Here is a 104247-nt window from a genome sequence, read left to right as displayed (position 1 = left end):
GAAGAGAGACACCTGTCTGAGGGGGGCGGCCCTGGTGAGGAGGCCAAAGGGTGTTGAAGGAGGCTGGGGTCGGGTGGTGCTGGAACGCTAAGGGAGAGAGCTGCGAAGACGGCGCTGGGTTGAGGCAAAGGAAGGGAGAGGAGGCTGTTAGCGAGGCTGAGGAGGCGTCTTTCTTGGCTGGCTGGCCGCCACTAGGATCTAAAGGCTGGAAGGTGCTGGACTCTGGGCCTTGAACGCTCTCCCTCCAGTTGTCCCCCAGCTGACCTCCTTTTCACCCTTCAGATGCAAACCACAAGCTAGCGCTATAAAACGAAGAGATTAGGCTTAGGTTGCTTACGGTTTCAATGATGATACTGTTCAAGTTTTCAAGTGGGGAACCATAACTTCCTTTCCCTTTTTGCCCTTATCATCACTCTTTTAGCATTTTAAGTCCCATCTTTTAAAGAGAGCAAATTGAGTTCTTCTAAAAACCCTAGGTAATTAAACAAATTTCTGATGGCCCCTTCTTTCAGAACATATGGATACACTAGAATAGTCGGGAAATAGTTTTGTCTCTATGGTGTTTACTCACTCTTCACTGAGGGCAATCGTAAATTACTGATAGGTCCTGGGCAAAGACTTAATTTTACCCTTTATTTTAACAAAGCATGAAGTAATAAATCATTGAGTGCAAGAAATAAAGGAGGTAATTGTAACTGTTTCATTAGTAAGATTCCTTCTAATTTTGTATTACAGAACATTGAAATTTGTGAATATCTCTGGTTCCTAATTTTACATCCTTGGCAATTTGCAGAATATGATCAGAAATGGAAAAAGGATAAGAAGGTACCCAGAGCTATATGAATATGGAATAACAACTTTTTTTTTTAAAGGAAACTGGAATGTATCCATTTTAAGCTGACCTTCCCCACAGTTGTCTTGTTGCATTAACTACTTAATTTATTGTTGTTGCTGACAGTAAATGGTTTTGGAAGCATTTGGAGCTGCCAGTTTGCAAGGCATATAATAAAATCTTTTGTTATGCTTCATTTTCGACAGAACTATCATCTAGCTTGATTTACTGGACTCAACTAGGGGGCTTTTGGCTATTGGTAGAAGTCAAATCCAACCTGAAGAGAATTTACAAGCTGTAAAGGCAGCTCCAAAAGCTTTTCCAAAAATCTTTTAGAATAACAATGTCTCATTCTTTTTATCTTCCACAGTGCATAGCCTGACTCCTCACAGATAGCTCAAACTCAGAACATATTTTATCCAGTTAAGACAGTTTAATACAAATAGTCTTATTTAATGGTTCACATTTTGAATAAGCTCTTTTATTTTCTCTTGTTATTACTGTGTTTGCAATACTAAAACCCAGTCGGAAAGATTTATAAAAATATTAAGGTATGAAACATGAAGTACATAATATATTTCTGACTTGTTTTAAATATGTATTACTCATTTTTAATAAAGTAATACATGAAATCATTTTAATTCAACAATACAAAAGAATTAGCGGAAAAATAGTGTCCCCCTTCACCTTTCCCCTCCCGCACCAGAGTAATCACTGTTATCACTTTGATGTGTTTTACACCTGTGCTGTCTGATATGACAGCCACTGGCCACATTGGCTACTGGGTGCTTGAAATGTAGCTGACCTAAATTGAGATGTGCTTTAAATGTAAAATACACATTGTATTTCAAAGATGTAGTATGAAAAAACTGTAAAATATCTTACTTTTTTTTTTATTGATTACATGTTGAAATAACTTTTTATATATTGGGTTAAATAAAATATTACATTTAATTTTACATGTTTCTTTTTACTTTTTTAATGTGGCTACTAGGAAATATGACATTATAGATATGGCTTGCAATGTATTTCTGTTGGACAGCACTGGTCTAGACTTTTTATTCTATGTATCAGAATGTATCTACATATAGAAATAATTTTGTTGTTACAAAACAAAAGACATCATTCTGTACCTGTTAATTTGTAACATGCTTTTTCATTTAATACATTTTGGAAGTCACTCCACGTGAATACTTGAAGATCTGTCTAATTGGGAGATAACTTGGAGGTAATATAGTATTTTAACCTGGTATGGGATATATCACCATTCTCCTATTATATACATTTAATTCATTTCCAGTTCTTCTATCATAATAACCAGTATTATGATAAGCATTCTCACACATTTTCATTTTCTTTTCATACTTGTCAGTATTTTTCCAGGTTGGAAAAATTGTACAGTATTTTCTTAAAAGCAGGAGTAAATTTATATAGCATGATCAGCTTTGGAAAAGCTAGATATGTCTCATTTGTTATAACCCAAATCCATGCCCACTTTCCAATGAAAACTTAGCCATGAAGTTATAGTCTGGAATTTATGGTTAGGGCCTAGCAATGGTGAGTAACTCACCCAAGATCACGTATTTACATAGTTTTAAACTCAGATCTCTTGACTCCACGAAGAATGCCTGCATTTTCTCTCTAGCGTAGGAGTTGACAGATTTTTTCAGTGAAGAGCCAGGTAGTCGATATTTTTGGCTTTGTGGGCCATACATTCTCTGTAACTTTGTGGATCTTTGTAGCTCTGCCATTGTAGTGCAGAAAGAGTCTTAGTTAACACATAAACAAACGGATGTGGCTGTGTTCCAATAAAACTTCATGGATAGTAAAATTAGAATTTCATGTAAATTTCAGGAGTCACAAAATAGTATTCTTTTGATTTTTTTTCAACATTTGAAAAAGGTATAGCCATTCTTAGCTGGAAAGCTGCACAAAAACAGACGGCAGTCCACATTTGTCCCATAGGCAGCAGTTTGGTGACCCCTGCTCTAGAATCTCAAGTTTAGAGAAATGGAAATTTCTTTACCATTATACAGAAGCTATTCTGCTTGCAACATTTTTCAATTAGTAGTTTGAGGGGAGCAGTTTTAGATTTACATTAAAATTGAGTAGAAAGTCCAGAGTTACCCTACACCTCCTCACTTCCCCTAGTGTGGTACATTGATTAGACTTGATGAGCTAATAATGATATATTATTATTATTGACTAAAGCCCATAGTTTACATAGGTTTCACTTTTTGTATTGTATATCCTATGCGTTTTGACAAATGTATAATGACATGTATTCACTATTGTGCTTGCCGATTTTTAATTAATTCATAAACTATCTAAGAACGAAAATAAGCTTCAGAATAAAGCACTACAATATTGTCAGCCACAAATAGGTATGAGATGGCTCTAAGGGTCATTTTAGTTTCTGCTACTTCATCAATATTTATTTTGCTGTGTTTTTGCTTAGTTTCGAAGTGTTTTACAAATATCATTCACTATCACACTTAAAATAATGAGATTGTTGGAAGACCTAGTGTGAAAAGCCATACAATTGAGATTTTAAAAAAGGAAGTGATTTAAAAAAAAACAGTTTCAAAGTGGAAAGAAACTGCAAATGTTGCACATGGGATAAAAATGCTCAAGAGGAAGGAGACTGGAGGTCAGAGAGGGAATGTAGAAAGCTGTTTGGCCTTATCTGATGAAGTTAAGGCTCCACATACTCAGTGGCCCACTGATTCCATTCCATGGAAACTCTTGATGACACACTCAGGAAAGTTCAGAATAGCACTGTTCCTAAGAGCCCACACTGAAAACAACCCAAATGTCCATCCGTGGTAGGATGATTAGATTGTGATACAATGAAAATAAACAAATCACAGCCACATACAACACAGATGAAACGTACAAACATAATGGGAAACCAAAGAAGCAAGGCATATGTGCATATGTGATGAGTCCGTTTCTATGTTGATTTCTAAAACAGATAAAAATAAACTGAAGTTTTTAGGGAAATAAAACTGTAAAGAAAAATAAGAGGGAACTACCACTGGTGACTTGAGAGGGCAATCAGGAAGGGATGAGGGGGATGGTGCAGGTGGCCAGTTTCTGAGTTACTCTTTTTTTTTTTTTTAATTTACTTTCCAAATCAAAGACCTGGCATGGCCTTGCTTGTTCCCTTTTGTATGTGTGTGGTAAAAAAAAAACAAACACAACATAAAATCGATCCTCTTAAATTTTTAAATATACAGTACTGTTAACTTTATACAGCTTGTCTTTTTCATCTTACATGACTGAAAAGTATTCTGCTTCTTGACTATGCATTTGCTTTGTAGTTCACTCTACTATATGTTTTGTGCATATTTTGTGTTATAGTTCATTTTTTTTAAGGAGAAGAAAGTATGAATCATATAAACATAGAAAACTGTGCCTAAGTGAGAGAACTGAATAGAAAAGGTTAATGATGAAGTTGAAATGAACAAAATTCTGTATGTATGGCCAGGAAATGAGGAGCACTGCAGGCTTCCTTCCAGTTTAAGAATCACGCAGAAGGCTGGTAATTTAAAAGCTTATTGGCTAAGTATGGTGAAAAGTGTTCCTGGTAAAATATTGGTCATAAGCCACTGATGGTCCCACAGGTCAAGCCCTTGTGGAATCATCATGGAATCAAAATGAATGGCAATGGACCAAGTGAGCCTGCTCCAGCTGCTACAGAAACTTCTCTTTGGCATTTGCTGAGCAGGATGGGTTTCTTGCCTCAACAGATTTTCACTAAGTTGAAGCCAGCCTATTTTGGTGAAGGATGCCTGATAGAATTTATTTCAGCAAGGACTTCATGAATAAGCCCATTTAAAAGCTTTATTGGGATAACCTGCTCTCATAGGTGTAAGTACATGTCAGGATTGAAAGCTTATGTCTCTTTTGTTCCTTTCATTTTCAAGACAAATGGGCTGATGAAGCAGGTTCTTGGAACCTCATATGTTTGTAAGAAGAACATCTGAAATTAGGAGTTTGGGATTAACACCCTACTATATATAAAATAAGTAAGAACCTACTGTATAGCACAGGGAACTACTTTAATATCTTCTAATAACCTTTAATGGGAAAGAGTTTGAAAAAGTATATATAGGTATATATGTGTGTGTGTGTGTGTATATATATATATGGAATCACTTTGCTGTACACCTAAAACTAACAACATTGTAAATCAACTATATTTAAATTAAAAAAATAGAAGAGCATTTATATCCATATTTATTCTAGTATTGACTGGTAGGCAGTTTTCAAAAACGGCCCCCAATCATCTCTCACCTCCTGATATTCACACCCTATTGTAATCTCCTGCCTTTAAGTATGGGCTGGACCTGGTGAGTTGCTGGTAACAAAGAGATTATGGCAAGAGTGATGGGATGTTACTTTCATGATTAGGTTACAAAAGACTGACTTTCATCCAGCTGGACTGTTTTGCCTTCAGAGCTTGCACATTTTGGTGAAGCAAGCTGCCATGTGTCAGAGAGGCCCATGTGGCAGGGAACTGAGGGTAGCTTCTGATCTTTGCCATTGAGGGGCTAAAGCCCTCAATCCAACAGCTCCAAGGAATTTAGTTCTGCCAACAAACACATTAACAGCATTGAAACTAGATCCTTCCATAGTCAAGCCTTCACATGAGACCACAGCCTTGGCCATCACTTTGACTGCAACCTTATCATTCCAACTAAGGGCGCAGCTAAGCCACACCTGGATTTCTGACTCCCAGAAATTTTGAAATAATAAATGTGCTTTAATTTTAAAGCCACTAAATTTTGGAGTAATTTGTTATGATTAAATAGATAACTAATACATCCTGGGACCAAATATCCCCTTTCCCTAGGGAAGACATATTTCAGCCTTAGTGGAGTTGATGAATAGTGTAGAAAGCAAATTCTTCCTTCTCCCCAAATATTCCCTTAGGTTCCTTTGGTTTTGCACTGTTGAACTAGACAAAGCATATTTTGAACACTGGAATATTGTTGTGGTCTTAGTTCGAGACAATTAGTATTGTCATTTTAATTCTCTTCCAATGGGAAGGAATTAAGGACTTAAGACTCTCTAAGGAGGCTACAGTTTACCATATGGGGGCCATTGTAGTAGACATTTCACACATTCTGTTCTCCTCAAGTTAGTCACTGGTTCTTGGGGGTTATCTCTAAAGAGGAATTCTTTTTAAAGATAATTTCATGGCAGCAAATAAGGGAAATTTGTGGTGCATTTGTGCACTCTCTCTTCATTCCTATTTAGAAAAATACTCCCAAATATTTGTAGGCATCTAAGAAGCTAAGGTCCCCAGGCATTTCCCATGGGGCAAGTTGAGGGTTTGTCGTGCCTATCTGGGCAGGTTGTTGAGCAAAGATTTGATACATGCACTCGTGATGCCTAAGCCCAGCACGCACTAAATAGCCAACATGTTGACTCAAAGTTAGATCCCAAAAGATGTTATGTCCTTTATGTTCTTTATTCAGGTAATCCAGTTTAAATGGATTGGCTGGAATTGGAGTATTTGCAGAAACCTAGACAAATGGTCTTCCACATAAACTTAATGGAAGTTAATACGTAATCAGTTAGGAGAACAATTACTGAGGCTGTAAGTGACTTTAAAAAGAAATGTTACAAGGATGCCAGCAATGGGTGGGAGTTCTAGCCAGAGGGATCAGGCAAGAAGAAGACAGGAAAGTCATCCATACAGGAAAGGAAGAAGTAAAACAACCTCTGTTCACAGATGACATGATCTTACACATGGGAACTCCTAAAGGACACACCCAAAAAACCTACCAGGGCTATTAAGCAGATTCAGGAAAGTTGCAGGATACAAGATCACACAAAAATCAGATGTATTTGTATACACTAGCAATGAATAATCCAAAAGTGAAATTAAGAAAAGTATTCCATCTACAATTGCATCAAAAGAACACTTAGGAATAAATTTAATAAAACAAATACAGAAGTTATACACTGAAAAAGTATAAAACTGCTTAAGTTAAAGAGGAACTAAATAGTTGAAAGACATCCAGGTTAATGAATTGGAAACCTTAACGTTTTAAAGATGGCAGCACTCCCCAGATTGATCTGTAGATGCTATGTAATTCCTATCAGAATACCAGCTGACTTCTTTGTAGAAATTGATAAGCTGACCCTAAAATTAATATGGAAACTCAAGGGACCCAGAATAACCAGAAGAATCTTGAAAAAGAAAATTCGAAGATTCACACTTCCCAATTCCAAGTCTTACTATAAACCTCCTGTGTAGTACTGGCATCAGGACAGATATAGAGGGCAAGAGAACAGAATTGAGAGTCTAGAAATAAACCCATGTAGCTGTGGTCAACTGACTTTTGACGGTGCCAAGACCAATGGGGAGAGAATAGTCTCTTTTAATAAATGATGCTGAGACAACTGGATAATCACATGGAATAGAATGAAGTTGAACCACATACCATATACAAAAATTAACTCAAAATAGATCATAGATGAAAGGATAAAGATGTGGTATATATATATTATACATAATGGAACACTACTCAGCCATTAAAAAAATAAAATAATGCCATCTGCAGCAATATGGATGGACCTGGAGATTATCATATTATGCAAAGTAAGAGAAAGACAAATATATGATGTCACATATATGAAATGTAAAATATGATACAAATGAAATTATTTATAAAACAGAAACGGACTCAGATATAGAAGACAAACTTATGGTTACCAAAAGGGAAAAGATGGGAGGGATAAATTAGGAGTTTGGGATTAGCAGATACAAACTACTGTATATAAAATAAACAAGATCCTACTGTATAGCACAAGGAAGTATATTCAGTATCTTATGATAAACCATAATGGAAAAGGATATGAAAAAGAATATATAAACTGAATCACTTTGCTGTACCCCAGAAGCTAATACAACATTGTAAATTTGTCAATTTAAAAAAAAAGAAAAAATAGATCATAGACATATGTATAAAAGGTAAAACCATAAAACTCTTAGAAGAAAACATAGGGGTAAAGCTTCATGACCTTGGATTTGGCAGTGATTTCTTACATATGACACCAAAAGTACAAGCAACAAAGAAAAAAGATAAATTGGACTTGACCAAAAACAAAAAAATTTTTGCATCAAAGGGCACTATCAAGGGAGTGAAAAGACAGGTCACAGGATGGAAAAAAATATTTGCAAATTATATCTCTGGTAAGTGTTGAGTATCTAAAATATATAAAGAACTCTTACAACAAAAAACACAACCAGATTTTAAAATGGGGTGAAGAAGTTGAATAGATGTTTCTTCTAAGATAAACAAATGACCAGAAAGCACATGAAGGGATGCCCAGCATCATTAGTCTTTTGGGAAATGCAGCTCAGAACCACAATAAGATAATCAAGTATCATTTCATACCCACCAGGATGGCTAAAATGAAGGGGGTCAAAAAAAAAAAAAAAAAGGACGAAGAAAAGGAATATAAGTATTAGTAAGGATGTGGAGAAATTGGAACCCTTGCAAATTGCCAATGTGAATGTAAAGTGGTGAGGCTATTGTGGAGGTTTGGTGGTTCCTCAAAATTTTAAACATAAAAACTACCATATGACCTAATAATTCCTCTTCTAGGTATATACCCAAAGGAATTGAAAACAGGTACTCAATACTTGTTCAAGAATGTTCCTAGCAACACTATTCACAATGTGATGTTGAGCTTAGAAGCCACTTTTTCAGTAGTGCCAAGTATTTATATCTCACTTAATTCTGATAACCATCCCTGAGAATACATTGTCCCCTACCCCACCATATTGTCCCCTAAAGTGAATTCCAGTTTCTTTATATCCAAAGTATACACTCAACCAGATAGTGTTTTGAGAGGAGGTGCATAGACTCTAAGACTGATTGCAGAAAGCCAACTAACCACATAGGCCTTAGTGTTCTCTTACAAGATGAAGGAGGTGGCCCAGAACTTTCTCAATTATCAAAGAGCCATCAACGTCAAATCAGTGCAAAGCTGTGTTCATGGGTTTTTATTTCCATGGCCATCTTTTTATTGAGCACTCCAAAGAGGCTGCTGCAAAAAATAGTAATAAAATGCTACAAGGCTCTTCTACTGTAAGTTATAAAATTCTACTTGAACTCTGCGGTGCCTGTCTAATCATTACTGGCCACACTTCTGGTGAGCAAGGATCACTTTCAGCCAAGTCATCAAGCAGCAGAAGTGATCTCTTTATGGTCCAAAGTCTAATTGGAGAGGCTTTGGTAATACTGATCATGTACTCTTGAAGGAGCACTTTACTCATTACATTGTACTGTTTCCCCTTTTACAACTGTATTAATTTCATAAAAACCCAATGAAATTACACAGGCCCACAATATTACATAAAGTTGAAACTAGGCTGCCAGTCCTAAGGGTTTTTTTTTTGTGCTTGTGAATAGCAGGGATTGCCAAATTCTCTAAATCTGTTTGTAAATAATAAAGGTACTCTATGAAAAGTTCATGGCCATTGGTGTCTCAGGGGCCTGTGTATTAATCTAGGTAGTGGGGCCCTAAAAGTTACTTAACCTCCCTCTCAGGTTTCTCCCCTACAGATGGGAAATAACTGATAAAGGTTAGTTCCCAGTGAGGAAGCTTGCAATTTATTCCCATCATCTCAGGAATACCAGGGCACCCCTTTGTGCAACCCAGGTAATTACTCCCCATCTTGAGGAGATGAGGTTTGACTGGCTTAAGTTTAGGAATAAGATGATTCACGTCACATCGTTTCACACCTGGTGAGGGGTGGAACAACTTAACTGAAATTTAGATTTAATGACAGGCCTTCTATGAATTTTACAAGAAAAGCAAAACAAAGCAGTATAGTTTTGTTGTCCTTTTTCAGATTACTTATGCTCAATACCACCACCATTTTTGCCTCAAGAGAAAAAGCTTCAAAGGTCGTGTGCGATCCGTGGCTAAGCCACATATATGTAGTATTAAGGGATAAGGGGAAAAGATTCAGAGGCACCATTTTCTTGCTTACTAAGCAGTTTACTTGTTTTTAGTTCTCACATTGACTTTTTTATAAATATTCATCTCATATCTCCAATAAGGCTCCCTGAGAGTAGCCCTGTATCTTATTTTTTATCATGAATTAGCACCTGGTACACAATAGATGCTCATCAAGTATTTTACTGCCTCTTTTTACAAATAATTTCCCACTGGCCAGTGCTTCCCCAAATGTGACAGTTTGAAGGTTTATAGGAAAACAGACCCAGCAATATTTCCAAAGGGAGGTACCTTCCAATTCTTTTGATTATATGGAAGTATAACTGTTGTTTACTACCCTTTAACACATGCTAGCTTTCCTCTCTCACAGACTCAGAAACTTCCAAAGGAATAGTATTTATCTAAATTATTTATTTTTCATAGGTAGTGTCTGTCTATGGCAATTTATATTGGTTTTCCATTCATGAGAGTGACATCATTTTCTTTTTAAATGTATTTAATTAGAAGTAAACTCAATTTAAAGAAAAAAAAAAACAAAACACAAAACCCTGAAATAATGCAGAGATGGAATACAAATGAGGTAAAAGATTGTAAAGGCGATTCACCAAGGATGAAAGATTGGGAAATAATGCCCTACACAAAGTGTCCTCATTCTTGAGGGGCAAGTGGGTGTCCATCTATGGTGCAGGTGTGCCAGATTCATCAGGCCTTTTAGAGTTCACTGATGTGACAGAATCAACATCACAGTTAAGAGGATTCTGTTACATCTTGTGAGGGAGGACCACACACCATGCAGCGCACCACAGAAGCAGAGGTTTAAAAAGGAAGCCATAGCAAATTCTTGAAACTTAGCTCCCTTCCCCACCTCTGCAAAATAAAGCAAGATATATTCTAGTATTGAGCTGCTCCCAGACAAAAAAAATTTTTGAAAGGAGGGGTGGGGGCAGCCTTTAGCCAGTAGCTATACTTAACAAGCAAAATATCATCAAAATCTAATCACTCAAATTTTTATTATTCCAACTGCAGTGTAAAGAAATGTTACAGCTGCTTGGGGGAATGTACAACTTCTGCAGCCTTCAAACCAGGGCAAAAAGCCACACAGCTCTGCAAGACAAGCCTGTGAGGTACACTTTTCTGAAGGAAATGGCTGGGTCTCTTCACCAAAATAAGACTATTCCAGTAACACCCTAGTACTGCTCATGAACCAAAGGAGAAAGAACAATACACTATACAACATATCCCTTGAAACAGGGAGAGAAGGCTCATTCTGTGGGAAGAGCATCTCTGCACTCTGCAGCAGTTTGTTCTCCGTCGGCTTCTGTGGCAGCTGGGGCAGGAGCCGTGGCCGTCAGAGTGCTTTCCGCCTCTGCTGCCAGGGTTTCCACGTCCCCTCCGGCCTCAGCAGCTTCACCTCTGGCCTCTGCTTTGGCGTTACCCTTCTCAGATGCCACTCCACAGGGTGCCTTTGCTTCCAGCGGCTCTTCAGCGTGGGGACCACTCGTGGCCTCAGGTGTGGCTTCCCCTTCAGCCAGCATTTCACTACTTTCTGGAGCAGGTGCTCCTTCCCCGTCTACTGCTCTCACTGCTGCTGTAATCACCTCAGCTAAGACCTCCGCAGCTACCTCCTCTGGTGTCTCTTCCTTATCCTCACCTCCTAAATTGTCATCTCCTTCTATCTCTGGATCGACGGCTTCACTGGTGAAAGGGTCTTCACCCTGGCCAAGAGGAGGAAACACAGGTCAGCGCAATCCAAAGAACTGTCCAAATAAGAGCTCAAGGGATGCTCAGCTTGCTGGGAGTTTGTTTTATGATGCTTGGTCAACAACAGAAACTTTATATTACAGCAAGTGAGTCAATCCTACAGGTGCTCAGAGCCTATAGATTCAGGAAAGACATCTCAGAAAAGCCTTACTGGAACTATTTTACACTTTGTATTCAAACAAATAATGGTGAAGAAAGATTCAACAAGACCTAGGTTTTCTTAACCCAATTGAAAAAACAAAGCCTCATAATAGGAAGTTAAGACTTTTTTTTTTAAGGCACACAGCCCTGGCATGAAGGTTATCCCCATTTTACAGGTAAGGAAATGAGACTTGAAGATCTTGTCAGGTCACACAACTATTAAACATGTCAGAATTCAATCCAAGCCTGACTCTCTCAAAAGCTGAACTTCTCATAAGCATATGCTAAAACCGTGTCTAGTTTAGGAAAAGTAAACTATCACTAGCAGATTAGAAACTGTGTTTTAAAGTACGGTGTTTAGAAGGTGTTGAGTCTACATCTGACTCCAGAAACTAAGTCTGTTTAAGTCACAAGGTAAAACACTGATCAGACATGGTTCTTAAACTGGCTATTTAGCATCTATCCTTTTATGGAAGGAATTGCCAAATACTGAAGCAACTAATAACTGAGAGGAGGACAAACACGTCCTAGTTAGGCTGCACTGAAGCTTAACTCCCAGCCCTAAATGCTGAGGTCATGGGGCTAAGCATTTAGCAAAACGGGCTTCCCAAGGAGGAACCAGAGACTCTTTCAACCAGACTTCTCTCTAGGGCACCCTCTTTGGGAATTTTTTTAATCAATCTGCTCCGGCCACTAAGACTCAGGATTGTGGCACCACTGGCTCTTCCTCCCCCTCATTCCCCATCTCACTGTTGGTTGTCTGCCAGCAAAGCTTTTTAGCTTCTTTCTGGAATTATCATCTACCTTAGTTTTTATTTTGTTTTGAAGCATCTCATCATCATTTGCCTGGTATTTTATGGGCAGATGGCCAAGGTTTCTCATGGAGAGTCAGCAGCATGGCACAGGTTAATCAAGCTGGAGCACACCCCAAGTCCCTAGGCAAGCAGTCGAGTCTCAGGAAACCCGCAGTTGTGGAATTCCCCAGCCTGATACGTAGTCTGTCTCTCAATTCTTCAAAAGACTCAGAAATGCTAAACCCTGCACTCTGGGTATTACTCCAAACCCACAGAGTTCATCTTCCATTTCAAAAGCTATTGGATGCCTAAGCACAAACCTTGAGGTATTTCTCCAGCATCTTCACTATATGTCTGTTGTTCAAAACGCTCTTAGCCACATGGAGACTTGTTTTCTTGAACTGTTCAGCAGCCAACTACAAAGGCAATCAAACATGGTCTTTTTAAAAAAAAGGTGTGCACAGAGGAGCAAGACAACAAACCGGCCTGGCTACACTGAGTTGCTTGGAGATCAGTCCTATGCAGAGGGACAACTAACATCTTCACATCATGACAAATCCGAAAATGCTAGACTCCAGTAATGAAAAAGAAAGAAGACTCTGGAACTCAGATTGTGAAATGGTGTTGAAAAGTCTGATAATCTAAAAAGGTAAAAGCACAGGCGCACCACTGATGTGCAGGTACCATGTGCACAAGCTGGGATGAAACAGGACTATTAACAGATCAGAAGCTATGTAGTCTTAGTAGTGGAAAAGGACAAGATTTTCTTTTCAGTTTTTTGAGGTATACTGACTTTACAAGTAAATTCTAGAGCAAAAATATGAATGCTGCAACCATCTGACTATTTTAGAGCTTGACACATTCATATGACAATCCCTTGTCTGTATAGTGCTTTCCAGTTGATCTGTAATCCTGGGAGATGGGTAGGCAGGCATTGGTATCTCCAATTTGGTAGTTGGGTAAACTAAGGAGAGAGATGCTAACCCAAGGTTCAGCAAGCTGGAGCCTGCAGGCCAGTGAGGCCACAGCCATTCCTTTACTCGTGGTCTGTGGCTGCTTTTGCCCATCAGAGGCAGGCTTGAGGTGTTAGGCAGATGGCTTGCAAAGCCAAAAATATGATTTGACCCTTTATTAAAAAAAAGAAAAAGTCTGCCAACGCCTTGAGTTAAACATTCAGCCTCAGGCCCCATCAGCTAATAAGGACCAAACCAGTCCTTAACCCTCGGTCCTCTAGGCCACTCTGCCCTCAACCTCAGCTTATATATAAAAAATCCAGTTTTTCAGCAATTGGGGAATTTACTCATGTGGTTTACAGGGAACATTCTCAACTCAGGAGAATTTCAGCTACTGTATCTAGTCAATTTTAAGCAATACACTTTTTCACATTTTAATAGAAACTGGGGTGCATTTTACAATCATTGATGGAGTGATTTAAGACTTGGTGGAATATGGCAAGAGCCCTTAGAGATGTTTGCATTCCCCTTAGGACACAGAAAGTTCTAAACCCCTCCCACTGGCAGCCAGGTGGGCCTGCCCCACCCAGCATCAGGAGAGCACTCACCCGGCGGTTGTGATTGTGGTCAACAGAGTGCAGGTGCCGCTGGAGGAGCTGGTGCTGTGCAGGGATCAGCATGTCACAAGCCAGGCAGTGAGCAGCCTCTATCTTCTTGAAGAAGTGCTCCTGGCCAATCCCTGTTGACGAAACCCAAGTCTTATGAGATTCGGGACAGCACGCAAGTGATTTGTTCCTCCTACTTACTCCCCAATAAGGCCAGGCCAACGTTTTCTCCCCGCAGCCCCTCTCTAAAGAGTCACTTAGGACAGAATCTGAGACAGGTGTCACCTGCCCTCCAGCAGTATTGTGGAGACAAAACAAACAGCCTCTACACTTGGGAACTTTATACTTCAACTTTTCTTACCCTTCCTGTCCTTTCTCCTCATACAAAGGAGGAAAAATCAGAGTGCTTAACATCACTCCAATAAGCCGCCTGCAGAGCCACGATCTACATGAGGCCACACCTGAAGGCTTCTTTCACCTGCTAAGTGCCCCCCCCCCCACGGGTTTTCCTGTCACATTCTCAACCACCCTATGCTGGACTTTACTACCTGGAAGAGCACACACCCCAGGATCACAACTCACCTTTGAAAGGATCTGGTTTTGGTTTTGTGCTTTCCTTTTCCATCAACTCCTGACGCCGCTTCTCAATTTTCTTATTCCTGTTCACAATGTATTCCTGGAGAGGTTGGGAGACAGCTCCAAATGAAATGAGAGGTGGAATGCATGGATATTTTTCAACTGCACCAGAGGCAGCTCATGACAGGCGGCTACCAAGCCCCTGGCAGATGACAGCCTTGTCTCAGCTGCTCCAAGGATGGGAAGGCGGCTGTCGGAGAGCTCCATGTGTAGAACTAGTGGGACCCACAAGGGCTGGAGCTCTCAGGTATTCCTCTGACTTGAGGACTTGTACACTGTTACTCTGGAAAAAAAATCTTGACCAAGTTTAGGCCTTTAATTTCCCTTCCCTTCTCTGTGAGAGATCACTGGGAAACGCTGTGATGGAAGCCAGGTGTGACTTACCTGAAGGAACTCCACTGTCTTGTCGGGCAACTTGGTTCCGATAAACCGCAGTGTCTCTTTGTGAAATTTGCTTTGCAGGTGCTTCTGGATTTCTTCGTCTTCAAAGCTACGAAACTTGCACACGGAACAGGCAAACTGAATCCTGGAGAAGGAAGCAAAAAGAAATGCAGTGATGCAAAGATAACCAGTTCACCTCTGGTTAGAACGAAAATGGAAATAGGAAAGCAATTTCTGAATTAAGACTTCTGACTTGTCACAAGGCATCCAAGTAGCAGTTACCCCAAGTTTCCACATCTTAAGAGAGTGCAGCCTTGCAAGCATTCAGAAAAATGACTCACGCAGCACCTTACCACCAGTCTTTTTGGCCTAAAGGCTCATAAAAGAACACAGAACACGCAAAGGTGGAGACTTTTCAAAACTGTGGACTCCCTAAGTCTGCAGCCCACTGCTCTGGGGACCTAATACCTACTCCACAGCTTCTCAGATGTTTCTCTCTGCAGCCACTCAGATGATACAAGGCAACCCCATTTAACATAATTCTCCAAAGGGAGTCAATGTAAAGACATGTCACATCAAGTTCTATGGGTTTCTTTGTCATATGCTTTCAAAGTCTCACCAAATGCATTCATGCCGTATGGCAAGGAGAGTGCCCTGCGGACCCCAGTTCCCACACAGCGGGGTGCTGCTTCCCTCAGCTCTGCCCCACCTGGGGTGACATCACAGGCCCTGGGCACTCAGGAGTCCTCCTCTGCCAACCCAAGAGTTCTCCTGGCCCCGATGTCTGGTTTCTGATCTCTGGACAAGTGCCACAAGGCAATGCTTGCTTTTGCAGATACCCTTGAAAGAGTGATGAGGAAAATGTGCCCTGCCCTACGTGCAGGGCTGTCAGGAAGCTACCAAAGAAATACATGGTTCCCGCTCCCTGCTGCATCTTTACCTCCCCCATGACGATTTCCCAAGTCTCTTTGAGGATCTTCAGTGACTAGGGCAATCTAAAGATTTCTTTAAAAAAGTCATCTCAAAAAAAAAAAAAAAAAAAGTCATCTCAGTTAACCATGTGGCGTGAAAATTGATCTAACATAGCCATCATTTTAATCATCTGTTTAAAAGCAAGGATTTCAATGAACTCTGTAACTGGAAGCTCCTACTTTTTGGTTCCTGACTTCTCAGCCTTGACGGTTAGGTCTTTTGCTAAGCATTTCTTTGCATAGGGAAACTACTACCCATCTGAGCCTTAAGAGCAAGGAGTCCCTCTCAGGTCATAAAGAGAACCTGGGCAGAGAGTAGCCGCCACATGTGGGCAAGGCCTCATCAACCAAATGCTCACACGGCCACTGGTGGTTCACAGGGAGAGGGGCATGTTGTGGTCACACCAACGCCCTTTGGAGTTTGCACTTTGGTATTTTTTTCTATTTAGAGACAAAATCTTGAAAGTAGCATCTGTACACACGCAACTGCTATGTTGAACTCCACAGGTGGTTCGGATTTGGACAAAGCACCCAAAGCACCTTCCTGGCAGCTCTGCTGAATGAAGTTCACTTGTCTGACATGACACACACATGCCAGGGGACAAGGGAACTCCTGATAGGCCTGCAGGAGGGCAAGAGAGCCCCCTGTTGAGAATGAGAGGGCCACACAGGCCCACTGGCAAGGATATGATTCCATACATTTCCCAAGTTTTGTCCCCCCTGGACCTGTAGGATTTCCCCACAGACACCTGGAGTCAGCTGATCAAACCAGGCTCCCCCCCTACATTGTGGAGAGAAGACAGATGAGCCCAAGGGAGTCTCGACAGTGCCTAGGTCCAGCCGACCTCCCACCTTGCTGGCCTCCTCACCTGTCAGCTGCTCGGTCTCGCATCCTGTCTCTCCTCCTTTGCTTTTCCCTCCTCTTCTTCACTTCATCATCCTCGTCATCCTTCTCTCCTACAACAGAGAAGTCCCTTCCAGACGCTCTGAGTAGCTTGCAGAGGAGCGAGCACAAGGGCCTTGATGGGGACCATAGTTTGGCCACCATAGCCCACACCCCACCGGCCACCTCCACGCATGGCAGGGTGCAGACACCCTGAGGCACCAAGGGGCTGTCAAAGGCTCCCAATGGGGATGGGCCTTTGAGGAGAACCCTCAGTCGTTCCCAGGGGAGTCATCTCACTCCCCATGGCCTGATAAGGCCGGGATGGGCCAGGGATACGACCCGCCCATCCCATTCACACCATGGCCCACCTGCTCTCTCTGTCCTTCCCTGTCTTGCTTTTCCAATCCAGGGCCCTACCACTGGGCCTTCTCCCAACATTACTTAAGGAGAGAGAGAAGCCTTTCTTCCCAGATAAAGAGGCAGCAGCCGGAAGGCCTCAGAAAACAAAACAAGCCACTCTACCGCCCTCCGTCCCACTCTAGGTGGACCATAACAACTGTCCTGGCAGCTTCGTCTGAACTAGGGCCTCAGCAGGTTTGACAACCCCTGCTGGCCTGAACTCTATCTTTCACTCACAGAACTGTTGCTCTAGGGCTTTCCCAGGGATACACGGGAAGCAATCCCAGAAACAAAAGTGGAAGAGACCAACTGGTCTTCCATCCATCCCGTGGGGCCAGCGCAGGAGCTCCTCTGAGAGCCGTGCAGCCCAGAGTCCCAGCATGAGGCCAGGCCAGGTCACCGCGGCTCAGGGCCAGGGCCAGACACTGAAAAAAGGTTGGATAAGCATCTGAACTGTAACCCCTACCCCTGATGCCAGTCACGAGACTGTCCCACGAAGATGGCGACCGGCGTGCGCTGCTCAGAAGCCTCTCAAAAGGGCGTGTGGGATTTTTGGCAAGAGGTCACTGCCTGAAACTATTACTGCTGTTTAATAGCAAAGTCATCCCGGGTAGGTAGCAGGACCTGCGCGCAATAAACATGTCACCTTTGCTTTAGCATTTACCCCACTGCACGAGCTGCTAAACGTTCTGTGTGGTCCCATGCTATAGACATAATCACTTCAATAAACAGGGTGGGACGACCTCAGAGGGTTGGTCAAACCTGAACAAGTAAGAGAAGGAGCATCTAAGCCAGAGGCCTTCAGAACTCATGGGAGCAGAACCACAAAGGAGCCAGTCTCCGAGTCTTAAGGGAAACCAGCTATGGACGGACCCGTGGGGACAGGGAAAGAAACAAGTGGCTTGTGGGTAAACTCAAAGCCACCATGTCTCACGCTTCTCCATGTCCCCCCAAGGGGTTATGTTGCTCTGTTCTTGCCACTTATTTTGGACTCTTAGGCCTCCCGTGCTGGAACTGGTGGGACCTGCTTAGCAGTGACTGCCTCTGGAGGATCCGTGTCTGAGTGTGCCTGACAGGACTCCCCACCCCGAGCTCCCGACCCGGGCCGTGTCTGGACTCTGCCCCACGCAGTGCCGATGTCCCCATCACAGAGGCTGAGAGCATGGCCCTGGCCTGGCAAGCAAGGGAACTGTGGACAGAATGAAGCCCAGGAGAAAACAGTATAGGGACCTGCATTGGCCAATGGAAGAACAGAGAAGACAGGCCGGATGGCGCCGCTTCTTCCCTCTTGCATCTCTGAGATTCTCCCTTCCCTGCCACTGCGAGCTGTTGCAGACACCCAGAGGTGAGTTTCCCCGTCTCCGCAGCCTGCACCAAGTGAGGCAAACAGACCTGTTTCCAGCAAGTGCTGCTCCAAACACCGAAGCAAAGCCTCAGGGTGAGTGGTGGGCAAAGGCCCACCGGGCAGCCATGGCCCCTCTCCTGCCTTGAGCCGCCAGCCCCTCCATCCAGGCCCTGGGTTGTTCAGAAGCCCAGCCCAGCTGGGAGCTAGGCGGTGAGTGCAGGGTAGCTGGGCAGACACAGGAAAGCTCAAAGGGATGCTGGGCGATGCCTACCTCGCTGCCTCCCGGAGTCGAAGTATTCGTCCTCCTAAAAATAGGCACAAAGTTGGACTGTGAGGGGGAGTTTCCAGAATTCTCCACAACCAGCCTAGCTCCTTGCCACCACCTGGTGGTCACTGTGCCACCAGGGACACCACCACAATGTATCAGGACAAGTCCCAGGGCCACGGGACAGAGAGTGAGTGTCCCATCACTAGTCCTGGTTGCCTTCTGAAATTTTGTGATGATGCTAACTTGCTTTTTTTTAAGAAAGTCACTGACCACATTTCAATTCTTTCTAAAGGTAAAGAAATACCTCTGGCAAATGCACAGTTCTGCACACAGGAAGGCCAAGAGCCCATCCATCAACTGTGTCAAGAAACCCCCTTTTGGACCAGTTCCAGTGTTCTTTAATGAAGATGGGCTTTATGAAGTTTCTCAGCTATTTGTTTACATTTACCAAAGACTATAACAAGTCAGGTATAGATAAAAATGACTCATCTAACTGAAAATCAGCACTGAAGCCCATTCCTTAGACACTGAGCTGAAGATTACATTATCAATCAGTAGACAGGCAGAGATTCACAAGCTGAAGATCTAAGCAACCCAGACAGGGAGCAAGCACGACCCTCAGAAGCACCTGGATGAAGCCTCCATATACCCACATCTCCAGGCCCTACCCCCGACTCGGACCAGAATTTGCAGGGGGTGGCAAAGGACCTCTCCCCACACGCTCATGCACGGTCCTGGCTGAGAGCCAGCCTTTAACACCCATCTCCCGTGATTGGTTTTAAGAGGTGAATGACAAGGATGCACTCAGCACCAGCCTGGTGCTGGCAGCAAAAGAGCCTTCAGTGCACGTTTGGAAGCCCAGGCCCACACAGCCACCCGCTGCAGTTACCACGTGTGCAGCCAGGCACATCGCTATGAGGACACAGGGATGGCTGGGGAGAGGGCTGGGAATGTTTTCAGGGAAAGAAGGATTGCCACAAGTGGAAAACTCATAGAAACCTAGCTGCAAGTCTGATTATTAAATCTACTCCTGAGGCAGAGAGGGATCCACCACAGCAGCTGTTCCTCCTCTCTGTGAGAAAGACACTGAAGGAAGGAAGAAACCCTGCACTAGAGACACCGGAGGTTGATCAGTAAAGGTGAACTTACACCCCTGAATTCTTCATCTCCTGATCGGAAGTCACCAGCTCCATCATCTATTGGACACAAAGGAAAGGGAAAGTCAGCTCCTCGGCACCGGCCCACCCCATTTTCACCTCCCAGACTCACTGTCCAGAGTGTCTGTGCTTGTCCTGACTACAGTGGGGATTGTGGGAGTGCAGGTTGACACACGCCACCCTTGAGTTCCCATGTGTCCACTGTCCAGACAGGCAGGCAGAACACCAAGCATGCAACTGACTCATACCCACCCAGGCCTATTGGCCCCCAGGGCATACCGTTTTCGGAAAAATCGCCTTCACTGTCAGCCCGGGCCTGTTTGGTGTCTGGCTCGTCGTAAATCTGCAACTGCTTCCGTTTCCTGCCCAAGCTATCTGGGCCGCAGCGATCAAACCCTCTCCACCTGGGCTACAGACACAAGCATATCCCACTGTACCGCTTACTCAGACAGGTAACACACCCCAGAGAAATGAAGAACAAAAAGGCTGTAAGATCAGAGAACGAGGACAGAATATGTCTTTTCAGAAAGCAAACAACATAGTCGGAAAACCCCGTTCCTCAAACACAAAAACTACTCTGAGTGAAAGAAGCCAGACAAAAAAGTTGACATGTTCTATGATTGCATTCATATGAAATGTCCAGGAGAGGGAAATCTAGAGACAGAAAGTAGATTAGTGGTTGCCAGAGGCTGGGGGAGAGAACAAGGAGTGACTGCTAACAGCAGAGGTTTCTTTCTGGGATGATGGAAACATTCTAAAATTACATGATGGTGAAAGTTGCACAATTCTGTACATTTTTACTAAAAGTTGAACTGTACTTTAAAAATAAGTAAATCTTACAGATAGCTCAACAAAGCTTCTTAAAAAGAAAAGCAAACAAGGCAGGTTAGAACTTGGCAAGGGCTTACCCGATCCCTGATCCGGGCCTGTGACCGGCCACATCCATAGGGCACAGAGTTGTCATAACCACCCGCCCCCTGCATGCCCATCACTCCGAAGTCAGGGGCCATGGACTGGGAGAAGAGGGAAGGCGGGGGCCTGCTGGGGGAGGGGCCTCCCAGGCCCCGCCCACCCACATAGTTCATCTCAGTCCATGGAGCAGAGAGAGGCTCAGAGGAGGCTGCAGGCAGCATGAAGGGGTCGCTGCGCATAAAAGTGCTGGGGTTGCTCCGGTCCTGGAAGCGGCCCTGGCCTCGGCCCCGCATGAAGCCATCGAGGGAGCCCCGCTCACGGGCTGGGTCCCGGCAGTCGCTGTACTGACCACCAAAGCTACCATTGCGGTCAGGCCCCAGGTCAAAGTCATAGTCGAAGCTGTAGCTGGGGCGGTAGGGATTGTGCTCCGGCAGGCAAGGCCTGGAATCATAGGGCTCAAACGACTGGAAGCGGAAGGAGCTGCAAAGAAAGCACAACCCATCACCACACTGTCCAGGCACGACCTCAACGCCTCCCGCAGAGCTGACTGCCCTACGTTCAGAACAGCACAACCAAGCCACCACGCATCCCTTGCTCAGAAAGCAAGAGACCAACCATCCCTTCTGAGTATTGCTGAACAAAGGGCATGAAGCCCTTGGCCATGAGAAGGGGAGGGTCTGCTGGGCGTCTGATGCAGAAATAAGGAGTCTGACATAGTCTAGTTAACAGTCACACCCTAAACCCCACCACTCAGGAAACCAGCAAGTCCCATTAAATGTCTAGCCCAACAATGGCTCAACTTCTGTACTCCATACTCAAGAGGGTACGGGGGAAGAGTCATCCCTGAAAGAGCAGGTGCCCACTCCCATCCGCACAAAGCTGGGTATGCGGGATCCCCCAGGGAAGGGCTCAGGCCTGTAATCACCTCTCCCGGTCCTGCATGCCCTCCCCACCGCCGCTGCTCCCGCCCCTGCTTCCTTCCTTGGACATCATGTCCAAACGTTGGTTGATCTTGGCAATGAGGGAGTCAGAATTGTCGGTGCACGGCTCTGGGCCATAAGAAGCCATATGCATGGCAGGGCCCCCAGTCGCCAGGCCATCGCTGGCCTTGGTGGCCTCCCATGAGGCTGGGCCATAGCTGTAGGTTGCTCCTGTGGTGACGCTGGTGTTCTGGGCACCGTAATAATTGTAGTTCTCATAACCTGCCAGACGGAGGAAGCGCCAAATCAGATCTCAGCAACTGGTGGAGAACTCTGGGGAGAAGCACCCACTGCCCACAGGGAAGGAAGAAAGTCCTAGGACCAAGTGCTGTTGGCTTACCCCACACCGCACACATCACCTGCCAAGAGGCAGCAGGAGGAGGGCAGGGGCCTCACCTACAACTCTGAGCAGTGGGTTTTCTATACCAGATCCTAAGACTTGCTTCTCATTCAAAGCCAGAGGTGGCTGAAAACCCAGGAGCTGGCAATTTGGGCTAGTGACAGACCCACCAAAGGGCTGCTGCTCCCAGAAAACAACCACAACCCTCTCTACCTGCTGCCTCCAGCAAGTTCCCCTAAAGGCTGGCTCCCTAACCCTCCTCAGCACCTCAGGCCCAGCCCGCTGAGCCCTCAGGACAGCTAGGAGCACATCTAGGACGGGAGATGGGGGTCTCTGCACCCCAGCCCCTCTAGGTAGCTGATCAAAGGCCCACCCACCAGCCATGGACCACCAGAAGGGCCTACCTTGCCAGCTGGCCACACTAGTTCCATAGGCACCTTAGAGGAAACAAAAACAGACAAGAGTTTTATTTGCAAAATGAAGGCGCCGAGACGCGTCCTCTCACCCCTACATCAGCCTGGATGTTGAAGGACATTTGTCACTTCCACTATCCACAGGGCGTGGGCTGAGGGTGGCTGTGTCAGTGTTCCAGAAGGCACCTTTGGTTGCTGATCAATGCCGTGAAAGGCCGGGGTCCACTAGCTGTAAAACTCATTCCCACAGAATACTCAGCTAAGCATAATCAAGGCTTCTCTCCTAAGCAGGCCAGATCTCCTCCACTAGGGCAACAGAAAGGACACTGCAGCCTTTTTCCAGGAAGCTCGTTCAGTGTGGGCCACCAGCGAAGAGGCTCCTGGGCCAGGTCCCCAGGCAGAGCCCTTCTAAAGGGCTAGTTCTCACCAGGAGCCAACAGCATGTAGAGTGCACGGGTGGAAAATCATGTCCCCAACTCAACAGAGCAAGGGAACATCATGTGTCTGAGAAACACAGAAGACCTCCTCCTGGGAAACTTGGTGATGGGCAGAAAAGCCACCCTGCTTCCAGTGGTGCTAGGGCCAAGTTCCAGGCTCAGAAAACCTCCCCCAACAGGGAGCACATTCTGGTCCTTCAAACACTTAGCACCATGATACAGGCTCCAGAATGGGGTCAGCAAACAGGCCCCGGGAGCCAATCTAGTCCAAGCTAGGAGTGGGTTTTATGTTTTTAAATGGTTGGGAAAGAAAAAACCAAAACAAAACCAAAGTTGAATGACCATGTCATGATGATGAGAATTTTGACAAAAGACTTATCATTTATGTATTTGTCAAAACTCATAGAACTGTATAATAAAATGAACATTAATATAAACTATAGACTATAGCTAACAACTATGTATCAACATTGGCTTATAAACTGCGACAAACATATCCCACTATTGCAAGATGGTAATAAGGGAGACTGTGCTGGGGTGAAGGCAGGGTAAGCATACAGAATTCTATGTACTATCTGCTTAATCCTATACATCTACAAAATAAACTCTACTAATTATGAAAGTCTTCAATGATACCATCAACAATTTACTTAGAATAAAACACCAAAAATTCTTAAAGACTATTCCGTGACACATGAAAAATATATACCTTGCAAATTTCAGCGTCTTTAAGTAAATATTATCAGCACATAGTCATACCTATTTGTTTATAAACTGTCTATGGTAGCCCTTGCACTACAGAAACCTGCAAAGCCAAAAAAAATTTACTATGTGGCCCTCTACGAAAAAAGGTTTCCTGATCCCTGGGCTAGCCCAAGCGCCCCATCAGCCCATCCTGGCTACAGTCCACTATCAGCAGCAGCAGCAGCAGCAGCTATGTCATGCCGACGCTGGGGAGGGCGGGTAGCCCATGCCTCCCTGAAAAGCGGGTCCCACTTACCCTGGGTGTTGGCAGGTCCAGCACTCCATGCTCCATAGCCTGTGAACAGAAGACTTGTGAGTTATGGTTGCCGGTCCTATTTGTCAAAGCAGAGAACAGGTGCTCCTGAGGTGCTCTAAGGAGTATAAAGGATCTCCTTGAAGGAGTTCAGGGCCAGCCTTACAGGAAGGCAGCACAACCACAACATCCCCCTAAAAGTCATTCCACAGATGGCTCTTCCATTTCCACACTCCACCTGCCTGAGATCAAAGTGGAAAAAAGAGGGCAGAGGAACAGGCTGCTGGGGCAGTTCTGTCCATTACCTGCTGAGGGACCTTGGCCTAAACCTCAACCCACAACTGTGGAAGATACAGGACTGGCCACCAGCTAGCCCATCATTAGGACAGAGCCCACAACCCTCCCCCTGCCCAGGCAGCCATAAGTACCCTACAACTGGGAACAAACTTTGAAAATTCGGAGACAACTACTGCGCCTCTCTAAGCCTCACTTGTGTGTGACTTTGAACCTTCCAGTTCTCCCCTGGGCCTTCAAATTCCAGGGCTTCAGCCTAGCCCTAAGGCATCAGACTGCACCCTTCTCTGTGGTGGCACCCTCTGCCCCTCCAGACACCCCACTACACCATCTGTCTGGCTCCTCTTCATCTGTGTCCCTAGAGCCTGGCAGAGCTGAGCACAGGCGGCCATCCATACCTGTCATACAACTTTATCTTTACAAAGCATCCTCTCTCTCCTACCAGAACAACCCAAACCACCAGCTGAGTGCCTACTGTGTGCCAACATATGGCGGGTACTCAGCAACCATTAGCTGGTGTCCCCAAATGCTGTTCAGCGACGAGAGAGCTAAGGCTCAGAGGTAAGTGAACTTGATCCAAAGTCACACTGCTCAAGTTTGCCCTCTGCAGGCTATGACCTCTCCATGTCACACAAGTTCACACTTCTGTGTAGGAGAAAAGCAGAGCAGTGATTCTAACAGCACTGTGGGACACTGGTCTAGCTAAGTGGCATATGCTATTCAAGTAACCTCAAAACGACCCTTGAGATAGGTACCGTTCACCGTGTTGTATACAGAGGATCCAAAGGATAAGTCACTTGCCCAAGAACATGGAACTGAGGGGCAAAAGAACAAGTATCTGAACCCAGATCTAGGTGCCCGCTATGGTCAGGGACCAGCTATCAAGCCTCCGCAAGTCCTAGAAAATAACTCTAGATGAAAAAGCTACAGAAGGATTCACCAAGGTCACAACATCTAAATTGAGTCTGAAAAGATTTTTAGTAAGTAGGAAGTGGCCGTTGTGCGTGGGGGAACCTCTCTAGGGCATGCATGAGGCAGAATTACTACTGGTTGAAAGATCTGTTGGAAAGGCAAGCAAAAAATGGTGAGACCCAGTCAGAAGGCAGAAAAGACTGGAGACCCAGGTTGAGCGACCCAAAGACCCTGGATACACCCAAGTATGCTATGCACCTCAGGACGTCTCTGCTGCATTTCCTGTTGCCACCTTTCAAGACACGCACCTTCTCTGCTGCTGCCAAGATCAGATCGCTTGCTTCTGGAACCTCATACACCTGGATAGGGATCTGCGCCTGGTCAAGCTCTACCCAACTACATATTTCAACTGTTCCCTGTGGGCATACGCGACTCCCAGCACAGAGGAAAAGGCCTCTCAGGAGGCGATAATTTTAGAGACTGAAAGTAGACGGCCCGAGAAGGTCCGTGCTGCCGCAGGCCCTGAAACCCAAGTGGGGAAAAGGTTTGTTCCCTCTTACACACTCCCCCTGGCATCTCCAGGCCACCACATGGGAATGCCTGACCGAGCGCCAACAATCTGTCACGACCACAGGGCACATCGGGTTTCCAAGGTTTCACCGATACTCAGCATCTGACTCTCACTGTCTTGTCCTAGACCAGCACGAGCAAGGTCCACGGCAGGCGCCCAGTGAGGTCGACAACTGCAGAGGCCGCACTAGGCCCGGCTGCACTGCACCGCGAGGCTGGAGTGAAGGATCCGAACCTGCGCCGCCCATACGACTTCCGGGACCGGCGCCCCTGGCCACGGGTGCCGCGCGGAGACACCGCGCAAACCCCGCGGGTGCCGGGACAGAACCGACTGCCCAGAAAGAGGCAGCAGTCCCGCCTATGTCCCCGGCCGCAAACCCCGCGCCCCACGAGCTCGCGCCATGGCTCCGCCCCCGGGCGCCGCCATTTTGTGGCGTTTTCCAAAAGGGAAGGCGGGCCTGCGCGCAACAGGGATCCGCAGGGCCCGGCCGGCCTCGCCGGATCAGAGGAAGAGAAACGGCCCAGACCGCCCAAGGCGCCCCCTGAAGCCCGCCGCAGCGTCGACCAGCCAAACTTCGCTAACGTCCCCACGCCCCGCCGGCCAATCGGCATGCAGCGCCCCGGGAGCGACAGCGCCGAAGTCCAATGAGCTGCGCGCTCGCGACCTGGCCGCCTCTCCGCAGGGCCGGAATGCGGTAACCGCACTCGGGTGTAGGCCCCGGCCCGCGGCCCTCTGCGCGACGGCGGCGGTGCCCAGGGACCGCCTTCTCGCCCCAACCCGCAAGGAGTCGCCGACACTAACCTCCATAACCGTGCTCCATGTCTTCAGCTCCGCCCGCCAGCAGCCCCTTTTTCTAGGCTACCAAAGGACGCATGCGCGCAACGAACCTCCCGCCGTCCTCCACTGGTAGACCAGGCGCACACGTCACTCCTCCCGTGCGCTACCATTGGCTGAACTTCACTGTGGGCCCGCCCCTATTACCCCAGCTGGCCTTCCCGTCGTTCCGGATAGGTGTTTGTAGCATCTTGGGAGTTTTGGGTCCTACCGCAGAGCCTCACTGTACGCAGGCGTATCCCTTCTCCTCCCAGCCTCCAGTACGCAAGCGCAACGCACTCCTTCTGGGTCCCGCCCGCAGGCACATACAGCCCAGCAGCAATACCTGCCCACGCCGACCGAGCAGCACAAATGAGGAAGAGGAGGTGGGATGGTAATAACTTTATTAGGCTCGGCTTCCAGCCTCGGCCACGCGGGCCCCGCCCGCCCCAGGCCCGGGTCACGGGGCGCCCCCTCCGCCCTCCTCGTCGTCGTCGTCGTCAGCCACGTCGAGGCCCGGAATGCCTCGAATCTGGCGCTGCAGCGCCCCGCCCAGCAGGGGCACGGCCTCCTCCTCCTCCTCGGGGGGCGGCGGTGGGGGCGGGGACACGGCCCCGGGGGCTGGCTCTGGGGGCACCGGGGGCTGCGCCGGCGCGCCCTCTGCACCCTTCGCGACCCCTGAGGCTTCCACCAGTGCCCCCTCATCCAGGCCACCGCCCTCGGCTTCCTCCTGTTCCTTCTCCTCCTCGGGGCTGTCGGTGAAAGGGTTCTCACCCTGCGGAGAAAGGTTCAATACTGAAGAAAGGGAAGACCCGCGGGGCCAGGACTGGGCACCGTGGCTGGGGACAGGCCGGCGTACCAGGGGCGTGAGCCTCACCTTTAGGTAGCGCTCCAGCTTCTTGCTGATGAGCTTGTTGTTGAGGATGCTACGAGCCACCATGAGTGAGGACTTCTTAGACTGCTCCATCATGAGCTGCAGGCAAGGCAGGCAGGGCTGGAGAGGCTGCTCTGAGCACCCAAAAGCGCCCCCCTCCCCGTGTCAGATTGGTAGAGCCCACCTCCTCAGCACAGCCAACGACTCCAACCAGACTGCATAGGTCTTAACATGCACCCTTGTGTACAAGCCCGGAGCCACGACCTGATTTGATCTTTGCTCCAATTCTCCATCTTTCCACACCATACTTACTGTATGTAACTAATTAAAGACATATATGTCTTTACAGCTGTACTGCAGAAATCTGATTTGCTTACATAAACGTTATAAGCAGTGAACAAATTAAGAAACCTACTAAAGACCAAACAGGCAATCTAGAACAAGGGGTCAACAGCCCTTATATGCAAAGAACTGTTTAGGATAAACAAGGAGGATATAAAAGCAGGAATACGAATGTCAAACAGTATATTTAAGCGATATACAGCCTTTTAATCCATAGGATTCCCAGGATGAAGAATTATACCCCTAAAAGTAAAGGTTGAAAAGAGATATTTCTGCTCTGTTGGTGAGAGGCTCAACTGTTCATTTTCTGAAAATCAGTTTGACAGAATGTCTCAAAAGTAAACATTTCTCAGTAATTCCTTCCCAGAACCTGGCCTAAGTTTAGAATTGGAAACATGCACGCACACTGGTTGCAGTAGTGAAAATTGGGAAGAACTAAATGTTCTGCAGTGGAGAAGTGGTTAAATAAATCAGACGTTCAGAAGAACACCATGCAGTCCTTAAAACAGGGCTCATCTCTCCCCTGGCATAGTAAGAAAGAGGTGTGATGGGACACTGTAGCATGCCAGAACCCTTTTTCTCTGGGAGGACTTACACCAAAATGCTAGGTGTTTTCTTGGTAGTGAAAGGAAGGGCAATTCTTACTTTCACTGTTATAAAAGTAAGGCAAGTATAAAGCTATAAGCAAGAAAAAAAAAAAAACTGATGGGGAGGGTGGGAAAACTCACCACCAGCACCGCTACTCAACCCTAGCCAACTCTTTGCATCACGTTTCATACAGTCATCTCACTGTTTCTACTCCCTTTCCCCTCCCTTCACCCTTTTTTTTCCTTTACATATTTTTCTCTACTACTTGGGAAAAATATTAATAGACCTCATGCATGCTCGAAATGAAACAAGTTAAAGATGCACAAATTAGGATACTACTACAGACCAGTTCCTCTGTGACTTTCTCACTCGTCAACACCTCCTCCTCCCTCTAGGTGCACAGATGGACACACGAGAACGTCTCCAAACTGAGGGACATTTACACTGTTTTCAGATTTTTGCTATGATAACCAAATCCCACCAGAATAAACTTAAAATACTTCCATGCTGGTACTTTTAATTCTACCAAACAGGTTCCCCAAAGTGATAGTGCCTGAGCACTCTGCAAAAAAGCCACAAGTTGTGCTGCTTCCACCTGTACTAAAGAGTGCACTTGTCTTCTCCCTCCCATCAGCATTAGATGTTAGCACTGTTGGGTATTTTCACTGTAGGATGAAAGGGAAAAGAATGTATGCTGCCTCCCATGGCACTCCCCTACCCACCAGCAAGTGCTCTGACATGCACATTGGGCCGCCTGCCCAGCGTTTCTATGAAGTCATCTCTGCTATGGTTTCTGGGTTTCCCAGCTTGCTTAGGAAGGCTTCCTTCAATGTCAATGTAAACAAATAATCTTCTATCTGGGTTTTTTTTCCCCCACACTTAAGATTTTGAGAATTTAATACGTGGTATGAGATAGGAGTCCAACTTTCCTTTCCAGAAAAAGATAAACCATTGTTTCCATCGTTGAACTGACACAGAGGTCTACAATCCCTTACCTACAAATCTTTTTCCTCAAAAGGAAAAACTTTACCCCCTAAAATTCATTCGGTGGCAAAGTATGAGCTGACATTATATTTTTATACCATTTTAATTTATCCCACTTAAGCAAGTTACTTGAAGAATTACTGATGACTCAACTATAAGGCACTTTCCCAGATCTTGATGGGGATGTTAGTGATCATACCATGTAGCTGTTCTGAAATCCAAATATTAATTCAAAAACTTCTGGTCCTAGGATTTCAGATAAGGGACCTGTACTGACTTTAATACTGAGTTCCAAAATATACTGGGATCTTTCATTAGATTCTATTCTGGTTCCACAGTTTTATTACTGTACCAATATCACTTTTGTTTTCAATTGTAGTGGCTCTGTAATAACTTATATCTGTTAAAGCAAGTCCCTGAATTCACTGACCTTTGTATAATTTTTCTGGCTATGAGACTTAACCCTACAAATAAAACTTTAATTTCAGCCAGTCCTCCTCTCCAGATTTTGACTGGAATTGCACAGTCCATGTTAATATGGGGGGAAATGGTCTTTATTTTGTTTTGCTATTAAATCTCCCATTTAAGAACACAGTATTTCCCCCCATTCACTGAAGTCTTTATTCATATCCTTGAAGTTTAAGATCCCATACCTTTCTTCTTAAAACTACATTCCTAGTTATTCCACACATTTTGTGGTTACTGTGAATACATTTTCCCCCTTTATGTTTCTAACTGGTTATTACTAGAATGGAGAAAAACTACTACTTTTGGTATATCATCTTGAATCCTACCCTCTTACCAAATTCTGTTAATTCTAAGAATATTTACTGGAATCATTCAGCTTTCCTAAGAATATAATCTCATTATTTGTATCTAAACAGTTTTCATTTCTGGTAATTTATAATGATAATGTTGCTAATTTCTCACTAAGCCATCCTTGTATTCCAGAAACAAATTTTACTTATAGTGTATTACACATTTACAAATATTTTACTTAGCACTTTCATTCTTTAATAAAATAAACTACAGTTTCACTTGGTTATTATCCTTACCAGATCTTTGGAACTGAGGTTAAAAAGGCTTCCTAAAAATTAATTAAAGGACAGACTTCTGGCATGGCAGCCTGAGAAGCGCCATGAACTGGCTCCCTGGTGAAACTGATAAAAGACTATTAAAAAAAAGCCATTTAAAGTCTCTGAAAATGATCCTAAAGAACATACAGCTTAGTGAAGAAAACCTACTCTAGACAGTGCTGTCAAGAACACAGGCCTCCCTCTCCACCCAGCTCATCACAGTTGAGGGATACACCTTCCCAGGAGAGGGAGGGTGTCAACATTTCTCATCCTGCCCCTAACTACCTGCTGCTGAGGCTAAGTTCTGGGCAAGTTCAGCTGAGAGGTGGGGGCTATCTTCTGTCTAGTCCCACTCATGGAATGGGGGCTTGACCTTCAGCATGGCATGCTGAGAACACCGGGTTTTACACTGCCCTAGCCCTGGCTTGTTCATAAAGCAGAGTTCCACACCCAGAGAGGAAAACCAAACCAAGTCAACCAGAGGCTACAGCTGCTCCCACACCTCACCTCTTCTAAAACTGCAGTCAGAGAGAAGCACTCTTGTCCCCACCTCCAGCAGCTCAGAAGACTAGGCTCAGAGAGGTTGCCCAGGGGGAAAGTCATGTTGTAAAACAAAACAATGAATTCCCAAATCTCTTCCCAAAGGAACTTAGTTCATTTTCCAAAGTGTGGGGAAGTTAAAGACTAAGGGATCTCTCAAACATTGGAGGATATAGAGAAAAGCAATTACAAGGAGACTGGTAGATTTGACAGCAACACAAATTAAATTAATACAAGGCTATCCAGGTTACCAGAGAAAACCAGTAAAACAGACAAGAAGAGCCCCCCTGGGCTCAGAATAAACCTCAGACAATGACCTCAAAAAACCATCCCTGTAAAGAAGCCTAAATTTGATTGGATTAATGCAATGTAATTGGATTAGAACAATTTAATTGGATTAGAGCAATTTAATGCCTCTAGGCATTGTTGAAAACAACAGAGCAATCAGCCAACAACTTGTGGAGATTACCAGCTTGGTACAGCATGGGAAAAAAAACAAATAGAGCCCTATGGAAATCAGTGTCATCCCAGGGTGGCTGTGCACTTGCCCATGGCTTCCTCTTCCAAGGCACAGAATCAGAGGCTTCACACTGTTGGGATGAAAGAAGCTTCACTATACTAATTTGACTAGTCATTAAAGAGATAAGCAAATACAATAACAAGACCTGGAGCAGAAGAGGACTAGTACCAATAGCTGCCACAATATGTTACCTAAAACATCTAGTTTCCAACAAAAAATTATGAGGCATGCAAAGGAAGCTCTGATCCACACACAGGAAAAAAGGCAGGCAACAGAAACTGCCTGTGCCAGTAGCCAAACGTCTGCTAAGATTTCAAAACAGCCATTATAAATACGTTTAAAGAACTAAAAGGAACCATGCTTGAAGAAGTAAAAGGTATGATGACGCTGTCTTATCAAATAGGAAATATCAATAAAGGGACAGAAATTATAAAGAAATAAACAAATACAAATCTTGGAGCTGAAAAATACAATTAATTGAAATGTAAAATTCACTTTCACTAGAAGAGCACAATAGTAGATTTGAACTAGCAGAACTGGCAAATCTGTAGATTGGTAGAGACCATACAATCTGAAGGACAGAGTGAAAAATAATGAAGAAAAATGAATAGTTTCAGACAACCCTGGATACCATTATGACCCAACATATCCATAAATGGGAGTACCAGAAGAAAAGAAAAGAGAAGGAAAAAATAAATGAAAAAGTAATGGCTGTACAAGACCCAAATCTGATGAAAAACTAATCTACACATCCAAGAAGCTCAATGAACTCCAAATAAGCACAAAAAGACACAGTATAATAAAAATGCTAAGAGCCAAAGAAAAGGGAAGAATCCTGAAAGCAGCAAGAGAAAAATGAATCATCACTTAAAAGGGAACACCAACAACATTAAAGCTGACTTCTCTTCAGAAACGAGGCCAGAAGGCAGTGGGATAACATACTTAAAATGCTCAAAGAAAAAAACTGTCAACCAAAAGTCCTACGCCCAGCAAAGCTATTTTTCAAAAATGAAAGTGAAATAATGACATTCCACAACAAAGAACTGAGAGAATTTGCTGCTAGCAGACCTTATACAAAATATCAAAGGAAGTTCTTCAAGCTAAAAGGAAGTGATCCCGGACAATAATGCAAATCCACATGAAAGAACAATAAAAGTAATTATGTAATTACAAAAGATGCTATAAATGCAAATTTCTTTTCCTGTCTTCTCAACTGATTTAAAAAGCAGTTGTATAAAACTGTATTTAAATATTTAAAAAAATATATAGTTCTAAATATAAATATATAAAATTGTATTATGTCGTCTATAACATAGAGAAATGTAATATATTTGCCAATAACAGCACAAAGGTTGGGGGAATAAAAAAGTATTGGGCTAATATGGAAATGACTACAGGTGGTAACTAATGCAAAGGAAGAGTCCAAATGAAGAAAACCAAAAAAGAGCAATAAAAAGGCTACGATAACAAAAGGTAGAAATACGTAAGTGCTCTCCTTTCTTCTGCCACCTTCCTTAAAAGACAAATCATATAAAGTAAGAATTATGTATGTTATATTACATTACTGGGTTTGTAACACATATAGATGTACTACTTTATACAACAAAAACCTCCTACGTAGAGAGGGACATAGGATTAACTTAATCTCACTGAAATGAAGTTATTGTATCTGAAGGAGAATTTGAAAAGTTACTATGTATAAGGTAAAACCTAGAGAAACCACTAAGAAAATACTTCCCAAAAATGTAATGCAAAAAAACCATTAAAGAAATTAAAATGTTACACTAAAAAACAAAACAAAACAAAAAAAACCTCATTTAATATAAAAGAAAGCAATAAAGGGGAAATAGAACAGAAGTAAATCTAATAATAGCAATAATAACATTAAATGTGAATGGATTAAATAATCCAATTGAAAGGCAGAGATTATCCAACTGGATAGAAAAGCAAGATTGAATTATATGTTGGTCCATAGGAGACACTCTTTAGATCCAATAGATTCAAAGATAGAAATACACAAAAAGGAAAAGAATGGGAAAAGATATACAAACATCAACCATAAGAAAGCTAAACTGGCTATACTAGTATAAGACAAAAGAGTGTAAAAGAAAAAGCGTTACTAATATGGAAAGGGACATTTTACAATGATAAAAGGGTAGCACCATCAGGAAGATATAACAATTGTAATATAGATACATCTAACAACAGAGCACCAAAATACATAAAACAAAAACTAACAGAGCAGGGAGGGAATAGCTCAGTGGTAAAGTGCAAGTTTAGCATGCATAAGGTCTTGTGTTCAATCCCCAGCACCTCTACTAAAAATAAGTAAGTATCTCTAATAACCGCCCCCCCCCCCCGCCCAAAACAAACAAACAAAAAAACGGACAGAATGAAGGGAGAAAAGAGACAATTCAACAATCACTGGAGATTTCAATATCCCACTGTCAATAATGTATAGAACTTGGCAGATCAACAAGGAACTTAAAGGCTTGAACTACACTATAAAACCAAACAGGCATAAAAGATTGTCTATAGAACACTCCATCCAACAACAGCAGAACATCCATTCTTCTCAAGTGCACAAGGCACACAAAAGACCATATACTAGGGCCACAGAATGAGCCTCAGCAAATTTAAAAGGACTGAAATAACAGAATGTATATTCTCTGACCACACTGAATAAAATTAGAAATCAGTAACAGAAAGGAACTTGGGAAATTCACAAATATGCAAACATTAAATGACAAACTACTAAATAACTAATGAGTCTAAGAAAAATCAGAGGGGAATCAGAAAATACCTTGGGATAAATGAAAATGAGGATACAATACACCAAAATTATGGCATACGTTGAAAGTAGTACTCAGAGGAAAATTTATACCTATAAATGTTTACATTAAAATAGAAAATCATAAACCAATGACCTAACCTTCCACCTTAAGAAACTAGAGAAAAGAACAGCAAACTAAATCTAAAGCAAGCAAAATCAGAGTTGCAATTAATGAAGCAGAGACCAGAAAAACAAAAGAAGAAAAAAAAAATCAATGAAACCAAGAGTTTGTTATTTTTCATGAACAAAATTAACAAATCTTTAGCAAAACTGACCAAGAAAAGAAGACTCAAACTACAGGAGTCAGAAATGAAAGAAGGGGACTATTGACATTACAGAAATAAAAAGGATTAAAAAGGAACACTAGAAATAAATGTATGCTAGTAAATTGGATAACATGAAATGGATATATTTCTAGAAGGACACAAATTACTGAAACTGACTCAAGAAGAAATAGAAAAATCTAAACAGACAAATAACAAGTAAAGAAATTGATATAGCACAGGGAAATGTACAAGATCTTGTGGTAGCTCACAGCGAAAAAAAAAAGTCACAATGAATATACGTATGTTCATGTGTAACCGAAAAATTGTGCTCTACACTGGACTTTGACACAACATTGTAAAATGACTATAACTCAATAAAAAAATGTTAAAAAAAAAAAAAAGTAAAGAAATAGAGTTAGTACTTTAAAAAGCTACCCACAAAGAAAAGCCTAGGTCCAGATGGCTTCACAGGCAAATTCTACCAAACTCTTAAAAAGAGTACCAGTTCTTCACAAACTCTTCCAAAAAACAGGAGGGAAAACTTCCCAACTCATTCTGAGGCCATTATTACCTTGATATCAAAACCAAAGACATCACAACACAGACCAGTATCTCTTATGAATACAGATGCAAACATTCTCAATAAAATATTAACAAACCCAATCCAAAAGCATAGAAAAAGAACTATATACTGTAACCAAGTAGGATTTTCCCCAGGAATGCAAGGGTGGTTTAATATCCCCTAATCAATGTATACCACACTAATAGAATAAAAAACAAAAACCACATGGTCATCTCAATAAATGCAGAAAAAGCATTTGACAAAATCCAATACCTTTCTAGGATAAAAACATTCAACAAGATAGGAATAGAAGGGAATTCAGCAACCAGATAAAAGACATCTATGAAAAATCCACAGCTAACATCATACTTATTGATCAAAGACTGGTGCAAGATCAGGAAAAGGAAGACATTGCTCTTCAAACTGTGTTGGATGTTCTAGCCAGGGCAATTAAACAACAAAAAAAGATTAAACAGCATCCAGACTGGAAAGGAAGTAAACTGTCTCTATTTGTAGATGACTGATCTTGTATGGAGAAAATTCTAAGGAATTCACTAAAAAACTACTTAGAATTAGTAAACAAATTCAGTGAGGTTACAGGTTACAGTATCAACATACAAAAATCAACTATATTTTGATACACACACAAACAACAATCCAGAAATAAAATTACAGAAAATAATTCCACTCATAATAGTATCAAAAATAAATACTTAAGAATAGATTTAACAACAACCAAAAAAGTTATAAAAAACCTACACAATGAAAACTACAAAACATTGTTTAAAAAGATTAAAGAAGATCTAAATAAATGGAAGACATCCCATATTCATGGACTGGAAGACTTTATATTGCTGAGATGGCAGTACTCCCCAAACTGATATAGAAATTGAACAGTCCTTTCAGAATACTAGCTGGCTTCTTTGAAGAAACTGACACATTGGTCCTAAGACTCATGGAAGCTAAAGGAACACAGAATAGCCAAAACAGTCTTGAAAAAAAGGAACAGAGTTGGAGGAGTCACACTTTCTTATCCTAAATCTTACTACAAAGCTACAGTGTGGTGCTGGCATAAGGAAAAACATAGAAAATAGAATTAAAGAGTCCAGAAATAAACCCACGTAGCCATGGTCAACTGACTTTTGACAATGGTGCATGATCATTCAATAGGGAAAGAATAGTTTCTTCAATAAATAGTGTTGCTACACCTAGAAAATCACAGGCCAAAATTAAGTTAAACCTTTACTTTATACCATATACAAAAATTAACTAAAATGTTATCAAAGATCCAAACTATAAGAGCTAAAACTGTAAAACTCTCATTATAAGAAAACATAGGGGTAAATCTTTGTGATCTTTTATTTGGCAATGGATTCTTAGATATGATACCCCAAACACAAAGAAAAAAAGAAAAAAATAGATAAACTGGGCTTCATCAAAAGTAAACTTTTATGGTGCAAAGACACAACAAGAAGATGAAAAAATAATCCACAGAATGGGAGAAAATATTTGCAAATCATTATGTCTGATAAGGGACTTGTATCTAGAATATATAAAGAAACCTTAACTCAAAAAGACTACACAATTAAAAAATAAAGTATCTGAACAGATATTTCTTCAGCTCCAAGACAGGCAAATGGCCAACAAGCCCATGAAAAAGATGCTCAACATCATTAGTCAGTTATCAGGGAAATGCAAATGAAAAATAAAATGGATACTACTTCATATCCACTAGAATGGCTGGAATCAAAATCAGATTATTACAAATGTTGTGAGATGTGAATAAATCAGAACTCTCGCACATTGCTGATGGGGATATAAAATGTACAGCCACTTTGGAAAACGGTCTGGCAGCTTCTCAACAAGTTAAAGTGTTACTGTTTGACCCAGACATGACACTCCTGTCTAAGAGAAATGAAAATATATGCCCATACAAAAACCTGCATCATAACAGTATTATTCATAATAACCAAGAGTTGGAAACAATACAGATTCTAAGAATGGATACACTAAATGTGGTATATATACACACAAGAGAATATTTTTAGGTGGTATAAAGGAAGGAAGTTCTGATACACACTACAATGTGGATGAAACTCGAACACATGCTAAGTGGAAGAAACTGAACACAGAAGACTGCATACTGTGTGATTCCATTTAGATGAAATGTCCAGAACAAGCAAATATATGGAAAAGATAGTAGATTAGTGGTTGCCTAAGGCTGGGGGAACATGGGGGTTGGGGGGTGATAGCTAAAGGGTGTGAGTTTCTTTTTGAGGTGATGAAAATGTTCTATAATTGACCATGGTGATAGCTGCACAACTGTGAACATGTTAAAAACTACTGACTTGTACACCTTACATGGGTGAACTGCATGGTTTGAAAATTTTATCTGAATAAATCCATTACCAAAACAGTAACAACAACAACAATAACAATAATAAGCTTTTTATTCATTTCTAAGCCTGGAATTTTTAAAATTTAAATTGTATTCAAATTCTTTCTACAAACCACCACTTCTGGTGCCTTCAGAGTATCTTCTATCACCCTTCCAAACCCTTCCATGGTTACTAGTTGTTATGACTATTGTTTTCTTTTTTCAAATTGCTTTAGAATCAATTTTGAGCTTATATTTTGCTAGCTATCATTCACTTCACCTAGATTTTCCAAGTTTTAATACCATGCACTGTCTATCCTCTCAATCTGCTCTATACTCTCTTTCTGCCTCCTATCAGCTCTCAACCCAAAAGCCTCACTTTGGCAAGATTCCTATAGCTTCTCTGTTGCCAAAGCCAATGAACATTTTCCTTATTATGTTTTCAGATCTTTCAATGGCATATGCCAATCCTGAATCTCATCAACTACCCACGCCAGATCTCTAAGCCCATCCCACTGTTGAGAATCACTGCACTGAGAAAGTCCAGAGACGAATTTGATGGGCATGGAAAAAGTGAGAAATTCTACTTCCTACACTCCACTTGGCTGCTTTCATTTACTCATATCCCATCAGCCTCCTCCAGAATAACAGCCAAGCCTCTCTAGCCCAGACCTGGTCCTGGGTCTCTCAGCTCTCTCCCTATTGTATAGCCCTACCACGCCAACCTGATCTCTAACAGCCACCTCTAACTCAGGATGTCACTCATTCAACTGAAAAAAAAAAAAAAAACACCTACTCTGACTACTGTGCTAGGCACTGGGGATACACTGCAAAACAAGAAAGACTTTGTTCAATTTCTTGCCAAACCTGCTCCTTTCCCTGTACCGTATACTGCCCTCCCCGTTTAAGTGGCACCACTGTCCACCAATTAAACAAGCCAGAAACCTGAGACATCCCAGACTTCTGGTCACTCCCTCATGCTGACCTCCAATTTACTTCCTTAAACAGCTCTTCTCTCCTGCCCATCTCTTCATCTCTAAGGTGGAGGCACACCTCTGTCTTGATACTGCAGCAGCCCCTCATTGGCCTCCGCCTCCCTCCCACACCAGGCGCCCAAAGTTTCTAAGCCAACACCAACTCTAATCCTACTAGTCCCCACTTTAAAACTTTGCTTCCTGTAGGAGAAAGACCAGGCCCCTCAGCCCAGCCCTTGTGAACCTCTAAAGTCCAATGCCTCCTCCAACTACACGTCCACCATACACTTCTCCCTATTTGGTTTCTGAACCTAATCTGGCCGTTGGCCTCTATGCACATGGAGGTCCCCATAACCCACAGCCTACTATCCTTAAGATCTGGATCTGATGCCACCACCTGCCAGGCAGAGTCCCATTTCCCAACTCTCTCTGTAGCTGTGTTGACTGCACTGGGCTAGAAATGTCTGTTATCTGCCTGCCCCTGCAGCCCCCACAGTTCCTTACCTCCCTGAGGAACTTATAACCTCAGAACCTCCCCAACAGCCTCATCCAGTCAACCCACAGGATGGTGGGAGGGCACCGGTGGCCACTCACCCTGCGGTTCCGGTTGTGATCCATGGTCTTGAGGTGCTTCTGGATGATCCCAAACTGCATGGGAATGAAGAGGTCACAGGCTGCACAGTGGGCTGCCTCTACCTTCTTCACAAAATGCTCCATGGCAATTTCTGCAGAGGGGAGAAGAAGGGAGTAGCCACTGGTCCCACGCACCCGAGAAGAACTCAGGAGTTTGGGGAAAACACCAGATCAACTCCTCACCTCGCCCTGCCACTTCCACGTGGGCCTGAGGTTGTTCTCACTGACCCTCCCTGGGGGAACAGAGGGGTGTCGTGACCCCACTCTGAGAACCAGAGGAGGGAAGGCTGAGGCCTTGACTGACAAGAGTGGAACGGAACCTCCTCACCTTGGGTCAGATCTTGGTCTCTGTAGATCTGCTGGATCAGACCATCCAGGTCCTCCACTGTTTTTCGGAGCTCCTCTGTCTTCTTGGTCTTGTTGGTGACGTACTCCTGCCAGAGATATCAAGGAGGTATCAAGGTTTGCATGGGCTGCTCTATGTCCTGAGGGTAAGAGCAGCTGTACCAGTCCAAGGCTCACCTGCAGGAAGTCAGCCGTCTGCTTGGGGAGCTTGGTGCCTACGTACTTAAAGTGTTCCTTATGAAACTTGCTGTCGAGGTGGCTGGCCATCTCATCCTCGTAAAAGGTCCGGTATTTGCAGAGAGAACACACAAACTGGATCCTGTCACAGGAGGGAAATAAGAGGCTGAGAATCGAGAGGGCCTTAGGGAACAGTGCTGCCGCCTCACCCAACCCAGATGCGAGCCCTGTAACAGGCCTTGCTCACAGGCCTCTGAAGTGCGGTCCCAGCAGGGGGACAGGCTGGGACCAGTGGGGTTGGGAGTAGAAAGGGACAGAAAGTCTGCAGGCTGCAGTTACTGCAACATAAGGGACAGGGAGGAGCTTTTCCTTCCCACGGCAGGAGGCTGAACCCTGAGGCAGCAGCTGCTGCAACAGGCAAGGAGTCGCTGGAAGGTTGCCGGACGGCCTCTCTACCAAGGCTGGGCGGGAGCTTGTGTACTTGGCCCAGCTGGGGATCAGAAGGAATGACGCCCTGGCGTGAGCCAGGTGGCCCTGAGGTGCAGAGTGGAGTACACAGTCCTGAGGCAGGGCCCGAAAAGGTGCTGCATCTTCCTTCTGGGGTCTGAGGGACTGAAAGGCCCAGCCCATCCTCTGCTCAGAATGCTTGGGGGTGGTGTCGGGAGGGATGGGAGGCAAGCAGGCCTGGGCACCTGCTGCCTCATCTTCCTCTTCTGAGAAGAGACCAGTCTGAGCTGGAAGGAGGGCGCCCGCCTGGCCTGCCAGAGGGCAGCCTGGAGTCACCTGAGCGAGGTGCTCTGTCTGGGCCTGGTGTCCACAGCAGAAGCCCGGGGTCTGGGGCCTGGGCTGGAGCAGGCCGCCGTGGCAAGGGGCGGAGGAGGCCAGCCGCCACCAAGGCCTCGGGGCAGGTCCCTACCTCTGCCGGACGTCCTTATCTGGGCCACGGGGTCAGCTTTGTCTGGAGAGCCCAGGGGCCGGGCGCCGGCGAGGCTGAGGAAGGTCCAGCAAGAGCAAGAGTCTGAGGCGGAGGAGGAGGAGGCAAGCACCAGTGCGGGAGCCCTGAGGGCAGACAGACCCGACCAAGGGGCGTGAAGGGCTCAGCCGCAGACAGGCCCGGCCTGACGGGGCCGGCGGGCAGGGCAGAGGGCAGGCCCGAGGCTGCCACAGCCCACAGGTGCTGCCATCTCTTCTGGGCGCGGTGGCGGCCTCTTGGCAGCTAGCTGGGATGGCACAGGCGCCTTGGACCTCGAGTCTCTGATGAGCTGGCCCCCTCCCGCAGGGGCATCAGGCCCCCAGTGCACCTCTGGGCTCGTGCGCCGAGTGACCTAGCGCCGGAGCTTCTGGGCAACGGTGCTGAGCAGTGTCAGGTCTCAGGCCAAAGACGCTAGCGGTCGCCAGGCGGCCGCAGAGGGGCAGGGGGACGAATCAGGCCTTGGGAGCTAGGCCTGGCAGAAAGCAGGGTCCATGCACGGCCGAGCAGGTTGCGGCTCCCAAGGGAGGCCAGAGGGCGGCGAGGCAGCAGAGCCATGGCCCTGCTCTCCTGGAGGCAGCCCCAGAGCGAGGCAGAGGCAAAGGGGTGGCGGGAAGCTGGTTACCTTTCCACCATGCGGTCTCGCTGCCGCTTTTTCTGCTTATCCTGGCTCTTCTTGCCTGCCTGCAACTTGTGCTTGGTCTGGCCACTCTCATCCTGGGTGCTCAGGGCCCCTGTGGGAGCAGAGGGTCACAGTCACCAGTTTGTGACCTCTGGCTGGATCACCCACCGTCTACTTCAGAGGGTCCGCTTTGAGAGCAGCTGTCCGAGTAAGGCCTCTGGCTGCAAGCAGAGCTGGGTACCCTGGGATGGGCAGGGAGTGATTTTGGCCTAGGCCCTGAAGATGGGAGAACCCACACTGACTCCACCACTTTCCAGGACACTCACACTCTACAGAGTGGGCCACAGGGAGGCTGGAAGGTAAAGAGAGGCTGTCTTGGTGGGGACACTGGCATAAGTTCAAGGGGTCAGGTGGCAGGATGTAGGAAGGCCTTGGCTGCAGCCTAAGTGCAGACCCCAAGGATAAAGACCCCAAAGCTCACATGGCCCTGCCCACCCCACACTGGGCACCGCGGCAAGTGGGCTAAGGCTGGATTGACTGTCAGGTACCTGCTGGCGCTCATCACTCGAATAGGGGGACACGGATTCCCAACGGGGGCTGTAGAGGCGCTAAGGGAGGACACGCAAACCAGAGCCGTAAAAACTGCACCAAGGGTCCCAGCTTGGACAACAGCCACCGAGGACTTGGAACTGCATGTTACTGAGGGCCTCAGGGCAGGGGGTTTGCCTGGGGTTCCCCCACGCTTTTGCTTGCTGCCCCAACCTGAAGGCAAAACCAGTGTGCTAGGCAGGGGCCATCGCCACCCATAGCCTCTGCCTGGGAAGAATAGGGGCAGAGTGCAAAGGGGGTAGAGGAAGAGGAGCCCCCTACCAGCACATACCCAGCCACATAAAGGATGGCCCAAGCTGGCATTTCTGCCACAACCCTGCCCTCAGCCAGACCCCCTCCCACCACAAGCACCTGGAAGAGCCACCCCAGCACCCGTGCCACTCAGAAGACTCACCCTTCTCTGCATCCTCTTTGCCTTCTTCCTTCCCCTCCTCTTTTCCGTCTTCATCCTCTCCTTCCTAAGACACAATTTCAAAAATTCAATGTTAAAGCATGTGCAGTTGTTCATGATGGCTGTAAGGACAAGGCCCTGCTACAGGCCAGGCACTGAGCCAAGAGCCTCACATCCTCCCAAGAGCCCTTGCACACAGACTCATTCTGCTGTTTTCTCATAAGAAAATGCACCCTCTGGATCAGTGGCCTGCTGGCAGCCCGTGCTCTCTACTAGACCTCTGCCTCCTTGTGCTAGTCATGTGTGCACACAGAGCTAACTCAGGTTGGACTGCAGCTCCCGTGGAGAGGCCTGTTCTATGGCACCGGGGCTCAGGCAGCCCACTGTTCACAGGCCTCATCTGCAGACAGAGAGTGCAGGGCTGGGGCCACTTACTGCTCTGAAGCCCTTGTCCACAGCCTCGGTGCCTTCAGTGCCCTCTGCAGCTTCCCCCTCAGTACCCTCATCTGAAAGGTAAGAAGAGACAAGCTCAGCCCAGGAGCCCCACGGGGCAGAGGCCCGGGGGCAGGGACCCAGTGCCCAGGCTCACCATTATCTGAATCACTGTTATCGGAGCAGTCTGTCCGGGTGGCTTTGCTGTCCGGCTCGTCGGGACTGCCGCATTGCTTTCTCTTCTTTTTCTTGGTCTGGGTCAGAAAGAGGGAACCAGGTCAGGGTGGGTGGCTCCAGGCCCCTCCCTCTGCTCAGCCACAGACCAACAAGCCCCCCTCCACTTACCCGGAAGTCAGCCGTGGTCCAGGTCTTCCAGGTCCGCCTCATCTGCTTCATGCCATTGCCAAACCCAAAGCCAAAGCGGGAGCCACCAGGAAAGGTGCCCCCGCCACGCATGCCCTGGAACATGCTGTACTCAGGGATGATGTTCTGGGAGAAGAGGGAGGGCAGCCGGGAGGCACCAGGCATGCACTGGCCCCGGGCCCCCATGGGGTCTTCCCACATGCGCCCATAGCCCGAGGCCACTGGCCGGCCACTCCGGGAGTCCCGGGCCCAGCCCGGAGCCCGTGGGCCAAAGGTGTCGCCGCCACGCATGCGGAACTGGTCGCGGTAGGCATCGTACTGGCCCTCATAGGCCATTTCCATCTCAGGGTCAAGCTCGCTGTAGTCATAGCCCGACCGGTAGAGGTCACGCTCGCTCAGGACAGCCCTTGAGTCACAGGCCTCGTAGGAATCATATCTGCAGAGGCAGGTGGCAAGCATCAGGGAGGCCCTCAGGTCCCATCACCCTACTGCTCCTGCCTTCCCCAGAGCCTCCCTGTCCTGGGGATAGGGAGCCCCACACCAGCACCTACCCCGCCCTATCATGGAGGCTCAATGTTCAGAAATGCCAATTAAAAGGCCTCTCAGGAACAGAGTTCTAGAAGCAGGAAAGGTCCCTCCGCTGATATCCCCAAGCCTGCATGTGGCCATACACCAGCTTGAGGACCTTAAGAAGGACTGAAAACTAGAGTGAAGTACGTCTCAGGGGAAGAGACAGCCCACAGCCCATAGGCCACAGGAAATGTGCATGTGTCTTCAGTAGCCACAACGCCACGCATGGCATGCTCCTCGGGGGCAGAGGCAAGCACCCTAGCATCCTGCAGTACATGGGCGGCCTAGCACATGAATTTTTGTCTACTGGGGCTGATAACACCCGTGAGACACTTACAATCCCTCCCAAGGCCTTCACCACTCAAAATGAAAAGGAAGATAAAATGAGGAATGTTTGCCATGAAAGACACTGCAAGCTTGCCCAGGGACTAGAAAAAGAGCTCTTGTGATGAGCTCTTATCAACCCTGGAGCCCAGGACAGGGCATCAAACCCTACAAAGCAACTGGGAAGGCAAGCTAAATATTCCGTGTAGGGAAGAGAGGGCATCAGAGAGAGCTGTTCTAATCATGGCTGCAGCCCACAGGCCCAGACCTCACATGTCTCCTTGCCAAAGCAGGGCAGTCAAGAAGCACCAGCAGCTGTGAGAGAAGTGGCCAGTGCTACCCAATTGCCACTCCATACTTCAACCCTGCTCTCTGGCTCCAGGTTGTTGCAAGAAGGTACAAAGGCAGCTGGCACCAGCAACAATGCTAGCCCAAGTCAACCCCTGCCTTTCATAGCTTCAGCTCCAAGCACCGTGACTGCTGGGCACAAGGGCAGGGGGTGTGCTGGGTCTCCCCACCCAACTTTTTGCTTACTACAGAGCCCATGCAAGCAAAAGTCTCCTTGGCACCCTCCCCTCTAGTGGCCCCACCAGTGCCTGGCCAGGCTCCTCCTTAATCTCTGCTTTCCCCCATCCGTCAGTTGTCATTAGGCCGCTCCACTCCATCCTGTGCCAGAAATACGAGTGCCCTCCTCACTGAAAGCCCTCAGTAGTGTACAAGAACTCCTGGGCCAGCACCAGTTCAGACAATAACAAATACCCACAGCATAATGCTGTGAGGTAGGACAGATCTCAGTGGGAGGCCCAACTCCACCATTTACTCCTGGGTGCCTATGGGCAAGAGGTGTGACCTGCCTGTGCTTCACTTTCTCCATCTGCAAAATGAGACATCAACACTTCCTCACAGAGGCACTTCTGAGGCTCAACAGGTACACATTTATAAAACACCAAAGGGTGGCCAGAAAGTGTCCCTTATGCCCCTCATGTGGGCTGGCCCAGCTGGCTGTAATCAGTCCCATAGGCTCATCCCACCCTTCACAACCACTCCAATCTGTCCTGCCCTGATAAAGTATCACAAGGACTTCAAATGGCTGTCTCCAGAGGGAGGAACCACTGAACACTGTTTCTGAGAAGAGCCATTCAGTAGGTACACTGAAGCCAGCCTAGTCTGGGCTTGATCCTTCCTCAACAAGCTGGAGGAGGGGCTCATCACCAGGCAGCAGGGGGAGGATGGAGGGAAGAGGGGTCACAGGCCAGAGAAGAGAAAGTGCACTGGACCCCAAGCAGTCTCTGGGAAGCCCCAGTAGCAGAGTAAGGAGGAGAAAGCAGACACAAGAGACGGGTCAGAAGAGGGAGATGCCAGGGGACAATGGTCAAGAGGTGACCCTGCAGAGCCTCAGCCCCTAGGCAGGTGCCCACTCACCTTTCTCCACTTGAGCCGTACACGCCTCCTTGTATCATGTCTGTCTCCAAGTGCGGCACCATATCTAAGCGCTGGTTAATTCTGGACAAAACGGAATCGGCACTGGTGCTACCCATGGCACTAGGGTTTGCATTTGTGTCAGAGTTAGGCATTTCCCAAGAGTTTGAAGCGGCCATACCATACCCATAGTTGGTGGTGTTATCCTGGCCATAGCCATAGCCATAACCATAGTTCTCGTAGCCTGCAATGGGGGAGACAGAAAGACAGACAGACAAGATGGTGGGGGCAAGGAGAGGCAGACAGAGAGACAAACAGAGACAAGAACTTCTTTGGTCACAGAGACAAGCCGAGGACCCTGGCCACCTAAGGCTGGGTGGGCCCAAGTCAATCTGGTAAGTCCTCCTGTGAAGGAGGAGCTGGCCTCAGGGCACCTGGGGTCCCCAAAGGCAACCCCCTACCCTGAAACCTTGGCTAAGCTGGGCAGTGGCAGAAAAATATCAACCAGTTCAATCCCAAGGGAGAGGAGAGTGACCATGGGAGTGATACTTACCTCTGTTTGTCCCAGAGTTCCAAGTTCCATATCCTACAAAAAGTAAAAGAGCAATTACATCCACAATTGCTTAATACAAGAGTTTAATTCAGGCACAAAGACAATGATTCCCAATACCTGAGTGGTTACAGGAGACTGAACCTCCCCTAACCAAGATGCCTTGAGCTTGAGAGCACTACATAAATGACCCAGGCCACCTGTCGCCCTGGTGCCCAACCTTTTGTGACTCTGACTATCCGCTATTTAAGGAACCTCCCATTCCCAATCTTCTCCGCTAAGGAATTAGGCTCCTATATCCCTTCCTTGAAAAGCTAGAATTGGAAGACTACTACTGCCCCTAAGCAACAATCAAAGAAAGAGAGCAGTTTCCAGCACCTCACACAGACCCTACGCTGTACGAGAAGCTCAGCAGAGCTCATATCCACTCTGAAATTGTCACTCATGTCACCTGACAAAGCCATCTGGGGCAGAGAAACTGACCACCCTGGTTCCACATATGTCTGCCTTAACAGGGGGAACCACCGAGACCCTGAACTGTGTGAGTGTGCTGAGCTGGAATGCAGCAGCACAGGGAAAGACAAGACACTGCTCCTAGCTTGCAAAAAGCTGTTGAGAGAACAAACTGGATTATAAACTAAATATTTGGATTTTATCACAGCATGTTTAAAAAACTGATTCCTTCAGACACATAAAGCCACTGAGAACTGAAAAAGTGGAAAGCCAAGTGAGAGCTGAGTCATGCAGACACAATTCCTCCCCAGGAGAGTCCATGAGAACAGGTGACCATTTTCACAGTGTCTCTGGTGGGACCCAAGAGTCACCTCCTACTCCACATTGCCTCTGCCCTACAGACAGGCCGTGTTCATTCGAGGGCAGGAGACCAAGGCTCAGTGAGATGGCAGTGTGATGAACAGTAGAATCCAGCCACAGGTAAGCAAGAGTGTATACACTGAGAAGACGAACCAGGGTGAACAGGGGTAGGGGTGGGGCAGGCAGGTCAAGGTCCTACACTTAGGTTCCTCCTTCGGTGCACAAACGAATGGGGAGGTATCTGAAGCCAGCAAGGAACTTTGGACGACCACTATTTTAATGAACCAAGGGCATGCAAGAGTTCACAAAGCAAAAATCCTTTTTAGCTGGAGAAACCAAAGCAGAGGCTTCTCATCCATCTGCTTATTCAACAATTATCATGCTCAGAGTGCACGGAACAGAGGCTTGTAGCCCTGGGCACTCCTCAGGCCTGGAGCACGGTGTATTAAAGGACATGCTAAATAGAGAAGCAAGGGCCAGCAGCTGGAAATCATGTAAGGAGTGAGTGAGCAGTAAACGAGGTGTTCTTACAGGCAAGAAGAGACGCGGGCAGAGCCATAGAAGGAATAACACACACTTAGTCCCAGCAGCTAATAAGAGCCTGGCCACATGCCTGTTTGCACCCAGGACAGTGGACACTAGCTATTCAAAAAGAGACAGGACTGGGAGGCAAAGGCAGACCCGTTGGGGCCATGCTTGTGAGGGTAGAATATGATGTCCCTGCCCCACACCAGGCTTCAGCTGCTGAGGACTTGCCAGAATGGAGTAAGGAAGCAGAAGTAAAGGAAGCAGGAGTGAGCGTTAACTGTGAGCACAAGGACAGGCCAGCGGCTGCTATGACAGGGCCTCAGGCAAGCACTTCCTATGTGCTACCTGCTAGGCCTGGAGCAACTCAGACTCCCTGATGGGCTCCCCAGACAGGACCCTTCAGGGGAAATCTTTTTCTATATTATGCTCTTTGAGGACTCCCTAAGACCTGACCCTTGCAAAGGAACATCAGAATTCACTTCCATTCAGAGGGGAGTAGACCGTGGTTGACAAAGAGAATTTTTGAGGATATAATTTATTTTTTAAAAGGGGGAAAAAAAAAGAGAGAGAGTAAGGAAAAGGAGATGGTAATAGCAGACAACACTTTAAGAGCAAAAAAAGAAAACCATGTAAATGTTCAACTTTACCGTAACAGTTAATCACATTATAGCCACCCTACTCAGTGATATCACACAGGCATCATAAAACAATCTACCAAGCCTTATGTTGCACAAGAAAATGCTTCTAACAGTAAGCAAAATAGGATACACAACTCTAGCCACGTATTAATTACTCAACTACCTAAAATAAGTATGCTGACAAAAGGTAAATATTAAAATGGTGGGATCTTGGTTGACTGTTTTTCAAAATGTTATTTAAATGTTGTTATATTATTCTTGCAATTTAAGGTAGAAGGAAAAGTAAAACCATTCCTATTCCTTCACAACATGACTGTCTATGCAAAACAACTCAAAAAAATCTACAAAAAAAGAGTTACTAGTGAATAAGCTTAGCAATTTATTACAAGGTCAATATACAAAGATCAATCAAATTTCTACATACCAGCAATGAACAAATGGAAATTGTTAAAGTATCATATACCATAGCACCAAAAACATGAAATACTTAGGTGTAAATCTAACAAAATGGGTGCAAGATCTGTGTGTAAAAAACTGTAAAACACCAATGAAAGAAATCAAAGACCAAAATAAATGAAGTGACATACTATGCTTATGCACTGGAAGGTTTAATATTGTTAAGATTTTAATTCTCCCAAATAAACCTATATATTCAAGACCGTTCCACTCAAAATCTCAGCAGGAATTTTTATAGAAATTGATGATTCTAAAATTTATATGCAAAAACAGAGGAACTAGAATAGCCAAGTCAATTTAGGAAAAAGAACAAATCTGGAGGACTCACAGTCACAAATTTCAAGACTTACTATAGTGATCAGGACAGTGTGGAACTAGAGGAAATTTAGACACACAAATCAATGGAACAGAATTAGAGTCCAGATAGAGACACACACATATTATGTTCAACAAATTTTCAACAAAGGTAAGAAAGAATCTTGACCCATACCACACACCTGGTAGAAATATTAATCAAACTGGATCATAAAATAAATATAAAACCTAAGACTATGAAGCACCTAAAAAAAAGCTTAGGAGAAAGTCTTTGTGACCTTAGGTTAGGCACCAAAGTCATGCTCTATTAAAGAAAAGATTGATAAAATGAACTTCATCAAAATGAAGAACTTATATTCTTCAAAAGACACTGATAAGAGAGTAAGTAGACAAGCCCCAGTCTGGGAGAAAATATCTGCAAACGATACATCTGATTAAAAAGCCTGTACTCAGAATATATAAACCCGAGGGGAAATAATTCAAAAGAGATGTGCAGTTTGGGTCTATGATTGAAAAGTGGTGAGGCAGGGAGGGCAGGATAGAGAAGCCATGCAAACCAGTTTTTCCTCATTTACAAACCACCTCCTTACTCAATTTCAAAACATGTTAAGTCTCCCTCTCCCGCTGGGACTATCTGCTAATACTCCGGGAAGCTTACTTATGTCTACTTAATCAGTGACAACTGAGGGAACATGACTGTAGGCTCAGTCTTTCCCAAGACCTTGACAGTAAAACCAATTACCCATCTCAGCAACCAGCTCCAAAGGGGGCTCCTTCTTGACGGACAACTAGGATCACAGACCACAGGACTAATTTTACTGGCAGTTCTGGGCTGCTGAAGGACACCAACAGAACATCTATGGATCCTGCCGAGTGGCTGCTTCTGAATTAGAGATTTAGTGTTTCTGTCCACAGTTGAGAAATCAACGGGAAATTTTCCCTCAACCCTGTGTGTGAGGGGCCCGCTGACCTGAGATGGTCTGACTGTGTCTATAAACGCCTGCTAGATTCAGACAGGCAGCCTCTCCTGCACAGGGGTCCCATGAACTACCCTAGGGCTAAGTTAATGGCTTGGTTTCTGCTCAGAACAGTCCTCTGGACTTTGGCCACTCTCCTTTCCAGACCCTCAAGACAGACATTTGTCACAGACCACAGGTATTTCTAACAAAATGTCAAAGGGTCAAAGGAACCAATATTTACAGCCCCAAGAACTCCAGCTTGCTCAAAAACACAGACATCTTTCCCATAATTGCCCCCAAAGGGAAGTACCAGCTATTCCATCAGCCCACCACACCATTTTAATCAATTTTGCATTTGGAAAAGACTGTATGACAGCAAGGTCAAAGGCAACTAAGAAAACATGGGATTGCTCTGCCACCAGAAGGAAAAGCACTCACCGTCCAGTTCCCAGGAACCCACACTTACCATAATCACAGGTGGGCTGAGCGCTCGTGTCTGAGTACGTCGACTGCAAAGTGGTTTCAGATCCCTGGACAAAGCCTAAACATATGTACAATGTGGTTAAAACCCCAGAAAGCCGCATGAAAATGACCTAAGACTACTCTTCAGTGGAGACTGGCTGGTAGGCCCTCCCCTCACTGGAAAGCTGCCCAAAACTCTAGCTTCTGAATATTTTAATAACACCTCTAGGACATATTAACCAATGAAAGGCAGGCTATGTTTAACTTGCTATGTCAGAACTAGATAAAAAATTTTAAACCTTTAAACCAGTATCTTGTTTTGATAAACAGGTACCCAAATTATTCAGCTAAATGAGGAAAATATTTTTATCAAATCACTGAAAGGTGAGCTCCAATTCAAAAAATGAGGGGGGTTAGTTTTGAACAATGTTAAGACAATTAATACCCTTTCCATTCCCCCAAATCTGAAACCAAAACAGCTTTGCACTTTTAGTTTTCCCATTAAAAAATGTGTGTATTATAATTATCTCTTAAATGTAATTACCTGGGCTTAGCAAGTTTATATGGAATAAGTATTATAGATAACATATATGTATATATACTATTTCCTATCTTCTCAATTCTCATTCTATTTCTCAACTTAAAATGAATTAGTACCAAATAAGGAAAATCTGAACCTCTACCAGAAACTACTGCTCTTAAATGCTGATTACAACAGATTATGATGAATCCTGACGCTATCTTTAAAACTGTACTTTTAAAATGATTTACCCTTAGCACTGAAATTATGACAGGTACCATAAAAAGCAGTATTTGCCTGTTCTCATCAGAGCCAACTCATAACCTAAAAATCAAAGCCAGCACCTCCAGCAGCTTATTCACAACAAAAGCATACACCAAGTGCATTTCCCTGGGTAGGCACTCACATACTCATTGACAGTCTTTCTAGTTCATTTAAGACTGCAGTAACAAAGATGACAGCAACAGCAGCCAACACTGAACAAGTGTTCCCCCTGCAGGGCGCTAAGAGCTCTAGCTGCATTATCTCGCTTCATCCTCACCACGGCCAACTAAAGGGACAGTGCCAAGATCCCTTACCCGGCAATCCCAAAGTCCAAAACGCCTGAAAACCAAGTGTTCTCCTCAAATGTGGTGTCAACAATCATTTGGGGGCAAAATTGACCTGTGAGGACATTTTTTTCTCTTTCTTCACTCCATTTGGTGTTTACATAAAGCATTTAATTACAAGGTGCTGCCCCAGACCCCAGTGCGGGTGCTGTGGAATGTCCTCTCAAGCCGGAATTCCAAAACATACAGAGCTCCGACAGTTTCAAATAAGGATCAGAGAACCTATACTTTACTTCCCAGAGGAGGGAACTAGGTACCAGGGAATGAGAGCCAGAAGTATACAAATCCAATCTTTCTTACCTTCCCTATCTAAAGAGGGCACACTGGAATGGATTCCCTCCAGGGACCAAGGACTGTCCTGAAAGTCCTAAATTATAAGTACTGATGATCAATAATTGTACGTAAGAAACACTGAAAGCAATCAAAGATGGTTCACCTGTAGGGAAGCCTAACAGTATAAAAAGTACTGGCCTTTCCCACTGTTTACTCAACTAGCTTCTGGAAACCTGTTTTGTTCAGCAGTAGGGCCAGGGGCAAAATGGCCCCAGACTTTAGGGAATGTGGTTTGTATGTAACTGCAGCTGCAACTGGAACCTATCACATGCTGACAGGAATATATACTGGGACATGGTACAAAAACTACAGAGCAAAAGATCTGTGTATTCAGGGGAGAGAGGCCCTTGCACTTCCCTGGGAAAAAGGAAAGACAATCCGTCAAAGCTCTGGAGCTCAATGGCAACCTCTGCTCCGGTTTTGTCCTGCCCACATTAATATACTGCTCCACAATACTGTCTCCAGGGGAGGACCTTCTTTAGCTAATTATGCTCCAATTATGGATAAATTCTTGTCTGAATCAGAAATAATTATCTTCTTGGTTCAATTTACCAGCTTGATAAGCTCTGAGTGAAAAAATAAAATAAGCAAGTTTTTGGCCCTGTAAAGTGAAAAGGCAGGTCCCAGATTTATAACTATGTATCACAGCCCCTCCCTCTTGGCCAGCCCCTCTGACATCCTTTTTCACTCAAAAATACACAAAGTTTCTCAGTTTTATTTTTTCCTTTTTTTTTTTTTCAGAAGAGGATTCTTTGAGGAGATGATAGAAAGTGACAAAAATTAGAGGACAACTGGAATTAAGTTAGGTTGCCTCCAACCTCTACTATCTGGGGGTAACCAGCATCCAAGACAGCTTCCAGTGATTCTTGCCTCCTGACATTATATTGTCCCTTTCCAAACTAATAGAGGTGGACAGTCTAACCAATAAGATCTTGCAGAAATGACTAAGTATGACTTCTGAGGCTTCTCCTTGCTCTCCCTTAGATCATTCACTCTCGGGGAAACTAGCCATCATGTAGTAAGGACCCTCTGTTAGGCTTGTGGAGAGGTCCAGATGGTTAGGAACCCACAGCCAGTATCAACCTGTCAGTCACATGAGTCTGAGTCATCTTCAAAGCCCAGTAAAGCCTTTGAAAGACTACAGTCCTAATAGTCAAAATGTAACCTCATGAGAAATCCCAAACCAGAAACATCCAGCTAAACCACTTGTGCACTCCTAACACACAGAAACTATGTGAAATAATAAATGTTCCTATGAAAAGACTGGTAGCATTTCAGACCTTTGTTTGAAGGCCTGAAACTGGATTTTTGCCCTGTTTTTCCACTGTTCCAATCTGGCCCTTAGTGCTAGAGATGGAATCTTCTTTCTCAAACATACATAAAGAAACTAGGTTCAAAAGCTGGACAAATTATCAAAAAGATGTATTATTTTACAGTTAGTAATAATGGTAACGTTTGCTTCAAAGCCTCCTACAACTTCTCCTTAAAGGCAAATAGTTGTCTGAAATGTGACTTAAAATGCCTTTGGCTTTAATGGTCTGCTTCTTAAAAGGGAAAGACTCATAAAGCCGCTGTGTGGTTTTCAGATGATCAAGATCAAGGAAAAACTAATCATTAACTCATTAGCTTGACTACCTCAGTGCCCACTCAAACCCAGAATTACAGCCTACAAGAAGTGGAGTTGAAATTCAGACTTGGTCATTAGCGACCCCTCTAACTCAACTTCCTTGTCTATAAAAATAAATGCTCCATTATTAAGCTATGCCACAGCACCCACCTATTCATCTCCTGGTTTCTTCAGCAGTCCTGCCCCTAAAAATCACAGAACTGTCTTCCAGTTCTCAGTAAGACTTGGTGGAAAGGATTACATCTCAATTCCAGATATGTCAGTAACAACCCTACTGATTTTTCTCCTGAACTAGGAATGGCACAGAAAGGCTAGGGCAAGGTTGCTCAACCTTGGCACTACTGATGTTTGGAGCCAGATAATTCTTTATGGTAGGGCCATCCTGTGCACTGAAGGATATTTAACAGCATTCCAGATCTCTATCCACCAGATGCATTAGTAGCACCACCACCCCCAGAAGTGACAACCAAAAATGTCTTCCAACACTGCCAAGTGTCCCCTGGAGGGCAAAACTGCCCCTGGTTGAGAACCACCGGGCTGAGAGATGGTTGCTTAAAAAACTGGGGTTCTTGCCAAGCTTCTGATCTGGAGTAGGGAGTGTTGGCACCACCTTCTTGTCTAGATCAATATAAAGCAGCCTATGGAGCAGCCCCAGAGGGTCAGGTTCCATTTTCAGTCCTAAACATTCCAAGTAGAATGCAGGTTACCCGGCAACCACACATGCTCAAGCCTGCAATAACCCCATCAAGGGGGACGCTCCTGGCTGAGAAGCCACACCAGTTATTTCCAAGGCAAACCCAGGCAGCCTTTGAATTCATCCAGGGATGATTTGCAATCATCCAAGCATATCTCATGGCCCCCTCTCTAATCTCATCATTCACCCTGCCCTTTGCTCAAATCCCACTGCTCTCCTTGGTTGATCTTTTAACAAGCGAGGCAGTTCCTGCCACCTGGGTCTCTATGCTGAGGGCCCCCCGGGCCAGATATCCTTAAAGTCCTCATTCCATTCAGGTCTCTGCTCAAATGTGCGTCTTTAGAGATCTCCAATTACCCCACGTAATACAGCAACCCCCTCAGGGGACTGACCAACGCATAATATATACTATGTTCATTTGTTTGCCGACTATGGTCTGCCCTCCTCTATAAAATGCTTGAGAAATTCTTGTCAGTATTCCAGTGCCTACTCAGCACCTGACGCGACGAATTTGACAGATGCTGAGTGAGTTAACATGAAAGCGAGTCATCCCTCCCAAGGCCCAGGCTCAGCCCCTAAGGACCCAAGGTTCCCTCCACATCCTGAACCCTTCGAATATTCATTTACTCATCCCCCGTGGGGCCTGGCACCTCTCCCGGCCGGGGGCAGGCAAAGGCGGCGGTGGAGCGGGCAGTTGCGGCATTCTGCAGGGAAACTGCGCGGGGGAGACTATGGCAATGGCGACGGCAGCCGAGTCCACTGACCGAGTTGAAGGGCCAACGCCTGAGAAAGGGCGAAGAGGGCCCAGGAGGTCCGGCCAGGAAACGGAGACGAGAACTCAGGCACCAAGGCCGGAGCCCATGGACACAGGCAGCAGAAATCAAGACTTACGGAGGCCAGGAGCCGAGAAGCAAGGCTGCCAGCGCAGAGAACTGAGGCGCTGAGGCGTGAGGGGCGCAAAACTGAAGTGACGGGCCCACTGCGCCATTTTGTGACCGCAGAAAGGGCACTGTCCAACCCCCGGGGGAGATGCGGACGAGCCCGGCTCAACTCTGGCACATCCCTGTCCCTCCCCACCCGGAGCCCGACCCCCTACGTTGCCAAGCCCACCTGTGTAGCTCATGGCGGAAGCGAACACTGCACCCGAGAAATCCGGTGGTTGCTCCACGCATCCAACGCAGCAATAGCGGCAACAATCACCCCCGGCCCCTTCTACACACAATCGAGCCCCGCCTCCCGACCGCATTGGCTCGCCCCGGACCCTGGCTTCACAGCTGTTGGATAGCTCCGCTGTCGATCTCAGTGCATCCTCATGCCAGTGGCTGAAAGTGCTACCAATCTCGTGAGAGCCCCGCCCTACTCCCGCCTCCTGTTATCCAGAGACCACGATGATTGGCTAGGAGACGGCCTGAAGATGGAATCCCGTAGAGTTCGAAGGGGCGGAGCTGTACACTACGGAAAGACTTGAGGCCCAAGCGAGGCGGAGATGGAGAAAGGCCTGTACCTTGGAGGCCCGCCAGAGGGAGCCGGGTCTGCAACGAAGGGCTCTGCACCAGGGCCAGCTCTTCCACTGTGGGTGCTGTGCCAACCTAGGCTTTTTCTTAACTTCTCTGCCTTCAGCTCCAAAATGAACACGGTAGCCATATTGGAATGAAAATTACAACTAAGCGCCAAACAAGATACTGGGCACACGTTCAAACATACAATGTATGTAAAGAAATCAGTCCAGTGCTAGGTATGCTAAAGAAATGTTATGTTTTGTTATCAACCGTTACACAACGATTACAAATATATTTAAATAGCATGTTTACATTATATATGTAATAAATACATTTGTTTTATCATATAAAACGCTTCCTCATATCTGCGAGGAAACTTTTTGTAAAAATTCCCATTTAATTCTATTCTAGGATGTCCACTGGCGCAACGAAAAAGTAGATTAGATGCTATTAAGAAGGCACCTACTAGTATGTCATGTAAGATGGCAACCGTATTAAAGGAAAAGCAGGGGGAAATTCCCATTTAAAAGATAAGAAGACTGAGTCTTGGAATTCATGACTTGCTCAAGGTCCCTGACACTTAAGTGTTAAAGCTGGAGCTTCCCCTCTAAACTCCTCTTGGTTTGTTCTGGACTTTAGAGATCCTACAGCCTAGCCAAGATGGGCAGTAGATGTGTGGAATCTACTGTCAGAGACCTCTTACAACTTCTAAGAGATGACTTGACAAAGCTGCAGACACTGAAAATTGTACTTAACGTGTTTGTGACAATTTATCAAGCTATATGACTTGTGCATCTTGTTTTACTTAAAAGTATGTTACAGCTGACTTTCTGATATTAAGGAATTGTCCATTTCTTTAGTTTAACAATGGCACTTTTAAGAGTCCATATCCTTCAGAGAAATATGCTGAAATATTAAGAAATTAATTGATCGGATGACCAGGATGTGTTTCACCATAATTCAGATGGCAGAAAGGGAGGAGGGCACAGAGGGGTTATAGCTGAAGAGTTTGGACATGAGTTTATAACTGATGAGTAGATGACAGTTCATTTTACTCTTCTACTTTTGTATGGTTGGAATGCTCCATGATAAAATCTTTTAACTCCTCCAAAAACAGGGCTTATGCGGAACTTGCTGCCACATAGGACAAGGATCATGATGCATTGAGAAACTACCTATATGAAGCACATAACTCTGATTAATGTGCACTCCAGCTGTGGGGCTCATATCAGTGTCAGGGATGCCTGCCTGCCGGTCCTCCAAACTAAGGCAGGGCCCCAGGACACATCTCCTGGATCCTATAGCTTCCTTCTTGGCATGTACCACACCCATATTTTACCCTCATTTGATGACTTCATTAACATTCAATATTCTGCCTCCAAAAGAGAGGCAGTAGAATTGCTTAAAGGGTGTGCTCACAAGTTTTAGGAAAAGATCCCTCCGTGGCAAGAACGGCATTCAACCTTTCAAGGACCAACACAGCTATCACCTTACGACTGTGGGTGGGGAGGGGGCTCCCACTTTACAAGTGCTGCTTGTATAGTTATTTTTTAACATCCAGCTGGTTATCACTTTTTTTTTTTAAACTAATTTATAAAAAGTTTAAAGAAAAGGTGCCTTTGGGTCAACTCTCATGCCAAGAGGTGCCTCCCCACTTTCAAAGTCTCAGACATGCCCACCCACAGTGTGGGTTAGACTTAAGTAGTAGAGGCCTTCTCTCCACCAGGCAAGACGTTTGTCCTGATCTCACACGAGCAGAAAAGCCAAGTGTGCCAGCCAAGACCACTCTTTTGGGCGTGTTATCACAGCTTGTTAGCCCCTCCTTCCCAGCCAGGGGCACGGTGGGGGGCCGAGGATAATAGGTTGGGGCAGAGGAGGCCCCTGCCCCATGAGGTCATTCCCACTTTCCAGCCCTTGGCCATTTAAGTGAAAATGATGAGCTGAAAAACCACATGCAATAAACAAGAAGGAGCAGCCAACAAAATCTCTTAAAATCTCAGAAATGTTCAATAAACATTTGCAGAACGAGAAAATAAATAACATTGAAAAGGAGCCAGCAGCTCTCTTTTTCCCCTCCTGTTAGTCATGTTCAGGCTGCATGTATCTCCAGATAAGTCACATGTCTTGAAGGCAGGCCGGTCCCAGCTCTCTGAAGGCTCCCAGCAGCTGTGTACTTCACCCTCCCCCAGCGAGTCCCCCACACCCTCGCTGGACAGCTCCTGCCCTCGGAGAGCCCTTCCGGCCTCAATCACTTCTTAATCCTGGCTCCCTTCCCAGACCAGCTGCCCAGGGCCCTGGTTCCTCTCCTCAGCTCACAGGAACTGCTTCACCAGCTGGCCAGGGCCCCCTACCAGCCATGGCATCGAGGGCCAACAGCTGAGAACGTGGGCTCATCCCCAGACAGGTCTGGTGGGCTTGGCGGCCAACGGGAAAACCCAGGGCTTCCAGGGGCTTTTTGGCGGAGGCAGCTCTATCCCAGCCCTGGCTGCCAGACAGACAGTGCCAGCCTGTCCACTCGACAGAAAAACACACGCTGGCCGCCTGCCCCGGGGTGTTTCCAGAAGAGAAATTTAATCTAATTTACATACTTCTAGGTACATTGATAACCAAAATGTGGCCACTGAAAAAAGTTAAAAGGTCAATCAGCTCCCGGTTTCTAGCTGGCCCAGGACTGCAAAATAAAAAGATCCACGTTCCTTATTCTCTACACAAAACGCGTTTTTAAAAAAGTGAAAGGTCTAGGGAGCTATACATAGAAAGCAACAGTGAAAAGAAGGAAGGGGATGGGGGTGGGGGAGGAGAGTCCCACCCCCGCCCCCTCCCAGGCCCCGGAGCCCCCGAGGCTCTGGGGGGCCTTGACATGGCAGGAGGCAGCTGTCAGCTCTGAGCTCTTCCCTACAGGGAAGGCCCCTCTTGGGGGGGCGGCCAACAAGGATTTCCGTGGCATTGTGGGCTCAGTGGGGTGCTCCCAGGCCCTGGCAGCGGGCCACATAGGGAGCGTGCCTTCCCCTGAGCAAGCACCGTGGCATGACGTGGTCGTCGTTCGACTCGGGAACTGAAGGGCTGGGGCAGATTCCCGGGTCTCACGAAGTACGTGAGTGCGTGCATGCGTGCGTGCGTGTGTGACAGGATATTCACAGGGACAGGAGGGGACCCTGGGGCTTTGCAAATGGCCACAGATGGCAAACATAGCCCTGCCTGGCTGCTAGACGTGGGAGAGCGCTGGCCATCCTCCCCTGTGAACAGATCGGCTGCCACCAGAGACCTGGCTGCTGCCCCTGCTGAACCGGGTGGGCAGGTGGGTGTGGGCTGAAGGAAGATGCCCTGTGTGTGGCCCCAGAGTCCTCGGGCTAGGGAAAGGGTGGCTAGCTGGCTTCCGGTGCCCCGGCTGTAGTGTGCCCGGCCCCTGAAAGGTGCCGGTTTGAGGTTTTGGCTTGCTCCTTTGGAAACGGAAAAGAAAGAGGGAGGAGAGGGAGGAGGAAGAGGAGAAAGAGGTGGCACGAGAGGGGATCTGGAATGCTTTTGTGTTAGGGTGCCTCTGTCGCCGCTGTCTGTGCCTGCGGGGCCTGAGGCTCCTCAGGCGGAGGGTCCACTTTGGAGAAATTCATCTCTAGGATGTGCCGCTGTAAGTGCCGCACCCACTCCTCCTGGATGGAGAGGGGCCCCTGGAATTCCACCTCACAGAACCTGTGTTGGGGAACAGAGAGAGAGGGGGTGGCCACTGCAGTGAGGAGAGGCAGAAGCGTAGCCCTGGCCCCGCCCTGAGCATCAGGCACACCTGCTGCTATTCAACGTGAACAGAGCAAGCCCAGGGTTTGAGGGAAGGGGGACCCAGAAGCTAGATGCTCCCCCATGTACGGCTTCCTCTATCCATCATGGGGTCATGGTAGGGTCCCCTGGAGGCCTCTGGCTCTATGCTTAGGGCAGTCTGCTGGCTCAGGTGCTGGGTATAAGCACCTCTACCATTAACTTCAGTTATGTGCTCTGAGACGTGAGAGAACACAGAGAAGCAGATCCTATCCCACCAGGCCCCAGGACAGCAGGACAGGAGTCAGGGAAAGGGGCGTTTGGGCACTAACTCCTAACTTCCACCCACCCTAGTCATGTACCCAATTTACCAGCTCCCTGCCCTCTCAGTCCCAAGGGAGGCCTCACAGGATAGGGGCCAGAACCCAAGCTCATGGTTCCAGAGACTTGGGTTTGAATCCTACTTCTGACTTGGCCTGTGTGGCCTGAGGCAGGTACCTCACATCTCAGACTCTCAGTTTCCTGGTCTCTGAAATATGCATGAACTTTGGTAAGAATGAACTAAGACCTATTTTTTTCTTAATGAGGCAGACACTTGCCAAGTGCATACCATGCGCCAGGCATAGTTAAAGTGCTTTATAAATATTTAACTCTTTTAATCCTTGTAACAAATCTATTAGGTAGGTCTGTTATCAACCCCATTTTATAGGTGGGAATACTGAGGCATGGAGCAGTAAGTCCTTGCTTGAGGTCACCAAGCTGGTGTCAGAGCTGGCAATTGAACCCAGGTCTTGCTGGCTACAAAGCTCAGGGTCTTGGCCCAAAGCTCTGAGGTGCTGCTGTCTGTGAGGAGCCCTTAGCCCAGGTCCAGTCACACTCAGGACAGCCCTTGAGGCTACATCTCTTGCCTCCACCAGCCCCTGTCCTGTTCAGAGGCTCTGGACAGCCAAGCCCTAGGCAGGTGGTCGCCTTCCCTCCCTCCCCTGGGGGTTCCGTACCTGCACTTGAGGGTGTAGATGTTGCCAACAAACTTGACAAGTGATGTCTGGGGGGGCCGGGGCACCAGGGAGGGGACGGGCCGGACCCGGGGCGGAGGTTGCCGCACCTCCTCCAGCTTCTGCTGTAGGTCATTGGCCTCCTCACTGCCCCGGGCCGCAGAGGTGTCTGGAGGGCGGGCTTGCCGGCGCTCAAATTCTGTGGTAGGGAAAGGTAAGAGGAACAGGAGGTAAGCTAGAGGGCAAGGCCCCTGAGGAAGTTCCTGCCTCAGCAAGCAAGGGACAGATGCTGTGGGGAATTTTAAGTCAGGGAAGCTGGTGACTGGACACCTCCTGGACATTGGGGACAGGTGGGATGGAGGATGGATGAGTGAATGGGACAGCAGCTGGGAAAGTGGCTTAAGGGCAGATGCGCGGCAGAGAACCCAGGGGGCAGCCGGGTGGGCCCTGGCAGGTGCCTGCTGCCCTCATGACCCTCCTCCACCAGCACTCACTGTTGATGTTCTGCCGCTGGTGCTCTTCAGCCTTCACAGTGCCTGGCGGGCTGGCTGCCAGAGGCCGCTCACCACTGTCAGCTGCCCGGCCAGCCTCAGGCCCTGGCTCACCCCCAGCACTGCGGCCCACCACGGCCAGGCCCCCAGGTGCCAGCCCCAGGGGCGGCCGCTTGTCGCCATCGCGGCCATGGCCGGCACTGCGAAACTTCTTGGTGAAGGGACGGCCGCCCTGGATGTAGCTGCGGTAGGCGCCCACCTTCTGGGGCCGGTGCTTGATCCACTCACTCAGTGTCTCGATGGGTGAGCCGTTCACGCACCACTCGGTCACGCCGAACTGCCGTAGGTGAGCCCGTGCGTGACTGGCCAGGGCCTTGCGGTTTTCGAAGTAAAGGCCACACAGCTCGCAGCAGGCCTCAGTGGCTGCAGGCAGAGGGGGTGCTGCTGAGCCCCAGCCCGTAGGGAGCAAAGGTACCCAGAAGGCGCTGCCCAGGTCGGGAGCCAGTCCCGCCTCCCACTGGGGCCTTGACCCCCGCTGGGGGTTAAGTGTGTGCACGGCATTGCCCAGTCCTACAGGCCCTGGCAGATGCCCTCCCGGGACCCTGCCACCCGCTGCTTACAGGAGTGGGAGGTCTTCTCATGGAGGGTCTTTGCCTTGAAGGGCAGTTCAGTCTGGATGTAGGTCTTGGCCTTGACCTCTGCTGGGAGGAGGCGGTCCTCCTGCAGGGGCCTCTTGGCTGCCACTGAGCTCAAATAGCCGGTGGCTGAAGGCTTGGCACCAGTGATGGGTGCCAGGCTGAGCTCGCGGGGAACCTGGGCTGGCCCAGCTCCTGGTTTGCCCGGCCGGCCAGCCATTGGCGCCAGTGGCAGGGGTGCCTGCATGGGCCCAGGGGCCACCGTGGGGGGCCCATCCTCAGCCAAGGCAGGGGCCAGGTCTCCGGCTGGTGGTTCCTTCTTGATGAGGCATGGCTTGGACTTCTTCTTGAGGATCTCCCGCAGCGTGTCGATGGGTGAGCCGTTGACAGACCACTCGGTCACGCCCATCTGCCGCAGGTGGGAACGGGCATGGCTCGACAAGCCCTTTCGGTTCTCGAAAAACTCGCCACAGAACTCACAGCGGATGTCACGCACTGGCTCTGCCCGGGATGCTGCAGGGGGTCCGGGGAGGGGAGAAGGAGGCGGTGGCTGTGGCAGGAAGCCTCTAAGCTCAAGGTCAGTGTTAAGTGCCCATCTGTTCCATCTACGCAGCCCCAGACCTGAATGACCTGCTCCTTCATCTGCCTCCAGAGGCCCTTGTGTACATCATACAGCCCTTCTGCTTGTTCTGTCACCTCAAATTCTAGCTGGCTTCATGATGACTCACTGTGATATAGTGAAGTATTGAGGAGCAAGGGCTGCCCAGATCCTGGGCTCAGATGTAAGCTTGGCTGTGACCCCGTGTGATGCTGGGCCACTTCCCCTGAGACTCAGTTTCCTCCTCTGCAAAATGGAGATGAAAACCACCTCCCCATGTTACTGGGGTGGAAGTAGGGGTCCCTAAAGTGGGAGCAGTTCAAAGCATGTGATACAGAGCAGACATGATATGCATATAAGCATTAAGGCAGAGGCTTGGACCATCCTCACCTGCTCAGCACACAGCAGCTCAGCCAGCCTGAGCAGGATGAACATAGAAACAGTTCAGGAAGGAAGTGAGTGATGAGGATGTTACAACTACTGCATACACAGGGCTCTGTTTAAGTGTTAAAGCTAAGTTCAGAAAACTGTGCAGAGCTGGGACCATGCTGATCTCCATCTTCCAAAAGAGGAAACTGCCTAAGGTCAGTTTCTAGACTGTGGAGCAGCTGAGACCTTAACTCCAACTTAACTCCAAATATTAAGCACTTAGTGACCACGAATATCAGGAAGACACAGTTCAGACACCCATCACCAGCACCTATACTCCTGCCCATGGCAGACATCACCAATTGATCCCTGCAGTCTTTCTCCCTAGGAATCCAGATGGTAGCCACTACCAATCAAAGATGGCACAGACAGAATTTTTTTGCTGCTGCCAAATGACACAGTTCTGCCCCACAGGAATGAAGAATCATCAAGAAGCAGCTCAGTTGGGGGTCTACGTAGCAGGAACCCACAGCTAGCCCCCTGTCTACTGGACCTGTGTACCTCCCTTCTGTTTCAACCCTGGGGGCTCTGGGTACCCATGAGGGGAGTTAAGGGTAAGACCCCTGAGACCTCTTCTCCCTGTCCTGCCCCAGGGTTACACTTACACAGGTTCAGGGGGGTCATGTCTTCCCGAGGTGCCACCCAGGGACCCTCGGATGGGTGTGGCTCCCCATGAAGGGCCCCCGGCAGCATCTCCCGTTTGATCTCCACCCGCATTTGTTCAGGCTTCAGCTTCTTGGGCAGGGAGGGTGAGGAGAGGCCTGAGAACATCTTCCGGGCCGTGGGAGGAGGAGAGGCAGTTGGTGAGTGGCCCAGGGGGCTGCCTGGTGGTGGCGGCAACTTCTTGGCCAGGGGTGAGAGGTGAAGGTCCGCGGGACTGCGGGTTTCCAGCGAGCTGCCAGGACCTCCGCTGCCCACCACCTTGGCCAGGGCTTTGGGACTAGGCCCTGATGGGTTTGGGGGTCCGCCAGGCCGGGACTGGGTCCGTCTCTTGAGGATCTCCCGCAGCGTGTCGATGGGCGAGCCATTGACGTACCACTCGGTCACGCCCATTTGCCGCAGGTGAGAGCGTGCATGGCTCGACAGGCCCTTTCGGTTCTCGAAGAACTCGCCACAGAACTCGCAGCGGATGTCACGTGCTGGCTCTGGGCCCGAGGCTGCAGCAGGAGAAAGGGGCAATTAGGACTGTGGGCACCATTAGCATCGTCACCTGCGGGTCTCCTGGACGGCTATGCGTGGCTAGAAGCATGTCCAGGGGCTGGGGCGGTGGCAGGGGGCAGGTGCAAGTGAGGGAACTGAGAAGTGGGGCAGGGGCCATACACCTGGCAGGAGCAAAGGGAGGATCCAGAGAGCACGTGGGCCCTCGGTTCTGGCGGAGGAGGACAGAACCAAGACTCCACAGCTCTGTGGATCCCGACAAGGATGAGGGCAGGAAGTGGCAGCCCTGCCATCCAGACCAGGGGCAACTCTGGGCACCTTCCACACCAAAAGGCAGCACCCCACCCTTGGCCTTCGTTCTCAGGGCAGGTCTGTCAAGGAGGTCAAAGGCCAAGAGAGTAGACCTAGCAGCTGACTGCCAACAGATCTCTGGGCAGAACCGGTCCACTGCTAAGGGCCCCTGTCCACTCCCTGCCCCAGCAGGGAGGGATTAGGGAGGGGGCTGTGACCCCCCCCTGGGAGGGGCACCAGGGCCCGCAGGGAGGAGGGGGCGGCTGAAGCGAGAACCTACAGAGGTTGAGAGGAGACGGCTCCACATCAGAGGCCCAGAAAATGCCAGCGGCTGCGGCGGCTGAGAGGTCCTGCTTCCCCCAGGGGCTGGCCATACCCGCGGCCTTCAGCTTGGCCTTCTTGGCCGGCGGTTGTGGGGGGAGCAAGGAGAGGGCCGCAGAGGCGGGAGGAGGCCGCCCCAGCTGGGCCAGCACGCGGCGCCTGGGTGGGAGGCGGGTCTGGACGCCGTCCCTCCTGATGAGCCCGTGGAGCACGTCTATGGGGGATCCCTTGGCGTCCGGGTCGCTGACGCCCAGATGGCGCAGGTGGGCACGGGCGTGGCTGGACAGGCCCTTGCGGGTCTCAAACCAGGCACCGCACAGCTGGCAGTCCAGCTCTCTGCCCCCGTCACTATCTAAAGCTGCGGAGACAAAACACAGGGGGGCGTTCACGGCCACCACCTTGGCCAGCCCTGAGGGACTGAGGCGGGAGAGCCTGGTGCGATTCTCAGCTGCCCAGGCTGGCTGAGGTCCAAGACTTGCGCCACATTTTTATTTTAAGAGGCTTTGGGAAGCAGGAAGCCCTGTACGCTGCATCTTGGCATCAAGGTGAGTGTAGGGAATTTAAGGATGTGGGGTACAGAGGCAGTGGCCAAATTCCAGTGGAACAATCTGATCCTCCCTGGCCCTCTTCCCAGAGATTCCAGCTACAGGAGATGTGCAGGGTGGGTGAGGGGTGCAAAGCAGGGGCCCACCGGCTGCCAAGCATCATACAGCCAAGGGCACACCTGCTCAGGGCCCTGCTCCTGGGAGCACAGCAGTGGAAGCAGCTTCATTGGAATATGAGGTGCAACTGGGGTGCTCTGTTGGGCAGGGGGCCAGACCCTAGGCTCACCCCCAACTCTAATGCCCACAAATGTGTGGGAAGGCCTGACTTCCTAAGGGATGTCCTAGTTAAATCTGCTCACCATGCCTGGGAGTTTCTTTCCAAACCCTTCTTTGCCATTCTCACAGGCAGCCTAGGAGGTATGGCTCCACCCCTGGGCACAGAGGTACCTCTGCACAGGTTGGCCAGGATGTGAAGATGGGGCTAACCATGGGGCCTCCTGTCAGGTAGACCACTTCTCTACCTGCAGGATCCAAGATGCCCCACAGGAGCCCTGGTTACCTTCACTGTCCCAACCCGTAGGCCCAGAGAAGGCCAAAAGCTGCCCCTAAGAGGCGAGGATGACCCTGGCAGGCTCAGTAGCCACAGCCAGCCTTCTGGGGGAAGAACAGTGAAGTGGAGTGGGAGACAGATGATAAATATGCAGCGTGGCCGGCCCAACGGAGATGCAGCACCTTGATCGACACTCTAACCCAGCTGACCCAGGACGCAGGTGCTGCGGTCCCCACTGCCCCAACCCTGAGCCCCATAGCCCAAGCTGAATTCAAGTCCCTCCTGGCACCAGGACCTCCCTCGGCTCCCAGGACCCACACTCACTGAGGTTCAGGGGCCCCTCATCCTCAGACTGGGGCCACTGTGCCTTTGGGGAGGCCGGCCGGGGGCTCAGGGATAGCTGGGGGCTCTTGTCCTCAGGATTCTTGGGGGTAGGGGAGCCCGCCAGGGCCAGTGATGCCTTCTTGAGGAGTGGGGAGCTGGGCGGGTGGGCAAGGCCCTTGGTTGAGAAGCCGGGAGGAGACTTGATGGCCTTGTTGACAGCAGGGGCATCAAGGGGCTTGGCCAGGGCAAGCAGGCCGGGTCTCGGGGCCCCAGCGACCACTTCCTTCGGTGAGCTGGACTTCTTAGTCAGGCCTGGGGGCAGCCCAAGGGGTGTGTCGGGCAGGCCCTTCTGCTTCACAAGCTCGTAGAGGAGGTCGATGGGAGCGCCGCTGCTCTCCGACTCAGCCACCCCCAGCTGCCGCAGGTGGGAGCGCGCGTGGCTGGACAGGCCCTTGCGTGTCTCGAAGCAGGCACCGCAGACCTCACAGGTGGTCAGGCTCTGGGCTAGAGGGCGAGACGGAGGCCAGGAGAGCCAGCTGTGAGGCCAAGCAGGCTCTGCTCTCCCACTTCTCCTCCCCTGGGGCCCCACCCACTCAGGCTTTCTGCAAGTGTTTTGCTTCCATCAACCCCCTCCTACCCTTAAAATGACCCTAATGAAGGTCATTTTGCAAATAATGTCCAGTTTGCAAATAAGGAAACTGAGCCACAGAATGGGGAAGAGTTGTGCCAAGGGCACACAGCAGGAGGCAGAGCCCTTCTGTGGACCAGCCAGTGGAGTGCCTTTCGGAACTCTAGTGTACAAGGGTGTCCTGGCAACAGGTTCACACAGATGCTGATCTGCCAGACACACACTTCAAAGAGCTAAAGCCTAGCCACCCTCTGCAGCTTAACTCATGCCTCAAATGCTAGGTTAGAGGTCCCAGCCAAGGTCTCTGTGGAGCCCTGCCTGTGTGCTTCTCTGCCTCCCAACTCCCCAACTTCAATGACCCCAAGGACGTGGGCCAAGTCTGTTTCACATCTCTCACATCCCTAGGGTCCAGCACAGTGCCTGTCACCACTCAGTAATGACCTGAGAATCAACGCACAGACAAGGCAGTTGCATGCAAAAGATCACACAGCTATGGACAGTCAAAGTCATCAAATGAACTGGGTCTGGGTGTGAGCTCTTGATGACCATGCCCACTGATTCTCTGGATGCCCCTTCCTTGACCAAGGCTCAAGGCAATGGCATGCCTGGGGCAGCAAAAGCTCAAGAGAGAAGACAGCTGGGTGTCTCCTTGGTGCCTTGGGATGCCAAAGTGAAAGCTGTGGCCAATCTAGAGCCCTGTCATTAACCCCCCCGGGCCCAAGAGCTCCCTGAGTGTGTGGCCAGCCTGACCAGCATCCCTGCCACCTGCACCACTCACCCTTGAGGTCTGGCAGCTCCTGCTTACTGCTATGAGGAACCTCTGTAACCACTTTGCTGCTCAGCCGATTGGCCACCTGCTCCAGGGGCCCAGGGACAGGCAGGCTCTTCTTGGGGAGCGGGGGGGAGCCCAAGTCCATGGCCACCATTGCGTTTTCCTCAGAACCCAGGCCTGTGAGGTTGGGAAGACAGGCTCAGCCCAGGCAAGGTGTGGGCTGTCCACCTCTTCAAGGACTGAGGGCAGGGGCACAGTGGTAGTGATGGGAGCCTTCTTCCTCATCCTTGGTGCCTGCTCTCACTTTGGGATGCAGCTCACCCCATGAAAGCTGAGGCTCCATCCATAACCCCGAGCACCAATGTGACGCAGGGATGTCGAGGCTGCCAACTGACAGCGGACACTAGGAACAGCTTCCACCTACCAGAACACAGACAGGTCAGGGGACGCAGTGCTAGTCTGAGCCAAGACTCCAATTTTAGCAGCTCTCAGAGACAATATCTCTCTGGGCAGAATTTGTGGAAGAGAGCAACTGTCAGTCTTGGGGGGCGAGTAGGCGGCAGTCAGAAGGGGAATTCAGTAAGACAAGGCCAGGGTCAGAGGCCAGAGAGGCAATGCAGAGGCAGGGAGCCCAGGACAGGAAGGAGGCTCCATGGGACTTGTGGGGAATCTCTACCAGACAAGACAGCTGGCGCTGGGGCTGCAGGGATAAGTGGGGACCCCGGGGTGGTCTTATCACAAGCTGAGTCCCAGGTTGGGTAATGTAAGAACTGGGAGCCTGGACCAGCAGGGACCTAAATGGAGACAGAAAGAATGGGAATCACAGAACTTTATAGGAAGTTTCTGACGCATCCATCAGATCAGGAAGCTTCTCTGGGTGAAGTGTATATGAAAACAGGGAATCAAAAGTGGGTTTTCATGGTCTAACTCTTTAGAGAAAGGGGCCTGAGAGGCCTGTTGAACCCCAGGTTTAGCGTTCGGAGCATGGAGAGAGCTCTGAGGATGAAGGAACTGTGTGTCAGATAGGGGCCTTAGAGGAGCTTAGTGTTATGAGTAGGGGGCCAGGCAGGTCCTTGGCTCAGTTTGAGTCCTACAGAGGCAAGAAGAAGGCAAGCTGAGGTGGGAAGGCACTGGGGCCTGGGACACCGAGGACTTTGTCAAAGTATCCGGGTGGAGGGGGCGCGTCTGACAGATGGGGTAGGGACCGTGTCAGAGCTGAAGTGACTTGGAGTGGGTTTCCGCGCGGGAGGGACCGGGACTGTGGCAAGAGACAATCCAGGAGCTCCAAAAGGTTTAGGGGGCATCTGTCAGATGGGGTAAGGGTCTCGTGAGGCGGCGGCGGAGTGTGTTTCTGCTTCCCGGGACCCTGCAAGCCGCGACAGGAGGCCCAGGGTCCCCGCTACTGGAGGGCCTTGGGGGGAGGGGAAGTCCCGGAGACTGGACGGCGGGAGTCGGGGACGGCGGCGGCGGCAGGGGGCAGGCGGGATGCCGACTTTGCCCTCCCCGAACCCTCCCCGGCGCGGGTTCTTACCCGGCGCGGGCGCGGGCCCGGGCCCCGGCTCCGGCTCGGCCTTGGGCCCGTCCCGCGGCGGCGGCGGCGGCGGCGGGGGTGGGGGCGGCGGCGGCGGCGCGGGAAGAGCCGCGGGGCCCGGGCTCGGGGGGCTGGGCTGGGGCGCCCCCGCGGGCGCGCGCTCCCGGGCGCCCCCCGCGCGCGGCCCCGCCGCCGCCTTGCTCTCCGCTTTTGTCACTCGGCACTGGGCGGTGGAGGCGGCCATCTTGGCTCCGGCGCACGCGGGGCGGCCGCCCCAGGCGGGAGCAGCCGAACGCCGAGCGCTACTGCCGCCGAGCCCGCTCAGCTCCGCCCCGCCCCTCGGGGCGCGCTCAGGGCGGCCGGCGGAGCGCCGAGCACCGCGAACGAAACCCTTGTCACGGCCCGGCAGGCGGGGAACTCGCGGACGCACGCATGCATGCAGTGCTCCAAGAGGTCGCCAACTACCGCCCCAGCCTGGGCCTCGGCAGGCAGGGACGCTCTCCCCTCCACCCCTGATATCCCTAAGACGATGATGGGAATCCTCCGGCTACACTCCTCCGCCTTAATAGCTCCTGGAGCCCGATGGGCGGAGCTAGGACCTGCCCCGGGACCCCGTTCAACTCCCTTCCTTGGAAGTCTCCCTTCCGCGTCGGGAATCCTGGAACACATTTGATCCCCAACCACGAGGATCCCCCAACATCATCCCGGTATTCAGCTGTTCCCCGACGGCGCTGTCCCGCAATACTACGGAACTCCCTACAAGGCCAGTACCACATTTCAAGCACAACATGCTTCTCCCTCCCCAACACTAAACCGACTGCCCCCAGCTGTTCCCTGACAGCTGGGTGGGGCCAGCATCTGACCGTTGCAGCGCCTCTAACCTGGCACCCGTTCCCTACCGCCCACTTAGGGAGGTGTGGGAGAGGCTTCTAAGGATAGCCATGCAGGGTCTGTGCTGAGACTTAGCCCTAATCTTCGGCATCTTTCCTCAAGGCAAGGCTTCCAGGATTTTTTCAACCACTCCTTAACGCCCTTGTTCCAGAAGTGTTCACTGAAAAACTGATCATAGCTTCCCCACCAAGGGCAGGGCAAGTGCAGTACCAGGCTGACTCCTTATGCCCCAATGATTTGGCCAGCTCCCTCAGCACTAACTGGGAGCTGGCACACGGGTCTTCTAGTGGAAACAGCTAAGCCAGAGCTGAACCTGGCTGCTGGGTGCATGCTGCCATCCCTGGGTTGCCTGGCCCAGGTGCCAAGTAAAGGGTGTAAGCCTGACATTCAGGCCTCTGCTGGAGTGACACAGAAAGCAGGGGGCAGGGTTGGAGCTACAAACTGCTACCTGTGCCCCCAGCCATCTTCAGAGCAAGCGCCATCTCCCAGACACCAGTGGGATACCACAAACCTAGCCAGGTGTGTGAGCTGAATGCCCAGGGGACAGCCTTCAGCAGAGGCAAGAAGCCTAAGGTCATGTCCCCACTCTGCGTCTCCCCAAAGTGTGACTTCAACCAACCACTATCCTCCCTCTGTGCTTCAGTCTCCTCCTCTTCCCTTTGCATACCCTCAAGTGCCCTTCACTGGTAAGGAAGCTTGTGGATAGGTCCAGCAAAGCCCAGAGTACAGATCTAAGTAGGACCCTGCAAACTCCGGGTAGGAGAAACAGAGAAGGAAGCCTCAGCCCCAAGCATCCCTTGGACAATTCCCCCTGTTCAGGCAACTTCTCCATTCCTCAGAATCCACCGTCTCCTCACTGCTTTGAGTTTTCTACTTTGAGGTTCCGTAAAGTCTCCCACAAAGTCAGGCTTTATAAGGCTGGGTCCTTCACCTTTCCCTCCACAGTGTCCAGCTCCTTCACCAAAATTTTATTTCTTGATTTCCCAAGCCATCCTCCCCTGTAGAGACCACCAAACATGGTGTTCAGAAGTCTAGCTCTGTTGCTCTGTGGCTGTGGCAAAGCAGATGACCCACAGTTTCCTTATCCGTAAAACAGGAACACAACAATCCTTAGCACCGTGGAATTGTTTTGAGGTGTAAGTGCGATGAAACCTGAGTACACAGCAAGCACTAACTTATGGGTGGGGTTATCAATGTTGCTGGACAAATCGAAAATCTAGAATGTAGACTCTGGATCTGCACTATCCAATGGGATCACCACTAACCTTGTACTAGCTGCATTTCAAGTGCTCAACAGCCATACGTGGCCAGCGGTGACCCTGTAGGACTGTACTGTTATCTAAAGAACATTTCCATCATCTCAGAAAGTCCCACCAGACAGTGCTGCTCTAGATAAAACACATCATTAAGAGCAAGGATTCTGGAGCCTAACTTTCCTGGGCTTTCAAATCCCAACTCAACATGCTTCCGGCTGTATGACCTCAGACATGTTAAACTCTCTGTGCCTCAGTTTCCTAATCTGTAAAATGGGGATAATAACATTATTGTGAGGATGTAAATGAGTCTGTTGTTTGTAAAGTGCTCAGAACAGTATCTGGCTCCTAATAAAAGTTCAATAAGCCTATGTTAAAATCACCATCAGGCAGGGTGAGGAGGAACTATCTCTGAAAGGAGCCTTGGCCCAGCCCCGAGTAAAACAGAAATGACCCCTAAGTGGCAGGACAGTTGTCAACCTACTTTGTAAAGTGTCTTGAAACACTTGCAGGAAAGCAGAGTGGTTGCCCGCCCCCGACTCCTCCATCCCTCTGGGCCCCCGGAAAGGGTCAGGGCTCCAGCCTGGCCTGCCCCTTCTCCCCTTACCATCTCCGTAGGCTGGCCCAGGGTCCTCAGCCCAGGTAGGTGGGAAGGGCACTGGAAGAGGTAAGCGGGGCCGGCGGGAGGTCAGGAAGCCACTGGGCGGCATCCCGGGCTCACGGCACAGGGGGCTGGGGGGCCGCTCGGTGGCTGAGGTGGCCAGCAGCTCTTGCAGGATGTTGATGGGTGAGACAGTGAGCTCCCAGTTGGTGATACCAAAATCCCGCAGGTGGGCCCGGGCGTGGCTGGAGAGGCCAGCCCGAGTGTCAAAGCCAGCCCCGCAGAAGTCACAGCGCATCAGGCTGAAGGTGCCCGGGTCGAAGTTAGCCACTGTGGAGAGAGAGGACATGGACCGCCTGGGTGAGGGGTGACTCTCCAGCCCCAGCTCTCCCTGTTCCTGGGGCTGCTCACCCTCAGCACATCACACAGCCAGTGCTGTTCCTTACCTGGATGCCTCCCTTGCCCTTGGCCTGCATCAGCTCACTCCATGAAGCCTTCTCTGTCTGACCTTCCAGTTTTCTCCCCTCACACAGTTCAAAGCATCAGGGACCCCATCCTCAGAAATACCTCTCCAGTGTGGATTTGCAATTATCTGGGTGACTGTTTGGTGAATACGTTTCTTTTGTCTAGAGCTCATGTCTATTTTTGCTCACGATCACCCCAGTGTTATAAATTAAATCTTTGCTGAATGAAGAAAAGGACAAACAGATGAGATGCCTTCCTCTGGGAGTCTGCTGAGACCACCCCCTCTTCCCCAGGCAGAGTCAGGGACCTTCTCTCGGCTTCCCCAGATCCCTGGTTCCCCGAGCTTCCCCCATCACAGCCCTGGTCACTTAACATTGTAATTCCCTCATTTTGTGGCTGTCTGCCCCCCTGCCCATTCCTCACAGTGTACACATACACACGCTCTCAAACACCATACCAGCACTTCCCCAAGTGGGCTCCATGTCTGCTAGCCTCAGAACCACCCAGGGCACTTGTGTTGGAAACAGACCTCTGGAATCAGAACCTTGGTGCCGGGAATCTGCATACCTCACAGGGGTTCTGAAGCCGGCCAGGGCCCCACCACCTCTGCTCCTGGGCTGTGTACCCCAGGAGAGCAGGAACGGCTGTTCTGCTCTCTGTTGTCTTCCCAAGTGCTCAGAACAGAGGGGACCTCGCTCAGTAAATATTTGTTGAAGGAAGGAATCAATGAAATTCCCTGCTTGGGGCTGAATCCTCTGCCCACACTCCTTCCTCCAGCTGTTGGAAGGGCCAGGGCATTGGGGTGTCCCCACACCTCCTCCGATGCAGTGGCTTTTGCTGCAGCTCCCAGACCTTCTGGGAGGAGAGGCCCTAATTTCACCCTGCTTGGCACTACAGGAAGATTCAGAGTGGGGGCTGGCTGGTTCAGAACTCAGCTGCCCAGCTGTGCATCTCCCAGGCCTCAGAGGGAGGTGGGTGCCAGAGCGAAGCTGCCCTACCTTTTTTCTTCTTCTTCTGGAAGGAGAACCTGCGCTCGATGGCTTTCACCTCCTCGGCGGAGATGAAGTGCCGCACATTGTAGCTGACGCCCACGCGGTTCAGGTGGCCTCGCACATGGTTGGCCAAGCCGATGCCATTGTGGAAGCGATCGGGGCAGTAGGGGCATTTCCGCTCCACATGCTTCAGTGCTACGGCTGGGTCCCCATCCAGGAATGGGTCCAGCCCCAGAGGGCCACCCAGCGGTGTGTCCAGGAGCAGGAAGTCCAGGGGGTGGGCACCCCCCAGCCCCAGCTCCTCGGGCTGCAGCCTTGGGGGGGCCCTGGCTGCCGCAGCCATGACCTGCGGGCTGAGCTTCGCCACCAGCACGACAGGCACCATCCCACAGAGCTGCTGCTGCTGCGCCCATGAGGCCTCGGCTGTCTGCAGGGCTTCTCGGAATGTCTGTTTCAACTCCAGGGCTGACTGTGGGATGAGGCCGGGGGTGGCTGGCAGTGGAAAGACCCCACTTTCGGGGGAAAAGTCCATTTCTGAGGCTAGAGGTATGTCCTCCTCCTCATCCTCTTCGCTCCAAGGGTGCCTCTGGTCCCCTGGTTGGGCTGGGAGCCCCTGCAGGTAGATGGCACTCTTGCTTCTCCTGGGCTGTAAGGAGTAGGGGGCAGATGCTAGTGGCGAGGGAAAGGCTGGCCTCCCCAGGGGCCTCTGGCCTGAGCTGTGTGGGAGTGGCTTTGACAGTGGGAAATCCCTCATGCCCAGCTGCTGGCAGCCTGGGCCAAAGGCCAGGCTGGGGTCGTATCCAGCAGGATTCCCCCGCCACATGGGGGCCAAGAGCGGCTCAGCTTTGCCAAAGTCGTCCTCGGTGGCATCAGGGAAGGGGGTGTAAGCATCCTGGCTGGTGCCCGGCCTGCTGGCAGGGTCCTCCTCGAAATCCTCACCATCCTCCTCCCAGTGGGGATGGGCATGCACGAGCCGCATGTGCTCCCTGAGCAGGCTCTCGCTGGGCGTGGGGAAGCCACAGAAAACGCAGGCACTGAGGCCCGAGGAGTCTCCATAGGGCTGATAGGTGAGGGAGGCGGCATTGGGGCCTGGGCTGCCAGCCCTGCTGCTGCCCCCAAAGGGCTCCTTGGCAGCCTGGCGCTGAGGCTCGCGCACGTGCAGCTTGGCATGCTGCACGAAGGCCTTGGAGGAACTGGTGCCAAAGACACACTTGGGGCACTGCAGCCGTGCCTCCCGGCCCTCGTCGCCTGGGACCTGCTTCAGCTTCTGGATCTCCTCGATAATCTTCTCCCGGGAGGCCTGGTGCAGCTGCCGGTGCTGCTCAAGGGCACCAGGGTCAGCGAAGGCCCAGCCACACTCGCCACAGGCCAGCGGGGCCAAATCAGCTGGGGGCTCCTGGCCCGGGGCTCGGCGGTGCTGGCTCATATGCTCCAGAAGGTGCTCCTTCTGCTTGAAGTAGATGCTGCACTCAATGCATGGGAACACAGCTGGCTCCTCGTCCTCATCCTCGTCTGGGCTGGCCACCCCCTCAGCCACCTCCTCCAGCAGCTCACACAGATAGGGCCTCGTCCGGACAGGGGGCAGCAGTGGCTGCAGCCGCTCCACAGATGCCTCTGAGTTCACCGTCCAGGTCTGCGTGGCCACCTCTGAGGCCGACCTGGGCAGGCTCCACTCGGAAGGCTGGGCAAGCCCCTCCAGGTCTACCAGGTGCTCTCTGGTGTCCACCACTGGCACATCCAACGTCTTCGTGGTATCTTCCACTGGCATGAGCACCGTCCTGAAGGAGGTGAGGGGTGGCGGCTGGGGTGGCAGGTCCAGGTGCAGCCCTGCGTCCTGGAGTGGGGCCTGCTCGTCTGCGTCTTGGAGCCAGTCGAACCTGGGGCGGCCCCGGGGGACCTTCTCCAAGAGCTTCGATTCACCCTGGTGGTACAAGAACCTTCTAGAGCCCTCGAGCTCAGTGTGGGGCTTCACAGTTCTTATAATGACCGAGTCCTCGAATCTCCGCTCAGATGGGATGCCCTCCCTGGCCTCTTGAACCAGAGGGTGCTCCCAGGGCCCCCGGCCATCGGGGGGGCCAGGGAAGTGGCCCAGGAGATGGGGTGGTGGGGAGCCCGGCTGGAAGTCCAGGCTGCCTCCATCCCAGCAGCTGCAAGGAAGTGCCAATGGGGACAGGTTAGCCATGGCCTCAGTTTCCTTTCCTCGGGCAGGGGAGGGGGTCCCAGGCAGTCTGAGACAGGCTCCAGAGACCCAGCCCAAGGGCACCACATTAGATGGACTGAGTGTGGGGATGTGGGTGGGAGGTCGGGGGAGTCCATGTGGGCCCTTCCAGAGTAATTGGGTCAAAAACTAGATTCAGGTCCCAGGATGCACCTGTGCATGTAGTCTTGCCTTGCTGCATTGTGGGAGAGTGTGTAGAGACCACAGCAGGGGTCACAAGTAGCGTTCCCAAGTCTGGTGGGACAGTCAACTCTCATCTGTCCCCTGGGAGGGTCCAAGGCTCTGACCTGTGCTCCAGGCTGCTTTCCTGTCTTGGACCTCCCCAAATTGAGGTGATTTAGTTCACTTAGTTTCATCTTCCCAGCAAATCTGGTGGAACTGCCACATAAACAACTCAAGGGAATGTACCTTTCTCCCAGCATCTCCCCACTAGGAAGGGCAGAGTCAGGAGAGGTGCAAAGTCCCTGTTCAGCCTGGGCCCCAGTGACCCCGACCTGCTTTAGGGGTGAGGGGAGGCGAGGCAACCTCACTGAGCCTCAGTTTTTCAATACTAAAAATGGGGATGAGTCCCAAGAACCAGGGGTTTTCGTGCCCTCCTGCGATGACTAAGGAGCTTTCTCATACCCGTAATCAAAGACAAGTTAATACACTGCAGGTGCTTATTTACGTGATCGCAACCTTGACCCTTCAAACGGGGGCCTTGATCCAGTGAAGGGTAGGGTAAAGATGACACAACTCAGTGCTGGGAAATGCTTCACTTGGCCTGATGCCTGGCTCCCAGTAAGCCCGTGACCAGTGTGGGTTCTTATTATGACTGTTCTTGATCAATCTCCCTCATTTTCAAGTTCTTGCCTCCATGAGGGGCAATGGATCATGCCCATGAAACAGATGTGGAAAGGGGTTCCGCTGAGAGGCCAAGTGGAAATCACGGGGTTACCTCTTTTAGCTCCATCAGTGACGTGCAATACTAACAGACCATTCCCCCAGGGCTATGGCAAAGATTCAGTGGGGTAAACCTGTGCTGAGATTCTTGTACACAGCAAGTGTTAAATAACTGAGAGCTGTTAATAATCCCAATATGGATGTTATTACATATTATCACCCGCCAAGCCATTTAATAAAAGGTTGTTGCCACCAGCACTGCTGTTGATTCCTGCTCCAGCTCAGCATCCCTTGAGTTCCTCAAGACAAGATTGTGAGATGCATCTTAGGAACTCCATTTTACAGATGAGGAAACTGAGACTCAGAGAGGCTGAACAGTATTCTAAGGGTCACCTGGCAGAGACAGGACTCCAAGGGTCCAACCTCTGGGTTCCTGGCCCCTGGCCCTGCTCCTGGCAGGGATAATGAGAGTTGACTGTCTGTGTTCATCCCAGTCCTCCCTCCACCCCCTGCAAACACCCAGGGGCTTGCCTGCAGGGAGCCACCTCCTCCTGCCTGGCCTCCTGATTCCCTCCTGTCCCCTTCTCACTCCTGGGGGCTTCTCTTGGGCCTAGGCATGTCCTGCTTGCCCCCCTGCCCTCCCTGAGGTCAGGGCCAGCGTGGCACTCACCAGCTGCTGATCCGATGGGTGGCGGAGGTGGCACGGGGGAGGGCTTCGCTGAGGCCGGGATGGGGTTGCCCATCTGCAACAGAGAGGGGAGACCCTGAGGGGCTGGGGCCCTTCACAGCACCCCAACTCTGGGAGCCCTACCGGGCTCCTTGGAAGGGCCCGGCCGGCTCCCCCCACCTCTCCCCTGAGAGGCCTTTGGCCTCTGTGCTCCTGAGCCCTGAAAGGGGTTTCTTTGGAGGAATCCCCTTTAGCTTTCTTAGGGGACTACCAGGGCTTGCTGCCTTCAACCCACCTCTCTTTGCTCCCACCTGGCAGCCAGGATGATTTTTTAAAAAGTCACATCCTGGTAAAAACTCACCTGGCTTCTTATCATACCTACAATAAAAACCAGATTCCCAACCACCACCTACCAGGCCCTGCAAGGTCAAACCTCTGCAGGTCTTTCCAGCCTCACTTCCCTCTCCTCCTTGCCTCTCACTCACTCTTCCCAGACTCCTTGTGAAGTCTCAAGCCCACCTAACTCTTTCTGGCCTCAGGGCCTTTGCACTGGCTATTCCCACTGCCTGAGAACCCTTCCCTGGTTACCTGCTAAATTGAGCCCCTAGGATTTGGATTTTCTTTCTCATTACTCCCTCTCTTCCTTCCTTCCTTCCTTCCTTCCTTCCTTCCTTCCTTCCTTCCTTCCTCTCTTTCTCTTTCTTCTTTTTCTTTTCTTTCTTCTTTTTCTTTCTTTCCTTCCTTTCTTTTTTCCTTAGCACTCTGAAATTGCCCATGTTCCCTGCCAGCACATAAGCCCTCTGGGGCCTCATTCACTGAAGCATCTCCTCGTCTGGCACATGGCAGGTGTTCAACCAATGCCTGACAGATGAAGGGTGAGGGGCCCTTTAGCCTGAGCTGCAGAGGGCCCATCCCTGTCTTCCAGACCCCCTTCCAGGCCTCCATCCTAGAATCACATCCCCTCCTAGGAATCCTCACACAGATAGAGCCAACTCTCCATTATCCGCCTGTGGAGCCAACGCCTGGAGCGACCACAGGAATCCTGGCCTGCACCTCCTCTGCCTGCTGCACCCGCCTGACTCAGGCGAGCATGCCAATCAGGGCACAGGCCAATTGCTTGGGCCAAGGTTAACATACTGGGGGAACTTGTGCCCCATCCAGAGCCCAACAGATGCAATTGCTGGATTAGCTTCAATTTGAGGATGGTCCAGAAAGAGGGCTAGTGCTGGGGTGAGGTCTTTTTCAAATCCCTTAATGTCCAATTGGCTCAGGAAATTAAGAGCTAACTGTCAGGGGCCAAAGAACTCAGAGCTGGTGAGAATAGGGGGTGAGGGGGGTCCATAAAAATGTGATCACTGCCAAGCGTCTTTCTTCTGAGCCTGAGAGAAGGGTTGTGACTGTCGTGTGGCCTCCCGAATTGAGTGTGGTGATAGTTGGGGGACAGAAGTTTGCATCATCTAGAACAGTTTTTCAACCTTGGTGCTACTCACATTTGGGGCTGAATCATTCTCTACAGTGGGGGGCATCCAGTGCCTTGTAGGATGTTCAACAGCATCCCGGGCCTCCGCCCACCAGATGCCAGTAGCCAACACCCCACCCCACCCCGTCCGCTGTCCCTGCAATCATGACAACCAAAAATGTCTCCAGACATTGCCAAAGTGTCCATTGGGGCAGAATCATCTCCATTTGAGAAGGCTTAGGGTAGACTGATGGGGAGGAATGCCAGGTCAGGTGTGCGCTTGGATGCAAGGGCCAATGTCAGGGTGGGAGGATGGAGTGGACTGAGTATTGGAGAGGGTGTGAGGGTTGGGAAAGCAAGGCCTGGACCAGGTAAGGGAGCGAGACCCCAAGAAATGGGTCTCTGGAGAACACAAGAATCACAGACGTGAGCTTCTCGGGAGAGGGCAGCCAGTTCACTGGCAACAAGCCCCAGCACAGCCTAGAGGCGCGAGTCTGAGGGTATGGGTGTCCTGATTCTGAGATTCTGGGACCCCAAGCTCCTGAGATTCCAAGTGTCCCAGATTCGATGATTCTGCGATTGCTGTTGTCTAAGAATTCCGCGAGCCAGGGGGCCGTATTGGCCTCTTTGTTTGAGCGGCTCCAGCGAGGCTCCTATTTTTAGTGGCAGCGACTTTGGAGGAAGCAGGCCAAGCAGGGCCCTGCATCCGAGACACTTGGGGGCTGGGGGCTCTTCCAGGGGCCTCCTCAGCCTGTAGGGTCCAGAAGTTCCTATGGGTCAGACAAGGTGCCTTGGATGGAGCCCTTGGCAGTGGCTGTGCCAGGCGGCCCTCATTGACTCCTGCCATTTGGGGTCCACAGAAGGTTTGAAAATGAGAGACGGAAAATGAGAAGGGCGTCCATGAGCAGCTTGAACCCCAAGCCAGGTGGCTTGGCAGAGTAGCCAAGAACCTAGACACAGGAGTCAGAGAGATCCGAGTTCAAGGTCAAGCAGGAATCCAAAGGGCATGCCTTTCCCGCTCTAAGCCTGTCTCTTCCTCCATATAATGGGAACAGCCACTGCCCCACGTTCGTGGGGCCAGCAACAGGTGCCAAGGAAGATCACACAGTAAATGCTTGATCCAGAGAGTCGGCGGTGGGGGGAAAGAAGGGAGGTGGGAGTGCCACCAGGGGTAGGGGGTGGGTAGGGGTTCAGGGCTGGCTCAGAGATGTCCCAGGCTGGAAGCTGGAGGCTTGACAGACAGCCTCAGGCCCACTCACTCCATGCTTTGATTTCCTTCTCAGCCTGGGGCCCCATGAGGGCAGAAATGGTGCATTGTTCATCCCCTAGCCCTCTGGTCCCAATGCCAGGCATGCATCAGACTTTTCATCAATGCACGGGGACCGTCTCAGCCCCCCAAGCTTTGGGTGCATACAGGAGGCCAACCAGAGAGGCCAAACCCTTGGGCAGGGGGCTGCAGGGAGGCTGTGGGGACTCCAGGCCAACAGCTATGATGGAGGACAGAGGAGGCAGTGGATGCATCCAAGTCTAGATGGAGGAATTTGGAGGTAGCCCCTCCAGGGTTGCCCTTGGGGGGCCCCAAGGGCTAGGTGGGGATGAGAGAGGGCCCAGGCTTCGGGCGGAACAGCAGCCCCAGAGGCTGTGCCTATTTATAGGCATCACAAGACTCCTAGGGCAGGTGCCTGCTTCGGGGAAGGCGGGGGGAACAGGCCAAGAGGGCAGCGGGGGAGACACTGTGTCCAAAGCCCAGGCCCTCCTCCAACTTCCAGGCTGTGACCCTATGCCAAGTCAAGCCACTCTCACTCCATGCCCCCATTGCTCAGGGATGTCATTAAGGGTGGGTCTGGCCCCTCTTGGCAGCCATTCCCTTCCTCCCCAGACACATGTACTGGACCCTGGTTGATTCCCCAGGGGGAGTGAGGATATACCTACCCACCTACCTACCTTCTCCCTCTCTCCAGACCTGGGACTTCTGCCAGGTAGAGTAGAGTGGCCAATGCCTCAGGACCAGATCCAGAGAGGGCCCCAGGACCCAGAGCCTGTTCCCCAGGGCTCCCACAAAGTCAAGGTCCTGGGCCTGTCCTGGCCAGTCTCATGGCCTGGAACATGGTCCTGCCAATCTCTGGGCCTTGGTTACTAACAGTTTGGAGAAGAGGATTGCTAAGGTTCTCTGAGCGCTGATACTCTGCCCTCAAGGGTCTCACCCTGCCATCCCCCAGCATGACACTTTCAGGTGCCACCAGTCACCTCCACATCATTGCATGTGTGGAGCCCCTGCCTAGATGCCCCCTGCCCTTTTTGCTTGACTCACTGTTCCTCATCCGGAACTCCTGGATGTCCCCCAGCCTGGGCTTCCCCCATGGAAGCCCCAGCAACTGTGGCGTAACACCTAATGGGTGGTCTGTCTTTCTGACCCCAGATGGTGGGGTCCAGTGAGTGCGGGGATGGTATGCTTGGTCACTGGCTGCACACCAGTGCCCTGCCTGGAGGATGTGCTCTGTAAATATCTGAGCATCATCAGCATTGCTAAGGGTGAGCTGGGGCAGGTGAAGGATAGTTTGACACAGTGTGGTGGTTAAGGACAACGGCTATCAAGCCAGGTTACTGCCTAGCTGTGGGCCCTTGGACAACTTAATTAACCCTTTTGGGTCTGAGTTTCCCCATCTCTAACCCAGGATAATAATAATCGGTTCTTTTGAGAATGACAAAGATGATCACATAAAGGGCTTGGTGTGTAGGAAACCCCTGACAAGGTGCTTGGAAGTTCCTGGAAACCAAGGCCTAGAGGGTTTGGAGAGATAAAGGGAGCCATGTAGTACATCATCCTGTACTGCACCCACCACTCTCCAGGTAAGCCAGGCTCCTCCTCACCACAGGGCCTTTGCACCTGCTGTTCCCGCCAGCGGGCTTGCCCTTCCCACCATTCATTCCACACTCCACTCAAATTCCACCCCCTCAGGGAGGATTTCCCAGGTCCCCCAGGCACAGTCCTGGCACTCTGTTTAATACCTTCACAGCATTTGTCACTTCCTGCCCATAGGTTATTTATGTAGTTGCTTATTGTCTATCTCCCCTACTAGAATGTCAGGTCCCTGAGGGCAGGGACTTTCACTGTTTTTGTTTACAGCTGAATCCCCAGCGCCTAGAATAGAGCCTGGCACACAGTAGTTACTGAGTAGTTAATAACAAATATTAAGGTGGGGACAATGTGAAGGGCTGGCTGTCATCCCTGACTACCCAGCCACTAGAGGGCACAAGTGGTTTTGGCCCATGTCTCAGGAGCAGGACTCACCAAGACAGTGCAGCAAGAGGGAGCTGGGATAGTAGACTGATGGGAATGGGGCATGCCTGGGGAACAAGTGGGCTCAGGGAAGGGAGCTCGGAGTGCTAAGCTGGGCACCTGGACCCAATTAGGATGCTCAGAGAAGGAAGTCAGGTAGACCTGAGTCAAGTCCCAGTTCTTTGCCACACACTGGGGGGCCTTGGTCAGCTCAATGTCTCCCTGAACCTCTGTCTTCACCACTGTAAAATGAGAAAGTAAGCGGAATGCAAAGACAAGCCTCTGGACCCAGGCAGAATCAGAATTCCAACTCAGCCCCTGCCGGGCTGGGTGGCTTGGCCCTCCCAGAGCCTCAGGGACCTAGCTGGATGCTCCCCCAGGGTCACAGGGCCCGCCTTCTTACCGGAAATGCCACCTCTGCCATCCAGAATGTCTCGAGGGCCCTCCTTGGTGACAGGCAGGTAATGGGTAGAACGGAAGATGCAACCTTCCCCCTCAGCAACCTCAGCCCCACCTTCAATGTCCTCCCTTGGCGCTGGACCAGGCAGTCTCTCGGGGCCTCGAGGACGATCTGGGGCGGCCAGGCCGCCTGCCAGGGGCCCATCCATAGATGCTCTCTGCTTGGCTCCACTCAGTTGCTGGCCTGGCTCAGCGAGGCATTATAAGTCTGGGGGCAGAGAGACAGGTGCTTAGGGGAGGTAGGAAAGGGACTCTGCCTCAGTTTCTCCTTCGTTGAAGCCCCAGTCCTTACCCTTGTGGCTCAGTGCCTCAGTTTACCTCCCAGCCCAGGTGAGTAAGTATATGGTGCTAAGGCCCTATCCTCACACATTGTATCCCAACGGCCCCTAACTTCAGCATGCCTCAGTCTCCTCATCTTTACACAGATCCTGTGCTGCCTCAGTTTACCACATTTTACAACAAGCACACGCAGCCACCTTGTTTTCTTGCAGCATTGATTCTATCACTTCTCCTAGATGCCTCCCTTCATTCATACACTGCTGCACTTTCCCCAGTTGTGCCCTCACTTCCATGCACATGCATATCCGGTGCGCATGCCTCAGCACGAATCCCGGCCACTTCTACACTCTGATCCTATACTTGGTCTCAAGTCCCCCCATCATTACCCCTGCACTTTTCTCTCTTCAGTTGCCCATATCAGTTACCCCTGCACTTTTCTCACACTCTAACCCTCTCCCCACACACAACCTTAGGGTTCTCCAGCACTAATCCCTTCCTCCTCATACACAGCCTCAACTGACCCCAGCACATTAACCCCTCCGCTTCACCCCAACATTACCCCTCATGCATACTCAACCCATCCCACCCTCCCAAGATCTCTCTAGTCTGCGGGCAAAAGGGAAGGATGGGGCTCCTGGTCCAGAAATGAGGACCCTGGGGAGGCTGTGGGGGTGGGGGCTGTCTTCTCCACCTATAAATACCTTCAAGGTAACGCAGAAAGTGAAGGGCAGGAATGAGGCGCCCTCCCCAGGGAATCGGTGGGGAGGCCGAGCCCAGGCAACCGGGGCGGGGCCGGGGCTCCAGGCCTGGCTGCAGGCGCTGCCCTCGGGGGCCTGGGGGCTCCCAGGGGGTCCTTCTGTGGACTGGCCGTTGTGGTGGGGGTCTCTGCCTAGGCCCCGAGGAAGCACCTGCATGTGTCCACCGGGTGGGCACTGCCCGCGGTGAACGGGCGGGACCGCAACTTCGGAGCACTTTGGCAGCGTGGGGAGGGGGGCTCCCTCCTAGACGCCCCCCGGGGGTCGCAGGGGTGGTAGCGGCGCCGCGCCAGGGCACCTCTTGGGGCGCCAGGGTCCAGAAGATGCGCCCTCAGCCCGTGCACCTCGGGGCGGGAGACCCCGCGGGACACGCCGAGGCAGGGGGGACACCTGCCCCAAGACCCCCGCTCCTCCCCCACAACCTGTGCGGCCCCGCCCCCGACCAGGCCCCGCCCCTGCAGGCCCCGCCCCCGCCCCCCGCCCCGGGGGGTCTCGCCTGGCCCGGCCCGGCCCGGGTCTCCCCCTCCCCGCGCCGGCTCCGCCCCGCCCGCGAGCTCCCCAGGCCGGGCCGGGCCTCACCGGGGAGGCGGCGCCGCCGGCTGGGCGCCGGGGCTCGGAGCTTCTCTCTTTGGTGCGGCCGTCGCTACCGCTACTGCCCTTGCCGCTCCCGGTGCCGGTGCCGCGGCCTCCGCAGCCGCCGCCGCCTCCACCGCTCGGGGGACATTGTCCCTTTAAATCGCTCCCCCCGCCGCCCCGCCCCCCCGGCGCGCCGCCGTGACCTCAGCGCGACAGCCCCGCCGCGCCGCCATGATGGGGAGGTCCGGGGAGCCAACCCCCCCACCCCCCACCCCCCAGCGCCGCCCCAGTGGGGGGGCAGCAAGTAGGCGCGCCGCCATGTTGGAAGTGGCCTGGCCGGTCACCCTTAAAGGGCCCGCGCTGCCTGAGTGTCCCTGGAGAGGCTCTGTTACCATGACAACACTCTTGTCCTCCTGCCCCCAATGACTCTTCATCACCTTACTGGTGTTTCCCACGCTAAACCCGCTGGTAGCACCAGAAGAGTGGGGAAGGTACAGAGAAGTTCCTCCACGGGTCATTTACAGGTCATTGTGAGGACTCCAGTCGGCCAGTCCTTAGCCTTCAGTCCCCTGCCCCAGTCAGCTACTTTCCAACCACAAGCTCATTCCCTCCTTCCCTATCATCCACATTGGACTTTAGTACCTCTCTGCCCCTAGAGCTGCCCTAGGTCCCCAGTGCTAAGCCCCTCATCTCCATCCAAACCCCAGTATCAGTCTCCAGGACTACCCAGTAATGCACACATAATAGGCCTGCCACTTCTCCCACCCACCACCCATCCACATATCTAACCACCCATCCATCTTCCCACCTACTCCCCACCCATTCATTCCCCACACTCACTGGCTCCATCACTTATCTACCCATCCAGTCAACTAACCACCTATCCATCCATCCATCCATCCATCCAAATACCCACTCAAACCAACAGTCCACCTCGCATCTACCTACTTATCTATCCACTATCCAAGTAAATACCTACTTATCCATACAACCAAGCAAGCATCCACCCATCTCTACATATATCCTTTCACCCAGTCACGCAGACACCCATCTACCAATTGCATGTTTGTTTGTTTGTCTCCTCCGCTAGAGTGTAAGTTACATGAGGGCAGGAGTCTCTGTCTGTCTAGTTCATTATTGTTTCCCCACTGCTCAGCTCAACAGACTCAGGAGACCAGAGTACAAATGTGCATACAGTTTGTATAACAGCTTACTCAATTAATTCAAACATTTATTTTCTATTATGATCCAGGCCTTTTATAGGCAGACATGTCCATCCCAGCTAGCTACCTACTCAACTACTCACGTACCAGGATAAACATCTTGCAAATGCTAACCTATTCACCTGCCTATTGTCCTATCCACCCAACCCCTCACTCATCCACCCACCCATGATTCAAATGTCCACTCATTTTCCCAGTGAACACCCACAGAGCTCAACCATCTCCATACCTACCCACTCCTTCTTCATCTGCCTCCCAGACCTATGCCCTGGCTGCCATGAGGGAACTGATGTGGGATTTGGGGCCCTAGGAAGATGCTCTCATCTGGGATCTGGGAGTCAGTGGAGGTGGGATCCAGGCTTCATTGAGAAGCAGGTGCTGCCCCTAACAATGACAAATACCTTTTATCGAACACTTTAAATTATGGGTCTTCTATTGTGTACGGAACTTTAGATTCATTTTACAAATAAGGAAATTGAGGTTCTGAGAGAGTGAGGGTTTAAGGTCACTTAACTGGTGAGGATCTCCTTACATCACTTCCCTCCATGAGACCTCCAATTAGAGGAGAGTTTGGGAGAGCTGAGTTGGGGAGGGGGGTTGCTTTCTGACTGGCAACACTTAGGGGTAAAAAAAAACATCGATTTTTTTTTTTACTGAAATCAAGATTTTACTGGGCAACCTCATGGTGCCAGACTTGTTGGAACGTACAGCTCCACTCCTTACTGCAGGCCACGTAGGGCTGAGGCAGGGGTTGGACAGGCCCCAAGACAGCTTTCTCTCTGCTCCCAGAGCACGTAGGGCGGAGTGGGCAGTTCAAGTGGTGTCTCCATTGATGCAGGGTGCTTTGAGGGGCAGGGACTGGCTCCGGGAACCCGATGTCCTGGGAAGAAGCTGTCGGCTCTGGACAGTATCCCTCAGCTGGGCCTGAGTACTCTCTATCTCAGCCAGGCGGCGCTCCTGGAGAGGCAGCAGCAGTGGGCTCGGAGTCAGGGGAGGGTTCCACCCCAACTCTTGTTCCCTCACCCAGCCCAGATCTGCCACTAGGCTCGGGCAGGGGTCTCACCAGACTTTTCAGCCTGTGGTCCTCAGTGCTTGAAGGGTCCCGCTCTGGATCCAACTTCGATGTCCTGTGGGGATCAGGAGCAAGGGGGAAGAGTCAGAGGCTGAGAAACTCCACTCCAGCTCGGGGTCGGAGAGTCAGACACTTGGGGGCGGGGCTTGGGGTAGAGGAAGAGTTTTCCAGTTTGGGGGGCCCGGGCCTAGATACGCATGAAGAAGAGGCTACTGAATTAGAGCCTGGAATGGCTGGAATGAAAGGACCAACCGACCCTTGGAGGCGGGGCTTGGTCAGTCCTGGGTGGGGTCGCGCCCAGACTGAGAAATAGGCGGTTTGGCCCAACCTGTTTGGGAGGAGCTGATTAAGGGCCTGAAAGAGAGGACCTCCCAGGGACCTGGGGACGGTGGAGCTTGGGGCAGGCCTTAGACAGTTGTGTTGGGGCGGGCCTTGCAGAGGGGATGTGATTGTGCCAGGCGTGGTTTCGGTAGGACTAACTAGGAGGCTGGGCCCTGAGCCAATCTCTTTATAGCGAGCTCATCTGAGGGCGGAGCTAATGGAAAGGGCGGGGTTCACCCTTCACGGAGCCTGGAATCCAGGTCCTGCAGCTGACTCCGAAGCTGCTCCTGCTGCTCACTCAAGGCCCGAATGTGGGTGCCAAGTGACTCCACGAGGCTGGACAGCGCCTTCTGATCCTCGCGCAGCGCGGCCACCTCGCACTGCAGCTCTGCCAGCTGTGTGGAGGGAGCAACTGTAACCTGTCCCATCCTTTCTCCCCAAAGACCCTGACCTCCCTGTCCCTTGCGCTCTGCCTCCTAACTGCCCTGACTGTTGGCGAACAACGCTCTCGTTGTACAGAGGAGGAAACGGAGGCCCCGAGACGGTTGGACTAGGCCTGGGGGGTAACACAGCCCAGCGAGCTCGGTATTTGAACCAAGACCTGCCCATCTTTCAGTCTTTTTCCTGTTCCTGTCTCCCCATTCTGTGCGCGGACCTGGGCTGTAGCTCACCTTGCCCACGGGTCGGTGGGTGCCTAGCGACTGGTCTCTGTCCCTTGGCTGATCCAGATGGCGCTGCCAGGGCACTGATGACTTCCGAGGCAGCGAGGCCGAGGTCCCAGTCCAGGGCCGGCCGCGGGGCGCGGGTACCGTGCGTAGGGAGCCTTTGGGTCGCGGCCGAGGCCCAGCAGACTGGCGGCGGCGAGCGGGGCGACCAGCCGGAACGCTCTGCGTGCGCTGCACAGGCCGGGGCAGCCGCTGGGGCCGCTCGTCGTCTGGCCGCTGCCGGACCCAACTACCTGCGCCGTGAACGCTGCGCAGGGACTGGCTCTTGGAGATAAGAGGAGTATGCTTGGGGAGGTCCCGGGGTGCCAGGAAGCCAGGCTTCTCCCCTGCAGAGAAGCTGGGGGTGGAATGGTGGAGCTCAGACCTTCCACTGGCTCCTGAGCTGACCCCATCTCTACCTAATTCCAGAAATAACCTCACCTCTGATCTGTTACTTCTGTGACCCTGTCGCTAATAGGATCACATTTTGACCTCTGATCCTGGGCTTCTGACAATACTGTCCTCTCTATGACCTTTGACATAACAGCAATCTAAGCTTTGCTTCCTCTCTAGTTTTGTCCTTGAACTCTGACACAGTGTGACCCTTGACTTGGTCCTCTCTGTAACCTCTGCTTCCAATCTGTTTGAGCTTGACCTCTGCTCACAGTGGTACCCTCTTCCTTCCCAATCTGACTCCCACTTGTCCCCAGTCTCTGACCTTAAACTGAGCCTGTCTCGGCCTCCTGAAAGATCATAGTCCCTGACTTCTGACCCCAAATATGACTCTGCCCATAACCCTGGACTCCATCTGACCCTGGGCTCAATCTTCTTACAGTATGAACCTGTCCCTGACCCTTGACAATGTATCTTAATATCTGATCCTGACCTGACCTCTGATTTGATCCTATCCACAACCTCTCACTGAAATCTGCCACTCATCACTGACCAATGTCACTTTCTCTCTCTGACCCCAGATGTGACCTCTTCCTGACTTCTGTCATGCATAATCCTCACCTTGGATTCCAATCTGACCTTGTACCTGCCCTCTGGCCACACTCCATTCAACACTTGTTTCTGACACTGACACCAACATGATGTTGTCTCTGACCTCTGATGTGATCCTGCCTTCACCTCTGACCCCAGTCTGACCCTGTGCCTTTGGCCCTTCCCCTGCTCCCTCCCAACCATCAGAATTGGACCAGACTTGAGGCAAGCAGGTTACCTGGAGTGGACCTGGGCTGGGGGTGGTGGGAGACGCATTGGCACAGACACAGGTACAGGTAGGCCCTCCTCAATGGCATGCAGGATGGTGGGCAGTGGTTCCAGGCTGTCACGGGTTGCCTGGTGAAGCATGCAGGGAGGATGCTGAGCAAGTACTCTAGGGCAAGAGGCTCCCTGCTCTCTTGCCTCCCTGCCTCATGTTCTGGGCTCTAGGCTCAGGCCACACCTGGTCAAGTTCAGCAAAAACGGTACAGAGCTGGGCATGCAGGACTGCCAGCTGGAGGGCCAGGTCACTGCTGCCCTGGTAACCACTGGGTGCTGTGTCCACATCCACCATGGCCACTTGGTCCAGGAAACGTTGCATGGCAAGTCCATGATCCTCCAGGAAGCTATTCATGAAGCTCATGTAGGCCTCCTTCTCACCGAACCTGGGTTAGAGCCCAACTGGGTGGGTCAGGTCAGGCATTTATCACCCCCATGGCCCCAGCATTCCCCCCTCCCCAGCCTCCCAGCACCTACGGAGCACGGTTTGCGAGGTTCTGGATGACCTTGGCGATCAATGTGAGGGTGCGGGCCGGGCCGGGTGCCGGGTGTTCTGGCGCCAGGCCAAAGAGGCTGGGTGACAGGATGGCGGGACACAGGAGCCGCAGGAAGAGAGAGGCACACACTAGTCGGGGTCCCAGTGCCTCAGAGCCCCGTGCCTTGCATGCTTCTCGCCAGCCTGAAAACACAGTGCCCAGCTCTGCTGGGAACCAGCTAGGGAAGAAGAGGCAATGGTCAGAGAGGGAGAATATGGGCATAAAGTTCATGGATAATCAAAGTCCTAAGGTCATGGGTCAGGAGACACCTGTGTTCTGGGTTCCAGGATTGAAGACATTGGGGTTATAGGTCCAATTGGGGTCAGCGTTTGTTTATGGAGTAGTTATTGTGGTGACTTCTGGAGTCAGTAATCTTAGATTTGGGGGTACAGGTTCGCATGAGGGCAGAGGTCGTGAGCTTGGGACATAGCTCTAACTGGATATAAAATTGAGGTGCTAGATAGAGCACATGATATGAAGTCGAATAGGACTGGGGTTACAGGGTCACCTAGGTTCAGAAACCATGGATTGATATCCTAGGTAGTATGGGATTAGGCATACTGGTTAACCTAGGGTCAGAGGTCAAGGAACTGGAATCACAGGCATCCCAGTTACATAGGATTGGGTGTACAGGGTCACTTAAGGTCAGCAGTCATGGGAATGAGCATATGGCATTACTGGAGTCAGAGGTCATAAGATTGAGGTTCTATGTTAATTGGGGTCAGGTGGCATGGAATTAGGATATAGGGTCATCTGTAATTTAGAAGACAAGGAATTGGGTCCCAGGTTACTTGGGGTTGGGTAGCATGACATTGGGAAAGGGTTGCCAGATTTAGTAAATAAAACTTTAAGATAAACAGTTAAACTTAAATTTTAGATTTTAAAAAAGAATGCCTTTTTTTTTTTAAGTATAAGTATGTCCCAAATATGGTATCACACTTAACTGGGCATCCCGTGTTTTATATGCAAACCTTAATTTGGAGTCAGGGTTAGCACAGTGGCTGAGAGGCAGGGGCAGGCTCAGGTGCTGGGGCCCTGATTCTTACTCGTAGGAGTGGATGATGTTCTCAAAGACCTCCTTGCAGCTGTTTCGCAGTCTGGCCTGGTGCTGGGGCAGCTCTGAAGCCGGGCACTTGCTGGGGTCCACCTCACAGTCGTCAGTGGAGGCACAAAGACGCCGCACGACCTGCCCTGCAGCCCAACACAGCCAGAGACGGACCCAGCTATAACAACTAGAACCCACAACACTCAGCCTTCAATTCTATCTCCAGCTTAGTCTGGAGGCACCTAATATCTTGGGGAACCCTCAGTTCCCTCCAAGATCTCAGCACCCCCGTGGCACCACCCACTACCAGAATCCAGGTTACCCTGGTACTCTCAGATATCCTCTGGGGTGCCCTACCCAGCCCAGCTGAGGCTCTGACTCCCGACCCTGCTCACCTAGCGTCTCTTGGAGGTAATCCTGTGCTACAAGCTTCATGTATTCATCGATGGCCTTGGTGGCCAATGTGTTTTCCCGGAACAGCAGCGCCTCACGGCCTCCGCTGCGTGCCAGCTCCGCGGTGCCCAGGTCTGTCACCAGTGCCTGCGCAGAGTGGGGTCACATTGCGTTGGGCGAAGACTGGGCCGGGGGAATCCCTGCTTGGGGGATCCCTCACACCTGGGACACAGGCCCCATCCTCATTGCTGCTGCCCAGGCCCAGCCCTTGATGCAGGAGCTCATAGCAGGCGGGAACCTCCATCCCTCAAAGCAGAAATTTTGGCCTCTTAGCGCTGAGACTCAGTTCAGGCTCCGCCCCTCGCAGCTGACGCTCAGGCCCAGCCCCCTCAAGCTGCCCCGCCCCTCGAAGGTGCAGCTCAGGTGCTGTCCCCGCTAACTCCCTCTCTAGAGCGCGCGATCGGCCAGCCCCTGGTCACCCGGGTTCGTGCCGTCGCGGCGCCGCACCTGAGCCCGACCGGTGGCCCGCAGCACGCGCACCATGGCAGCCGCCAGCTCCTCCTTGGCCTGCGCGGACAGCGCGAGCTCGAGCGCCCCGCAGAGGCGCGCGTAGTGGAAAGTGAGGAACTCCGCCAGCTCCTTGTAGCGCTCGGACGGCAGCACGCGCAAGCGCCGCGCCCGGATCCGTGCCCGCAGCGCCGCGCCCGCTGGCGCCCCGAGCAGTGGGAACCAGCGCTCCAGGCCCGCGGCGGGCGCGCGGGGGACGCCCACCTCTTCCAGCGCCAAGGCCACGCGGCCCAGCACCGCGTCTCCTGGGCCCGCACCGCGTAGCCGCAACGACAGGCGACGCGCGGGCGGCAGCGCCTCAAAGTGGAAGCGTTCGGCCCAGAAGAGCTGGCCAGGGCCAGTCCGCGGCGCTGTGCGCGCAAGCAGCGCGCCGTCCAACCACAGCTCGGCCCGCACTCCCGGAGCCCCTGCTGCAGTCCGGGGAAGCCCCTTCACTTCGTGCACCCACACGCTCAGCCACGTCTCTTCCCGCTCCACGTTGTCCTGCGGACCGGAGCAGGGACCGGAGCGTGGCGTCGGTGCTCCACATTGGGCACCAGAGGTGAAGAGCGGAGCCCGTGCTCCCAGAGGGAAGACAGTGAGGCCACGGGGGTCCAAAGATGGCTATGCGGAAACCCTCTAGCTTTTCTGGGCTCTCCCGGAGAGATCGGAGCCCCAGGGTGTGGAGGGGTAGCCGCGGGGTGGGGACTTGGCGACTGCCTGCTAGGCGGAGCTTTGGGTGCAAATAGGGCTCGGATTGAGAAGAAAGGAGAGGGGCTGATAATAGATGGAAGCAGGGTCTCGGAGTGGTTGCGAAGGTATAGAAGGGTGGGTGAGTCTAAAGGGCAGGGTTTCGGCGCTGGTGGGATTTATGTTTGGGTGGAAGGGGCGGGGCGCAGGCTGTGGGAGGGGCCTCTGTATCCGATCTTCCGCACTTCTGACCTGATTAGGCTGGAAGTGGCGACGAAGGTCCTCGATCCACCGGTCTCTCTCAGCAGCCGAGCGGCAGGAGAAGCAGCGGCTCCCGCCCACCCACGTTACCTGTTGAGGAGAGGGATCCAAGGGTGCGGTTGAGGCCAAGGGTAGAGACAAAGGGTCGGATGAGGTGGCCCGTTGCCTGCACTTACCTGGAAGCAGTGGGGCTCCTCCAGGAGGCTGGAGTGCAGTGGCCAGACCTGCACGTCTCGCTCGGCGCCCAGGTCCAGCTCGGAGAGTGTGGCCAGCGATTCCCGAGAACCCAGAGCACTGGGGGGTCTGGGGAGGGCGCAGGTGAACAAGCTGTCATTCCTGCCCCTCCCCCGGCCCCCTACAGTCTGAAGGGTGGAAGGAGGCCAGGATGGAGTTGAATGTAAATTGGACTTGAATCCATCGCTTTAGGATGGACCTAGCTTCTCATGGTGGCCTGCATGAACTTGCATAGTACAGCCCTTTTCACCTTTTGATCTCATTTCCCTCCACTTAATTCATCACTTAATTCCAGTCACACTGGCCTTGTTTTTGTCATTTCCTCCGTCCTCTTAACTTTTGCACTTGCTGTTCTGACTGCCTGAAATGCTTTTCCTGCCCCTTTGGCCTAGTTAACTTCCAACTATCCTTCAGATCCTAGCTCAAGGGTCCCTTCCCTGACACTTCCAGACTGGGATGTTGACTTGGCTGCTGTTTTAGAGTTGTTGTGTCAGACTCTGCCCCCACCCTTCAACAGAGGGAGGGCTGGCCCCATGCTAAGGGTCTTTCAGTGGCCCCAGCACGGCCCAACATGGGGCAGGACACAGAAGGCCACATGGGGTATTTGGTGAAGGTCAGAATTATAGGCAGGAGGAGGGGGAGGGAACACTGTTGAATCCCAGCTTCTCAGAGACCCTTACCCATCCCGGGAAGCGCTGGCTCCCAGCTCCGACCTGGCCTTTTTCTTCTCTTTCAGCCGCTTGAGCAACCCCTGTGGGGAGGGGGATGTCAGCTCAGCAGACCCCCACACTCTCTCCTCAGCTCCTTTCCCCCCAGGGTGTCCTGGAAGATCTGCTGGTCTTGAGGGATCACAAACTCAGGCTACGTTAGCAGGAATATTAAAGGTAATCAACAGCTCCCATTTCTAACATGCCAGTTATATGCTTTCCTACATTCTCTGTGGACTTCTCATAAACAGCCCCCAAAAGAGTTTCTCTCATTGGCTCCATTTGACAAATAGGGACACTGTGGCCCAGAGAGGGTCAGTGACCTGCCCAAGATCACCCAGGAAGAGTCCCCCTTCCTCCTCTTAGGGTCTGGAAGTCTTTGCTCTCCTCTCCACCACCCCCACTGGATGCCTCACCCGAATGTTGTGGACCTGGTTGGGGCCAGCAGCTTCTGACTCAGTCTTTCCAGAGATCCGATCTGTGGGTGATCAGGGGTGTAAGGTTGAGGGGGAGGGTGGGATCATCTTGAATTCTGCCTCACCTTGACAGGTTCCCAAATGCCCCTGCTCTCCCCACCTCTCAAGCTTACCTGGATCCCTGAGGTTCCCCAAGGCCACCTGGATGCTGCCCTCAGAGCTAGCGCTCCCCATCCGGGGCCGGCGAGCACCCTGTTCCCCACAGGAGCGGGTGGTCAGAAAGGGGAGGCAGGCAGGCAGACCCAGGGAGAGGCAGACACCTTTCTGTTATCCTCCCTCTCATCCCCCTTCCCACTGTCTGTCCCTCTCCCTTCCTCTCCTTCCCTCCTCTTACCCGTGTGCCCCCTCTTACCTCCTCCTCACCCCCAAGCAGCACCAGCCTCCCATCAAGTAGGGCGAAGGCCCCAATGTTCCAGACAGGCACGTCGGGTGTGGGGGCCTCGGGGATCTGTGGGGCAGGGGGCTCCGGCTCTGGCTCCAGCTCTGGGTAGAGGAGGAGGTGCTGGGACCTGGTAATCCTTTCCTCTTCCTCAGAACAACCTCTCCACTCACCAAGGCTCACATCCTCCCCTACCCCCGACCCCTCAGCAGCCATGTCAGGCTATTGTTTGGGTGAGCCTGCACCCCTCTCTGGGCCTTGTCCTCACCAGCAGTGGGTAGAGGACACAGCCCCACCAACCATGTGCCCTGTACTTTGTTTACCACTCCATACGCCTTCTCTCATTTAATCCTCCAAAAGTCATTCAAAGGGTTATTATAACCCCCATTTCCCAAGAAGAAAACTGAAAACCCACAGAGGTTGAGTGACTTGCCCAAGGTCACACAGCTTGTGAGTAGTTGAGCCGGGCTTCAGACACAAGCATTCTTCTCTTAGCCAAGACAGTGGGTAGGTCCAAAAGGTTAAAAAACAGGACAGCAGCCTTGGTTCCTTACATAACAAACTAGTCTAAGGGGAAGAGTATTCAAAGTTTGAGTAAGGAACAGAAAAAGGGCAGGGTTGGGAGAGGTGTTGGTGCAGTGGGTCAGGGAAGGTTTCCCAGAGAGAGCAAGTGTACACTGGGTCTTGGACAGCAGATTGGATTTTGACAAACAGAGGTGGAGCATATGGAGGCAAGAGTAACTTGAGCAAAGGCTGGGAAATGGCACATGGCATGGCCCAGGGAAATAAAGGGAAAGGGGAAAGGGCTTGGAGGGCTTGGAGGCTGGAGGGAAGATATTAGTGCAGGGCCTTGGGTGTCAGAGGAGCTGGAGTTTTATCCTGGAGGTACTGGGGAGCCATGGGAGGTGTTTGAGCAGGGGAGGAGAAGGTCTGCTTATTAGAGAGCTCTCACCAGATCCTATGGAGTGAGCAATACCTGATACCCTGGAGGTTGGCTGAAGGGATGCTTTTGCAAAATGAGAATACAAATGATGAGTATTAAATGAGCTTCCAGGAATAGAAGGGCTGAATCAACCCTCTCAAATTACCTGTCTGTTCTATCATTTCACCACCAGAGGAATCAATGAGAGATAATTCCCACTTGTTAACAGATCACATAAAATGTGCTGGGTCCTGAGGCCAGCGCTATCTCTGTGATCTCCAATCTTCATGATGTTTTTACTCTTCTAGATCTCTCTATGTGTCCTTTTCTTGTTTACTTGTTTACTGTCACACCCACTACATTATGAGCACCATAGGGCAGGCAGTTTAACCTGTTTTATTCACTGCTGTGTCCCTCAGTGCCTAAATCAGGGCAGGTCTGGAACAGTCAATGCTCACAGACCTCTGACTGAATGAATGAGTGAATGAAATAAAATACCCTTCAAGGTGGGAATCACGAATCCCATTTAACTTATGGGGAAACTGAGGTTCAAAGAAGTGAAGAAACTAATATGTGGCTGGAGGGCAGGAGGCAGCAGAGATGGATATCCAGGCAGGAGACGATAAGCCTGGGCCATTGAATGTGAAGAGAGACCTGTGGGGGCCAGGGACCATTTGGCATCCAGAGAGTGCTATCATCCGTCTATTCCCTGTTCCTTCCCCAGGCTGGACCACCAGCCCACAGATCCCTGGCCACTCCCACCATACCCAGGCCCTGGGTGAGGGGGAAAGAGGGAAGAGGGCAGCCAGTTGGGCCCCAGTCACTTCCTGTTAGGTTTCTGCGCTCCCCACAATTTCCTGTGTCTGTAAGGCTGATGCTCCCGAGGCAGACAAAACCTGGGCCTCCCAACCTGGGTCGGGGGGCCACGTACCTGGTGCCTCTGGCTCTGGCTCCGATTCCAGTGGTGGGCTCTTATGCCTCCCCCAGAGGGTCTTGGATATTCGGAGGCGGCTTGTGCGAGACTCTTTTGGGGGCGCAGAGAGGACACGACGAAACAGCGAGCGAGGGGCCGGCTGGCTGCTGACTGAGGGCTCCTGGTGGCTCAGTGCCCTCCCCCAGCCTGCAAGGCGGCCCCAGCGGAACCCTCCAGCCCCCTTCTCACCACCACCCGCTGAGTGCCAGCGGTAGGAGGTTAGCGGGGTTGAGGCTGCAGGCTGGGTTTGGGAGGCCTGGCTCGGTGAGTGTGAGTCCATGGTGGGGACTCTCCTGGAGGATGAGAAGGTGAAAATTCTGCCTGGCGTCTGCCCACATGCTGTCTGCATTTTGGCCCCCTCCTCACTCTCAGCTCTACCTCTAGGGAACCCCCTTGGGGGCCAAATTCCCTCCCTCTCTTACCTTGATTTCCTGACCAGCCCCAGAATCAGCAGCCGTCTGCACCCTGCCTGGCTTCCTCCGGCTAAATGCAACTCCACGTGACCCTGTCTGTCCCACCCCCGCCCCACCACAGCCAGGCTGGGAGGACACAGTTGGGGCAGGATGCGAGAGGAGAGGAGGTGACAGAGCAGGACCCAGAATCTCTCGCTGCCCAGGAGGAAGCACATGCCCCTCTCTGAGCCTCAGGTGCCTTCTCTGTGAAATGTGCACACACTGACCAAATGCTGGAACTCTCATCTGCTGCTGGTCAGAGTGTAGACCAATTCATCCAAGCTGGAAAACTGGCATGATCTATGACCATTGACTGTTCACCTCTCCTCTGACCCAGCAGTGCCACTGCTGGGTATGTACCCAATAGACATGCCCATCAGTGCTACTCACAGTAGCCCCCAAACTGGAAACAACCCAAGTGTACATCTGCCGTAGAATGGTTAAATTGTGGTTTCTTCACACAGTGGAATATTATGCAGCAATAAAAATGATTGAACTCAGATGAATCAAAAACAATGCTGAGAAAAAAACCCACACAAACAATGAAGAGTAAAACAGTGCAGTTCCATTTATATGAAGTTCCAAAGCAGGCAAAACTGTGTATAACAAGTAAGGGTATTGGTTTTCTTTGGAGGGGCTAGGGCTTGGGGACAGAGTGGGAGAGCCTGAGGGAGGCTTCTGAGAGCTGATCATGGTGTTTTCAATTGAGGGGAAATTCACACAATATAAATTTTAACATCTTTTTTTTTCTTAAGCTGGGTGCTGGTTACATGGGTGTGTTCTGCTGTGAAAATTCATTGAGCTGTACATTTTGGTGCCCTTTCCTGTCTCTCTGTTATACTTCAGAAAGTATTTACTTGAAAAAAGAGGTGGCCCAATGCTGTTTTGAGGAATAAGTGAGTTAACACGAGAGTCAGTAGAACGAACTCTGGCCCACTGGTCCAAGGGTGGGTTTGAGTGCCAGCTGCTGCTCCCTCACTATGTGACCTCAGGCAACTCACTTCCTCTCTCTGAGCCTCTGTTTCCTTATTTGTACAAGATGATAATATCGGTTTCAGAATGTTCATAATGGGAGCCTTTGTTCAAAATGTTTCCTGAATGCCTACTGTGTGCTAGGCGCTAGAGAAGCCATGGGGAACTAAACAAACTTGGTTCCTGCCCTCCTGGAGTTCACAGTCCAGCGAAGGAGACAAATTCTGAGTATGAATGCAGGATATTTTTAGCTGGTGAGGAGTACTTGGAAGAGAAGAGACAGGCTGGAATAGAGGCTGCATTTTGAGCTGAAAAAATCCAGGAGAACCTCCCTGAGGAGGTGGAATTTGTGACCTAAAGCATGAGAAGAGCTGGTCATGGGACAAGTGTGCCGGGTAGAAGGAATAGTTTGTGCAAAAGCAAGGGTGACCAGAAGCCATGGGGTGGGGTGGGTAGGACTGCTTTCATGGGCATGTGACCTTTGTGGTCACGCAGGACCCCATGCTCAGAAGGGCTCTGCACTGCACTTGATTTAATGCTCTGCTGTTGCTGTCTTGAATTTCTTGTTTTTTGGACAAGGGGCCCTGAATTTTCATTTTGCACTAGGCCTCGAACATTCTATAACCTGTCCTGATGAAGAGAGCCTTCAGTAAGGGAGAAAAACCCTTCTCCTGGAGCTGGCTGTGTTCACACAGGTGCACACACCTTGGATATGCCCAGTCATTCATACCACACTCAGTCCACTCAGTGCACACACAGGTAGTCTCCCTGTGTGCTGCCATGTCTTGGAGCCTTTACCACCTCACTGCATACTGGCCCCACTCCCAACTCCCTGCATTTTTTGCTGGAGGACTTTCTGAAATAGATGGGGTCCACACTGCCCCTGCAACAAACAGCCCCAAAGTGCCAGCAAAATAACACCTCCCTGAAAGCAGCCCTCAGCCAATGAGTATGGAAGTTGGAGGATCAATACTCTAGCTCCCTTGCCCTTTGGGTGGGATGACTCTGAGATGCATGCCTGATACTATCCCCAAGAAGTCCCCAGTGGGATTGAGCGCCACGTGCCTCCCATAGCAACATGCCTGATAAAGCACCCTTTCTCAGCTGCCTTCTGTTCCTTGTGTCGTTTCCTTGTTCCCCAGCTGATACGTTCTGGGATCACCGCCCAGACAAACTACTTGCACTGGGATTCTTGCCCCATGGGCTGCTTCTGGGCCAAACTAAGATAGAAAGTGCGGATGCAGAAGATGCATGGACACAGATGTTCTTCCCATGGTCTCTCTTACTCTTTTTTAAAATTAAAGTATAGTCAGTTACAATGTGTCAATTTCTGGTGTACAGCATAATGTTTCAGTCGTACATATACATATATATTCATTTTCATATTCTTTTTTATTATAGGTTACTACAAGATATTGCATATAGTTCCCTCATTATACAGAAGAAATTTGTTTTTTATTTATTTTACATATAGTAGTTAATATTTGCAAATCTCCCATGGTCTCTTTATTGGAAGTCTGTGACTAGAGGATCATTGGAGGTGGCTTCCTCTTGGATCTCCTGGAGGCCCTCCGGGAAGTTCTTGGTTTCACATTCTAAAAAAAGACAAGGGAGTGTGAGGTTTGGTGGGGAGGTAGTGGAGCTGGGTCTGCCTTCTTCGTTATGGGAACCTGGGTGGTTAAGAGGACAGGGGCCCAAAGTGAGGGAGTGGGTACATCTCCAACTGCAGGTCAGCTTAATGAAACAGAGAGGCAGTGGGAAGGTAGCACCACCAGATTGTACAGGGGTGCTTATAGAGGTGTTTTGATGATCAAAGTCAGGGGTTGGCTGGGGTCGTCAGGCTGAGATTGTGCTGACTGGGCCTAGATTGCTCCAGCATAAGAGTTGTCATCAGGGGTCAGGGGGGCTGGGACTGAGCAAACATCCTCAGGGCTGAGATGGTCTGGGCAGAGGACTACAACACAGGGTTAGGGGCTGGACAGAGGTTGTGCAGGCAAGGGGGTTTTCTGTAGAGGCTCACAGGCTGGGTCAGTGTTGTGTGTACAGGGAGCCTTTGGGTAGCAGGCAGGGGTGAGGGCAGGGTAGGGTGTCTGGGATGAGGTTGTGCAGGCAGAGGGGCGGAGTGGGTAGGCTATGTTTCGAGCAGAATGACTGAAGTCTGGGACTAGACTGCCTGAGTAGACGGGCTGCAAAGGAGTTCAGGGGCCTGGCCGAGGCTGTGGGCACAGGGTTACAGGAATGCATCAGGGGCTTGCCAAGGTTAGGCGGGCAGGCAGGGGTCAGGGGCTGCCCTGAGGCTTGTGTGGACAGATGAGCCGCAGGTCGAGGTAGTACAGGCATGGAGGCTCACCGTGTTGAAGTGCGGCCACATACGCAGCAGGTTGAAAAGCGCTTCTCCAGGGCAGTCTGTGTGCACGAGCTGGCGGTGGCCGAGCATCATGTAGTCTGGCCGCAGGAGGCCGGCGCGCACAGCGCAGCGCGGAAGCTCGTCACGCACCGCGCGCAGCGCGGACTCGGCCGGCAGCTCCGCGGTGTAGTTGCCTATTAAGGCCACGCCGAAGCCGCGGGAGTTGTAGCCGCGGGTGTGTGCACCCACCCAGTACCAGCCGCGGCCCTCATACACGTAGCCGTCTGAGCCCACCACGAAACTGCGGAGGAGAGAGGGAAGCTGGCACCACTCCTGAGGGAGTGAGTGACGCGCTTGGCTCCCTCCGTGAGGGAGGCCCCGCTCCTCATTTGGCCTTCTACTCCAGTTTCCACACCTGTGCCAAGGGCGCCACCCCAAGTTCCGCGAGGTCGCACTGACTACCCCGTTCAACCTTGTCCTACTCACTCTGCCACCAAATGCCACCCCAGAAACCGTCCCATTTCTCTGGATCTGCCCCTCAACATTGGCTAAGTCCCTTTCTGTCCAGTCCTCTTCTCATTGTCTCAAGTTCAGCTCCTGACCAATTCAGAGCCCTTTTCCCTTTTAGTCATATTCCATCACTGCCCCGTCCCAGACCCAGCCCCTACCAAAGTCCTGCTCCTCTCACAGGCCAGACTTCTTCCCAAGTTCCCACTCCGGGCTCAAGAGTCCCACTGTTCAGCTATTTCTGGTCCCTTTGAAGGCCCCAGTTGTAGTCTAGGACACGCCCCCTCACCACTTCGGCTCCACCCAGCCCAAAACCCTCCTCCTTTTTGCCAGCTTTGCTCCTGCCCAAACCCTGCCCTCTGCGTCAGGCTCCGCCCACCAGGGCTCTACCCGCGCACCAACACATCTTCCTCCCTGCGAGCGCCCTGGAGGCGGGTTCCCACCTACCTGTAGCCGATGTCGTCCCAGCCGCGCGTATCCTGGTGGAAGAGCTGCATAGAGCGCATGTTGGCGGCACAGCGCAGGAAGTCCGTGCAAGGTGGCGAGGGCACGTATGTGTGATGTACATACAAGAACGCGAGCGGCAGCTGCAGCGGCGTCGGGCGGCCCCGATACGGCGCCGCGCCCCAGCGGCAACGCGGGAGGATGGCCGGGCACCCTGCGGGGAAGGAAGTCCAGGGCGGGGGTCAGCAAGCGTTTCTCTGCCTGCCTCCTGCTCCCGCAGTAGGGCGCACATAAGGACCATCCCTCCAGCTTCCTCCCAGATTTGGGGACAGTTCAATCTCAGGACGACACTGGCCCCCATTGGGATCTAACTTAACTGTATCCAACAGCATCCTAGTCCTGATGGCCTCCTAGCCAAAGCCCTCATTGCCGGCTCTGGAATCCACCAGTCCTAGATCCCCCTGACCTATCCGCACTAAGAACGTCCGTATCTGCGAGAAGGACCATCACAGTGGGTGGGGACCCTGCTCACCTAGGAAGGCCTCAGTGAACTCCTTGGTAGCATGGGTGGCCACCTGCGCCAGCTGCTCTTGGCTCATTCCCTGCAGCTGAGGGTGTACTGGCTCCAGCCTCTGTAGCAGGATGAGGGCCCCCCATACCTGCTGGGTCAGAGCAGGGGCCAAAGTCAGAGCAGCTCCGTTCTGCCGTCGGTAGTTGCTGCGAAGTCCTGGGTCTCCAGCTACCCCGGCTCCATAGTACTGGCTCAGCAGGTGACTGAGGGGTGGCCGGGGCTCTGGGGCCTGGCTCAAGTAGTCTCCAAGGAGGGCCCCATCCAGGGCACCATTGAGGAAGGCGGTGGTGAGGGGTGATGCCTCAGGGTCCAGGAGCGTGAAGGTCCGGGGAACAGAGAGCTGGTCCCAGCAGCCCTCAGTTCCCAATCCTGAATGGCTCTGAGTGTGGGGGCCCTGGAGGAAGTTCAGGCCCAAGTCTCTGGCCAGGGTGACCACAAGGAGGCTGTCTATGGTGGTCGGGGGGTTGGCTTTAGTATCTGGCGAGGAGGCTTGGTCAGGTCTAATATCTGGCGAGATATCTCCTACATCTAGATCTGCGGCTCTATCATTTGGAGACATGGCTCCAACATCTGCAAAAGTGGCATCTGGAGAGACACCCCTGAGTCCTGGGGAGGTGGCTCTTACATCAGGAACCATGGCTCCAATGTCTGGAAAGGTGGTTTCAGCACTTGGAGGGGTGGCTGTGCTGTCCAAGGGCAGGTTTACAACCCTGGGCCCCTGCAGCCCTGCCTCCAGCCCTGCCAGAAGGGGCTCCACAGCCACCGTTGAGCCATCGGGTGCCAGCACCACCCCGTATTCCTTCCCATCTTGCACACTGTGTCTGGCCACCTCCTCAATCAGGCCCTGAAGCTCTGGGCTCAGTGAAGGCAGATCCAGCTTGATGGTCTTGAGGGTCTGCCCCTCCAGCAGGAAGCGACGGAGGGGATCGTGGGAGCCTGAGTCCTGGGCTGACAACAGCCATGCAGAGGCAGTGTAGCTGGCCTCTGTGGCTGGTGCCTTGTGCTCGAGCTCAGCCAGGGCCTGGATGACGGAGTCCATGAGCAGGCGCATGGTTGCTGCAGGAGGGGGGTGGCGTTAGCCCAGCAGCCCAGCACCACCTGTTTCTGAGCCTCCCCCTGCTGCTCCCACATCTGCTCAATGCCCCCAGCCTCCACTGGACAACCTTGTGATGTTCCACCCCGTCCCCATATAGGTGAGGAAACTGAGGCACAGACAATGGGTTAAGGAGTGTAGACTATCAGTGAGCACTGGGGAACCATGGCAGGTTCATGAGCAGGGGAGAGAGAGAGAGAGAGACATGGCCAGGTTGGCATTGTAAGATTGCCTTGTGGAGAACATAGAACCTAGGAGTGCTGGGCTCAGAGCTGGGTGTGTTGTTGAGTAATAATTAACATTTATTAAACATTTACTATGTGCCAGGCACTATTCTAGGTGCCTTATATAACTGAATCTATTTAATCTTCACAAGGACCCTATGAGCATGGAGAGGTAAAATTACCCACCTAAGATCACACAGCTAGGAAGTGACAGAGGCACGATTTGAACACAGAAAGACTTAATCCTCACACTCTGCTGTCTGCTAGAATCCAGGTTCCTCTCCAGACAGCTCACACAGTAATCCCGCTATAACTATTTTCTTCTCTTTGTCTAAAATGTCCCTTCTTGCTTCACCATCAAGTAAAATTCTTCTTCCTCCTGTCCTATGTCCCCTCTGGTTTTCATTCTTCTGTCCCCAGTTTCTTCCCCCCAACTAGTGCCCTCATCCTATGGGGCTGGGAGCATCCGTGTCCCCAGACTGAAGATTCGTTGAGACTGAGACCCCCTGGATCCAGCCTCACCCTGTACAGGGCTGGACGAAAAGGGACAGCAGTATACTTTTGCTGAACTGAGAGTCCTGGCCCCAGGCCTCTGCCTTCTAACCCACCTGTCCCTGGCTCCGGCTGCAGCAGCACTCCGTACAGGATCCAGAGGATACCCTGGACCACCATTGTGGACTTCCAGTGTCCAGGGGACATATCCAGTTGACCTCAGCGGAGACCTCGGCAGAGCTTGAAGGAGACAGGCATGGAGAACTGAGTAGTGCCTTTGGCTACTGTCAAAGTCCAGCAGTGAGTGACACGGCTGCCCCTTGGCCGGCTTGTGGACAGGAAGCAGTGGGGGTGTGGGTACAGAGTGCCCTGGCTCAATGTCATCTGGGTCTCAGGGGCTCCCCCATCCTATCCCGTCCCTCCCAGACTGAGGTCAAGGGTCAGTAAGCCAAGCCCATTCTAAGGGTGGCCTGAAAACCAGGTAGTTCAGACTCTAGCAAACTCTGTCTACTCCCCAAGAGAAGTAGACTGAGGCCAATCCGGCAAGTCCTACCCCTTCCCTACGGTGATAGTTGTGTAGCTGCTGCTGGCCACCAGGGGGGACTCTCAGTTGCCTGCCCAACTGGTAAGACGAGCTGTGTTGAGAGTGGAGAGAGGAGAGGCCTGAAGTCGGCTCTGCCTCCTGCCTTCTTTGCTGCCAGCACGTCAGCCTCAGGGAGAGGAAGGTTGCAGAGACCAAGACCGAGGGTTGTTTTTGCTGAAGTCTGCTCTGAGCATGGGGGGACCCGGAAGTGTCACCTCTCATCCCGTTCCAGCTCCGGATCCCCAGCCACCAGAGGTAGCTGAGAGCAGGGATTGGGCCGGGGCATTCGGGACGTGGGCTTTGCCTCCAGCTCTGACTTCTAGGCTCACCTGGCTTGGCAGTGTGGGGGGTCCTCCCTCTTCCTCTGGTGCCCGTGGCCAAGTCTTGCTGAAGAGAGCCCTCCTCCCCTTTATCCAGCGTCAGGTGGGATGGGCTCAACGTGGCTGGTGTTGCCGTGTAAATTGCTTCCCTGTGGGCCTCCCATCTCGAAACTCGCCCAGGGAGTTTCCAAGAGACCCACCAGACGGGGCATTCAACACAGGGCGGGCCCTGGGAGGGCCCGGGAATGCCCAGGCTGAGCCAGGCCTGGGAATCCCCAGGGACCCTGCTCAGTTATTGATTGTCCTCTTTCTGGGCACCCAGCATAGCCCAGCAAAGATCTGGGCACACCGTGGGGGCTCAGGGAGTTGGGTGCTGAGGGAGGGAGCGAATAGAGGCTACTCCCCAGGAGATTCTGAGGAAATCTCCAGTTTCTGAGGATATGGGGACGGGAGCTCTGCCTGGAAGAACCACGTGGAGGATGTGGGCTGTGTGTTCTGCTCACCCGGGGAAGGAATGAAGAGAGGAAAGTGAGGGCATAAAATTTAAGGCAGTGCTGAAAATCTCAGTCATCAAGATAAATCATATTTTAATGCAATGTTTTAAAAGACTAAAACACATACAAAAAATATGTGCTTGTTAAAAAGTGCTAACCCTCAAAAAATAGAAAAAAATTCAGGTTGAACAAAATTTCAGCATTTTAGTAAAGATAGGATCAGCGACAGTGCTTGCGGAGACACTTTGGAGCCAGAGGTAGAAGGAAAAATCAGAAATTCCGATCCTATCTTTGTGCCTCACTTGCTTTATCTTTGTCCAGGCCCGGCATCCACCAGAGGGGAGCCCCCAGGATAGGGTGGGGTGACTGTCACGTGAGATCCCCCGTCTAATGTCCACTTGGTCTGGGAATGACCGTGATATGGCATCATGGACCCTGGGTTTGTCCCTCAGATTCTCCCACTGATTGTGGATGTGGGGGACCCTTGCAATTTTATTTAATAACCCATTTATGCCCATTCTATGCTGCAGGAGGGTGAGCTCAGAGAGGTAACTTGCTTAAGATCATATAGCTAGAATCTGGAGAGGGCTGCCAGCCCAGTGCGTGTTTTCACCCTCCTGTCGCTAGGTCAGTGT

The 104247-nt window shown here is 50.6% G+C and overlaps 5 protein-coding genes and 1 long non-coding RNA gene across 19 annotated transcripts; 1 reads left to right on the top strand and 5 right to left on the bottom strand.

Moving 5' to 3' along the window:
• Positions 1 to 9982: 9982 nt before the first annotated feature.
• AKAP8 (A-kinase anchoring protein 8) lies at positions 9983 to 26884 on the bottom strand. 3 transcript variants are annotated; one of them, XM_032465414.1, is made up of 14 exons: positions 26772 to 26884; positions 24197 to 24235; positions 22751 to 22783; positions 21952 to 22228; positions 21023 to 21506; positions 20394 to 20523; positions 20107 to 20153; positions 18961 to 18994; positions 16929 to 17016; positions 15092 to 15233; positions 14654 to 14747; positions 14075 to 14205; positions 12834 to 12929; positions 9983 to 11532 (listed from the first exon to the last, which is right to left on the bottom strand). In XM_032465414.1, the coding sequence occupies exons 1-14, from the start codon at positions 26788 to 26790 to the stop codon at positions 11080 to 11082; spliced, it is 2067 nt and encodes a 688-aa protein (XP_032321305.1). In that variant the 5' UTR covers positions 26791 to 26884; the 3' UTR covers positions 9983 to 11079. The 3 variants fall into 3 exon arrangements, with proteins under 3 accessions (XP_032321305.1, XP_006194670.1, XP_032321307.1); XM_006194608.3 differs by lacking the exon at positions 26772 to 26884 and adding an exon at positions 26205 to 26694; XM_032465416.1 differs by lacking the exon at positions 26772 to 26884 and adding an exon at positions 25708 to 26174.
• On the top strand, positions 18556 to 20953 carry LOC116659024. The gene is made up of 2 exons (XR_004314297.1): positions 18556 to 18689; positions 19250 to 20953. It is a non-coding gene; the product is annotated as an uncharacterized LOC116659024 (long non-coding RNA).
• A 286-nt stretch (positions 26885 to 27170) lies between the features above and the next one.
• Positions 27171 to 55310, bottom strand: AKAP8L (A-kinase anchoring protein 8 like). 5 transcript variants are annotated; one of them, XM_032465420.1, is made up of 15 exons: positions 55188 to 55310; positions 50300 to 50374; positions 46128 to 46160; positions 45761 to 45818; positions 45578 to 45658; positions 43244 to 43697; positions 43056 to 43152; positions 42902 to 42972; positions 42470 to 42533; positions 41470 to 41578; positions 39875 to 40016; positions 39681 to 39786; positions 39314 to 39444; positions 27661 to 27756; positions 27244 to 27558 (listed from the first exon to the last, which is right to left on the bottom strand). In XM_032465420.1, the coding sequence occupies exons 1-15, from the start codon at positions 55198 to 55200 to the stop codon at positions 27244 to 27246; spliced, it is 1845 nt and encodes a 614-aa protein (XP_032321311.1). In that variant the 5' UTR covers positions 55201 to 55310. The 5 variants fall into 5 exon arrangements, with proteins under 5 accessions (XP_032321309.1, XP_032321308.1, XP_032321311.1 ...); XM_032465419.1 differs by lacking the exon at positions 55188 to 55310 and adding an exon at positions 54969 to 55080; XM_032465418.1 differs by having other exon boundaries at positions 27171 to 27558; positions 45578 to 45818.
• A 2282-nt stretch (positions 55311 to 57592) lies between these two features.
• WIZ (WIZ zinc finger) lies at positions 57593 to 83529 on the bottom strand. 8 transcript variants are annotated; one of them, XM_032465393.1, is made up of 13 exons: positions 83372 to 83529; positions 81703 to 81966; positions 76564 to 76636; positions 72800 to 74940; positions 71343 to 71666; positions 67067 to 67237; positions 65661 to 66164; positions 64201 to 64599; positions 63077 to 63628; positions 61430 to 61957; positions 60813 to 61232; positions 60322 to 60517; positions 57593 to 59263 (listed from the first exon to the last, which is right to left on the bottom strand). In XM_032465393.1, the coding sequence occupies exons 2-13, from the start codon at positions 81905 to 81907 to the stop codon at positions 59104 to 59106; spliced, it is 5673 nt and encodes a 1890-aa protein (XP_032321284.1). In that variant the 5' UTR covers positions 81908 to 81966; positions 83372 to 83529; the 3' UTR covers positions 57593 to 59103. The 8 variants fall into 8 exon arrangements, with proteins under 8 accessions (XP_032321284.1, XP_032321287.1, XP_032321285.1 ...); XM_032465396.1 differs by lacking the exon at positions 64201 to 64599; XM_032465394.1 differs by lacking the exon at positions 67067 to 67237.
• A 1703-nt stretch (positions 83530 to 85232) lies between these two features.
• Positions 85233 to 95631, bottom strand: RASAL3 (RAS protein activator like 3). The gene is made up of 18 exons (XM_032465411.1): positions 95536 to 95631; positions 95072 to 95406; positions 93192 to 93322; positions 92953 to 93031; positions 92780 to 92841; positions 92337 to 92407; positions 91599 to 91725; positions 91414 to 91512; positions 90433 to 90975; positions 89928 to 90072; positions 89534 to 89678; positions 88429 to 88665; positions 88136 to 88337; positions 87911 to 88029; positions 86656 to 87046; positions 86222 to 86379; positions 85655 to 85718; positions 85233 to 85548 (listed from the first exon to the last, which is right to left on the bottom strand). The coding sequence occupies exons 2-18, from the start codon at positions 95391 to 95393 to the stop codon at positions 85405 to 85407; spliced, it is 3039 nt and encodes a 1012-aa protein (XP_032321302.1). The 5' UTR covers positions 95394 to 95406; positions 95536 to 95631; the 3' UTR covers positions 85233 to 85404.
• A 2292-nt stretch (positions 95632 to 97923) lies between these two features.
• PGLYRP2 (peptidoglycan recognition protein 2) lies at positions 97924 to 103266 on the bottom strand. The gene is made up of 6 exons (XM_006194605.3): positions 103128 to 103266; positions 102332 to 102455; positions 100368 to 101462; positions 99839 to 100049; positions 98888 to 99185; positions 97924 to 98132 (listed from the first exon to the last, which is right to left on the bottom strand). The coding sequence occupies exons 2-6, from the start codon at positions 102420 to 102422 to the stop codon at positions 98061 to 98063; spliced, it is 1767 nt and encodes a 588-aa protein (XP_006194667.2). The 5' UTR covers positions 102423 to 102455; positions 103128 to 103266; the 3' UTR covers positions 97924 to 98060.
• Between the last annotated feature and the right edge of the window lie 981 nt (positions 103267 to 104247).

This window comes from Camelus ferus, chromosome 22 (assembly GCF_009834535.1).
Source record: "Camelus ferus isolate YT-003-E chromosome 22, BCGSAC_Cfer_1.0, whole genome shotgun sequence".
Classification (NCBI taxonomy): Eukaryota; Metazoa; Chordata; class Mammalia; order Artiodactyla; family Camelidae; genus Camelus; species Camelus ferus.
This window is presented reverse-complemented; position numbering and strand designations above follow the sequence as displayed.

Coding starts and splice junctions, on each gene's coding strand:
- AKAP8 (XM_032465414.1), bottom strand. Junction 22,784..24,196: donor TGGACCTGCCAACACCCAGG/GTAAGTGGGACC, acceptor GTTTCCTCTAAG/GTGCCTATGGAACTAGTGTG. Junction 11,533..12,833: donor TGCTGGAGAAATACCTCAAG/GTTTGTGCTTAG, acceptor CCTCTTGGCCAG/GGTGAAGACCCTTTCACCAG.
- AKAP8L (XM_032465417.1), bottom strand. CDS start 55,065: ATGGCGCAGTGGGCCCGTCACTTCAGTTTTGCGCCCCTCACGCCTCAG. Junction 46,161..50,299: donor TCAGCCCACCTGTGATTATG/GTAAGTGTGGGT, acceptor TACTTTTTGTAG/GATATGGAACTTGGAACTCT. Junction 27,559..27,660: donor AGCTGGAGCGCTACCTAAAG/GTGAGGCTCACG, acceptor CTTTCTCCGCAG/GGTGAGAACCCTTTCACCGA.
- PGLYRP2 (XM_006194605.3), bottom strand. CDS start 102,422: ATGTCCCCTGGACACTGGAAGTCCACAATGGTGGTCCAGGGTATCCTC. Junction 100,050..100,367: donor GTTCACTGAGGCCTTCCTAG/GTGAGCAGGGTC, acceptor CCTTCCCCGCAG/GGTGCCCGGCCATCCTCCCG. Junction 98,133..98,887: donor TGTGGCCGCACTTCAACACG/GTGAGCCTCCAT, acceptor GTCTTTTTTTAG/AATGTGAAACCAAGAACTTC.
- RASAL3 (XM_032465411.1), bottom strand. CDS start 95,393: ATGGACTCACACTCACCGAGCCAGGCCTCCCAAACCCAGCCTGCAGCC. Junction 93,323..95,071: donor GCCAGAGCCAGAGGCACCAG/GTACGTGGCCCC, acceptor TCCTCTACCCAG/AGCTGGAGCCAGAGCCGGAG. Junction 86,380..86,655: donor CCCACCGACCCGTGGGCAAG/GTGAGCTACAGC, acceptor CCCTCCACACAG/CTGGCAGAGCTGCAGTGCGA.
- WIZ (XM_032465393.1), bottom strand. CDS start 81,907: ATGGATGGGCCCCTGGCAGGCGGCCTGGCCGCCCCAGATCGTCCTCGA. Junction 66,165..67,066: donor GGAGCTGCCAGACCTCAAGG/GTGAGTGGTGCA, acceptor CTCGCCCTCTAG/CCCAGAGCCTGACCACCTGT. Junction 61,958..63,076: donor CATGACCCCCCTGAACCTGT/GTAAGTGTAACC, acceptor GACCCCCTGCAG/CATCCCGGGCAGAGCCAGTG.